This window comes from Chelmon rostratus, chromosome 2, assembly GCF_017976325.1.
Source record: "Chelmon rostratus isolate fCheRos1 chromosome 2, fCheRos1.pri, whole genome shotgun sequence".
In the NCBI taxonomy this organism is placed as follows: domain Eukaryota; kingdom Metazoa; phylum Chordata; class Actinopteri; order Chaetodontiformes; family Chaetodontidae; genus Chelmon; species Chelmon rostratus.
Window position 1 is genome coordinate 11,144,727 of NC_055659.1, and position 129,367 is coordinate 11,274,093.

The 129,367-nt window shown below is 41.9% G+C and overlaps 2 protein-coding genes across 3 annotated transcripts; both read left to right on the top strand.

Moving 5' to 3' along the window:
* The first annotated feature begins 9,930 nt into the window (after positions 1-9,930).
* Positions 9,931-101,158, top strand: ppp1r16b (protein phosphatase 1, regulatory subunit 16B). 2 transcript variants are annotated; one of them, XM_041954400.1, is made up of 11 exons: positions 9,931-10,087; positions 41,116-41,525; positions 68,929-68,999; positions 80,536-80,681; positions 82,473-82,576; positions 89,116-89,240; positions 95,487-95,612; positions 95,704-95,779; positions 96,231-96,360; positions 96,560-96,707; positions 97,549-101,158. In XM_041954400.1, the coding sequence occupies exons 2-11, from the start codon at positions 41,261-41,263 to the stop codon at positions 98,020-98,022; spliced, it is 1,665 nt and encodes a 554-aa protein (XP_041810334.1). In that variant the 5' UTR covers positions 9,931-10,087; positions 41,116-41,260; the 3' UTR covers positions 98,023-101,158. The 2 variants fall into 2 exon arrangements, with proteins under 2 accessions (XP_041810334.1, XP_041810343.1); XM_041954409.1 differs by lacking the exon at positions 9,931-10,087 and adding an exon at positions 39,843-39,976.
* A 6,016-nt stretch (positions 101,159-107,174) lies between these two features.
* On the top strand, positions 107,175-116,899 carry fam210b (family with sequence similarity 210 member B). The gene is made up of 3 exons (XM_041955147.1): positions 107,175-107,815; positions 112,540-112,739; positions 115,855-116,899. Exons 1-3 carry the CDS (start codon positions 107,288-107,290, stop codon positions 116,069-116,071), a joined length of 945 nt encoding a protein of 314 aa, XP_041811081.1. The 5' UTR covers positions 107,175-107,287; the 3' UTR covers positions 116,072-116,899.
* The last annotated feature ends 12,468 nt before the right edge of the window (positions 116,900-129,367 follow it).

Genomic DNA, 129,367 nt, shown 5'->3' on the forward strand with positions numbered 1-129,367 from the left:
ACTATGTGTGTTTGAATTTCTTTGGTACCTGCATGCATACTTGTACCTGCACATGGGGCGTGTCTGTGCGCAATCATGCATGCATAACCTCATAGCGAGCTTGACAGATGACTGATTGAAAATCCACCTGAAGCAGGGAATCCTATCTGGGGTAATAATCAGGTTAACTTCCTTTAACTCAGCCTCCCCTGAGTCATTTCACACACACGAGCTTTTGCTGTTGATTCATAGTTTAGGTCAGAGAGAAACACAGAAAAAAACAACAACCTGTTTGCACTGATTAGTAAAAATTGTTGACGCTCAGGTTTGTCTCACTTTGGCTTACATGCTGACATGTGTGCATTAAGCTGGATTGCTAAGACCTTTAAAGTCCTCAGGTGCTTTACTGTAGTAGACCTGGGAGAAGGGCCAGACACCTGCTGTGCACTCTCATGTCACAACGGCACGTGATACCTACATTGTTTATGTGGCCTAGTGGATTCTCCAGCTTGTGTTTGCTTCTGTGAAAAGACTAGTCAAGTTAACAGTGTGCTCCATTTAATCACAAGTGCAATAGTCACGCTGTAATGAGCTTGCTGAAGTAACAAGAAGGCTAATTGTGTCTTTTCTGAACAACATTTCTGGTTGTCCAGACAGCTCACCATGCAGAAAAAAATCACAAGACTTTTTACACAAAGAAGTCTCCTCAGGCAATAATAAAAAAATTAGCATTATAACAAAAATATCATTCATCACTACCTCTTTGTATGAACCTGTACTGTCAGGTTTATGTTCATGCATTATTTGTCACAGCCCACCACTGCTTTTATTTACTTCAAATTGTTGATTTCTGTCCTGCTGGTTTACAAAGAAGAGTTTTAACACGAGTGGGGCGATTGCATAAATTCACAAACAATGGACACTATTCAAGCAGGGCTAAAATCGCTTGCTATATTTAACCACTTCTCCTCTCATTCATGGTAATATCCTGCTTTGGGATTAACCCTGATTTCAACTGGGCAACAAAGTACCCATGGTTGGCTCAGCAGCACGAGTTGTGATGACGTTCGATAGAGGAATTAGATGACGTGAAGGGGGGAAGAAGGAGAGAGAAACTGCATAATTATGCAAAGAAAAATTGCAACCATTTCAAAACTGGGGTCAAAAATCGTGCTATCATATCAAAATGATGAAATGTTAATGAAACCTGTGCAGTTTTGTTGCAGAACATGTAAATTGAATGTAAATTCTCTTCTCTCATCTCTCATCTCTCAACACATTATATTTGGTTTATGTACACATCACTAGTATAGTGTATACAGAACACCATGCAACCAAGTACAAGTAACTATACCAGTGTTTTTTATCAACTTAATTTGAATATAAATCCTATTATACCATTAATAATTTTGAGTGGTGGTAAAAAATGTTTTATTTTTACTTAAGTACAAGTAAAAGCTGCTAGCATCAAAATATACTTAAGTACAGAATGGCCCATTTCAGAGCCAAGTATATTACAGTACATTATTGAATTATAATTATTGATGTATTACTGCTGGTTTTTTTTTTTTTTTTTTTTTTTTTACTATACATATATACTTCTGCTTAGCTCTTGAATTCATCCACAATATTATATCACAATTTATATGGTGATTAGATTCTCTATCAGTAATCTGAAATGTAGGGGAGCAGAAAGTAGAAAGTAGCAGAAAATGGAAATTTTCAAGTACAAGTACCTCAAAATTGTGCAGCACTTGAGTAAAAAAAACCCTTTACTTTACAACACTGACATTTGCTTATACATGTTCTTCTTTGTCATTCACGTGAAGTAGATTTAATAAGGGGCATTACTGCATGATAAGTGGGTGCCCCTGATGCCTTCCCTGTTTAGTTTATATTAACCATTCAGGTAGGACAGTGTGCAAAGCCAGTTTGGTGCAGTCAAAAGCAGTGCTGCAGCTCCACCTCCTTCTCTGTTATTCAGCAGCCCGTAATAGCTGTTGCTCAGTTGTTGAGGTAAAATGCTGAGGTAAGAAACTAATTGAGGACATCACGTTGTTCAAGTGTGGAGGGACTGTAGTATAACACCACAACAGCGCCTCGCTGTGTTCAATGTGGGTAGTACAAACGAGTCAGGACATAAACGCTTGTGGTCCTCAGCGCAATATAACATGTCCTGCAGGACATAAAACCACACAGGAAGTGATGGCAAGTACAATTCATCGCATAGTACGTGTATAAGACACGTACAGCACACTGGTAACATAAATATTTTCCAACTCATTTGTCTGCAGGGTTATTTTCACCTTTTCAGATATTTTGTATGTAATTTCCAGATGATACCACTAGAGGGAGCGCTTACCTTTCTGTATGCAAAGCTGCAACGAGCACTGAGCGTGAAATTGAGGGTGAATGGCATCATTTTGTTATTACAGTTTACCAACAGGGGGGACAGTTCCCTGAAGGTTTTTGCAGTAACATGTCTCTGCATTAGCTCTCACCATATAATCTAAACCGATGTAGCGATTTTCAGTACATCCATTTCAAACAGAGCGGTTTCACTTGATCTGTTCCAGAGAGATTTAAGTGTTTAAGCTGATTTTGATCAAATGTTCGCTCATTACTTGCTCCAAGAGCAGCTGTTTACACTCTTGAGTCTCAGGCGGTGATTAAAAAGACCAGATTCGTTTGTAAACTGGCTGATTTTTTAACACGAGCGCATTTTTAGGGCGCAGCTACGACTTGCAGGAGTAGCTGTGGAGGGAATGAGGAGAGTTGCACCACATGTGTCTGGGAGTTAACTGTCTTGCTTGAGGGAACTTGAAGAGTTGGTTTAAAGGGTGTGGATTACACTGGGATTTCTTCTTTCTTCTCACTCATCCTTACTTTTTAGCAATACTGCATGGTCTGGTGAACTGCGGTCAAGTATGCTTCACATTTCAGTTGTCTATCAGAGTTAAAAGAAAGTTTTCAAAGCTTCGCTAAAACTGCACTGTCAGTATCTTAAACCTCGGTGGAAGTCCCACAGAAGCTTTGCTGCAGAGTCAGACCGCAGCATGCCTCCAGCAGAGTGAATTACCCCTCTGCTGTTATTGTTAGCGGTTGTTTTAAGATTTGGAAAAAGCTGCTGTGTCATTTTTGCACACACTGAAATAGGAACAGCAACTTTTGTACAGTAATTGCCAGAACACTTAAGATTTCTCAGTCACAAACTTTGTATAGATTTACATTTTAGGCCCTCAATCACTGGCACAAAATGCATGCGAAGGCGACACAATGCCAAGAAGAGAGGGGCCAGGGGAGAAATTCTTTTTTATTGTTGCCAGTTCAGATGAAAGAGAATGACACTACGTTGCCAAGGAGGAGTCACAGTATAATCTGGTTTACTGTCAAATCCTGCAAAAAAAAAAAAAAAACACTCAGACCCTCAGGTCTGACTTGAGAGCTGCATTATTGTTCCTCTCAGTGTGACGCACTGGCTGCTATGACAGGATGGAGAGGAGCTCGATAGTCTGACTGACAGAAAGAGACTGACGAACACTGAACACCCTGTCTGCAGCCAGTGATGAAAAGTAACTAAGTACATTTACTTTTAAGTAATTGTACTTAAGTATAAGAATTATACTTTATACTGTAAAGTCACTTTTCAGATTAGGATTTGACATGAAAAAACATGACAAGCTCATAATTTTCAGTCCCGGCATGATTTTTGCTTGAACTAACCAAAACACAGACTCAGACTCAGGGATGATACAGACAAAAGAGTTTTTTAAAAGGAGAGCGCATGGGGGGGGTGGAGATGGAGAGAGTGGGGAGGCAGTGGGCTGAGGCAGATGATGGTGAATGGCCGGGGAGATGTGGTGTGGGCTGGCTGCTAGTAGCTGGAGGTTGTAGCAGGTGAGCAGCAGGCAGGCAGGTGAGAGCGACCATGGCGCTCAGGGAATACAGCAACTAGCAGGCAACAACGTGAGGCAGGAATTACTGAAAAACTGCAACAACACGAGGGGAGAACTGAACGTCTACAACCACAGCAGCTGAACAAACGAGCTGGCGATGAGTGACTGAAGAGCAGGGGTGCATATTACAGCACGGTGATGAGAGTGATGGATGGCAGGTGTGCGCAACCATCAGGTCATCAGGAACCAGGGGAGGCAGGGAAGGTGCGCCACGCCCAAGCCAAACAAACAAGAACACGCCCAGTCTGTCACATTTCAGATGTCTGTGAGTTGTTAGCTGCTGCACTAAAGAGACATTTCCTGTCTAAACTTCTCAGATAGTTAATTCAAATAATTCTTTGAGCTGCAAAGAGGCAAAATAATCCAAAATTGTGCATAAAATAGTAAGTAAGTAAAGTAATAGTAAAAAATAAAATTGATCAGTCTCAAAGAAAAAAACATGTGCTTTCAGGAAAACCTATTTATAGATGACAGCAAATCAAACTGATTAGTGTTTAAAATAGAGCAGAAGAAAAAAATCATACTATCCAAAATCCAAGTTTGCTCTCTTTCATGTGCTTACATAATTTTGTTTCAGCTGCTAAACTCATGATTCTTCTCTTCAGCTGAGACATCAGCAATATGCAAATAACCCAGAGTAAGGGCTCCCAGGAAACACACGTGTTGGTGGATTCTCTTTCCTTGGGCCATAATGATGATGACACCGTCTTTCTGGCTCTTAGAAGAATCACCTGAAAAGCAGAAGTTCGACAAAAAGGAATCTATCACGCCTGGGTTTCTGAGACAGCAAAAAATGTCATAAGACAATGTTTAGGTTTTTTTGTTGAATTTAGCTAATTTCTCTTGTTAGTAGAAAAATGTGTGGTGTGAAACGTCTCTCCACTGTAACGTCAGGGCCACAAGTGTTAAAGCAGTCTGGATAAAGTGGACGTGAAGATTTATTTTCATACACAGGGAAATTCTATGCGTTCTGCAAAGAAATTTGGAGAGTAATAAAACATGTTTTCTCTCACAGGGTACTGCAGATATACATTCATCTCCCTCCATACTGAGGCTGTTGCTTTCACACTTCTTTCAAATCTCTCACTGTGTCTGCTATTGAAAAATCCTGCAGTCCCCGGGAGATACACCCCTCTCTGGACCCCTTGAGGCAATTCAACAGCACACACTATTTCCATTTTCCATGCCAGTGAAGCGCTCTTGCTTGCTAGCTGAATGAACTGAAGGACATGTGTCATTCGCAACTGTCACATTTGCATCTCTACACGGGGTCATGGTCATTCTCCAAGTGCACTGCTTTGAGGGACTATACTTGCAAAAAGCATTTTGCTTATTGTCACTCTACATGGATGTTTGAGCTTCGTTGTGCATAATGATGTACTCTGGACTGTTTTCACAATCATCTGCTGAAGGAAAAAGATCCCCTGTGTGATCACCTCAAAACATGTCAGGAGGGGATTTCCAAACAAACCACTTGGTGCTGCTCTCTTACACATCTTTGCTACAGCCTTCACTTTCTGTGAAATCAGAAGTCATTCAGGATAATGGGCCAATCCCGTCTGTTTTGGACTGTTACAGTTAATATAAAGCACATTAGTGCAGTAACTACTTGTGTGGACTCAGCAAGCAAGGTTTTGGGATGTCCAGCATGTTGATACCCTATATAAGCTCATAATTTTTTGCATGTACAACCTGAATCTATAACGTAGCTGGGGAATAAATGTCGTAAAAAGTGCAAAATTTGAAGTAAAGTAGCATACTATTGAAATACTGAAGTAAAGCCGAAGTATCTTAAGTAAGTACTTAGTTACGTCCCACCACTGCTTCTGTATGTAAGAATGAGCATCATGTTTTGAGGTTACATCCTCTTCAAACAGGAAACTAATTTTCCACCTTAATGTGGACAAAAGCATAAAGTGGTGAGAAATAACATCCACTCCAGCAGTCAAGTATTGTCAGTGTAAAGACCATTATGGTATTGACAGCCTGTCTGCTCACTCAGTGCTGTTAACCGCAGGACGCAGGTCAATAATTTAAGCTGCAGCACCCTTTTTAAAAAAAAGAGCAATGCATGAATACTTGCTTAGCTTACATTGTGATAAATAACAGTCTGAATAATGAACAATTGATTGGAGAAAAGTGGGCTGATAATAAGAGCATGGTCCATCCTCGTTGATGTGCTAATATCTTAATGGGGGGACTTGACAACATGGACTCATTGCTCACGGCAGCTACTTGGCACTGATCCAGTCTTCACCACAGAGAGAAGATAAAGGAGAGGGTGGATCAATGCAGGGCAGAGAGACATGCGGCGTTTGCGGAGCAGATTTATAATACAGTTTTTAATAGCATCACACAAAGAGGGATTGCCTTTTCCTGAAACGCTTCTCCGGGAGGACGTCTGCAGCGGCATCGGATATTTTCTGCGTCTGTGTTCTTGTCTCGTTAGTTAGACAGTGTGTCTCTTTGTCTGCCCGCTTATTCAAACAATAAAAATGGATGATAGAAGGCTTCTGATGTGAACACTCGCCTCCAAATCCAGCGTTTAATGATCAGATGAATCATTTTCAAGCACATTGCAGTCAGCATTTCAAGCCTCTCTTGGACAAAGTTAAAGGTTTAGTTGACTGCTTTCTTGTAAGGTCTTGGATGAAAAGACTGATATCAGAAGATTGATACCTGAAGACCGTTGGCTTAACTGAGCATAAAGACTGGAAAAATCTGCTTGCCAGCAGATCTAAAGCTCATGAATTAATATTCTATATTTTGTTTGTTCAGTCCATACTAATGATTTATGGTTTGACCTGAGATTATGCCCCAGATGTCTTGGCATTGACTTCCCAGGTTTCCAAACTTCTGTTTCTAGTCTTTATGCTATGCTAAAATAACTAGCTGCTGGCTGTAGCTTCATATTTAGCATAAAGACCTGAAAGTATCAACACTCATGTAATTCTTAGCAAAAAAAAGCTTGTATCTACTCCCCTTTTAAAGGCCTCCAGACCTGACTTGAGTGCCAACTTGAGGGACAGGGCAAAGACCTAATCCTCATTTTAACTGATACTTGCAGGCTTTGTTTGGTCGTGCCACTCCCAACAAAACAGCCACCCCTTTCTGCTCCTTGGGAGAAGTGGGGCAAGTGCAAATCCATGAAATATGTAAAGGGTGAAGCCTTAAGCCTGCCATTTCCAGCTGCCTTGGGACCAGAAAGATTAGGGTTAAGAGGAGAAAGGGGACTGTACGAACAAATACTTAACTCCATCGACCATTGCTTCTGACCCACATTCTGAAATCAGTGTGTTTTGAAGTTAGAGCTTTCATTTTCCCATCTCATCTGTGTGGTTTTGTTTTTAATGATTAAATGTAACTGCCGTACATCTTGAGGCTAAACTCACTAATAAAATATTCTGATCACTATGCTTCCCATGAGGTCTATTTATTACGTGAATCGCAGATTGACTTCCTCGCCCCTCATGTTTCAAAACCTTGATGACGACTTCATAATGATGTATTTTCGCCCTGAAGCGAACAGCTCTTACCGATCAGCACGGTGAAGAAGAATTAAAACTCTTCCCTTCCTGAGGAATCCCCAGGAGCTTATAGGGGAGACAGCGTTTCCCTTTACTGGACAATAATTGAATCGTTGAATGATTAATAATTGAAAAGAGGAAAGAAAAGTGAGGCAATTCAGAAGCTCTCTGTGGCTCCTAAAGACTTTCTGCCTTTGTGCGGTGGAAAACATCCTAACAGGGGGCATAATGAACAGGTCTGGGAACAGCTCTGGTGACATTATGCTTCATTGAAAGCATATTTGATGCTGCAGATCAATAGCATACATATACTGTTTCTAGGAGCACAGTGTCGTCTGTGAATCCTTTGCATGCATATTCTTTAAAATTCTTATGGTTTAGTCTTATTTCATGTATTATTCTTTACTGCACACTTTTAGCACAGCCTGAAAACTATGCCACCATGCATTTCACATTGTATGAGCACAAGACAAAAAAAACATCTAAATCTCAGTTGTCAATATTCTTCCTTTGAATAAACATCTTAAAGAGACATTTCATCTCAAATGTTTCAAGTGCAGCGTAAATCATTTATTTTTCAACCAAAATAAAAAAGCTCAAGCACAAAGTGAAAGAATCCAGTGCATTTCCCTGCTTTTCATGTATTGTGTCGAAAAGAGGACCACTAACTTGTACCAAGAGGTGGATCTCTGCGCTAGAAGGTAATGATTCACTTCACGTGATTGCTTGAGGTATGACCACAGAAAGACAAGAGACAGGGGAGTAAAGAGAAGGAGAAAAAAAAGAGAAAGGAAAGGAGACACAAGTAGGCAAACACAAAAGATACAGAAAGAAAAAGAGGAAATCCCAAAGAGTGGGCGAGAAATCTCAGAGAGATACAGTACTCTCTCACCAGAGAGGCGGTGCAGCAATGCACTCATTTTATTTTCAACATCAGTGTATTGTTGACACCTCATGAGCATTATAAGACAAGGAAAAAACAACAAAATAATAAATCAAATGGAACGTCTGCGGAAAACAGGATGAGTGTTTGGAATATTCAGTAAACTTGAGATGAGAGCTGCAAAACAAGAGTTACTGAATGATTAACCACTGGCTTGTGCAAAACTATTAGCAGTGTAGATATATGCATCATTCCCTCACTGTTCTAAACTTTTTATGGACATAAATAATCAAACTTACATTAAGCTTTATTGGGCAAGTATGTCAACATATGCAGTACAATGGTTTGGGTGTAAACATGCTTCGCTTCATGTAGGTTTTCCTACAGGACCCACGAGTACCTCCACACTGAAGTGCTAACAGTGTGCAAGAAATGTTGGTTGGGTAATAAAATTTAAATATTATTAAATCAATGGAATAGTCTTTAGAAATGGCTAATTAGCTAGATGAGAAGTTAAAGGCCCCTTGCAGTAAGAATGGAGCAGGAGCTGGGAGGTGATTAGCTTAGCTTAGCATAAGGAATAGAAGCAGGGGGCCCCTTAAATCACAATTAGTAATTTTTACATTAGAAAATGAGATACAACATTATGTAGTGAGACTTATTGGTGCTTGTAGGTGTATTTTTGAACTAGCCAGGCTAACTGTTACCACTGCTTTAAGTATTACTGCTCAGCTAAGCTACTAGCCTGCTAGCTGTCGCTCCATTATGCACAGAGATGAAAGTGATACTGAAATTCTCATCACAAGTTTTCTATCCAAATGTCACACAAATTGGATGGAAAGAGTGTTTCCATCGGGTGCTGGTGCATCAAGATAAACAGCTGGTGGCGCCAACGACACCTGACTAGAGTGACATTAAAGCATCGCAGAAGATGATGCAATTAAAAGAGCGCCAGTCAAACGTCCAGAGATGTAAGAAAGCAAGGCAGAAAATGTGACAAAAGTATGTCATTTTTGTGTTTGTTTCGTGTATTGACATGAGTAAAGTTACAGTCTCCTCATCGCTCCACGCCGAACTTCGTCTGCCGCCATTTGTAGTCTCTTCAGTGGACGTTTCATGATTCATTCGCAACGTATGTTTCCATTGCACTTTGCGTATTTTTACCATCGTAAACCGTATCTTTTCCACTACTACCAAGTGTTAAAACGTTTTTGCAATGATTATTCAGCTTTTTTCTGTGTTTCCATCCACCTGTTTTGTGCAAATTTTCAATTAGTCTTTGAAAAAAAAAAAAAAAAAAAAAAAAAAACTGAGTGGAAATGCTGTAAACTTTTTAAAAAAATATTCCAAAAAAGTTCCTTACACTTGGCAGACATAGAAAATTTTCACACTTGCAAAGAACTTTACTGGGCTTATTTCCCAAGATGCTGAACTTTTCCTTTAAATGAATCATAACTGCTTTTTGCTGAGGTGGTGGGGGTGGGGGTGGGGGGCCCTGGCCCACCTTGTGCACCCCTGCCTAACACTGCGCGCCTCAGTCTCCTCCTCCCTCTCAGCCCCGCCCTCTAGGAGTGACTTGGTGTTGGAGAGACAGAGGGACTCTGCACACACACACACACACACACACACACAGAGTCATTCCTCCCAGCCCGCCGTGTCTTCACTAACGGGACAAGTTTAGACCTCCGGGATTTCTCTGCTTTTCCTCTCGCCTCCATGTGAACATCTCGACCCGGACTGAGGTGAGTGCAGACGCTCAGACGTGTTGCCGCTTTGGAGGCTTGAGCCGCTCGCTGCTTGTAACTCAACGCGGGGGAAGACGAGGTTTTTCTCAGCGGAGGGAAAAGCGGCAGGCAGGCAGGAGGAGAGGCATGTCCGACTGTAGCTAGCTCACTTTAGCGCCTCCCCGGAGTCCCTGAACGCCTCAGCACCCCGCGTTTGAAAACGGTCGTTTCCGCCGCCGGCGCCCGTAAATTCAGCTCCTCGGGTTGAGATTAGCCGAATCCCACATCCTCCCCGGGATGTTGCCATTACACCGCTGTGCTGTTACACATGGCTCTGTCTACATCCGCTCCAGCGCCTCTGCAGCGGCCGCTTGGACTCAGTTTGAAACAGTTTTGCAGGCTGCAGAGATTCACTTTTACTCTTAAAGTCACTTTGGGAGCGCGTAAACTTCTGGACGGAAAACATGTAAACAGCGTCAGTTTCTGCCTCTCCTTCGCTACAAGTTGTCTGACAGTACCAAGTTCGCAGCAAAAATAGCTCTAACGTGATTCAACTGGTGATTTAAGGCTCCGGATGTTTATTTTCATTGTCGATTAAACTGCTGATCAAACATTTGATTCGCTACTTAATCATTTGGTATATAAACTATGAGAAACTTGATCAACTGCTTGTCAATCAAATAATTGACCAAACAAAACAAAACCAAAATATTCAATTTACGATGACATAAAACCAGTAAAACCTCACATTTGAGAAGCTGGAAGCAGCAATTTGCGTCAAGAACTGCAGCTATTAGTTAATTGTTTTATTAAGAAATGAGCTGATTATGAGTTGTGTGGTCGTTAAAATGCCTTGGTTGTCCGACCAACAGTCTAAAACCCAAAGATATTCAGCTTACAGCGATGTAAAACAGGAAGAAGCACCAAGTCCTCGTGTTTAACCCAAACTTTTGGGTCAAAAAAGGACGTAAACAGTTAATTTGATTGTCAGAATTGTTGGTGATTCATTTTACATCCTGTTCCTTTTGTCTACAAAGAATATAAATCATGCTTTTATCCACTGCAACAGTTATTTACAGCCCAACAGTTTCAACGTTTAATTATCAGACTGTTTGCTGCTTTATTTTCCAACAAGAAGCAGTCAGCTCAACAGCAGAGACTAGGTCACATTAAACATCTATGAGATGCTTAGCACCACAATGACAGAACTGTACCATTTACAGGCTCTCACTGTCACAGTGTTCACACACTCACTCACACACACACACACACACACAGACTGAAGACATCATGGACTGTGTTCTTCTCACTTTGTGCCACATGTGCACTTTGTTAAGGTAGCAGATATCCCTGCCTGGCTGTGTTGGCCTTTAAATGTTTGATGTGTGGAGACGTCCTGAGCTCTTTCTTCTGCCGTTCCTCTCAGCATCTGCACCGGCTGTCAGCTCATGTTAGAAATAGGCTGTTAGAGGGAGGGACAGCGCAATCTGTCTTCATGCATGCACACTTACTGTACTGTACACACACACACACACACTCATTTGCAAGTGCACATGCAGGCATATACAAGAGATGAAGGAAGTGCATCCGTGCATGCAAACATGGAAGTACCTGAAAATGACCTGCAGGTCTGCGGCACACACATCCAGACTGTAATGTTCAATTACATAAACCTTGTGCTGTATGCACAAGGCTTAACGATGACCCAGGGGTGTGCCATATCATATTATTCACAATAATAGTATAATTTTTGATATGATAAAAAAAGCCCCCAACGTGATAATGGCAGTATTCCTACTTGTTGAGGTAATAATGTCAGCTTGTTATGCACAGCGACAACAAGCATGGCTGAAAGTGAAAGTCACATCGCTTCTGGCTCCACAGTGGAGGAGTCAGTTCCAAAAAGGGGAGCGACTGCAGCAGAGTGGAAGTGGTTTGCTTACAAAAGATCAGATGAACAACAAACCACGGTAATGTGTAGGAAGTGCAAGACGACTGTAACAACAAAACGGGGCGATGCAAGAAACTAATTTCGCAGCCTCAAGCAGAAGCACCTGGTCGGGTACGAGCAGAGCTCAGCAGCTACTGTGAGAAACCAAGCAGACAAACTACACTGGCTCAGCATTGCCGGATCTGTGGCAAGTCTGCGCAATTATCCTGAAATACCATGATATTATTCGAGGGTCGTGTTACCCACCGCCCACCCCTCAACGGCAGCGTGTGCTTTCTTTCAGCTTTGAAACGCGCGGTTCACAAGTGATGTAACGGAGCGTAATAGCAAACTGGGACTCAGTTTTCAGACACCTTTATGGGTTTTTTTTAATCACACTGGGGCCCACACTGGTTCTCGGCATGTGATGAGCAGTAAGAGGTGTGGTCGTGGTGACGTGGTGTGCAGAGCATCGTGCGCGGAGGCAAAGTGTAGTGCAGCTTTACGCCACCTTGTGTGGCAGGTGGCGGGGGTTGTAAAAGCAAGACAAGACAGTTTTGGCAAGCAGGCAGTCGTCCTCTGTCGGGGAGGAAGACTACTGATTTGAAGGCTACTATTTGTGTTTACTGCCTGATCAGCGTGGCGGCAGCTGCCAGCTATGGGACAGTAATTAAAAGTTAAAATCTTTTGCACATTGTCAACCTAATTATTGGAAGAATGATGTTCTTTCCAAACGGGCTAAGCTCTGTCGAAATTATGTCGCTGGTGTTTGCTCTTGTTGTTATTAGTGTTTGGACCTAATGTTCCCATATAAACACACCATTACGGCCCCATCTGCAGCACACTCTTCCACGTTGCAACCAACAGTTCCTCTGGTATCTCAGGCAATAAATCGTTAGGCTGTATACGGTGTAATAGCAGAATTGGATTCCTCTGAGTGTCTGGCCGTGCCGTCTCTGATCTCTGAGGAGCCCTGCTGCTCTCCTTCAGTACTCCCCCTTCACTGATGAGCTGCCTCCAGAATATGTTCTCTGTAGTTGTGTACCCTAACTGATGTTTAATTATTCCGACACGGTGATTTGGCTGTGGCTCATAAAATATTGAAACAGCGGCGGCCCAGGAGGCACACTGAAAGACACCGGCCTCACTTCATCTCTAAAAACGACTTGGAGAGCGTCTGTGGCTGATATCAAAGCAAGTCAACACGGACAAACAACCACCACAGAAGTTGTTCGGCAATATTTTTGCTTAAAGACAATACAATTTCCGTTCAGCAGTCCTCCCAGGAAGTAATTTTCTTATGTTTATATTGGAAATCTCTTTCTTGACCTCCTGCTGCTTAAGATGTCTTCTCTGAACCAGTGTGCTCGCTTACTATCGAAAAGCGATTATACTAGATCAGCGTTCTGATTACAGCAAGCAACCAGGTGCTGCCTGCTAATCTGTGGTTTTAATACTGAGACAGGCGAATCTCATGGCAGCAATCAAGGCTACTTAAAGTCTGATGCCCCATTTCTTCATCGTTTTGTAATCAACTTTCTTAGAAATACGCACCTGTTGAGTTTGAGCTTCCCCGCAGGCTGATGTAAATATGTAGGTTTGGCTTGAGAGATAACACTTGTGTGTGAGCTGGTGAGGAAATGAAGACACAAAAGTTAAATCAGGAGAAATCGTTCATGTGGTCGGACTGACAGGGTTGTGAATAGTGGCAGTGGTGCGCAGCAGTCCTTGTATCGGGCTCCGGCGCAGGTCAGAGTGATAGCAAATGAAATCCAGCGTGCATGTGAATTATTCTTTAGCTCGTCCCTGAAGTGGTGCTTTTTGGCCGTGTAAACACTTATGTGATCAGCGGACATAATGGCGGATCCCCTGCTGAAGGATGCTGGGATATCTGAACCCCTCATGTGACCGCTCGCTGAGAGGATAAAACCACAAACATCATTGTTTTCTAGAGAAGAGCTTTAGCACCATGGCATGCCAATCGATCAGGGCTGTGTGTGTGTGTGTGTGTGTGTGTGTGTGTGTGTGTGTGTGTGTGTGTGTGTGTGTGTGTGTGTGTGTGTGTGTGTGTGTGTGTGTTTCCCAATTTGTTCGTTTGTGTGGCTCTTAATTTTGCAAATGGTCACTGTCCAGTTAAAACCACATATCTCCAGATTTGGCGATATCTAAGATTTTCAGATATTACAGTCTCCTTTCTGACCCCCGGCAGGCATCAGTCACACCAGTATTTATAATCTGAACTGTCTAGAAATGATCTAAAAGTGATCTAAACTATAAACTTCAGACTGAAATCAGTTCATTTCAGTGGAGCTGCTGTGATTAGCGACTTTACTTGCATTGAAGTAAATTTATGTGGTTCGTTTGCATGGAGTTGAACTTTGGAGAATTTTAATATGACAATTTGCAGCACAGAGCAGTTTCAAACTCCAAAAAATAAGTCAGACATGTAACCAGATCATTAACCGTACAGGTAAAATAACACCACCCAGTCCCCAGTGTCAAAACCAGATCTGCAGCAGTTAATCAAATGAAGTCCATCAACAGAAAAATAATTGACTATTTTGAAAAAACGATTAATTGTTTGAGTTTGAATTGTTTTGTGCTTTTCTGTTTTATATCAATATAAACTAAACGTGTTTGGATTTTGGACTGTTCGGACAAAACAAGCATTTGTTGTTGTCACCTTCAGTTTCCAGAGGCATTTTTCACAATTTCCTGGCATTTTATATACCGAATGATTAATCAGTCATGAAAATTATTGTTAGTTGCAGCCCTAATCAAATCTGTGCACCCACTCCGTTAGACGTAAAAGAAACCTCATTACATGGTCCTTCACACTCCCTCCATTACTCAGGTTGCCATCAAAACAACACTAGCCAAGACAAATATGTCCAATAAGTCATTAATTCCAGCTTCCATTAATATGACAAACAAGCCATGAAGTGCTTAGTTCTCTAACACATGCACACATTTTCCTGTGCAGATATATTGGCTGTGTCTACGTCGAGGTATCCTTGGGCAAGATACTGAACCCCAAATTGCTCCCGATGCTGTGCCATCAGTGTGAAAGAGTGTTTGTGTGTGTGTGTGTGTGTGTGTGTGTGTGTGTGTGTGTGTGAATGGTTATTGCTTGTGATGAGCAGACGGCCCCTTGTGTGGCGGCCTCTGCTTCCAGTGTGTGAACGGCTGAACGCTGGCTCATGTTGTAAAGAGCTTAGAGTGGTCGGCAAAGGCTAGAAAAGCACAATATAAATACAGTCCGTTTATCGTTTAAGGGTTAAAAAAAGACACAGTATAAGTTGTTGTTTTCTATATGTCTCTGAATGTGTTCGGCCATTGTGGGTGATGTTGCAAGTCAATGATCAGGACTGTTTTATATGGCAATATTAGATTTTTTTAATAGGATTTTTGCATCAGTGTGATGAAGGGCCTCCAGTTGTCAGGCATTTAATTTGCAGGATTAACACAGACAGACGTTCATATCTGGTTATTTTATCAATAAGATGTTTCTCAATTGATTTCCCAGAAAATGTATCACATAACATATATCAATATTACGATATAACATCACATATAGCGTAATAGTTTCATCCTGCGCTATAAACTGTGCGAGGATGCATGTATGAGTTTTTCTTAGTTTACTTGAAGTGTAAATTTGTTCTCTCGTATAAGTGCGGTTCTGCCTTTTAATGTCCATGAAGCAGTTTGTTGTTGCAGCTAAAGCAAAAGTAAAAGCATGTGTCTTTACAGGCTTTCATGCATTATGACTCACAGTGTTTTTACACCCTTTATGACGCTGTGATGTATTTGTAGCTTATTTCATGTGTCCGCGTTGAGGCCAAACATTTCATGCAGACTGTCTTAAGAAGCAGACCCACCAATCGGAGCCAGCGGAGTGTAGTGAACAGGAAGTGAGCTTTGAGTTTGTGGCCTGCTCTCTGTGTTCAGGAAGGCGTTTGACCGAGGGGGGCATTGTAAAGGTTTTTTCCTCACATTGTTGTGGAAAGCACAGCAAGCCTCTCTGGTCTAGTTTGAAATAAGCACATGGTTACTCGTATATGAAACCCTTTGGTTTTTGACTCTCCTATTGAAGCTGTCTTCATAATGCATAGAGAGCGCGACATGACTTCTCCTCTGGTGCACCTGAAGCGCTGCTTTCCAGCTATTCTTCATGCGGTCTATAGTAAACAGATTTTGAGCTCTCTAAAAATACTCGCTGTCCATGAAGAGTCATGCTTTTATTCTGCCCTCCTGATGAACAAAATGTCTCTTAGATTAGACGAACACAGCTGTCGAACTTCAAAGGCAAAATTCAGCCAACATTGAAAGTGTTGTTGAAATAGTCCCTGTGTGTATCTGTGTGTGTGTGTGTGTTTGCGTGTGCGCGCTCGTATGCTTTTTGAAGGCTGTTTTTATGAATTCTCCCTCTGCTGTTTGAGATGGGGCCTTTAATGTCTGGCTTGCTCTGTCTTCCGTCTCTGTCTGCGCTCTACACCCACTGGTCCGCACACACTGGTGCCTGGCTGTGCCTGGCCGTGCCAAGGCTGCAGTTGAGGGGTGTGTGTGTGTGTGTATTTTGTGGTTTTTGCCCTTGGTGCTGTTCCTTCTCTGTAGGCCTTGTGTCTGTGCGAGCGAGAGTGTAGATGTGTCTGCAAGTGTCAGCTTTTACCCTTTTTGGAGAATGGCTCACTGTGCTTGAAAACCCTCAATACACACACACAAACGAATTCCTGCTCACACACACACACACACACACACACCACGCTCTGTTAACCACTAATGTTTCGTCCATTAAGGTTTTATAAACTAGTGAGAAGTGTTGCTTCAGCCTGATTTCTCGAGTGCAGGATTGCTTCAAAGTGATGAGTGAGCACAAGTTTGTCTGAAAGTTCACTTGTAGGAATCCTAAAAAGAAATGTTTTAAGTGTAAGAGTCTAGATGTGATGCTCGAGATGGTCAGGACAGAACAGGTAGCTCAGACATGCCAGTGGTTTGTGGCCTTCTGTTGGTCAGTTTTCTGCCGCCGTGGTTCAGGTACATCAAGGAAGAAGTTATTTTTTGTTTGGGCGCAGGATGTCTCAGAAATCACGTTAACAGCCTTTAATTAAAACAAATAGTGTAAAGGAACAGGTGCTGAGGTTCTTTTTGGTTTCTTAACATTGTGAAATCAGCCCTTTTCAAACTCCTCCTCCTCAGCTCAGCACCAGCAGAAGAGCACTGCTTGTACGTACGCTGTAAGCTATTTCTGTGCGCTACATTTCTTATGATGGAAAAGCTAACTGCTGGCACTGCGTGTCTAACAGAAAACGGGCCAGCTTCTCTGGAGACCCTGTGTTGGAGCTGCATATGGAGGCTTTCCTGCAGACGATCCTAAAAAAGTAGTGTGATGTTGTGTTACATCAAATTTATTGATATTTGTCACATTTTTGTATTCTCTTATTGAATTTTTGAAGTTTTATTCATCCTGATGACCAAATGTGATTAAATTGTTAAACACAGAATTCATAAAATACAGAAAAGACTTTCATAGGGCCCGACACCTCCCTCCAATCCTGGGAAATCTGCCTTTAAACTTCTTTAGTGTTGTTCCAGTCTGTGGTTCGTTTGCATTTTTCTTTCCTCATCCAAATGCTGATGTTTAAATATTGCCAGTGTCTGTCAAGATATTTACATAGAAAACTGACAACAGCGTGGGGTTAGTGGAGCGAGTACGACTGAAGAAAGTAGCAAAAAAAGACCACTTCCTCTACCCTACTTGGAAGATAATATTGTGTGGCATCAAGCTGGACTTGCATGTTATTTCGTGCTCAGTGAAGGATTTTCTTGCAAACAGTGTCATTGCTAATTTTGTCATGACACATGCACAAGACTTTTTCCTGCTGGGAGTGCACTGTCTTTGCACAATAATCATATCGCAGCTTAACAGGAAGTGATCTCTGACGGTGTTCAGGTGAACAGGTGGATAACATATTCCATATCCCAGACATGAAAGCATCATGCGTTACAGCTGCATTGGATGCTCTGGACAGGACCAGCTTCCCTCCCATCAGCAGCAGAGCTTGTAGCATGATCGCCACTGTCGCAAGATTCAGGTTAACTGTGCTTTTTACATTTTGGGGTTATCATCATCAAAACTATCTTTGGTCTTTTTGGGATTACATCAATAATTTAACATTGTTGCAAAGCTTTTATTGCACCTACAGTGACATGACAAGTTGTCTTCAACTCGAGCTCTTACATTAGAACTTACTTTATCTGTGACGTGACATGAGCGGAAACGCTCACTGAGAATCACCAAACTGTCAAGAAGGACGAACAGATTGTGGAGTTCAGCTGTACTCTCATCTGTTATGTCTGCCTTGCTTCTCTGAAACTAACAAATCCAGACAGATCTATGTTTTGTAGTGTAGTAAAATGAGTAATCAGCATGTAGCTCTTACTCTGCCCCCGCCTGCAGTTACTGGGACAGTGCAGGCTCACTGCGCACCCATCTTTGGTTCAGCAGTGGATTAGAAGTGACACTTACTGCAGGCGAGCTGAGTCTAAGCCTTGTTTACTCTGGCTTGGTCTTAGCCGGAGACTCAAACCATCATTAGGCAGCGAAATGACTCAACAGTGGGACGGAGCTCCAGACAGGGAGAGCGGGAGAGAAGCAAAAGATGGAAAAAAGAGTCGGAGGAACAATTCAGAAAAGAAAGAGGAGCACAAAAACAGAGCATATTCCCGAATTGGCCTGGAGATAAAGTGAACCGGATGACTGCAGCAGGGGGGCAGTTAGAGCCTGGAGGCCAGGGCGTGCTGTGGTCAAACCCTTTTCTAAATAAACAGACTGATTGGTCTAAAATAAACATGAATCGCTCATGTCAGCGTGGAGCAGATGGACGAATAACCCCACCCAGAACCGGGACAGGACAGCAGGCCCTAAACATGGGCTGCTGCTGTTGTGCAGAGATTTTGGTTGTTGGCCAGATTTTTCCTGCTCTGAGGTTGAGGCATCTTTTTTCTTTTTTGTTTAAAGCCATGCACGCAAGGAAATCAGCAGAAAACAACCAGTTCAGACATTTATCCAATTCAAAATTGACTTGCAATGAGGGGCTCAGTGCGGCATGGGAACCCCGACTGGAGGCTCTGGATCACTTTTTTTGAAAGCTGTAAACATGGTCGTCTGGCTGGCACTTCAGACCTGCACGCTGTTCTGCTAATGTAACAGAAAGCAATAGGCTCATGGTGGGCAGGTGAAATAAAAGCTCTCCATTTGAAAAAAAAAAAAAAGGAAGAAACATCCAAAGGAATAAAAGGAGCCATCACACAATAACGGAGATGACGAGCAAATGGAGACTACAGACTACAGAAGAATAATTAGACTATTTTCTGGACATGGCAGGATATGAATCTTTACTTCACAGTGCCTGCTGGTGAGAAGAGTTGAATTATTATCCTTCAAAGTTAGCCTAATGGACTGTAAGACAGGAATACAGACGACTGAGTCTAGATGAGGAGACTTAAGCTGCTTATACACTGGGAACCTGCAACCGTTCTGCTTAGTTCACGAGTTCACACAGGTCATCTGCTGTATATGGAAAAAGTCTGTCTTTGGCTGCGTGACGTGTCTGTGTTGAATAGATTGGGCAGGAGATGGTATGTGGCTCGGGAGACGAGGCAATGCAGGATATTAAAGGTACCCTGTGCAGTTTTTGACTTCTAATGGCTCCATAAAGCGATGTTTTATGATTGGGGCCTTGTTTTGTGTTTATCATGCACACCTGTGAGCACATGATGTTGTGTGATTCACATTCCTGCTGCTGGCTTCATGCTGTTACAGCGAACGAAGCAGCGCACAAGTGCACCTGCAAAGGAAATGAAGGAGAGGACGACGAGCTACCAAACCCGGGTGGAAGCGAGGCTTGATTTGCAGATGTTTTACGAGGAAGGAGATGCATTTAGAGATGTAGTGATTAGTTGATTGGTTGATTAGTGAATTAAGAGCATTGGCAACTATTTTGATAATTGATCAACCATTTGTTATTTTTCATTCTCTGATCTCAGCTTCTCGAATTTGTGTGTTTTCTGGTTTGCTTAGTCTTCTGTGATAGTAAACTGAATGTCTTTGGGTTTTGGGCTGTTGCTTGGACAAAACAAGACATTTGAAAATGTCCCTTTGGCTTTGGCAAATTGTGATTGAGGCCAAATGTTTCATTGATCAATCAAGAAAATAATCAATAGATTAGTTCATACTGAAAATAATCGTTGCACAATGCATTTTGGAGAGAAACACTGAATGTGAACCGAACTTTGGCTTGTTTACAAGACATCTCCTCAGGGTACCACTGTAATCTCTTTGCATTGGCTCATGCAAGGAAACAGTCACTCTCTGCAAGCTTCGACTGGATGTATCGCTGCTTTGCTCTCACCAGAGCTGTTGCATAAAGTGTCTTCAGCTTTAATATGTCTACAGAGCTTTGCATAAAGAAACGCAGCTCCTGTTTCCACATGAAGCAAACATGGAAATAAACCACTTGACAGGTTAAAAGTGGGAGCTGAGAACCACCGACACGTCATAATACACGACAGGATTGTCTGTAGAAACGGTAACAGAGGCGATGGTTATCTGTTTGGTCACTGACGTTCACTGAGTTCATTGAACTGATTCTGGCCTCGTCTCCCGTTCGAAGTGTGTTTCTTTGTGGTTAAATGCGTGATGAAGAACAAGCACTGCTGAAAAAACAGGTTCAGTTTATTTTAAAGGCCTTTGTTGGAGGCTATCCTTGCAAGAAACCTCAGTCTACATGAGCAACGATAAACAAGCGGCTTACGAGGTGTACAGTAAGAGTGCTCTAAATCCTTCAGTTTACACACTGTCTGCTGGGTAATCTGAGGCTTCAGCCTCCCTCTGACCTGCTGCTGACTGCGGTGGACTTCTGCAGGGACGGAAAATGTTTCTGTTTGAGTGTATTAGTTGACATAGATTTGTGTCCGTGCTACAAATGGAAGATCTGGTGGTAAAATGATTATTCAGTCAAGTAATGATTATTTAAATCTATACTACAACCCTGATTCCAAAAAAGCTGGGACACTGTGTGAAACATTAATAAAGACAGAAAGCAATCTTTTACAGACTGTGTTTACCGAAGATTTTACAAAGTGTAGTAACATCTGCTATACAGTCATGTGTTCACAAAGTGGTGAGCCTCGCTCCATCCTCGCTTGTGAACGACTGAGCCTTTCCAGGATGCTCCTTTCATACCCAATCATGATGCTATCACCTGTTACCAAACGTGTTGCATCACATTCAGAATGGGCAGATATTTACAACAATCAATGAAGCTGATGAGGTCAAACATTGAATATATTTTGCATTGTTTTCAGTTGAGTTTATACCAACAAGTACTAGCAAATGACCACATTCTGTTTTTTTTTTCTTCTTTTTATTTGTATTTTCAGAATACAAACACAACAAAGCATGGTCAAACAACAAAAAGAATGGGGGGGGGGGGGGGGGGGGGGGCTCTCTCATTTTGATAAAAATCCAAATTATTACGTGTAATATGATGTATAATCCATCATCCTTTTTTGGAAGACAGTCCATTTTTCCCAGCGCTGATGATAAGACTTTGCTTTGTTTCTTAAGTAGTGAGTCAGCTTTTCCATAGAAAGAATCTCCTCTACTAATTCCAACCAGTTTGTTAGTGTAGGGGGGTCGCTTTTCAGCCAGTTCCTAGTGATGGTCTTCTTGCTCGCCAATATCAGGATTGAAGCAGACATCCTTCGTACGAATAATACCTTCCGGGATCAAGCCTAAATACACTATCCGTGGGTCTTAAGGAATGTTACAACCAAGAGTCTGCATAACTATGTCCCAAAAAGGTCGTATCCTTGTACAGAGCCAAAAGATATGTGAATGGTTGGCGTTCAGAGTACCACATTGCCTCCAACAGGTCTGCTGTGAATTTAAAAGTTTGTTTCTGGGGTGTAACAAAAAAAACGCATCAAGTTTTTCCACCCAAATTCTCTCCACCTTCTGGAGCATGTAGATGTTTGTTGTGTTTTACACATTGAATACCAATCACTCTCTGATATAGTTATACCGAGTTCAAATTCCCATTTGGCTTTGACATAGAATGAGTTTCTGTAGAGACCACATTCTGTTTTATGTATGTGTTACACAGCTTCCCAACTTTTTAGGAATTTGAGTTATAAACAAAGAAAAGCTTAAAAATCCTAACCTGTTTGTTTTTTACTGTAATTTTAAAAGAGAGAAGGTTGCAATATGCAACAGAAAGAAAGTGCTGCATTTGGCCTTGAGTGCTGCTTTTTTGGGTGCTTGCTTTCAAAAAGCGTAAGTAAGTAAACCTTTTTAAAGCACGGTCACAAAGTGCTTTACAAACACAAAAAGACAAATAAACAAGGTGAAATACAATTCAATATAAAACACGACACGGCGAGAGAGAGACCGGACAACAAAAACAACAAAATATAAGCAGCAGAAGAGATCTATAAAAGGGCTTGTCCATAAAAATGTGTTTTTAGAAGCTGATTGTGACCGATCAAAGATTCAGCCAGTCTGATCGACGGGGAAGACGATTCCAGAGGGCTAGAGCTCAAACAGGGCACACCATCACCTTTTGTGTTGGGGTTGGAGCAGGGGATGGATGAACGGCTGAGATTAGAGGATCGGCGTACGGGACAAGGACGTCGGAAATGTAACTGGGCGCAAAGTCATACAGAGCCTTGTAAGTAATCAACAGGAGCTTGTAGTGTTTTCCGAATTTTGCAGGAAGCCAGTGGAGGGAAGCGAGAACACGGGAGACGACCGTCAGTTGTTCTAGTTAATAGTCTGGCAGCTGCTTTCTGAACTAGCTGCAAACGGCTTCGAGCAGCTTGACTGACACGCATATAGAGCGAATCACAATAATTCAAATGTTAATTAGTAGTTGAAGATCTGTAGAAAACATCTGATTTGTGCAATAATTTTGTCTGTTGCTGCACTTTATCACGTTACGTGATTGGCTGCGCTTTTCATGTGTTACATTTGGACGTGCTTTCTCCGTTTATTTACATTTGTCCTCCCTCACATTTTCCCCATCTTGAGTGACTGTGAGACGAAAATGAATCCTTGCGGAGAGAAAGAAAAGCATCTTCTGAATCCGCTATGAATGCACAAACACCACCCGCGCTTATAGAGTGTTTTTGTTGTTCGGCTTCATTTTTATTCACGCCGCGCCAAGGACATAGCCGATAGATGTAGCAGATTGATAGCATTTCACTGCGTGTCTCAATATTTCAGGCACAGCTGGCTGCTGCTTATTCTGTCCATGTAGATTTTTAACATTTTTGCACTTTTCATTTTCCTCTAATTCACTCATCTAGCTTCTTTTTCAGTATATCCCACTACAACGCTGTTTTGTTCCTCCGTCATCCAGCTCCTACGTGACCAAAAGGTCCCTTAAGTGAAGTTGTCAGATCATTTCTGCTGGTGTGTTCGTGCCAGTGTGGGTGCAGCATTGGGTGCCCACCGAAGCAATGATTGGTGACACCTGTGTGTGTCCTTAACCAGGCCTGTCGTGCACTGAGAGGCCTCGTGGGACTTGATGAAAATGGAGTGCCAAAACGTCTTGGCTCGTTCAGGCTTTTTCAGTCATTAGGATGAAGTATATTTAGCATTAGTCTTCTGCAGCGCTCCCTCCGCTCGCTCAAAACAACAAGATGGAGAAGCGGGAGAAAAATAGAAACTTCACATACCTTTTTTTTTATAGAAACATGCAAAGCAGAAAAATGTCATGACGTCAAACAAGTGAGAGATTGTGTTTGTGTCGGAGCAGATTCTCGAAATAGTAGAGTAGAACTAATGGAAATGGCCTGATGTGAAAACACAGTCAAAGACAAACTGCTGCTTCATGACATTCTGCCCCAAAAATGTGAGAAAATGACACAATATTTAATAAAACAATTGGGAAAAAGTGTCTACTTTCTACCTTTTTAAAGAAGTCAGGACTCATTTAAATGAAATTAAAGGTCTTTAGGGCAGGGGCGAAAAGGACAAAAAAGGGCACATATAGCGTGTCCTCGCCACTGAAGAGGGCACTTTAGCACGCATTTTGGCGTCCAAGAGGGCACTTGAGCACACGTTTTGGCGTCCAAAAGGGCACTTTAGCGCGCGTTTTGGCTCCCAGGGGACACTTTAGCACGCGTTTTGGCTCCTAAGAGGGCACTTTAACACGCGTTTTTGCTCCCAAGAGGGCACTTTAATGCACGTTTTGGCTCACAGGGGGCACTTTAGCATGTGTTTTTCAACAATTGGGCCACGAGGGGGGGCGGTCGCCCCACCTGCCCCCCCGTGCACACCACTGGTCTTAGATTCAAACTACCATCGCGGTTGGATCTTTCCTCCCCTGTGTCTTACACATTTCCACTGGATTGATGACGCGACACTGGTGGGGGCTGCCGGCTCTGGTGCGGTGCTGACCTGGCTGTGTCAGGCAGGACGAAGAACAGCCATGAATTGGGTTAACAGGAATTATAATGTGGACTTTGCATGACTGCAGGGCCAGCAGTGTTGTGCAGCAGTGATTAATATGTTGGTCACTTCCATGTTGGTCAGTAGGCCCTGCAGGATCAGTCCTGGCACAGAAATATAGAGTTGCTGCAAGATTTGCTGGCTTAGCATTTACAAGCATCAAGTAAACGGCTTATGTGGACATAAGCTAATGTAACTTGGGCGCCTATGAGTTGAGTTGAGCCGATTGCATCATGTTTATCACTGTGGAATATTGAATTATGTTTGGCCACCTAAAAAAGTTGCCTCGGCTCAGTTCTGAATGCAGCGGCCAGTCGCAGCATCCTGCAGCGCAGCAACACCTCGCTTCTGTCGATGTGCAGTCTGCCGTCTACCACTGCCCTGGTTCATTACGACAGGGGAGACAATGACCCAGAATCAAGTTGACCTGAGCGCTTTAAATCAAGGCTACACTGGAGGAAATAAATTCTCTCCCCACCAGCATGCCCAGCGCCAACTAGGACAAGTAATCCAGACAGAATAAAAACGTCCTCTTAGAGGACGCCGAGGGAGAGAGGGATGGAGGAGTGAAGACGTGATGTACGCTAAGAAAGGAAGCGTGAGAGGAGCTGGATTATTGATGGGGTGGATGGAGGTAGAGAAGTAGTGCTCTGCCGCAATAACAACATGCTTTCTGACATAAGACAAGTTATCTCATGGGACACAGATCTGAGCAGCCCCGTGGAAAGTAAATAACTAAACTGTTAGCAGAAGATACACTTTTCATCCATTCTTCTACATTATATTTGCAGTTTTTTGTCTGTTTATAAATCCGAGCACAGATTCTCTACTCAGTTTTCCTACCAGCTCATTGAATGCGATCCTAATATTTAGGTGTATTGAGTATCGAGACTGTAAAAAGTACCACAGATGGCACTGAATTTCACAACTGCAGTCTTGTTTACTTATTCTTTGATCAGATAGTCGTCATTTTGCCTATTTTAGTCTTTATTAGCTAGCTCTTGAAGATCATGTGGTGCAGTCAAAAGCTCCAGAACAACAGTGAGTAAGTAGGCCTTGAGCTGCTTGAGTTAAGATTTTTTATTCAGCTGCTGGTTCCAACGTGTAGAATGAACCATCAAGCTCAAAATGTCACCAGGCTGTTTTATTTAGACATCTGTACTGAATCAACAAACAGGATTTACCGTGTTAATTATTTAGCTTTAAACGTGCAGACACGTGTGTTTTGTTATTGACGAGCATAGCCAGGCTAGCTGCTTCCCTCTGTTTCCAGTCTTTTTGCTAAGCTAAGCTAGCCAGCTGCTGGCCGTAGCTTCATATAGAGATGAGAGTGGGGTCTGTCTGTTCACACATCACATCACACTGTATGTTCAGCATTTAAAAACAGGGTTTTGTAGAAAAACATATTCATGTTTGTCAAACTGCTGTCAAGAAACAGCTGTATTGGTATTAAATCACTATATATATATATATAAATATATTCCTCTGCGAAGTATAAGACGTGGTGTGATGTTCCAGCTTCTGGCTCAGAGTAGTCCAGGACCACCAAGAAGGCCACCTGTTGCCTCATTTGACTCAAAACATGCATTAAGGCGTCTTCTTTAAAGATTTGAGTCTTCGACCAAGTGTGTGTGCGTGCGTGTGTGCGTTTGTGTGTGTGTGCGTTTGTGTGTGCGTGTGCGTGCGTGTGCGTGTGTGTGCATGTGTGTGTGTTCACTGAAGCCTGCTCTGTTTTCTGTTTATCTGTTTACACACAGCAGCAGCTGCTACTCTGCTTCGTTCTCTCCACTCCCCCGCGTCTCCTCTTTTCCTTCTTTCTCTCTTTTTTTGTTGGGGAAGGAAACTGTTGCTGAGTGGAGCCCAGACAGACGTCCATAGCATGATGCAGCATAAAACACTGACAGCAGAGACGAACTTCATGGAGAAATTAAAATAAAAATGTCAACACTTTTGAAGAGTTATCTTATTCCAACAAAATTTGTAGCCTGTCGAGTGATGACGGAATTTCCCATTTTCATGAAATCACCCTTTTCTTACATGTTTATTTCCACATTCGTGCCAGAATTGAAGGTGAACGAGGTTTTTAACTGGGGAACGTGAGGGAGAAGTGAATGAAAACATCCAGGTGATTAGTAAGCCAAGCAACATAACGCCTGATTAAAGAGATTAACATATAGTAATTGGGGGTGGGGGTAAAAAAGGTACAACCACAACATCAGGACATTATGCAACGCGATGTTTACGTTATGTGAGGGATGTTAGATTAAATTTATAATACTGGAATCTGATTACATAATTCAAAATACATGAGATGAGAATGAAACAAGAGAAAAAAGCATCTGATTGATTTAAGGGAACTGCAGCAGTATGTGAGCTCTGTGCAGGGTGGGTGTACAGTGACTCCCACTGCTTAAGGTGTAGTGTGCGCGTCCTCCTGGCTCTCCTAACGCCGAGCTGCGTTCTGTCAGTTTGACTTCAGTGGCTTCAGGTCGACGTGGCCAGGGGTCGCGTTTCGGCTAATGGCCGCGGTTGTCACAAAGGTCAGATGTCAGATCTCAGTGTTAGCTGTCAAAACCAACTGCTTCCTGTTTTAATGGCCGTGTGCTGGGTCATTAGCCTTTTGTGCAGTGTTTCTTCAACACTGACTCAGGGCCCAAAATAATTGCGAGCATATGATAATGAGGACTTCTGGGTAAAACTGAAGTTCAGAAACTTGAGCCGCTGTCTCTGTCTGATCATTTAAAGATAATTAAGGGTTATTACAGCTTGGATCTTTTTTTTTTCTCCATTCTTGACGGTGATGCTAACATTGTACTCACCAAGTCTGTGATCACGGTGACATAAGTCCCAAAGTTCAAGAGGCGCGAGCAGTGAGACAGTCGTTGGAGTTTTAAACAAAACCACAGGTTATTTACTCAGCAGAGAAAACCGAGAACGCAGCAGCAGCTCAGCAGTTTTCCTGCACAGCGAGAAATTATCGAAGCAGGGACAAGACAAAAGTGTTCGTAGCTGTTCGGCCGCAGTTGAAGGCGAGATGGAATAACCTTTCAGATATGTGGATCACACTTTGAATCAATCTTTCCTGGAAGGTATTGACACGACAAGTGGCAGAAATAGTTGAAAAGAATGAAAAAGAGAAGCTCAGACCCGCCTGGCCTTGTTTCCCTCCTCCAGCAGCCAATCGCCGCGTGAAGTGGACGTGGGATCGTCAAAATCGTCAGATGGCCTTCACCAGTCATGATATTGGAAATGTTCTTTAGCGACATTTCAGTTGTGCTCACTTTCGGTTTTACCTCCAACTAAAGTAGTTTAGATCAGTGATTCCCAACTTTTTCTGTCTATCTCTGTTCTGTCTCTGTTCTGTACCCTTTCATGGGTTTGGCGACTAGACCTATACATCGGCACAGACGCCGTTCAGTGAGCTAACCAAAGAGGCAGTGGTTAAAAAGCTGCATCTAGAGCCAGAATGTTTTCAATATTTGGTGAATTAAGGGTTTATTTTGACCAAACCAGAGTTGGTAACCAAGACGGTTTTGGTGAGTTTATTTTGTTTCTGTCGAGTTTGAATGAAGTGTGTTTCTGTGGTCAGTTAACAAGGCTGTTAAGCTCATATTAGTTCAGTGAAAGAGAAAAACTTGAAGTCAGAAGATGTGTAGATGTAGATGTATATCTATAGCTTTGGCTTCGCTTTCGTAGGTTTGGTCAAGATTGCGATCATACCTTTGCTGTTCGGGATGAAGATTTTTTTTTTTCAGTTCCTTCATGCTACAGTATCTGTTTCACTCTGGAAGCACATAGAAAATAATGACAACACATGGCGATATTTCTGTGTGCTTTATGCACCTATTAGCATGTGGTAAATGCCACACATTGTTGAGCCTTCTCTGGTATGCAAAGAGTGGGCTGCGCATTGATTTGTCTTCAAGTGTAATATGCCAGCTGAGGCTGTCATCTTCGCCAGCACAAGACGCAGTGTGCCGACACGTGCTGCTGATGCTCATGTTACGGCTTTGGTTTTGTCTCTGGTGCTTTTTAACACTTGCGTAAGGCTCAGTTGTGAAATCAGAACAGACCTTCGCTGTGCAAAAGCCTTTGTGGTTCAGCTAAATCAAGCGATGGAGAAATCATTCCATTTAGTCCTATTTTGCTCATTTCTAACATGAAATTGAATTGCGCTCTCTCTCTCTCTCATTGCAAGTTTTTCCACAAAAATAATCCTGTTGTGCTCCTCCAGAAGTGGCGTACAGAGTTAATGTAGATTGAAATGGAAGCTTTGCACAGCCACACAACAATCTTTCATTTCACATGAGGACCTTGAAGAAATCCTGTATTAAATTTCCCATTTTGTGCTGTAATTAACAGTGAAATTGTCTTCTGTCCTTCACAACCCTGAAACCAAGTCAGTCCATTGATTAAGGACCTTGAGTGAACAAGGTTTCTGCAGGAAGTGAAGCGCTTGTATCTGTGCAGTGAATGATGGCGTGCGTCACTTGTACGACAGCTGTAACTCCTGCTACTATCTGGCTGAATGGTTTCGGTGGGCTTTAATCAGCTTGGCCCGCCTTTGGTATTAGTAGGTGATTAAATGAATTAGTGAGACCTGGAGACATAAGCGCTGGCCTGGAACACCGGGTCTTAGGGGCTGAGGGGGCCACGATGGGTCCGGATTGGACGGTGGGGGGGTCATGATGGTGATGGGAGGGGGCAGAGTGGAGAGACAAAGTTTTATGTCCTTCTGCTGAGGCCACAGTTTCACAAGCAGGCATGCGTACACAGTGTACACACACACTTTCTCATGACATAGAGGGGTTTGTACAACTCACATGAAAACACACACACACACAAATAACTAAAATGCAGACACACACACACACTATCAGAAACACACACTGGGCCATTGTGTGTGACAGTGCCGCCACTGTGTCTCCATGCAGAGCGTCCTGACACAGCACACACCTCCTCACTGCTGAATGTCACGAACTGTTACTGATTATTGGTGATGCACAGTGCAGAGAGTGTGTGTGTGTGTGCATGTTTGTGTGTGTGCATGTGCATGCGTGTGTGTTTTTGCAAATTGGAATGGAAAATGTATCAATTTGATAAACAACTAAGCGTTTCAGTCACTTCTCTCACAAAAAACAGCGGCTGTTTAATGTCATTGTGAACTGAAATTGTAGTTTTTGCACTGTTAGCAGGATAAAACAAGACATTTTAATTTGTCACTCTGGGACATTTTTCACTGTCTGCTGACATTTTAAGGTAAAGTGGTTAATTGATTAACCAAGTAAATAATTGGCAGACTTCTCGATAATGAAAATAATCATTAGCTGGAGCCACGGTGTACAGGGACCCTTCAATGACTACTTTTCTGGACTGCAGCTAGCTGTTGTTTTGATTTTTTTTTTTTTGCTTGAGAGATAACTTAAATCAATCATTAAATTTTTAAATTTGAAGTCAATTAACTGTGTGTGTGTGTGTGTGTGTGTGTGTGTGTGTGTGTGTGTGTGTGTGTGTAGGTGTGTCTGCCACTGATCTCATGTACTACTGGACCAATCAGCTTAATATTTAATTATTCAATATAAGCAGTGATTCTTGACGGCTCTGTTTTATTCCACCGTTGAATACTGCTGACTCCTCGCTCCTCTTAACCAACCGGTAGAGGCCTTATGATCAACAACAACTTTCTTCTTCTAGCAATCAGCTGGCCTAAAAACAAGGTTAGCTCGTCTGCTGGAAACACTTTGGCCTTTGTTGTGGCTCAAAAACTGACAGTCATAGAAAAGTTTGGTCTCATCATGAGCTTTAGCATCTGCAGATGAATTCCATACCCGATGTGTTATGATCCACTAAAGTGGACGGTATGAGATGAACAAATCCCTGTTTTTGTTGTCTTTGCCGCCATCTTGACTGTAAGCCTGGTGGAGATCTGCACTCTGCTCAGTGCACTCTTTTAGTTTTTGATAAATTGTTGAAGCACATTGTCTTTTTATGGCGAAGTCTGCTTTTAGTGCTGCAACTGAGATTATTTTCATGATAGATTACAAATCATATAGTCTGGTGATGAATCAGAAGTCAGAAAAACAAAAAATACCCATCACAGAGCCCGAGATGATGTCTTTAAATTGCTTCTTTTATCTGACCGACAGTCCAAGATAATTAATAAAACAGAAAGAAAGAGAAGCAAACTATTGTTGTTCTGTTATGCTGCAGCCTCTTTTCCCAGATGTGCGCCTCCAGCTGCCTGTCTTTGTTTTTGCCTGAGTACATTTTTGTCTTTGCATCTGCTCGTGCCCGGCACAGGCTGATAACAGCATTAGCTCGTCTCCTCGTAACGGCAGATGATGAACTGTGACTGTGAAAGTGCAGCAGGATTCACCAGCAGCACAAGAACACGAACACGTCCTCTCTTTGTGGTTCAGACCGTCGTCTGCTTCTTCTTTTACTCTCTATCCTTCAATCGATCCCCATAAGCTCCCACAAAGCGGTTGCAAATCTTCCTGGGGTCCTACAACAACAAAAAATACAAATTAAAATCATGCTGTATCAGTAAGACCAAACAAATGCAGTATAAGCCGAGCATAAAGATCAGAAAACAAACAAATAACTCTCCATATCAGACAGCAAACAACAGAAGCAAAAACAAAACTGTCAAAAACAGACCTAAAAAATGACTAAGAAAACAAACAAAAGCACGTTGATGCTGATTGACAGGGTCACAGCCTGAGTGGGTGGAGTCTTCCTATTTTGGAAGCTTGCTCTGACAGCCCATCATAGCCGAGAGGGCAGCTGTGAAACTTTGCACCTCTTTGTCCTCGTCTTTGTCACAGTCTGAATTTAAACAGGTGAAATAATTGGTCTTCAGGATGATCTGCTGGGTACCTGAGGAAAATTACCTTTATTGTTAAGAAAAGCGTATCTGTAATGGGTTATGGGGACATTTGTAAAGGCATTAGACATCCATAATGGGATTAAAGTGAGTGAATGGGAAGTCTTTAAAAAGATATGGTCATTTGAGGTAATCTTTTGTCAGCCGCTGAATGGAGAGGTATTCGTGTTTCGCATTAGAACAAAATGTAAAACTTACTTGTATCCTGAAATCTTTGTTGTCTTTGTTGCATTGTGCTCCAACATCGACACTGTTTCTGTAGTCGGGCGGCGTCCATTCAAGCTGAACTGAAATCTATACTACTCTTAAAATGAACAGGAGAAAAGGAAGTGATGAGTAATATTCAGCTTGCTCCTTCAAAATGCTTTCATAAGGTGATGAAGGAGGTAGAAGTGATAAGACGCCTTCTGGTGTTTGACCGCCGGGCCTCGTTTCCATTAGTTTTAATGTATTCTCGCTCTGACGGAGTCTGCATTAGGACACTGATTCTGTTGGTCCTCAGACAAAAACATTAAACACAAGTGACTGACTTCTGCTCGAAAACTCGAAGAGATTCAAAAGCAGCCTTAAATTCCAGGAAATTCATAGATAAGACTGCTTAGCTTGCATTTCCTTCATGCATGGGGAATTAACTTTCTGTTGACTTGTTCAACTCCTCATGAACCGTTCTCGCAGAACTCACAATGAATGAGCCGGGTGTGTTTGGATCGGGGAGAGGTTTTCTTAAAATTCGAGAACGTGTAGCCTTTTAATTACAGATAAAACATGCAGCCGGCTCCAGCCCGGGTTCGCCGTTGCGTGGATTTCTGGTATCACTGCCACTGTTTGCTTTATACTGATGCTTTGCAGCTTTTATGTTTTCATTATGGTGTCAGGTTTCCTGTACAGAGGGATGTACCCGTTCTCACAACTCAGAATATCTCAGGAACACCTTCAGAACATTTATTAAAATTCGGCACAAACGTTCACTTGGACTCAAGGATGAACTGATAAGATTATGGTGGTCAAAGGTCAAAGGTCACAAAACACATTTTTGGCCTTAACTCAAGATTTCATACACTAACTATGATAAAATTTCAAACAAATGTCTCATAGGATAAAACAAAGACGCGATGATATATTACACCCAGAAGGTCAAAGGTCAATTTCGCTGTGACATCATAATGTTCTGTCTTGTCTGGCCATTATTCAAAGCCATGACTGACACTAATCTTGAAACTGTGGTGATTGTATTGATCCTCTGTGCTGCCGGGTCGAAGATGTGTGTGACGCATCCACATTTTACAATTTGTAGCTTGTAGCAACATCCATATTTGAAGCATTGTAGTCCACCACAAGCTCATTGGTTTAGCTGATATTGAGCTTCAGGTGATTGTCATTGCACCATTTGATGGAGCTCGCTATCAGTCCTCTGGAAAAATAGACTGCAAGTGAAGACAGCATGTTTCTCACTGGAAATTATTCGTGGGAATCATACATGTCAATATAGAGAGAACTTCCATTATGCCAAAAAAAATAAATTCCTTCAAAGTCTTCACTGCATATGTGAGTCTGGACAGATGTGAATGTACACTTAAATGCAACTTGACTGTTTGGCGGAGGCAAACAACCACAAGGCGGTAATTCTAGTTTTTACACTTTCGTGCACTCAAAGTACAAGAGCTGAGCAAGCAGCTCGGCCATTACTCTCAAAGACGCCTGTGGTTCCTGGTTGTAACAGCAAGTGCGGTTTAACACCACAACAAACATGCATCTGTTGGTCAAAAAACAATCGAACTGTGATCTGATTTCATGCTTCGCACGGTGTGAGTGGTTGTCCACACAGCTGATCACACACTGATGAGGGGATGGCGGTTTGCAGCGTGCGCTCTTCATCTCACAGCCCACTGTGGCTGCTCCTTCTTCTTCCTGCATCAAACCTGGTGGCATTTCCATATCGACATGACGCAAGTCTGAATTGAACGCTGTCAGTAGAGACTGTAGTAGCACAAGTTGAAACATGCACATCGATGTTGTCGCTTCAGATCAGTCTATGAATCTGTTTTTCTTTATGGAGCAAAAGACCCTAAAACCCTCTTACATTAATAATCTGACAGTCTCACTGTGTACTTCCACACAAACTGCGTGATGAATAAATGAATATCCTGCACAACTGTTTGCATACAGCCTGTGAGATGACAGGACTTAAAAGAGAGTCCCAACTCAACGTCCTGCCTGACAGATAGTGTAAAACAGGCAGCAGAATTCTCGAGCAAATAACATTAAATGATGAAACTGATGTAAAAATCTGTTGTTTTTACTGTTAGAAGTGGCGACGGGCGTCCCCCTTGCTCCTGCTGCTCATTAAGGCTTCAACGGCAAAAAATAGGGTTTGAAATCCATCTGTGATGCAGCCTGTGACACCAGGTGCCTAAAATCACGCCAGCGTGCAGCTTTTTCTGCAGCTGTCAACAGCTGCGTGTCATCAAATTAATATTCATGACATCTGGACAGACCATTTGCTTATAAAGACCTGGTTAGATCTGAAACACTGGTCATCACTGCACATTTCTTGTCTACATGTTTCTTGTCAACTCATTTTGACCCGATGAAGTTACGTACCGTGAGAGACGCAGGAGCGCCACTCTGGTGTTCTGCCACCTGCAAAATTAACATCGAACCGTGCCCGAGCAGGCGAAGCGACTTTTCTGTGAAAAGATGCTTGCTTTGTTGAAGTGTCTTGGAGTGAATGTGAGAGGCGCATAGTCACATGAAGGGGGAGCACAGATAATGCAGAGTCAGTGGGGAGTTCAGGCCGCAACCGTCACCATCTCCTGGCACTCACCTGAATACCTGACAAAAAAAAAAAAAAAAAAAAAATCCATGTACTGTAGGCTGAGGTGCAACAAAGATGCAGGGAAAAGTTTTAGGGTAGAATGAGTGAAATGGGACAATATTCTTAATATTAATAAGAGGTTTAGACGAAGTCCTGCCAGTGGTGTATTGCAGGATGTGCTGTTATCATCTATACTGTACTTCTATAGTCTGTTGCCCTCTGTGCCAAATCGCCTTCATAATGATGATGGAAGGCCCAGAGTGACCTCAATCCAGCTGGTTTGTGGAGATATTAGTGAATTAAAGCTGATGTCAGCACTGCTTGACACACTGTAATTTTTAGGGCTTCATTGGAAGCATTAATTTCCTGACTTGAGCATCCTCAACACTGTTTCGTAGCCTAAATTAAGCATACCTCTGATTCTAATCTAACAGCCTTTTTAATCATAGTGAGGGCAGTAAAATGTGCACACTTAAGAGGTCATAGTTCACTTTTCTGTCAGTCAGAGGACATGTGGTTCTCATAAAGGCGGGAATTCATGAACACAAACAGCTGTGTTGTAGTTGTCAGCGATGACAAGGAGATAACGGACCTGAATGCTCAGTAGCTGAGCCTTTGTACTGAACCCGTCAGGCGGCCACGACAGGCGAACTGTCCAATCTACCCTCTTTTCTGCAGCTTCTTCTTAGCCCAGTGAGATACAGTAAATGGCTCCAATTCACTGTTAAGACATTTACATTGGCCAGCGTGGGCTCTTCTTAAAGCACCTTTGTATTCGTGTTCAGATAAAGTTTTTACAATAAAGTCAGTTACGGTTCGAGGCTGAGAGGTAAATGGAAAGTCTGCCTCAGAAAGATGTGAAAGTGTCTGTCGTCTTTTCAGGCAAACAAAGAGCATTTCCAGGCCACTTATATTTTATTCAGGAATCTGAGTGGCACTTTTGTGATCTTGTAACCACAACAAAGCAGACGTTAAGTGATACGCAGGCAGCTGGCAATTTCTGAAAACAACAACCTGAATAAAAAGAGACACAACTGAACGAAGAATTGCCAGTAATTGTTAGTCTGGATTGCTGGTTTACTTTGAGCATAAATATTGTTTACTGATAGCAGCAGCTGCTTGATGTGCATTGTCTGACCTCCTTTTTCAAATAATTGATGAAACATTTAGGCTCTGCTTTTCCCATAAAAATGTGGAAAAACAAAGTGCGAGTGTGGTGCAACATTCTTATCTGCAGCCCGGGAGCTGATTGAGGTCAATCTGTGATTTGCTGCCTTGGCCCCGGGGACCGGCTGTGATATCACCAGAGGGCTTACAGTTGCCCACAGCTCCCCTCGTTTTACATATCTTCAAACAGTTTGTCTCCTGCGAGGACGACATATCAAGTACACAGAGTGTTTGCATTGTCTGTTTTTCACGCGCTGCTGAAAATGTGCAAGGCAGTCTCCCCTTGGGGCTACAGATGATTTATTCTCTTCTATCTTCAGTCGTTTCAAAAATGCCAAAGGCCTTGCTAATGTCTCGTTCACCTGATGGCGGAGTTACAGAAGCAAGACTGCGTGTCAGCATGAGGGCTGCGCTCTTAAGTTTCATGATTTGCCTCCACTGTCAGAGGGCCGTCAGTCGATATTATGTGAATAGTCAAATGGAAACTTCTCTGTAAATATCCCTGTGTCATTGCCCACAGAGTAAACTGGCAGCATGTGGTGAGCAGTAAGACTGATGTGTGCTCGCACAGACACTGGTTTCCTATCAAGAGGGCGACGTCCGGTCGTCCTGTTCGCTTGTGTGGTTTCGGGGCGTTCAGGTGCTCGTGAGAAGGCAGCAGAGTGATTATCTGTAAATATGTGGCGTTCCTGGAAAAAAACATCACCAAGAATCAAGAATCCTTTACTGTCATTGAGCATGTCAACGAAATTTGCATTGCAACCCCCGTGTAGATGATAAGAAAGATAAGAGAGATAATGAAGTAAAGATAAGGGAATAAAATAAACTAACATGCAGTAAAAATGTGCGTGAATGCAATAAAAAAGAAAATATACCAGAAATAAAATATACCAAGACAATAAAAATATACTAAAACAATAAAAGAATAAAATATACCAACAACAGCTGAAAATATACTAAAATGTATAAACTGAGACTCAGCTGACAATTAGGTAAGCGTGTGTGTGCTTAAATGTGAAGTACACAGAAGGTGCAGGTGGAAATGGGGGTTAAGGTGTAAAAGTGCGGTGTGCAGTGGCTCATAGTTCTCACAGTCTCTCACTCCAGTGAGGGGGCTGCAGGGGGTGATAGCTCTGACAGCTCTGGGGAAGAAGCTGTCCCTCAGTCTGTTGGTGGTGGCGAGGATGTTCCTGTACAAACAGTCTGTGGCCCGGATGGCTGGGGGCCTGTGGCGATGGATCTTGCCCTCTTCCTGACCCGGCCTTCATATATAGAGTCTAGGTCAGGAAGGGGGCAGCCCACGATGCCCTGTGCAGTTTTAACCACCCGCGCCAGTTGTTTCCTCTCCTGTGCCGTGCAGCTGCCATACCACACTGTCACACTAAGGCAGAGGATGCTTTCAGTTGTACGGTTGGCAGAATCAACATCTGGACAGTCGGACTGATTTCAGTGAGTAAATCTTTAACGGTGAGGGACAAAAGTGGGATTTTGACATGCGAGGGGGGCACGTCCTCATCATTCCCTGTGGAAATTAGGCCTTTGCTCGTCATCTGCGTGCTGTTTTTGTAAACTTTCAAAGGAAGGCAGCGGGGTAACGCAGGAAAAGGTTATCTGTCTGACACCTTTGAGCAGCGAGGCAGTTAGAAGTGCTGTTCATAAGCTGCAAGTTTGTGTAGGTGTCACTAGTTGCTTTTTTGCCTCTGGCCATATTTTTACTTGTGTGTGCGTGTGCGTGTACGTGGGCTTGTGTGTGTGTGTGAGTAATGTCATTACCTCTGCTCTGATTCCCCTGATTTGATCAGCAGTAGCTCCTGGGTTTCATGTTCCCGGCACTAAAGCCATTGACCATCAAAGGCAGCTAAAGAAAACGCTGGACGCTCCTTGTTTGTCACACAGTCACACATCCTGTTTGAATTTAATTCACTTTGCCTGCTACGCTCATATCACATCACACACATGCACACGCAAATACACACACACACGCACACACACAGGTGTCTGCAATCATACACTGTGCATCGGAGGAAACTTTTATTTCATGAAATTATGCATGTTGCAAAATGAAGCACTTGTTTTACAGATGGCAGCAGTTTAGTTGACCTTTTTCCTGGATCACCTCCACTGAGTGCTGAATTTACGGCTCTCTTATTGTCCGAGGGGAACAATTTGGAGATACTGTTTATGTTACTTTATACTTCTACTCCTACTACTTAAATTATTAATACAAACAGAAATCAAGTAATAAATTATGGTGACTATGATGTTATCATAGGTTAGGTTAGGTTAGGTTACCCAACAGTATATAAAGTAATTAAAATTAGCCACTCCTTTACCAGCAGCAACATTAAAGTTGATGCATTCATGTATAATTGATAATAATTATAATCCAGTAATATTATATTTATATTTATGCATTATGAGTACTTTTACTTTTGGTACCTATTTGTAAGACATTGTTGGACAATTATTCTCTGAGTTGACACTGATTTATTTACTGACACTTTGTCCTCAGAGTGTGCTGTGTAACATCGTCATTAATCTGTAATGATGTGAGTGATAACACACCTGGTGGTGTCCTTGTTTACAGGAAAAAGGGACAAGGTGGAGACGGCATTCAGCACGATGTGCAGACAACACCTCAGAGTGAATGATCGCACACATGCTGCACCATGGCCGCTGGTTAAACATCCTTTTTGACATAATTCTACTTGATCAAAAATGTATTTTTCCATAACCATGTTTTTATTTTGTCAGTCTTGTGTATGTTCGACTCTGTCAAGCCTTTATTATTTCATCAGTTCCCTCACTGAAGTCTCACCTCCTATAAACCAGAGAAGGGCAGCTGACTTTCTGGCTGCCGTTCAGCTGAGCGGACCTTAATTTCACTGATAAAACGAGGCACTTAAAACATTACAATTTTCTATGATAGCATTTGTTAAGTATAATATGAGCAAAGCAAATAGTGGTACAGTTTAAAGATAATGCACACATGCACTGCAGCTGCATAACCTCTGTCTTTACTTTGCACACCATCCAAGCTTTCTCCTCGTTACCCAGCATGATGTGTTTCCTGTTTCAGCACTGGCGGTGCATTAAGATGAGCTGAAGGGTCTGTTTCATGTCATATCCTGAATGGATGTGTGTCTGTGAGGAGGAACAGTGTGTCAGGAACAGGTGATACAGACAGATAAACAATATCCCAACATTTATCACCTCAGTTACTAATATCACCCTGTTATCAGGAGGAGTTCTGATGCTTTCTTAATATATTTACATTGAAAGAAATGTATTATTACCTCTGGTGTGATGACTGTACAGGTAGATGTATTTAATACGTGTTGCATTTCTTCATGGATTTCTTGATCATAGTAATTGTGTCGTTGTGGGTTGTTGTTCCTTGTTTGTTTAAATTTGATAATATGATCTTCTCTTTCTGCAGTTTCTTTTTTGGGATTTTACATTCAAACTAAACTGAATAACAATCCCTGAGTAATATTAACAAATACGCAGGTTCCACATAACTTCACCAGTAAGCTGATCTGATTGACTCGGATGAATATAATCTGAAAAATCAGAGACTCCATACATAAAAATGGAGGACACAGTTTAAAGAGAAGTGAACATGTTGATCTCACATGTCAAACTTGTTAAAGGCAAAACATCCATATTGCGCTTCACATCTTAGACTGATAATCTACCTTTTCTACCACAAACAGTAACAACAGCATCTTAATTTTTTACAGACCATCATGCAAACCAGCAAATGAAACCATGCCCAGACTCTGCTGAGCGCTCAGCACTTCAGCGCCTGCCGTCTGTCTTCCTTAAAAGGGGGAAAAAATTGCTGACAGCTTTACTTGAAGTTCCTCCAGAATAGTTTGACACCCCGCTGATAATCCTCTTGTGAGCGACCTTCAGATCCTGACCCTTGTTTCTTTATGAATCATTTGCTCTAAACCAATTTGCCTTGTTTAACACATTTCCAGCTCGTGCCTCTTTCGCAAAAGCTCTCATAGTCTCAAGGCTCTGCGCTTGTCGTGTGGTCAGTAGGTTCTGTCATAGAGCAAAGTCAAGGACGCGCTGGCATCTCTGAGCTGGAAAGTTTTACACATCTGAAGGGAGTGAACAGAGTGGCAAGGTTCAGCTCAGGGTTTCATTTGTGCCTTTTCGAGCTGCTGGTCTGAGTTGTGCGCATGGATGTTTTTTTTTCTAAGCACTTTTTTCTGCTGTTTTATTGTAATTTTTCCCATAAAGCACTTTGTTCAGCTTTTGCATGAGAAGCTGGCGTAGAAATAAAATGTGAATTGAATTCACCTGGCTGCCAACTGCAATGGACAAATTCTGATACTTCACTTCCTCACACACATCACTGCCACTGATGCTGTAGGAAGTGATTGCACTGCTTGTTTCCTGTCCATGTTTTTAGCAGTTAGGTAGCTGCAAAGGAAATGTAGTTTAACACTGGCGGCAGACAGATCACTTATTGTAGCACGTTGCTTTGTGGAGCATTTCATCAGGCGATGCTGCTGGACTGCAGGGTTTCATGATTGAAGGGCTGCAGACATGATGAAATATTAATCTGTGTTTATGAAATAGTAAGTAAGAACATGTTTCATACATAAATCATGCATAATTTGTTTTTTAAAGCTATGGAAATCATATGTAATGTAGTTTGTTTGGTACGTGTTTGCATGAGTGACTGGGAAGAGCTGGACTTTTATCAGGAGAGGGTTTTCTGGCTGCGGTGCTAAAATGACTGTACATTGTTAAGAACGCCGTTCAGAGGAAGCGGTCTGAATAAGCTCAACCGCTGTGTGGATTTTCATCCTGCTGCATGTTTGTATTTAGTCTGGATATACTGCACTCAAAGTTATGGACGGTTATTAGTCCAGTTTTCAATAGAATCACTGAACACACAAAGACAAAAAGACGCCACAATTCTCTTTGTTGGTTCACTGACAGAGTAGCTTTCGATTGTCAGAGAGAGAAAAAAAAGAGACTTTTGTTCGTGTTTGCATCGAGCTGGGCTACATCATGGTAATGGTGACATGAAAAAAGCCCCGCTTCAGCTTGCTGCCCGGGTACTTTTTTTCTTTTCTCTATCAGTTTCTCATCACGCTGGCGCCTTCTTGTAGCATTCAGGAAGCGGTTAACCTTGATGGAGGATACAGCGAGGTCTATAACGGCTCACAAAGCAAATGGAAATTGACACTGCAGCCCAAGCTCAGTCATTTAGATAACAACGGAAAAAATTGGCCTCCATTCTCATAGAGGTACATTTGTCCATTTTCCTCAACCCTTAAAAGCATCATGTCATCTCGATGGAGTGTTAACGGTGTCATGCAAATGGAAATGAAGCCAAAATGAGAATAACCTATTGCCTTCTTTTTTGTTTCACCTTGATGTGAGATGTGATTTTATTTACATGGTGTGGCATCAAACAGACAACACAGGCTACAGACAGCCAATGGAAACATGTGGCATTCAGCACTTTGTGGCACACCACTTTGAACTTTGTTTCTCCAACTAGGCCACCAAAGTGCATCTCTGCGCACTTTGCTGTGGTGCATCAGACCAACGCTCACTTTCAAATATCAGTGTCTCCGCAGAGCATTTACTAGAAGTCTTACACTGTAACTGCTTCCACATTTTATTGCTAATGTATTTGTTAAAGTTCCAGGAAGTAAAAGTTTCTATTTTTCTGAACTCTCTCTCTCTCCGCCTCCTCACTCAGGACATTTACTCCAGCTGAAAGGATGATGTTGACAATGATGGGAGGCGGCCACGGCCGAAGGTGCAGCCCTCGCTAGAATCGCACTTTCTCCCCCGACTTCACCCCTCCACCGTCATCCACTTTCGCCGTCCCTCCCCCCGGTGCCATGGCCAACCACCTGGAGCTGATCCAGGAGCTGCAGCAGCTGGACAAGGTGCCCAGCCTGGAGAGGCTGCGGGCAGCCCAGAAGCGCCGCACCCAGCAGCTGAAGAGATGGGCTGTGTACGAGAAGGAGATGCAAAACAAGAAGCGAAAGGCGGACAAGAAGAGTCGCAATGCCAGCAGCCTCCAGCAGGAGTCCAAGAGGCATGTGTCGTTCGCTGCCAGCGTGGCACTTCTGGAGGCGTCGGCCAGGAATGATCCGGATGAAGGTAGGGGACGGAGCAGTAAAGAGTATTTATGATGATATATGTGCAAATTAGAAAGTAGAAGTGTAGATTTATGGGGAGTGAAAGTAATGGTCCAAACTGCACAAGCGCTCTTAACCATGTGACTAGTGGACACACAAAATATAACAGCTGTAGACGTATTCTCCTTGTAACGAGGCAACACACTAAAAATATGTGCCGGGGTTTGTTTCATGAGCTCGGAGTCCAGCCCCTCGCCAAGCTCAGTGACGCCACATTTGAATAATTACTCTAATTTCAGCCTCACCTCACTACTTTAGCTGGATATCAAAATGCGAAGGTCAGGAAAACCATTAGCTGGGCCTGCCCACTTAAACTGCTCGTGGAACTCGCTCGTTCGAGCTGAATTTGTTCTGCTAGGAGACTGTTTTATCATTGGGAAATAATGGAGTTGTCACACTGAGATGAAACTCTGCCAGTCTTTTAATTAAAATTTCTACGGATGGTGCCACCCTATTTGGAGATAATAATTGTTTTCCACCAGTACAAACAGTCCCACGATGCCGTGGCAGTGCTAACAGTGTGTCAGCGATGCAGGAATGATAACAGACTGCTTATCATGTAGATATGACATCTAATTTAACTTCACTTTAACTCCAAATTAGATTGAACTCTTTTTATCATAACAAATACAGCCCGCGGCAGCGCTACTGTACATTCTGTGCATGTGTAAGCTGTCTTTACAGATATGGAAACAGCCACGAGGCTGACGTATTTCCACAATAATTCTCTGCAGTGTGCGTACACACATATGCACATGCACATGGGCTGTGAACTGGCAGGCATGAGCTCCAGCTGGACTGAGAGTCAGTGGAAGTCCTGGGGTGTGTGTTGTCTGGATGGCCTGTGGATTTTACCATCACGCCAAACCTAAATAAAACCAGCAGGCGAAAAATGGAAATCACCTTATTGGGTACAAAGAAAAAACTCCTTTTCCATACAAAAAAAAAACAAAAATGCCAGTTATGTTGCTGTTTTTGCTGATTCTGCTGCTGCAAATGCTTCGTTACACCCAGATAGAGGTGTTGTTGTGTGAAAGATTTAGAAAAATGGTTTGAACAGCTTTAAAGGTTTTCGCCGTGCACTGCTGTGCGATGTGTAGTTCCCAGAAAATCTGCTGAGCCACTTAGACTTTGAACCAGGATGTTGTGGCTGTTAGTGGTTCGTGTAATTCTGTAGATGTGGCAGAAACATGCAGCATCCACTCATTTACTGTCAGTTCCAGGAAACGTGTATTCTCTCATTCAAGGATGGTTTAACAGAAAAAAAGAGTAAAAAGTGTATATATAAAAAGTATATATATATATAACAGCAGCTTCCAAGAATTGTTAGCAATATATTCTGTGTATTTAAGTTAAATATGTGGAATTTAATTAATCTTTTGTCATGTTTTTTGTGCTGTTTATCCAGTTTTGAGAGAACAGACAAAACACAGGAAGCAATAGGCTGAACTCTGCTGACTCAGCAGTTTTTCTTCCATAAACAGCTCTTTGTATAACACTTGAATGCCATCTGGCTGACTTGTCAAATGAAAATAATTTTTAGGATTTCAGCGGGTACCTCGGCTGGTGTTTGTCCAGCTTGTAGCCTTGACCAAACAACAGATGATGTTATTGTGTGATGGCAGGATTTTGCATAGTAATACAGCAGGCTGAATAAATGTTGAAATAACACTGAACTGTTGCTGCAGATGTAAACTTTCTGTGCAGTATTTCAGCCATGCAAGCAGAACAGCTGCAGGGATGGTAATGTCATTTGGTGTTTTCCTGGCTTTTCATGCGCCAACATGAGGTTGACATTTCTCCCTTAGGCTGAAGAATCTCACCAGCAGTTGAATGGATTGTCTTGAACTTCAATAACCACATGTATGTTCACCTCAGGATGAATTGCAGTATCTCTGCTGGTCCTGAGTCCTCATCCGGCACCATCACCAGTTCGAATTTCAGTGCATAAAACTCAAACTCATAAACCCATACCTGCAACAGTAATGACAGTCCCATTAATGTCTGCTGTGTGTTTGAGTTTAGGGCTAATTAGCAAATGCTAGAATGCTAACATCAGTGTTTCCCATTAATTATCCAGACTTTAGGGTTAGTCTTAAGGTTAGGTCTGCCACAGTTCTCATAATGAACCAGAATTAATTTTACACTTCTCATAATTAACATAAAAGATCTCTAACGGTGTGTTTGAGCTGTTGCTTATGCCAATTCACGTTAGCTAATTATCTAATGTCTGCGTTATTATCAGAATTTAACTTTAAAATATACAGAAGTTTCTTCCAGGGGTGCATGGACCCCCAGAGGGTCTGAGGTCCAACCACCACAGTCTCACAAAATCCCGTGGGAAACACTGAACATGCTAAACTAAGCTGGTGTGCATGCTAAATGTTATGCTACATGTTAGCATTCTCATTGTGAGCCTGTTAACATGCTGATATTAGCATTTAGCTTCAAGCACCGCTGTGACTAAGGACGGCCTCACAGAGCTGCCAGACTCTCAGACTTTTCATGCCGCTGCATTTATATCTATATATACTCACTCGACTTTAAAGATCATCAGTAATTAGGTGGTTTCAACCCCATGTTTGTAAATGATAAACATGTACTTACTTGTTAGTTTTCGCCATGATTGTATTCAGATTTTATGTCATTTTCACACATGTGAATAAACACACCAGCCAGGGTCTGTTGAGAGCACGTTTCTTCGCTTTGTTTTGAGCATCACTGATGTGCAGGAGCTTTGTCAGTCCTCCTTTTTCCGCTGACAGCACCCGGGCATAGAAACGTTTGCTATCAGTGCCGTTTAATGAGGGTGACCATGAAAGAGGCAGAGAGATAAAAAGAAAGGGAGACAGGGTGTAGCGTTGCCCACACAGCTCCAGTGGCAGCTGGCTTGCTCAGGAGCCTGATAATCTCCTCTCTCGCTCCCTCTGGTCCCCAAATGCTCTATCAGGCATCGTGGCTCCACACGCTATGCTGCTCAAGGCGCACTGCTCACAGTCTCTGGGCTGCGTTTGCAAAAATATTATGTGACGGTGTCATGCATTCTCTTCTGCAGTCATTTCAAAGAATGGTATGTAAAAACAGAAACAAATTGAATGGACACCATGATGGAAATGAGCATCTTAGAAAAACAGAGCATCAACGCTGACTTTCTTAAGATTCATTTTCATAAATGGGAACTAAAATTTGGACCCATCATCTGCAGAAACAACAACCAGCAAAGCCAGTACGAACAGTGGAAAGTTATGTACGTGTTAAGAAAAAAGAGAGAGAAAGGACACGAGAGGTAAAAACAACAGCGAGAGATTGATTTTGACCCGATGCTGACTCTACCAGGCTGGAGGCCATAAGACGATGAAAGGTTGGATTGGCTGAACTCCTGTTTAATCCCTGATTGGTTGGATCGAGTGAGATGCTTCCTGTGTCCTCTCTGTGGTTGCAGTCAGAGCATCAGTGGTTTGACCCGAGGGTATGTGTGCGAGCGCACACTGGCAAAACAAATGTGTGTGTGTTTCATCAGCATACGTGCCTTCTTATGCTCAGAGTATTGGCTGTTGTATGCTTTTTAAGCTTTACACTGTATCTTAAGCAGTAGATGGTGTTACAGAAAGTAGGATCTGTGAACAGTGCAGGTGTGCATGTTTTTATGCTTGTGTGTATTTATTCGTGTGTGTGTGTGTGTGTGTGAGTGTGTGTGTTCTCTTTCCTCCTCGAGCTACAGTGTCCCTTTCATTATAACTTCCTCACTGGAAGCTGTGGGAGCAGACTCACCAGGCCGTGAGGAAATGCAGATATAGTAAAGCCGCAGAGGAGACTGTGTGTGTGTGTGTGTGTGTGTGTGTGTGTGTGTGTGTGTGTGCGTGCGTGCGTGTGTGTGTGCGTACGTGTGTTAGGCTCTGTTGAGTCAGTAGTTTTCACTGTGTATTCAAGTTGTCCGTACGTACTCTCCGTTCTCGTTAACATGATATCTCCGGAACACCGTGAGGCAATTTCTTCACGTTTGGCACAAACGTTGACTTGGAAGAATTTGATGGTCAGAGGTCAAAGGTCATGGTGACCTCACAACAACTCAAGAATGCGTACACTAATTGGAACAGAATTTCCCACAAATGTCTCACAGGATAAAATAAAGAAGTGATGATGTTTTATATCCCAAAGGTCAAAGGTCAACTTTACTGTGACATCATAATGTTCTGCTAAAAACATTTTTCTGGCCATTATTCAACGCCATCACTCAGGAAGGAGGAGATTATGACCATATTTCACATTTGGTCACATACTGAACTGATACTGCTGATGTTGAGCATCATGTGACCGTTGTTGCACCATGTGATGAAGCTCTCTATAAGTCCTCTGTGCTCCTCTGTAGAAACAGCCTCTAAGTGACGACAGCATGTTTCTCACTGGAAATTAATCACTGAAATCATACATGACAATGAAGTGAAATCTTCCATTTGGCCCAAAAACTAATTACCTTTGATTCAATTCCTTCAAAGTCTTCACTCCACATATATTATATTGGTCTGGACAGAGTTGGTAGAGGCAAACATCCATGAGGCAGTTATTCTAGTTTTTACATGAAGATCCTTCCAGTGTATCAGAAATCCTTTGTAGAACCTTTGAAGGCCATTAGTCTGACTTCAAATGAAAATATTTTTTAGGATTTAAGTGGGTACCTCAACTTGTTCAGCCTGTAGCCTTGACCAACCAACAGATGATATTTTAGTGCGAGGGCAGGATGTTGCACAGTAATACACTTGGCTGAATAAGTGTAGAAATAATACAAAACTCGTTGTCTCATGCTTTGCAGTTGAAGCTCATGCAGTATTTTACATTTTTAGCCATGCAAGCAGAATGGCTGCAGGGATGGCGATGGCAACGCAAGACTGATGTATCTCGGCAACTGCAGGATGGATTCGTATGAAATTTTGTACGGACGTTTACGGTTCCCTTGTTTCATCAGAAATTTCAGAGCACACAGTGTTTAGCGGAGCGGAGGTTTGTGTGTGTATGAATGTTGTGGTCGTGAGGTGGAGGAAGAAGAAAGCGTTTGAGTATTTGAGATTGCGTGAATGTAAATAAACTTTTCACTGTGTGTTTCCAGCTGTGTGTATGCCTGCATGTTTGCTCATCAGAGAAACACTGAAGAGAGAATTGCAGTGAGGGTGAGGATGAGGAGGAGGATGGGGGATTCATCCTGAGTCTCAGCCCATTTCTTTGCCCTCCGGCTGCCACCGTCCTGAACCCTCTGCCCCCTCACTGTGATGAGGGCTGATGGCTGTGAAATTACTGTGAAGCACCTCGGTGTCTCTCTGTGCGGCTCTTTGACTATTGAGACTGATGGGTTTTCTCCTCTCCAGAGAGCTGCTATCCAGCAGTCACTGGGGTCAGAAAGGACGGTCAAAACACACACACACGAGTGTAACGACTGGTCTGACATTTCTTCTTAACACCGCCGTTTTATAGTTTACTCCGATATGACTGAAGGAGTTGAGATTTTCTGTGGAAAAGGGAAGAAATATAAACTGAGGTGTGTTGGATTCAACAAATGTAACCTACACAACACCTAAAAGAAAACTGTTAGAAACATTTATGGCAAACAGTAGATGTTCTTATCCAAACTGCAAAGCTGCTCGCTTTTTAAAATCAAGGCAACACCAACAGTCAAGGTAAACATTTGGTGGCGATGAAATCACCCCACTGATTAGCTGACTCCAAGTGGGTGAAAGTAGCATGGCTGAAAAGGTCACTGGGTAATCCTGACAGCTTTTCAAAGCCTCGCTGGACACTGAGACACTGAACCGCGAGATTCTCCTGACGAGCAGGTGAGCGCCTTGCGAGCCAGCGCTGCCGCCATTGTTGAGTGAATGTGTTTGTGGTAAGGGTCAGGGCATGCTGGAAAGGAAGTAGCTTGTAGCTCATGTTGAAGCGTTTGTTGTTTCAAACAGCCGCACTCAGAGGCAGAGTGAAACGCCCGCAGTCACAGGAAGGGAAACACTAGTTAACGCTTAAAATATGGCGCTAATATGCTTAATAGAAGTATGGTTTAAAAGTGATTCCTTCCAGCTTTTTTACTCATGTGTTACTTGTAATGCATTATTACCCACCTGTGTGGGGGTAAGTATCAGATTTTTGTCAGAAAGGTTGTTGGAGCAGCTTCACACTGCTTTTAATTTAATGGCCCTATAGAAATACAGTCCATTTACCAAGTTGAAAAATGACAACTGATTGTAAACTGTCCTGCTTTATACTGCAGGGCTTGTATAGGTCTTTGATTTTCTTCTTTAAATTGCACATTAGTCATAGTTGTATGTCTGTAGAGTAAAAATCTCCAATTAATCACCTGCACGCTGTCAAAACTCCATTCTATGAAGTTTATGAGTCGTTTTATTCCGCATTGATTTTTCAAGCAGTTAACATAGCACGTTACAATAAGTGCATTTTATAGAATGCATAAATTCACAAAGACAACAACCAATCCAATGGGATGAAGCAAATCATGTGTCCATGAAGGGAGATAATAAACAAACACCTGAAAAGGTGCACGTGTCTGCTGGATTGGCCTTGCTTTAGCTGTTAGCTGATATTTCTCAGAACCTCAGTAGTTGTTGTTACTGAAGTAATTAAACATCCATTGTAAAATGTGTAAAATACAAAAGCATCAATGCAAGTTGCTTCACACAGTGTCACTACAGACCTTTGACTCTAGTCTGCACCAATAATAATTTAAGGAAGACGTCCAACAGTTTGTTGCAAAACACGCAGCAGTGACAAAGCCAGGCGTGTTTTGCCCTCCTGAACCGAGCGTTTCCCACCCCTGGACTCTATTTATTCACCCGCTCACATGGCAACACCCAGCGCACTAATTACCACTTATTCTCCGTTAAAATCATAACTTGTAACTTGATGTTTGAGAAGCCACGCTCTAAATCCACATTCCCTTTTTTAGCCATGTGGCTTTTGCTCTTGGTTCACCGCTTTCTTTCTGCCATGTCATCACCATATAAATACAGAGGAGGAATAAATCTAGATTTCAGGATAGAAAAAAATACTCCAGCAGCGAACGCCTCTTGGAAGGAGAATTCGCATGTGGTTTTGACTTCTTTTTTTCTCTTTCTAGTTATTTGTGTGCAAATTAGGTCTCAGGGGAGCTTTTGTATTCTTCTTCTTCTTATTAGAGTGGTAAGGCCTTCTCCTCAGAGGCCTTAGACAGGCTTAGCTGCTCCCAGGCATATGGCAGCAACACAGTGGCATTAAAAAGACGCACAAGAAGACGAATGCAACACAAACAAAAGCACATCATATCAGACGCGAGCTGCTGAAAAAACGCTGACCTTTGACAGTGATGTCTGCTCTGTCTCTCTCTCTGTCACCTCCGTTCAGTCCGACTCCAGCATCTCAGCTTTCTAAGATATTATATGTCGGTTAACCTTTCCTCTTGACTTGAAATACAAGTGGGGAGATTTAGCCGACTCCTTTCACGGAGTTTGACAGGAAACTGTGTTGCATCTTGACAGTCTGCATAAAAGAAGTCTTTTGTGAATGATGGAAAAAAAGAAATGAAATGAAAAGTGAAAGGAGGTCTGAGGAGTTCAGCAACATAAAATACAACACAAACATGAGCGTAAAGGACTGCACAGTGTTTTAGTATGTGGGATGTTTGTGGTAAACAAATTCAGCTGCTGCATTTTTAAAAGCATGAGGAGATATTAAAACTGCTGCTGTGTCCAAACCTGAGGTGGACTTTACATTAAAGATGCTGTTGAAGTGCAGTTTAGTATTAAACCAAACAATTCCAGCCAGTCTCAGTAGCGGTTTTAGCCCTTTGCTCATCATTTTGGTCAAAACGTCTGTTGTCCAGAACAAAATCCCTGTAAAACTAATGGACATTTCCATCAGCCTGAGCTGTTTGAGGCTAATTAGCAAACCATAGCACGCTAACATGCTAAACTAAGATGGCGAACATGTTGTCATTGTGAGCATGTTGGCATTTAGTTCAAAGCAGGACTGTGCCCAAATACAGCCTCACTTAGCCGTTAGCTGTTAGCATGGCTGCTGGACTGCAAACAGCTTGTTTCAAAGTGCTCACTGGAAACAAAATAATCTTTGGGTAACTTTCAGCAGAAAAAACTGAAAGACGGCCTCTGTTCTTGCTCTGTTCTTTTAAAAACAGATGCTCTCGTGTGATTGGAGTGATGAAGTTTGCAACTTTTGGTTGAATGCACTTACTGTAAGTCTCTTTGGATCGAAGTAGTAGCCAAATAAGTATAATACGATGATAATAAACTTAGCACTTTAAACCACTGAGCTCCTCTGCAGTGACTCTCATCAGGGGCTCTCTGCTTTTTATACGAGAGTAATGAGCTGGGCACATGAAAGGGGATAATGTCAAAGCGAGACGAAAGAGAATTGGTAAACTTAGGTCTGCGCTTGCAGACATAAAAAGATGGACTTTTGAACCAGATTTACCAGCCAAGAAAAGTTATCCACCCCATTATTCAAATGCATTTAAATTCTGTGAAACAAACACAACCTTAAATGATTATTTATTGCAACGAAGTAAATATCTTCTGACAATCGTTTGATTAGTTTTGTGACTGAGCCTTGACCTATTTTTAATAAGGCAAATATGTAAACGACCTCTGTTATAACCAAGGCCCTTTTAATAAGCCACTAGTTTGTATTTAAGTATTTAAATCACATTGCAAACTAACAAGTGCTGAGCAGAATAAAAAAACAGGAGGCTGTTTACTCACATGTTTACTCACATGCTCAGCTAAGCTTTAACCTCTGACCGCTGACAACTGCGGTGTAAGCCGGTCAGCCTCTCTCGTGCATCATTTGTCCAAACACAAATCACAAGGGTGATCGGTGTGTAAGGACACCGGTGTGTGTGTGTGTGTCTGTGTGTGTGTGTGCACATGTGCAGCATTTAGAGGAAAAAAACTGTAAAATGAGAAAACACAACCACAGAAATGCACTGCAAAGACAGGCAAAACGAGCAAATACAGAAGCGAAACACAACAGAACGGAAATTAATTACGTAACAAGAAAATTTTCAGGGGACACTTAATATCGTGGGTGTGTATCACTTTTTAGTGTCCCCGGGAAACCTCTGTTGTTTTTTCCATTGTGTTCTGACTTGCAGAGTTTCTGTATTTGGTTGTTGTTGCTGCTATTTTTTATGTTGGCTTTGAGGTTTTAGGGACGCTGTGGTCTATCATCTCTCATTTCACAGATGTCAGTTGAGGTGTCGCACTTACTCTTGTTTTACTTTTGTGTATTTCTGTCATCTTGTAAAATTTAACTGGAACGGGAATCTAGTCGATGATTGGGATTAGTCAATAATGCAAAAAAATAAAAAAAATGTCTGACCACTGACTAAAGGATTTAAGTAATAAAATCTGATACCGTAATACCCACTGTATTATTATAATATATCATTGTACACTGTATATTGCTCAGACGTACAGAGATACAGAGATAATGAATTGCACAAATCTTTAAATCAATCATGCAAAAATGCTGCATCTACTGCAGTTAATCTGCTGACCTCGTATGACGCCATATGGCTCTTTCTGGATGCTTTAGTCATTCAATCATAAGACTGAAGAAGAGTGCGACCATTTTTACCCTCTCTGCATCTTTCCTCGTGACAAAATTAAGCCGCTTCACTTAAGGCCAAATCAAGGCTCCTTCACCACTGGCTCTGTGCGTCTTTTGCTTCTTCCTCTTGTGTGATCGCCGCTGATTTTATGTGAAATTTCTGAGGAGTTGATTACTTAAGTGGGATTTGGCGTTTCATGCCCTGAGTGGGGCTGCAACAATGATAGGGTTGAGAACCAGAGATGAAATCTTTGTGCAGGCATCTATTGAATGCTTCTGTGATTAGGAGGACTAGTCTTACTGTCCCGACATCAGCGGATTGTAGAAACTGTGTTTTCTAAAGGGCTGTCATCTTCACCATTGCTACAGTTACTATTTAATTCATGTGTCTTTTCTTTCCTGTCAGACCTTTGTGGTTAGGGCACTTTTCGTGGAGTCTCAGACAGTCTTCAGGTCAACCGAACTCTTTGTCTGCCCTCTCTTGCCCTGTCTGTCTAAATTAACATTCCTGTATGGGCTCATCAGACTCTGCTCCTCCATGCTCCTCCTCCTGCTCTGCCTGGCACACACTGGCACTGCTGTCTCCTTCCCCGCCACGCTGGGTCACGTGCCTCAGCCTGGGCAGAGGGGACTGACTCATCCTGGTCGTGTAACATCATTTGGGATTATAATTGTTGGGGGGAAAAAAAAGTAAAAACACAAAAGTGGAAGCAGTGTGAGTGGAACTCGTGTGTGTGCTGTATAAATGTTTTGATATCGTGTCAGGCGATTGGTGCGGTCAGTTGAAAGAGCAGGGTGCATTGGACTGTGGAGTTATTAGGATTTTGGCCTATTTAGCTTCATAATTGCACATGTTTCTTGGCCCTGTAACTGTCACACAACGACAAAGGGTCATTTATTGAACTTGAGCACTTCACTGACTCTGTTTCATTATGTCCTCTTTCAGTACAGCTCTAATTTTCTTCACGTCGTTGAAAAGCTTTTCTGGTGCATTTGCCTCTAAACTGCTCACATAAAAGTCATATTTTTATAATAATTATTATTATTATTAGTCATTGCTGCTTTAGGTTTGGTCCTAAGTGAACCGTGCTGCACTAAGCGCTGCCAATGAGCTCACTGAGATCTTCTCCCTCTCCACCCCTCTTCAACATCAGTCAAATCTCCTGGGAGAGCCCTGACTCTCAAGTTAACTCCTATTTCCATGGTAACTGAGGCAGACATGGAGAGGTCCAGGCAGCCATGGCCCAGAGCTACTGAGCTACAAAGGCACAAATTGTGCATCATCATTGCTGCTGCTGCATGGGATGGCATGTGGGAGTCTGTCAGGTGTGGTTGTGGCTGCTGGGCTAACACGCTCGCCAGTGAAACTGTCACGGATGGAAGTGAATGTTATCTGAGAATAATTTTGACATTAGAGCAAGGGTTGCACAAAAGGGAAAAGCACTCAGGAATAAGAGAGAGAGCTTAACATTGAGATTGCAGGTAAAACATGTGGAAGAAACACCACATCTCGGTTTATGTATGTAAGTGCAGGAAATTCTCCTGGAAAATCTGTTTTTTTTTCTTTGTTACAGGCAAGGTGGAGAGTAAGCTGTTAGCTAGACGTCTGATATGTGGAAGGAATGTGACTTATTTGCGAAGTGACAAGGTCGGGCTGCATCGATGTATCAACAAAACATCAGACTTGAACACTGGAGACTGTTTCCCATTTCCAACTGACATCATTTTCTGTTTTTAACGCATGACTGCAGTCGTGCCCTTACCTTAACCATGTGTGTATTATTCTTATCATCACAATGAAGCCTAACCTTGACAATAGCTTTTTTACAAACGCTGTCTTCCTCAAAAACAGGAGCTTTTCCATGAAGGTGGAGGGGTGGCTTCCTTCAAGTTTTTCCTCTAGTGCAATCCTCAAAAACTTTTCTAGAATATGTGGCTTGGTGCATAGTTTATTTACTACCTGCACAGCTGCATGAGATGTTTTGACCTCTGAGACTCTGACGTCCACGTCCGTAAGAGAGGTTTCAGCGTCCACAATTTTTTTTGACATGCACAGAGACAGAAGAACGTAACTCTGGTGGTGTTTCATCGTCCACTGCCGCTGCGTCTGTTTTCATACCCTCTCTCAACTCCTTCGACACCTGTCAGCTCTAAGCTTGCATGCTCACCATTAGCCCACTAGCACTCAGGTCAGATGGTGAAGTCTCTTCAGGCTTGTAGATGTTAATAGCCCTGCTGCTTTTAGTAGCTGTGATTATGGGACAGATATCAACAGTGGCTGTGATGATACTATAAGTTATAAAACTGTGCAGTTTAAAAAGACAAAGAAAGCTTCAAAAAGATGCCTTCATTCTGCCATTATGTAATGTCGCAAATCTCTTGCCAATAAAGATTTAAGTGTAAAAGGAAATATCATGGGTTTAGTTGTATTGCCATGAATGTAACAGACGTGGTTATAAGCATTTATTGATTGTTCATCAGTCTCCTTCTTTAAACATATGAGGCTCCGTAAAAGCGATGGATCTATAAAAAAAAGCGTAAATGGACCAGTTGTGTGCATCACTCCAGCAAACGCTGAGTGCTGACTTTAAACTGTTTTATTATGCAGACGGGGAAGCAGCTTTGCTCGTCTCCTGCGTCTTTATCAGCGTGTGTGAATGAAGACCACCTGCTCGAGCGCTGGCCTGCTCAAGTCGTTTAAGTGGCCGTGTGAGTCGGGCCTCATCCAATCCCCCGAATGCCTGTTCAGCACCCTGCTGCTCCCCCACTCTTTCGAAACCACCTCGTAACATCTTCCAGCGTCTCTCCACCTGCCCCCTCATGCTGAATGGACAGCCCTCCACCGTACAGTAAATCCTGCAATAGGATTCTGGATTATCCAACGAGGATTAGGCCTCACCAAACCAAAGAGTGGCAGCGTGTTTCATGAACACTTAAATTGGTAATGTTAAACTCTGGAAGGGCAGTGAGGGACCTTTCAGTTTGATGTGTGAAACTCCAGAAACACCTGTGGGCTGGGAGTTAAACACAGAGTTTGAAATGTTTTGACAAACTTGAAAACTGCCCAGAAGCAAAAGTGCCAAAATGACAGCTCTCAGATGTTAAACCGAACCGTTATCTCAGTGTGTATTCGACAGATATGATGAAGCTGATTGAACAAATACATTTTGAACTGATTGTTACTTGTATGTCTAAGAAAACGAAACCTAAAAGGATTTAATTGATAAAGATTTGAAAGCACGCAGGCTCAGAAGGCAGATTAGATTCTAGATTCAGATTTGCTGAAATAACAATAATAACCTAACTCTACTCACTGCCTTTTTATCACTTATTCCTGGAGCCATAAAATCCAAATGGGGGCAGTGGAGTGGAGCTGAGCTGGGATTAAATGGAAACCACTGCAGCTGGTCATAGCCCGAGGAGCCGTCAATTAAAGCAAACAACAAGGCCAAAAATACACCTGTCCTTAAGCCTCAGATACTCTTAAAGGAACAATCATTTTCAAAATTGCCACAAAGACACATTTGATGAAGTAAATTCAGCTCTTTAGAAATGATTGATTTAGTTTCTCTCGAGGAAAGTTGGCGGTTGCATAGTTTTTTGGATCCAGCATCTAGTGGATTACCCATAATGCAGCTGGACCACCAAAAGCTCAGTTGGTTTGGCCAGAGACGGTTTGGTTTGGCTATAGCTTGTGCGAGTAGCAGCTAATGTGGCCTCAAGCAGAGATGCAGAGGTCTGGTAAGCAGCTGGTAAACAACTTCTCGTTGGGTTTGACCTCTGTTTAATTTGTGATGACCTCCCTCTGTCTCACAGTCACTCCCTGGAAGTCAGTCTTTGTTCTTATCCCTCCCTCTCGCTCACCATAAGCAGTGGAAGCCTGCTATCTTAATGCCTATTAGCAAGCATACTGCTGCATAATCCAGAGAATTACTGGGACAAACAATGCTGATGTTTGTCTCCATAACTTTATGCAGCAGTCTCAGCAGTCTCTTGATTTGCATGTAGGTTTACAAATTGGGCACACAGTTTCTTGATTATGTCAACTGGTCTGCATAACATAAGATACAAACTACAAAAAGCAGTTGGAACTCGCCTTCAGGTTTGGAAGATTGCTAGAGAGGGGAAGAGTTTAATTGAAATGCTTGGTAAAATGGATGGTTTTAAAAGGTTTTGCCTCCGCTCATCTGTTTCTGGTCCTGATGTGATGTGACTCGGCATTGATATGACTGATTAAGAAGCCTGGATTACTTCCTGGTCTCAATGGCTCAGGTTTGGCACAGTATATAGTCAGTGAAAGTTGATCTTTAAATATTGTGTATTTTTAGCCGACTTCAGAGATGCCATTATTGGTCTATGCACCACTTTGTTCCAGACTGAATTATCTCAACAAGTATTCAGTGGTTTGCTGTGAAACTTGGTACGCACATTCATGGTCCCCAGAGGGTGAATACTACTGACTAAGGATATTCCCTGACTTTTCCTCTAGCGCCACCAGCAGGCCGAACTTTTCACTTGTTAAATATCTCAACAAATTTCTATAGAGGTTCATGGTTCCCAGATGATATATGATAATAATAATTCCTTCCTTTTTGTTTCCCTCTAGTTGTTTGTGACTTGACAGATCTTGCACAAATCTTTAAATCAATTTTGACTGAATACCTGCAAAACTAGTGACATTCCCATCACGTATTTAAAGAAGCAATCCCAATCCCATTATTACGATATTAAGAAGATGGGACAAAAGCTTATTCTGTCACAGATGCTCTCAGTGTCATCTTTGACCTAATTAGTTTGAATATACATTAACAGCGCTGCCTCAAAGATTAAAAGGAACCCAGACACTGTTGGCAGCGTAATATGGAAATAAACTGTGAAAAGGCTCCATTATTTGAGATGGGGTTTATGGATTTGGAGTTAATCTCGTGAAGTGTTTGTCTTGAAATGAGCTCTTTTTCTTCATAGTGCCAGCTAACATTTGTGAAACCACAAAAAATGCCTGGGACGTCTCAGTGTGTCCGCAGTGTCAGCGGCCACCTGAAGGATTTCACTGTTAATTACATTATTAAGTCGTCTTTCCAAGACCTGGGATCATCGGAATATGTTATGTTTATTCTATTTCAGCGTTAATTTGCTCACGGTGACCCAGAGAACACCTGCTGCAACCCAATCTACAGTTTGTGGTGCCTACCTCACTGTGCTATCGAAGTACATCTGTTAAAGCAACGTAACATACAATTAAAGTCCCCTAATAGCTCATCATGTGGATGATAATTATAACACACAGTGGAATGCTAATTATATCAATGATCTTCTCTCCTAATGTTCTACTAAAACCAATGTCATTTATGGACGTGCCAAGTGGCCTACTTTCTGCACAGCCGACAGGAAGGCAGAGACGTCTACCTTTCCTGAAGAGCATGTTCTGAAACCTCCTGCTGTTGATCTGTTTGGGGCCATTTGATTGTTCAGTGATTAAAGTATCTCATTTGCGGGAACTGATGTGCACTGATGAGTGCGAGCGCAACATCAGCCTTTTCCCATTTGCAGCAAATTAGCAAAAAATGAATGATCCATGGTTGTGGCAAAACCTAATGATGACAGAAATGAATACAAGCAAAATTTCAGTCGTTTATCTCGGAATTACAAGCTGAATGAGAAATATTCGAAGGACAGAGTGGCCTCTAAATCATTCCATGTAAAATTCAAAATGATGCTCCATTTAACTGTGTGATCACTCTGTAAAACATCAATAAACAATCTTTTATCATAATTGTATGCATGTCTTATACATATTTATTGTCATTATTTCAGACCTAATTCAGAATTTACAGTATATTCATGTTTCTTCACTTGATAGGTGTGAAGAAGTACCCGGGGGAACGTTCATGCTAACATGGTTAGCATCTTAGCGTAGCTTTCTGCATGAGGAGAAGTTATATCATGGAAAATTGTTGCATAAGTTTTTATACATGTCGAGGTCTTCTTTGATAGTAAAAGCAGGCTAGTTATGCTGACGGTTAATATCCACTTCAGTTCTTACACACCTGCAACTAGAATTAAGCTACATTTGTTTGCTCAATTAATTTGGTCACAATTGTAATTGCCAAAGAGGAAGTTAAAATGTGTAAGATATTCCTGCTGTGACTCTGTATTGGTGTTCACTTTGAATGTACATTTTCTGTACTGACCTGCTGTATGTATGAAAACATTCACCCACAGTTGTGCCTAATGGGAATCAACGCTAATATTAGCAAGCTAGGATAACTAGCTTCCACTTCCTGTTGTAATGCAAACTTAGCATAGTGTTGTAAAGGATGGCAAGCTTAAAGAAAAAAACTGAAAGTCTGATAGTAGGCCCAGAAGTACAAAGGCAGGAGATTGTACCTCCATTATCATCCTTCTCTCACAGGTAGACCTGGGTGTTATTATTAATGCCTATCTTACCGCCAGCATCACATCAAACCTTTCTACCATTTAAAAAATATTAAAAAACTTAAGAGCCTCCTGTCCCAGTCTGACCGTAAAAAAACTGATGCATGCATTCATCTCCGGCAGATTAGATGACTGTAATGCCCTTTTTGCAGGATTTACAATAGGCTCACCCAGAGTGCTGCAGGCAGAGCGCTAACTGGGACTTGGAAAAGACAACAAATCACACTAAAAACACTTCCCTCGCAGTACAGAACTGATTTAAAGCATTGCTGCTTGTTCACAAGGCCCTAAACGGTACGGCTCCAAAATATATTTCCGACCTGCTCACTGGCTATAGCCCAATCAGATCCCAAAGATCATCAAGCATGTGTCTCCTGAATGTAGATAGAATTAAAACCAAGTCAGCTTTTAGTGGCTGTGGATCAAACTGCCTGATGACTTGAGATCTGCTGAAGCTGTTTCCTCTTTTAAAAGGCAGTCTTAAAACATTACTTTTCTCTTAGGCTTTTGGTTAGAGTGTGTGTGTGTGTGTGTGTGGAGGTGTGTGTCTTTGTGCATGCCTGATGTAATCCATGTGCACAGAGGTTATAAAATCTGTATTTTATATGTGTGTGCATTGCATGGGTGGCTAAAAGGTTATTTTAGTATGAGTATTTATGTGTTTTCTATCACATCTCATATGTTTAATGTTTTCTACACATTTTTTTTACAGCACAACACTAGTTCACCTGTGTATGACATGCGCTATAGAGCTAAAATTGACTTGACCTGACTCGTAGCACTTCCAATGATGCATAAGATGCATTAGAGGCTCAAGGCCTGAGACTCTGTTTCCAAAAATATGTCTAAAAGTTAAATACAAATTTGATTTCTCCTCATTAAAGTGAGGAGAATTCAAATTTCAGTTCGATTTTTAATTGAACAGTCACAGGGCGCAGCCTCATATGTATCATCCTTGTCTCTGTATTTAATCTGACCTTACTCAAAATGTTTTATAGTGCACTTAAGACTGTGAAATATCAGTGTTGCCCGCAGTGCATTAGAATCTGCCCTCTCGCCTCCATATCGCCGTTTCAGAGGGATTATAAACCACAGTGACATTTTAGGTATATTACATAAACCATTCTCTCACAGGTATCAGCTAGTCTGTGAGATTTAAGGGATTCTGTGGCAGACATTATTGCTGCACAACAAATATTTGCTTCTTCAATATAGCAAAGGGAGATCCTCTCGAAAGAAAATCAATTCTCCACTTGGACTCTGCTGCGTCTGAACTCCCACAGCCCCTCTCATATCACAATCTTTTCTTGATCCTCACTTCACCGGCCATTCCCCCATATCAGTGATCATTGGCTGTGAGATATGAGCCTACAGGGGGGGTCGGTGTGAGTCAGCATCCTGCGATAACCCGACGGTGAGAACAGCCATGATATTAAGTGTGCCGTGCGTTCGGTGCGTGACAGAATGTTCCTCTTCCACGACGAGGGACGCGCGAGTGTTATTTACCGTGTTTGTTATGTCAGCTGAAGGCTTTAAAACTCTCGGCTGATCGCGGAGATCAGAGCATCGGTGCATTCAGGACGCTGCGATACGAGGCGGCCTCATCAATCATCTGCCAGGGATTTCCTGAAGAGGAATGAGAAGGCTCGTAAAAATGACTCCTAAAATGAACTTTGAAAGATACTAAACTCTGCAGATGGAAGGTTGTAGTACTCGAACAAGCGACTCAGTTTCTCAGTGTGATCTGATCTGATATGATTGATGAGAACTCTTCGTACACGCTGCGATAGACGACAGCCCAAAACAGGCCTCTGAAGGCAGTTATTTAAAATTCAATCTCTGATGTTCTCTCACTTCTTAGGGACCCTTTGCTGTCAATAAACAAAATATAACATAAGGCCATATTAACAAATATTACTTAATATTAATATTACACAGATAACTGATCCTTAGCCAGAGATGGTGTAGTGTGGAGCTCTCGTATTGGTTTGTATGCATCATGAACACTTGAGGTGCAGTGAGATCATTTGTCTGAAGAATTATATAAACTTTCTGTACATTTAAAGATCCTGATTACAAGGCAATAACTAACAGGATGTCCATTGAAAAACAAAACTCTTTTAAAAATGATCCTATTACTGGCAGAGTGTGAATTGGGAGGGGCTATTCCAGCCACCCCCTGATGGTGGAAATGAAAGCTCCGATCATGTTTCCAGAAGACAACGTTACGAGACCCACAGCTCAAGTACATCTACAGGGTGGATGAAACTCTCCTGCTATAATAAGTCTGTATACAGAAAAATGTAAAGAGAGAGGTTAGCTACAACTTCCAAGATGCATTTCAGTAAGAAACATCCAATCACAGAGCCTAAAATCCACTGCAGGGGTGTTTCCTGCCTCTGACTAGTCTCCTCTCTTTAGCGATGGCAGCCAGAGCTCATAAGTGATTTAATATTCGGAGCCTTCCCCCAGACCAAACTTACATAGAAAAAAACACACGATTTCTCAGAAACAAAGTTAGTATAAGTAAAGCATAAAGCTGTAGGGTTGCTTCGTAAGCCAGCAGAGTCCTGTGTGTCCTGTGTGAGTAGCATTAAGTTCATTTAAGTTTCCATCCATCAAAATGTTTGTCTAATAATTACGTCGTGCGCTGATTGCCACCTATACTGCAGTATCTGGACCGACAATGAAGTCATTTTGTTGGTGCTGTTAATGGTATTTTAGAGTTTGCCATTTCCCAGAAAGCATGAAATACAATGTTGATGACTCATCTAAAGCTGCCCCTCAGTAACAAATATTTTTAACATGTAACCTCCAAGATCTTTGCTGGTGACACTGGTTTCATCTGGAAACCACCATCTAAACTGTGAATACTCAGCCTCCGCCCTCGCTTTGTTTACACTTGCACAACAGTGAAGAGGATTTAGAGTTTTAATCGAGCGGACTTGAATTACAGAAACTTACAGTATATCAGTATTCAAAATATTCATGACCCTGGTTCCACTTCGCAGCACATGTTACTGTTTGTGAGTAACGTCTTATCAATAATCAGAGATCAGGAAATTCCTGTATAGTCCAAGTTCATTCACTTGGGATTTGTTTCCATCTCCAACACCCAAACGCACTCACACACAGTACTGTGGAGGCGCAGTAAGATAACAGGAAGGAAGGGTGGGTTTCTCTTCCTGTGCTGTTGTTTGCTGATGTCTTTTATCTGTTGGGAAGCATCTCGTCCAGCTCCAGCTCCTCCCTCGATGGGAATTTGTGGGGCCTGCCCAGGAAGACATGCACGAGATGTCTGCAGCGTTGTGTTTCTGGCTTTTGTGGCGGTAGATAATCACCACGGCGACCCTTCGATGGATTGTAATGGATTGCTTTTTAAAGACTTGTGTGTGTGTGTGTGTGTGTGTGTGTTTGCTCGGTCCCATAGGGTGGTGGTACAGACAGATAGGGATCACATTCATGCTTTCTGTGTCTCCAGCTCCATCTCTATTTTACTTTCTCCCTTTTCTCTACATCTCTTAGTACCATAACATCTGTCTGTGTGATGTATAGCAACATTTTACACCCGCAGCCCTTTTAGGGTTTGTATGATCTATTCTTTAAGATCCCTTTTCCTTTCATCACAAAAGCCAAATGCCATGGGTGGGATAGAAGGAAAGAAGTTGGACATGTCTCAGTGCCGTTGGTCATTAATAAGACTCTGCATGCTGCTAATGAGACACGCAGGAGGCAGAATAACTCGACCTCTTTATGAAAAAGGACTCTGAATGAACTTCCCTGCTGTACATACTGCTGCATAGGAGGGCATTTCTGACTAAGTTATACAAGTTCTCCAAACAATCAGTCAGGTCAGCCAACAGGAAAGATCATCTCCAAAGTTGTTATTTGATTAACTGTTGAGTAATGTATCAACCAAATGCTACCTTGTTCCAGCCTCTCAAACGTCAGGATTTGTTGATTGATCTTAAGTCGGGCCAATCGTGGCTAACGTCTCTTGATGATGTAGCCTCTGGGGGCAACAGCCAATATTTCAGTGTAAAACTTCTTCTTTCATGCGCCAGTCATTGTTTACACTACAATTAGCAGACTCTACATTTGACTAATCTTTAAATAGATATATGCATATAACTGCAGATAATGCTAAACAAAGCTAAATTGTTGTGAGATGATGTCTGATGGATTTCGAGATTGCACTTCCCCTAATGTTTTCTTTCTCTTTTGCTCTCCACATGGACTCTTTTCCCTGCATGCAACCAAAGCCTGCTCGAACGTGATTGGTCAATAGTACTGGGACTGCAAACAGGAGTCCAGAACGCTTCTACCAGATACCAGAATCTTCTCCGTTACCTACCTACTATGCAGCTTTCTGTATATAGAGATTATAGCCATGCTAATTTCGTGGCTCTGGGGATGACAATTTTATCTGCCTCAGTTGTGTTTTGTGTTAATTAGCAACTGTCAGTATGCCATTAGAGTAAGGGAAGATGGTTAACATAGTTAACATTGACACACATGTTGGTTGTTTTGTGAACTCACATATCAACGAGCTAATGCCTGACCTCTTTCGTAGCTGATAAATGCCGCTAATTGTCATTTTAACAGTGTTTGTAATTATAATTATAGAGATAAAGTCCCATTTATGAGGTTTTGACGTTATTTTGTCTCTCCCCTGTGTGAGTTGATGCGTCCGCGAATTTATCTGGTAATTACAGAATGTTAATTAGTTAATGCTTCTAAAAAGGCTGGGTCCTGTGTTTGTTGTCATTTTGGTTTTGATGTTAGTGTGCGCTCCCTCGTTTGTCATTTTAAAAGACAGAATGTTTCAGCCATCGATCTGTCAGCAGGGAGGGTTTGTGTTTGAGCTCTCTCGTTATGTGACTTCCGACTGTATCTTCGAGGTTCGACCTTGGAGATTTTCATGACTGATAGAAGACTTCTGTCACACCAGCACACATAACGTCACACAGAAGATAACTCTTTATATTAAGGTACACATATTCACCATTAACCAGTTGGTTGTTAGCATGCATATTAAGCATACTGGCTCTTTATTTGCCATAAAGCTTTACTCCTTGCGCACTATCAATAAGCAGTAATTTGGAGGTTATTGAGGGAAAACTCTTAGTTAATGGCCTAGTAGTTGCAGAATATGGTCATGCAGAATAAGGCATTAATAAGTGTTTTATAATGACTAATAAAGATCCATTATGCTGCTAATATGCATGCTAATAAGAAATTGGTTAATGGTGAATGTGTGTATCTTAATAAAGTGTTTTCATACAGACATTTGTTGTATACCAAACAAAATTGTCTAACAGGCAAAAAGAGATGAACACTGGACTGAAACGGAAACGATTGTGCTTACTGACAGATCTGAAGTGTGCAGAAATGTCTGTGGTTAATCGTTTTGAAGAAAATGTCGTTTTCCGCTGGTTGTGATAATGTCTGCTCACCCTTTTTCCATTTTAAGAGTAAGGAACAGAGACAGAGACTGATTGGAAAGTATCTGCCTCTGTACCAATGCATTAGTTTGTATTACTGTGTGCATCTCTGTGCAGCAGGTTTTGATAAAGGTGATGATAAAGTAGGCCGTCATCATTGCACAGACACTCTCACACCTTATACCTACATTCACACTCACTCACCAACATGACATTGTAACCACAGTAAACTGTGTAAAAGGAAGAGCATTTGTATTTCATAGCACTTTATTGAACGTTGTTTGCACAAATTGGTTCAGACAGACTGAAGATTGAAAACAAAAAACAAACATTCCACCCAGACATGAAAAAAAACCAAACAACAAAACACAACATAAAATATGCATTAAAGGAGAGCAGATAGAAAACAAAGCAACTGAAGGATTCATAAATATTAAGTGACAACATGACTGTCAGATTGAGCCACCTCTCTCTCCCCCTCCTCTAGCTGTTTACACTTCTCTCCATCTTACGCTGCTTCACATCAATCTCAGCGTCAGATACATCACACATCATAACTCAAACCTATTTCGTCCTAACTAATGCATCAGCGTGCACCCACGCAGGGAAAGTAATTCAGCACCGGTGCATATATTTTGGTGCATGGCGCCTGAACATCCCCCCTTCCCCCAAAAAAAACAATCAAATGGAGCTGAAAGGTGGCGGTGAGTGCGTCTGTGCTGCATGCGTGTGCATTCGTTAATCTCACTCTGGTTTCCAGCACGTATTTTAACGTACATTTAATTTCCAACCCGAGGAGCAGACGGCGCTGCCAGACCTCAGACACCATTAGACAACTGTCCTCTTCTGATTGCTTTTCCAGACTCAAACCACGTGCAGCCATCGCTGTGTGCATGGTCGGCATGCAGCGGACGAAAACACAAAAAACACACCAGTGAATGAAATGATGAGGGAACAATAAATGACCTGCATCCAGGTGCAATTTTGTATTGATGTATGTGCATGTACCTGCCTTTATTTATATGTTTTGTGCATGTTACACTGCAGTACTTAAAAGCCGGCTGTTAAGAGCCGGGTGTTGCAGTGTTCTGATGACTTAGTCACTCATCCTAAATATTTTTTATTTTCACACCGCTGTATTATTTATCATGAAACTGCCAACTTCTGGATTGTCTTCATTCTGGGTGAAATACAAAAATCTGTTGAAGCCGCATGCAACAGAAATTAGATGTCTGTTACCTGATCAGAGCTGTTAAATGTATTTATTCACATGAATGCTTACAGGCCAGGATTTGAGCTTATTTGTGCATTTCTTGGTTAGTTTTATTTTCGTGAGCTATCAGATGGATTTAAGTTTAGCTTCATCCACTTTAGACAGCAAAACTGCACTGAGTAACTGCAACCACTTGTTGAGTTTCTTTGTTGTTTTGTTGCTTTGTCTTGTGTTCTTTTGTCTTGAAGTCCTTTTGGGGCTGCTGCTGGAGGTAGTAAGCTAGTTAGCCTGACATGTTAGCAATTGCATCTGACATTAGCACAGATAAACACACTGTTAAATTCATTTCTTTCTTTTGCTCTTATATATGTGGATTTGGAAACCCAAGACACAGCATGACTAATTTTTTTTTTTTTTTATAAAATTATTAATAAAAGCACCATTGAATAATTTCATCAGAATGATTTATTTGCTAGATTGATATAAACATGCTGTGTATAAATGCAGGATCTGGGAATAGCCCGTATGATTGGATATATAATGCGTGTGTTTGTGGCTGATGACATGGCTGTAATAAATAAAGTGAAGGCCTCTTGAACACTTCATGTAGTATTTACTTTCATCTTCTTTTAATTGAGCAACAATTCAAAAAAAACTATGGAAAGACTTTGTTCAAGCTTGTGTTAAAGCGAGCATTTGTCTCGTTGAAGCAGGATTTCACAGCACACTGAATCCCCCCCAGCTGCTGTGTTGCTCCACTGTTGCTCAACTCTGTCATCTCCTCCTACGGAGGCAAGAAGGAGGTGAATGTCTCCTCTGAAAAATCAACAAACAATCGTTTCATAACCTCCGGAAATCCTCTCATTACAACTTGTGACTGTGACTCACTGGTGAAGTCATTCATTTGCGACAGTAAATTAAGAAACATGACAGAAAAGGAAAGCTCGAGTAATTAAGGTTAAATCTGTGGATGAATTAGTGCCATGGTGTGTTTACATTGGCTGAGGTTTTCTCAGGAAGTGATGAGGTCTGGTTGCATCCTGAATACATCTGGGTTTATCAGATTTGCTTCAGGGTTTTTCATCTCTCAAATGAGAAAAAGATGACGCCCTCACGGCTGACCTGGCTTTGTCATTGTAGGGAATATCAACACCTAAACCTCTTCAGTGCAAATTACATTATTATACAGACATCAGTTTCGGTATTGGTAAGTTAGAGCAACTCTTTCTCTCTCCATTAGAATAGACCGCTACTGTTTATTGGTCTTTTTGGGCTATTTTTTAGGTGTTTAGTGTCTCATGTGTAATGTTCTGATTTCTTTAAAATGACGATGCTGTGATAAATCATGCATTTCAAAAAGCTGCCTTTGTTATCGCATATCTTGGAGTGCCTCATTGCACAGTAACTTATGTATGCTGCTTCAGGCTTTTTATATACTTATAATAGGGGAATACAGTCATATATCAGAGCCACTTATTGAGAGTCACAAAGTGCCTGGAGCTTACGCATGCCTCCTCTGGGTAAAAGGAAATAATGTCATGTAAGTAATGCAATCAGCTATTTTCAGGAAATCTTGTGCTCTCTGCATCTGCCTTAATAGTTGTATTTAAATGCAGTTTTCAAGCCAATTTAAATTCAATTATAATCTCCTTAGACAGCTAAACATGGCATTTAGAAGATTTTGAAATCCAGAAAAATACCTTTGTAGCTAATTACGAGAAAATCACAGGAGATGCAGCTTCTGTTCGTGCTGCTTACGATCCAGGTTGTGCACCGTTCATGTACGACACAGCGCTTCGAATCCACAGTGGAAAGCAGAGATGACATTTATCAGACGCAGCCAGACTGAGCTTGCACTTTATAACCTTGGGTCCAATTCTCTCGGCACTCACTGTAATGTTTCATCCCCCCCCCCCCCCCTCACTCTCACAGGGGTGCACAAACAGCGACCCGTCGGTTTCTGTGGCAGCTCAGTTTGTCTGGTTTTGGTTTGGTGGTCTTGGTGATTTTAGTGGCGGCTGATGTTGGACGTGTCCCTGCTGCTGAGCTCCTGTGTAGATACTTGTGATGATACTGAAAATGATCTGTCAAAGTCAAATATCACAGTTGGATGTTGACACGCTTATCAGAAGCCTGGAGGTTGAGCAGACGCATGATTCAGGAAGTGGGATAATAGAGTTAGGCTGGTGATGGCTGCACTTCCATCATTTCACTCTTATTGCAGAGAAAGCACTCCCACAGCCACTTTTTGTGGATTACACAACGTGTCTCTATAATGACCAGATGCCATTACCGTCAAAGAGTGCTAACATCTATCTCACTTAAAGGAAACTCCGACAACCAACCGCTGTGCATGAATTCCATCCTTTCTATTGGTCAAGTTGCATTCATGTTCATCTTGCTGTCATGACCTTCCTCTGGACCAAACGTTCCTCCCATGTCTCTATTAGCTGTCACATAAAAATGCAGTTCATATCGCGGGCAGCTTTAGAAAGTGTGTGTGTGTGTGTGCGCGTGTGTGTGCCAGGTGCCCCAAAGCTGCATGTGGAGAAAATAAGCCTCATAAATGGACCATACAGTGGAAGGATTATGACAGTGTAACACATGTATATGAGTATGTACTGTATATTAATATTTATGAGTGTGCATTGACCAGCACATGTTTACAGATTTAATACAACAGCCTAACTTTCCCACTTTTATAATTTGACTTACTCCCTCGCAATACGTGTCCTCTCACTGTCCAGCTGTCAACATCAGCCGCGTTCCTCAGTTATCCGTCTCGCGCGTCTGAAGGAACAGATTCGCTTCTCTTTCCATTAATCCAGCTGTCAGCACAGGCTGCGTAATGGCTCACGTTTCACAGGTGCTTTACACCCATAACCGCAATATGTTTATGCTTCAGGTGTATTTTCTTCGTACCTTAATGCATTATGCTTAGATGCAAATGCAGGACCGAAGCCGCTGCTGCTAACGTTCTGCTCTTGTAGCGCAGTAAAGCTGCAGCTAATGACTGTTTTTGCTGTCATTCAGCTGATTATTTGCTTTATTAATAGATTAATGATTTAATCTACGTAATGCAGTGAAAAAGGCCTATCAGAATACTCTGGAAGCCCAAGGTGATGTCTTCAGGAGTCTTGTTTTCTCTGGTCAACAGTCCAAAAAATGCTTAATTTACAATTAAAACAGAGAAAAGGAGAAATTCCTCACAAATGACTGGCTAGAACCACATGATGGCAAATTTGCTTGAAAAAATGACTCAAACGTTTATCAAAATAGTTTGTTTTCTGTTGGTCCACGTATCTTTGTTGCATGTTTCTGCAGCAGAGTGAGTGTATGAGTGTGTCTGCATGCGTATGGCCTCCGGAAGCTATGTATAGCCCTCTGGATTAGTTCATGTGTACGTGACCATTTTTCTAAGGTCAGTCTGAGGGACAGATGTGATAATTGTCATCCCAAATCTCTCTCATCTCTCTTTCAGCGCTCAGCGTCATAACCTGATTTATCCACTCGCTCCGCTTTTTTTTTTTTTGTCTCTGTGAAATAAAGGCAGCTGGCAGCGCTGCAAAAAACGGATAATGACGAGGAGAGGAACCCTATGTGCCGCTGCTGCTTCCTGCTCAGGCCGGCAGGTTTAGCAGTGTTAGCAGTCAGGCAGCTGTCCAGTGTGCAGCCTGTGATAGATGATATTTTGTGAATTAGGGTCTGGGGCAGAGGGTTTATCTGTTTGGACTATGAGGCAGACAAATAGTGTAATCCAGTGTGTCATTACGTCATCCTCCATCAGCAACCCTCCCCTCACACTCACCCATCACTCATCCATATTTCCAAGGTCAGTTGGGTAACATCCTGGCAGAGCTGATAATTTGAGAGATTGAAGTTCCTTCAGGGATGCATCACGATGATGCAGTAAAATTAATGGATTGCAGATTGATTGGTTGGTGATGTCACCGGGTAACAAAAGGTTAAGTTAAGGTGCACCTGCAGGCTGTGCGAGCAATCAGGAAGAATTGGGTTGTATGGAATCTCATCATGCTTTTATCATGCATCTATTGTTTGTTTGCAGCAGCCAGAACATTTTATTCTTCCTGAAATATTGATTATAACTAAACAGCAGCAATGTGTGACATTAAGCTAAATGTTTTTCAATTCTCAGACACAAAATAGTAAAACCTCGACAACAGTTTTATGAGATCTTCCTGAGCTCATGCAGTAACATCTTTTATTCAATCATGTGTTCACAAAGTGGTGAACCTCGCTCCATCCTTGCTGGTGAACGACTGAGCCTTTCCAGGATGCTCCTTTCATACCCAGTCATGATGCTATCACCTGTTACCAATCAGCCTGTTTACCTTTCCCAGTCTGTTGTTGCTCCTTGTTTGAAACATGTTTCTGCCATCAAATTCAGAAGAAGCAGATATTTACAAAATGTAAATATATTGTCTTTGTGCTATATTCAATTGAGTATATGTAAAAAAGGATTAGTAAATTATCATGTTCTGTCCTATTGTTGTTGTGCACGGCGTTCCAACATTTTTGGAATCAGGATTGTAATTAGTGAAATTGTCTCTTGCCTCTAATGTGGTTTGATTTGAAAACTGAATATTTTTCAGTTATTTTAGAGGTCCAGATTTACTTCAGTGTTTCTTTATCTCTCTTTCCCCCAGTGCGCTACCTGCTAAAGAACAATGTGAGTCCAGACCTCTGCAATGAAGACGGTCTCACCGCCCTGCATCAGGTAACACTGTCTGACTTGATTTCTCTGTTTTGTGTCTCAGGTGGTTTTCCCCTGAAACTCGGCCTCTAATAAGTAATCAGTCTTCTCTGGCACTGAAAATAAAAACTGATGTAAAGTCATTAGATAGATTGTCAGTGGCAAGGGTCAGATCTGTTTTTTCGTCCTCCAGTAGAACAGTATGTTTCTCAGCACTGATTCTTTTCCATGTTTTACTTGTTCAGCAGTTACTTAGTTGTACTGTTTTGATATACACTTATCTTCAGAACTGATTATGCTATGATCAATCAGACATGTATCGATCAGATGCATAAAAACTTAGTAAAGCTGGGATCTTGGGATACCTTCTAATACTTTACTATTCTTACTGATTTAGGCTTTTCATATACTAAACAAACTCATCAACCACAGCCACTTGTTGACGGCCGCAAAGTTGCTGGAGCATATGCTGGTTTCCTCTGGGTAAAAGGAAATTAAAGTAAGGCTCCTGTTTTTCAGCAAAAAACAGGAATTGTGCATGATGGAACTTTCTTTTAAAGGACCAGTACCTAGGATTTAGTGGCATCTAGTGGTGAGGTTGCAGACTCATCTGAACTGAAAGGCGCTCTCTAGAGCAGGGTTTCATTTGTCCTTTCTGGGCTACCGTAGTGTGGAACTGTGGAAGAGGACCTGCTCCCTCTGCAGATATAAAGAGCGGTGATTGGGTGTGATCAGGTGATTATACACTAATGAAAACATAATTATGAATATTTTTAAATGTTAAATGATAATCTCCTTCGGAAGCTAAACATAGCATTTGCATGCGCAAACATGGCACACTGTCCTCTTCATCAGGCTATAACCTGATGAATGTCTGTGTACTGAAACATCATGATTCAATTTCTCTGATTGCACAGTGTGTTCTGTTGTGTCAGCCCATGGTCACCTGCTGATCTGCAGGTGTGCAAAAGCTTCGCTTTTTTGAAGTATATGTACAGAATGTCCAACACATTGTGCACCAAACAGCAGAAGAAGAACCCCCCCCCAGTTTTTTCCTCAGTAACTGACTAACTTAAATGTTTCTTCTGTGATTATCAAACTCATTCTTTGTGCATCATCCACCGAAGAGAAAAATGAGCTTCTGTTTTTATTTTCCAAACAAAATATTGGTTTGCTGGTAAAGAGGACAATAGAAAACTGAATGGAGGTCATTTTCTGTATCATTTTGAGGAACAAATAAACCTTTCTTCTTCAGAACTGACATGCTGCTCAAGTTCAACATTAGTTTCAATATAAAATACTGAAGACTACAAAATCTAATTTTGCAAAAGGTACTTGACCTGCCCTTTCAATCTGTGTGATGCATTCTTGAGTTTATTCTGTTGTCAGATATTCCACATCTCCCTGTTTAAACTCTGTGGAGCAGACAAACATCGTGACTCTCTTCTTTTTAAAACTTTTATTAGTCGAGTCCAGCTTCACCATTAGCATCCCTGCCTTTATGGAAATATAATTAAATCATTTCCTGGTGTGATTAGTTTGCAGCAGTAGGAATTAAGGGCCTTGTGAAGAATAATGTGTTGCGGTTTTTTGACACTGAAAAAATGATTTTTAATAGTCAGGAAATGAGTTCTGTATTGGGGAAATTAGTCCATTTTGATGTAGGAAATTGATAGAGGAGATCAGGCCTATTTTCATTTGCTAATTAGAGCCATTACTTGCATGATAATCAAAGCTTCCACCTCATCCAAATCAATGCATCAACTCTCTTTTCGCTCAAAACTGCACAGCTGCCTGTGCAAATAATGGATCATCACATGTCTCATTTGTTCACAAATGAGCCAGCCTTTAGTGGAAATGTTTCTTTTTCCCTCATTCCTCCAACTTTAGCCAGTTCCTGACACCACAGTGTAAGAGATTGGCCATTCTACAAACATTTGTTTAGACTCAAGGTCGTGTGAAATAACTAAGTTACCATCAAACATCAAATCACATCCCGGGGCCGGTTTCACAAAGATGCTCTTTGGCTTCGGCTTAGCTCAAACTAACAGAACTTCAGAAACATGCATTAATTCATCCGCTGCACAGCAATGTCTTGACCATTTGAAGTAGGACGAATGTGCCCTGAATTCTGGGCATTTTTCAAACTAAAAAAAACCCACAACTGACCGAGCAACTGCATCAGACTGCCGCTCAGCTCTGTTCACTCCAGCAGAAAATGTGCGCCTGCAGGAAGAGTTCAGCAGCTGAAGGGACATTTTACTTGGGAAATTCAGCGAAGAGTGTAACAACACAAAAACCTTCAGTCGTATAATGTCTCCGGTCAGCGCAGACCTGTGGCAGAGCTCAGATACTGTGTCTTCTTAATGTGTCACGACTGGCAGCACTGGTGCTAACTCACCTGCCAGACTCAGGATCGTTTCCTTGGACAAATGAAATTGACTGATGACGTCCTCTCTGCTGTATATCTGCAACAGGTTACTGCTCTCTCTAAAAGCTCTTTCCTTTCTCATTTCGCGCTCCACAAAATTGTTAGCAGACCACAAATTATAAGCCATGTTTTGCCCTTTTTTTTGTCATTTGATGCCACCGGTCAGCAGGTATCATTCATTCTTAAGACAGAAACATGGCTCTTTGTTGTGAGGCCGGAGTGTGTGACCTTTTAGGTTTAAAATAAGTCTAACATGCATTTGATTAATCTAAGAGCAAAAGAAACACGACAGAGCAGTCTAAAATATCTTAGTGAAACAGGCCCTTGCACTTATCAGATCCTTGACCTGAACAATGAGGCAGAGTACAAAGTACAAAGAGTATTTTCTTATTTTCTTATGTTTTACAGTGTGAAAGACACCGAGTGGCTCCTCATATTCAAGCGTTTCAAAAGAATGTGATGCTCGTTTATTACCTTAGTTTCTTCTCTGCTTTCCATCCTTCCTCGCCCGCCTCTCCTCTCATTTGTCTGTCTCCACAGTTGAACTCTGACAGTTGATGTCCTCTCTCCTTCTTTGCCTCTTTTCACTCCGCCTCAGCTAACACAGCCGGCTCTCTTTCCCCATCGGGCAACCAAAGCCTAATATTCAGGCTCCTGCTGGGAGGCAGAGAAATGAACAAGGGGGAGAGAAAATTGAAGTCCATCAGTCACCACCGGTGTGGCTGGCGTTCTAAAAGCTGTGGGCCGCTGGCTGGCGAGAGATCAGATTGACCTTTTGGCTTTGAATGTGTGTGTACCTGATAATCTGCTATTTGGATGGGTCAGCCTACACACTGAGCTCAAGATGAGACCTTTTCACATCTGCTACGATTTGACAAGTAGCGCCACACACACACACACACACACACACACACAGGCAGATGGGAGTACACAATACAGACAGAAATAAACATGGAGAATTCATACATGTACACACACACGCACTCACACACACACTGTATGGCAGAGGGTGAGATAAATGAAGGAAAGTGGGGGTGATGTTTCTCTAAATGAGATGTCACTTCTATCTAGGGTTGGTCTCCCTTCACTGATATGAGACATTAATCAAGAGATGGCTCATAGGGGTACGCTATGTGCTAACACGCACACGCACGCTTCAATGTTCACCATGCCCCTTGGGAAAAAGTTAATGCTTCATGAAAGCACCTATGATCGTATATTTTCCTACACTTGCTTTGTTAGATCACATTGGGGTGATGTGAAGGATAAATGGAGACCTTTTATTCAAGGTTATGCAAGCGTGTGTGTGTTTGGATGGATGTGTGTGAGGCCATGGTCAGGCCGCCACTGTTGCTTCATCAAAAACACAACCTCCTCATTCATTTCAATGAGACCGCTGTGATGGAACCATGGAGGACTCACTAACTGGCTCAGCAGTGTTAGTCGCCATGATTCTGACTAATATTACTTTAAACCAGTGTGCACTGCCTGGTGTCTAATGAGCCTAAAAGTAGTGGATGCATTACTAAAATGCTCTTTTCAGGCTGGAGACGCTTGATTCATTCCAAGAGTACTTGTTTGCATAAATCGCTGTAGAGCTCTTTACGTAGCTCTTGATCTCACTACTCACTGCGGCTGTTTCTTCTTCACTGTTACTCCCTGCAATATGTAAAACTCTGTATCACAGAATACATCCATGTCTTGTTTTGTAGAACTTTTTTTATTTATTGAAGAATAGCGCCACTAAACAAAGCTGTGCTACCTGTGTGACTAAGACATTGCATATTCTGTGGCTGCTTCACAATAAAAGCCTGGTTAGTTTGCTAGAGGGCAGCTTTTAATGTGAAGCTGTGGGACATGTTCGGTGCGTTAGCAGTGACTGAACACAGCTCATATACGGATGACAGTGATCGGTGGAAATAAAACATTGTTGATTTCTGCAAGTATGAGCGGGAAAGTAGGAGTGAAACTATAGCGCAAATATCCAGTTATGAGCTACAAAATATATATAAAAACAGCACTTCCTCTCTACCTACCAGCACAGACACACCTGTTGAGCCAGTTCAGTTGCAAAACCTGGCTTTGGTTTGAGGGAGGTTGTCACGTTGGTTCTGGTTGGTTGGTTGGTTGCTAATGGGAGCTGAGTTCTGCGCCATACAGTTCAGGAGTCCAAGCTCCTTCACCGTGTTTCAGGAGCAACACAACACGCAGCCCCGTTTGTGAAACACTCTTAAAGCTTGAGAGGAGACGGTATCCTTGACAACGGATGCTTTCAAACTCCAAACCGCGTGTTGTTGCACATTTTGTCGAGCTGCAGCTGTTATCCGAGTTGTCGTGTTTTGCTTCGGGACCCCAGGATGGTGTGGCTGAGTGGGCACGATGACCCAGAACATCAACAGACTGCTGGAGCCACATTAAAAAACATTTACTTCAATGATTCAGACACTCAAATATTTATGCAGAGATGACAGACGGGGACAGAGAGGGCTGAGGCGGGCTTTTAACTTGTCCTGTAATGGATTTGAGCTGTGAAGTTATGAGACCGCATTCCTGTGTGATCCCAGACTTTTCAACAGTCATTCAGCTCTTCATTACTTCAGCCTCTTGAGGACCTTAAACTCAGGCCTGGCAGCCTCTTCGTGTTCTTGCTCTCTGCTCTCTAAGTTCAGTAATATCTCTGGAACTGTCACTATGGTCTCTCTTGGCACCTGCAGGTTCTTATGAATGCGTTTTCATGTGTCTTTCACAGATGTGATTAAGTGTCGATGCCCTGTTAGACAGTGTGTGAAGGAGAGTGACAGCAGAGGCTGGAAAATGATATGCAACAGTGTTCAGATGTACCTGAGCCCAGAAACCGTCCACTGTACTCCAGCAGCTTGGAGCCTTTTAGGTCTGAACAGCTGAACCTGACTTTCTGCACTCAGGCCTCCTTCCTTCTTCCTGATCTGCATGAGTCCTATCAGCTCTGGTAAAAATTAAAGCCCTTTTATCCTTAAACCTCCTGCGCCTGTACTCTCAGCCACCTGGTCCTGGTCTTGCTCAGTTAACCTTTCAGTATTTCATTGCGGGCTCTGTCACTGACAGCCCTTGTGGCACTAGCCCTGATCAGATTTCGGCCACTCAGTCATATTTCCAGCCTTATTTCCTCATCATTTTGCTCCTCAACCCGGATCACGGTCCTCTCAGCCCACTTACGGATCAGACCAAGACTGCTGCTGTTGTTTTCCAGCCACGTTTGGGCATAATCTGAGCCTTTGTCACTCCCATCCTAGTGTGAATAGTTTTCATGAAAGGCACATTATTTCCTTGCTGGCCTCATTGTCTTGTTGCCAAGACGAGAAGGGTGGAGGCAAGGAGTTTAGTCTAGCGACGAGTTAGTTCGTGGGTGCAAGAATGTGTGATTTTTCTTTTTTTTTTCTTCCAGAGGGAAAGTTAAGAGATTAGCTTAGCAGTCAGCTAGCAGGCGGGCTGAAGTATGTGGGTTTATTCAGAAGGAGGTTAGGAGATTAGCCTGTTTGTTAGCTGGTGTGTAGGTTGCAGTCTCTTGGGTTTTTCTGATGACATCTGTCACACTGCCGCTGCACGCTGGAGTTTCAGATGTGAGCTAATCCATCACTGTGTCGGATGTCTCTGACAAGCTTGTATGTCTCTTAAGAGTCTTGGTCTTGTCAGTTTTATGAGGCCGCACATTTTTCCTGAATTATATCTTCAAGCTTGCCAATTACCAGACTCAGACAGAAAATGGAATCCATAACTTGCTCTCTGAATTACCATCTCTGTGCACAGAGATGTACAATTTGCTTATTTAATACAGTCACACACAAACATGGTAAAAGAAGAAAATTTGTGACTCATGTGCGTCCTTTTACTCTGTTGTTTCCACTGCTCTTTTGACATTATTTACACTGGAAGTAGTTGACACAAATGAGCCAGCCTCCAGAGAGAACCACTTCTGCTTTTGTCTGTCACTTTCCTTATCTGAGCATCATCTGACAGTCAAAAAGAATTTACACCCTGTTCAAAAAGAGGTTGTGGTTTTCATGCACATGATCCTTTCAGCCATGGTTGGTGCAGATTGCTTTAGAAAAGGTTCAGAAAAAAAAGAGAAGGCTCAAGGCGGACCTCCTCCTGCGCTCTGTGACCAGGATCTCCAAACAGAAGCCTTCGTGTTCCTTTTTTACTTTTCATGCCGCCTGCTTGCTTTTAGGACCATGTAGCTCTTTTCCCCTCTCATATACACATCATAGAGATTCCTCCACAATCTTTAAACATCCTCTGCTTAAAAAAGAATTTCAGGCAAAAAATTTTTAACTCAAGAGTGGCCCATATCAGCAGGGGTTGATTACATGCTCTACAGCATCCGGCCTGATAATCCGACTGAATAAACATTGTGTTTTTAGCTGTCTGGGAGCTGTTGGTATTTTGTCCAGGAGCTGCAGTCGTGGTTACTACGAGCAGTTACAGTGAGACTGTGAAACTTTTGCCGTTGCCGGTGAGCGACGGCGCGTTCACTTCCTGTTTTACTTTTGAGACAAAACCACTCAAAGGTTGATCTTTTACATACTGTAGGCTGGAGCAGGGCAGTGTTTTAGTGCTTCATTTTCAAATTGATTAAAGGAATGTGCCGATTTAAGAGTCAATATTTGTTTTTAAGGTGTCTTTGAGGAAGTGTTTTAGCTACATTAATCTCATCCATGCGTGTCACCATTTTTCGGACCAAGATTTGAGATGTGGGCAGCGTTTTACAGGTGTGTCACCAGGCCACACATGGCCCAGGTGCATTTCCTGCCGTTCTCTATCTGCTGTTCCAGTCGTTAGACAAATCCTGACACCAAAATTTCCCACAGTTCAGACTTTCTGTTGTTCTGTTTCTTTCGGACGCAAACTTTGTAACTCATGATATCTCGTCTTTTATAGGTCAGTCAGATTTTAAGTGACATGAACAATTTAACAAGCAAAATGCACAGCAATGCTTGTGTCGAAAACGGGCTGAAATCTGGTCTCACATAGGTAAATCTTCACGTACATGCTTCTCACTGTGACTGAAATAATACTCACAGGATGTGTTTGTCAGCCAGCTCTGTTTCCAGTCCGTCAGCGGTTGTGTTTTCAGTGCATCTCTTTCACCTCTTATCTGTCTTCCTGCTATCTGTCCTCTGCATCTGTGAAGTAATTTCATTTCCTCTCTTGTGTTGTATATTAATTTATGCCCCCCCCAAAAAAGCGCACACACACACACACACACACACACACACACACACACACACACACACACACACACACACACACTCCTTCCGTCAGTGTGGTCTAAAAGTCTTTTTGTTGTTTAAGCATTCAGTTTAAGATTATATTTTTTATGTGGCAGGAAGGCAGAGACAGAGATGGAGTACAGGTGACTGAGGGTACAGATTGAGGTCTAGTTTCAAGGCCGGCAGCGATGCACGTGGTACCAGAGGTGACGGTCTCAACCACTAAATCATCTCGCAGTCACATCTGCTCGCCTCGATGCAAAATAACAGTCTCTGTGCTCACTTCTTGCTGGCTGGATGACAATTAAAAACTTTAGGGCCACATTTCATCTTCAATCAATGAAAGTGACGTCTATTTCCCATGTTTTTTTTTGCCCAAGTGACACTTGAAGGCACCATTTTTTGAAGTTTTTCCAGTATTGAATGAGAGCACAGCAGCCAAAGGTCACCAAATATGCTGCAATGTAATCTCTCTGGACGTGCCTTCTCAATGACAGTGTCAATAATTATGTTTTATTAATCGATACTAACGATTAAGCGATTAGTCGATTAATTGTTGCAGCTTTAAAATACTCTATACACATTAGCACAGGGATATACTGTATATCAGAAATGGGTTTTTAACTATTTACTAGTATTTGTTTGTTGCAAATATGGTTTGATTAGTTTTCTACTTGTTCATTTTTGATACATTTGTCTGTTACTAGTGCTGTTAGCCACTTAAAGGTCTCAATCTAAATCATATACCTCTCTATCTATATCTAGTCATATCATCAATAGGATGCTGAAGAAGACAGTCTGCTGTTGTTTACATTTTCCAAAGTGATTTTCGTCTGCCTTCTAATCTTCCAACCACTTCACTGTCTTGGCAGTTCCTTCCTGTTGGTTTATATTCATGTTGGTGCCTGTCTCTGTATTACTGTCTGACTCGCTCCTATTCTCAGATACTTGAAACCTCTAGAGATTGCACTTCAGCTCATCTTCTATGTAAATCCATGAAAAACAAACACAGTCTTCCCTACACACCTCGGCTTCTCAAGGTTTATAGAGCGAGTGTGTATAGTGTGGGGGGAATATTTGAAGAGGGGTGTAATAGGTGAAAAGTTCTTTTCTGGGAAAAGAAACTCTCTAGAGGAAGTGTATCGCTCAACACGACAGCATTTCTAATTTAATTTGTACCTCACAGTGAACGCAGGAAGGAAAACCAGTCAGAAAACCCTCAGAGATATGCACCTTGTTATGTAACAGCAATTTTGGTCCCATGTCTGAATAAGCACTTGTTCGTGTAGTCATGACGACAATCTTACTAGGTTGCACCAAGTAGCGTCTTTATAACGCTTTCTGTAAGTGTGGATCTAATACTGTCAGATTAATGTAGAGACTGCAGCAGATGAAGCGGCAGTGTGACTTATTTCATGCCTGAAAAGCGACGACTTTGGCTCAGCACCACAAGTGCAACCGAAACCCACAGGACAGGGGTGACCTGAGGACGAGACTGGGAAATACTGCTCTTTGAGTTACGGTGAATCTGTTCATTCGTCCGTAAGTGTTATTTCTTATTAATGACATTGGGTGAATCGTGTTGTCCCTTAGTTCTTACAGGTCACTTTCCTTTTCAAATTCATGTCAGACTTTGCAGGCTCAGGTGTTGACACTACATTACTATTAATGCCAGTAACTCAGCTACTGGCCACTACTACAACCAGCTGTGGATGTTTAACCTTCCTGCTCTGGAAATAAACTTTCCTGCCTCTCACTTTATCAGCTACACACAGACAGAGGACAAAATATAGAGACGCAAGCAGCATTATAATGTTTTGTTATTAGAATAGACCAAGAAAATAAACTACCTCACTACCTGTTGCCTAAAACTTTTGGGACTTCCTTTTAATGTCATTTGACGCTGTGGCAGACATGTTGATGCTACAGTGCTTTGAAATAGTAGAGGTTACCTAATGACCCTTTTAATATAGATAATGGCCATTAATTCTTCACTAATAAGGGAAAATGTCCTGCGCACCAGCCATCACGTTGTTCTCACTATCACCGCCTGAATAAATTTATATTAGGGCTGCAGCCATTCACTAATCCGCTCAATCTTCACAGTTTTCCAGAGCCCGAGGTGATGTCTTCAATCTTCTTGTTTGGTCCGACCAACAGACCAAAACACAAACACGTTTGCATTGACATGAAACGGATGAGAGCAGAAATGTTTTGGAAAACAGAACCGGACAAATGTTTGTAAAAAAAAAAAAAAAAAAAAAAAAGTCAAACTATTAATCAGTTATCAAAAAAAGGCTGATTAATTGTCGTGGTTGACTAATAGATTCAGCTCATTTTAGATATAAACTTCACCACTTTCCAACATAATAATTTAGATGGTGCAATAATCGCATAGAAGATCTCCACATTGAAATTAAAAAATAAAAGTAAATTCATGTGTGTTAGCTCTGTGTCGAGGGCGTGCCTCGTCTGTTCAAACTTCATATTTACCCTGAGCAGGATAAGCGGTTGACAAAAGAGATTCATTTATTGTTGTTATTTCCTTTTTATTGGCAGCCGTTTTTCTTTTATTTTCCTCTCATTGTTTATAATCTTCCATAAATGACTCTCAGCGGGTAGGATCATAATGAGATTAACAGCAGTCATTTTGTCGGCGGAGATTTTACATTTCATCGTTACAGACGTCTCATTTTCACTTCAAAACGGAGACAAAACACTTCAGTGGCTTCTCACAGAAGTGAAGGTGCCCTTTGCTCAAAACATGCGGCACTTTCTGGGAACAAAGTAGAGTTTTTGTGACATTTCTGCTTTTAATACGCGTGTGTGATCGATCAGATTCAAAGTTTATCAGCACAAATAGGCTCCTGCTGAAATGTCCCTCTCACACTTTGGAGCAAGACTCTGAATCCCTCAGTTGTCTGATTATATCTGACCCTCCTCCTGTGACTCAGTAATCCCATTCTTTGACTGCAGTCTGCTCCTCGTAGCCTCTCTTTGTTGCATTTCTTTCTGCTCTCCTCCCTCGTCTTTGTCTTCGTTCAGTGGCACAGCACCGCCACACTCACACCAATTAGCTCTGATGGAGAAAGCTGCTGTTACTGACAGCGGCTAGATTGGAGGACGGTTTTCGTGGAAAAATTCTCCTTCCTCCCCACCCTATAATCACACCCAAGTTTAACAAGGAAAATACTTTCTGTCCCTCTCAGTCTTTGTCTCTCTGTCTCTGTGGATGGGTGTGAGCTATGGGTGCATTTCCAGTGTTGTCTCAGATCCAGGGAACAACCCACACACAGTCGGCGAGAGGTCAGAATGGCCGTGTCCAAACTGGCTTAATGCGTTCTCAAATTTAGCGCTTTGCAGTATGCTTTTAAAGGATTTTGCAGAGTTACAGTTTGGTTCTCAATGGACTCCTTGTTCGTTTGTGCTCGTGGTGACAAATGAGTCTCTTTTCATCCCGTTGTTGCAGTGATTAAGGTGCTGAAGCGTACAGTACAGCATCATTGCAGCACAGCTGAGTGCTCACTGCATGAATTATATCAGACTGAAGAGCTTCTTTTCAGCCAGCATTTCATTTTCCTCCAAATAAGAGGAAACTGTGGTTCTCTCACATTACTTGATGGTTGAGTTAAAAACAGCAGACACAGACCTTCAAAGTGTTAAGTCTCTTATGCTGTTTTCTATTTGTCCTTCCAGCCTCCTGTTCACTCAGTGTCACTTCCACCTTCACTCCTCTTCATCCGTTTCTTTCCATTTTTCCCACCTTGTCATGCTTCTTCTCTCTCTCTGCCTCACTCTGGGGTTTTAAACCAGCAAGTATTAGTTTCAGTAATTGAATAAATTTCCTCTCTTCCACTCCCGCCCATCTGTTTCACTGCAGTGTTGTATCGATAATTATGAGGAGATGGTGAAGATCCTGCTGGACCGAGGAGCCAGCGTCAACGCTCAGGACAACGAGCTGTGGACGCCGCTGCACGCCGCTGCTACATGTGGCCACGCGGGACTGGTCAAGATCCTCATTGCACAGTAAGACGCGCAGATATGCTACACAAGGGTTTCCTGCTGTGAGATATAGTGGAGCTGTCCTGCCTTTCCTGAAATGAACAGTGCCTCCACCTCAAATAGAATTACTGAATGAGAAAGGTGCCTGGAACCATCATCTAGTGAAGTGATTGATCGATTACATTGTGTGTTCACTGATCAAGGCTGCATGCTTGTCGCAGTATAGCTGAGAACAGCTCATTCAGCCACATCCAGGTGCTTCTGTGCAAGAAAAGAAGTTAGTTTGATAATCAACAGTTGGACACACATCTTTCCCCATGGAGTCTGCATGAAGCTGAAGATAAAGTTCACATTGACATGCAATCAAGTAAACCTTGTACACACACCCCAGTCTGAAATTAACAGCCATATTTTTGTTGTGCTGTCAATGTTGAGTTATAAATTAAAAGCAGTCCCCAGTGGGCCACTGTAGGCAATTTGTGGGAACCTATGAATTGTTTTTTAATTGAGTTCTGGGCAAGAGAAATGAGGTGTTTCTGATCCAAAAACAACAGACGCTGCAACCTGGAGTAGCAGAAACTGATGGTAATGCACCTGGCAGCAGAGGAAGTGCCAAAACCACACTAACCGCAGTAGCAAGAACAAAAACAAATAGCACTGTAATAAGGAAAAATCTATTCCAAGTACAATGATATGGAAATTGGAAATTGCATCACTTTTTCCAGTTGTGGGAAGGCAGCAGGGGATGTATCAGGGCAGGCAGATGTTGTTGAAATCAGTATCAGTATCAATCAGTAGCAAATGAATAAAAATTGCATATAAAGTATTCAAATTAAGGCCCAGTACAATTCATTGGATTTAGGTGTCATGTGTTACATCAGGCAAACTACAGTTTTAATTACAATTTGCTTGGAGTCTTCAATTTAGACAGCAGAATTCAGTACAACATGATATGATCATATCACAATGGAAGTTAATAAGGGGTAATATTGAATTATCGCCCAGCCCAACGACATGAAATGATTTACAAATGGCACAGATTGAGTTGTTGTTGTGAGCCATCTTTGTTATGTAAAAGAAATTCAGAACTCAATAACACTGAGAGGCAAAGTTTTTCTCATGTGTATTTGATTCTGTAATGCTGAAACGTTGACACCTGAACGTATGGAATGGAATGGAAAGAGGTGCATGGGCTTACACATTATCAACATGATCATACATTTAAAGTCTATGATACAATAACATGCACACACACTCATGTTGTTTCTGAGTGTGCACATATAACGCAAAGGGCAGCATTAAAGCCTGTATGCAGTAACTGGAAACACACACAGACACACTCCTGCGATCTGTTGACATGCAGGACTTGTCAAGGCCCTCATCATTTCACATGGGACTCATTATCCACAGTGAAATTACTGATTAAAAACCACTCAATAATGCAGGCCAACTTGTTCTGGACTCAAAGAATTTAATTAGCGTCATCAGTAGTGCTCCGACCGAGATTCATTTTGTCATTCCTGTCCAAGACTTTGAGTTATAGATCAGCTTTTCTCAGCATTTTTTTGGGTCTCATAAAATATGTATAAATCACTATGATGATTAAAACATTGCTAATATAAACAAACCCTTTAAAAAATATGAAAACGTCACAAAGTTATATTTAGCTGTTGTCTAGTCCCCTGTTTGGATTAAAAGCTTTTTATTTTTGCCATCAAACAACTTTTTCCCTTTCTCATTTAGTCCTCACGTTATCAGCCAATGAAGACGAATATTCCAAAGGTGTTAATCATTTATCTGCTCGTCTCCACACAGCGGTGCAGATTTGCTGGCGGTCAACTCTGATGGTAACATGCCCTACGACCTGTGTGAAGACGACCCAACACTGGACATCATCGAGACGGCTATGGCCAACAGAGGTATGAAAGTTTGAAGAGATACCACGACGCAGACGTCCGTGTTCAATCTCTAAGCTGTATCTCTCTGTTGATGAGCAAAGTTTTGTGCTTCCTTGAACGAGATCGGGAACCTATCAGTCTCACAATGTCTGCAGACAGATTTAATAAATAAGATAACGTAGCTTCTCCGTGTGCAGCAATTATTCCATTGGAGGGAGTGTGCTGTGTCTACTCTCTACACTATTATGCCAGTTAGGTTTAACTTGTACCACTATCACTTTACCGTTGCAGGTTTTTTAACCTTCACAGTTCTTGTACAACATGTTTTTGTGAAGCTGGGAGTCAGTTTGAGATCAGACAGAAGCAGGATAACCACATGCACCTGTTAAATGTGAATCCAGTTGCTGCTAAACTCCTGTTAAGTGATGCTAAGCCCCTCCTGTCAAAGTTTTTGTTCAATGATGGTAACTGTGGCAGATTTATCGCTCAAAATTCTTGCTAATTTCTTGTAAATGGGTCCTGGGTTTCAGACAAGAGGTAGAGAAAAGCAGGGTCCTCAGTTCTAGCCTTGATTCTGCTCCCTGAAATGACAGCTGATGCTGGCGGATTCTATTATCTCTAGCAAGCTAGCTAATTAAGCTAATGTTAGCTGAGTTTTTGATGTTACACGCTGAGTCGTGTTAAAAATGGGATTCTTTGAAAACGTGGCATAAATATGCACTTGATGGCTACATGCATGATATTGTGCTAAAAAACTGAAGCTAAAGCTAACAGGTCCCATGCAAAAAGCTATGCAGCTAAAGAAACAACATCGATGATGTATTACAGTGTAGAGCTAGTTAGTCCTCATATTATTTGTTTGACAAAAAAATAATCAGACTGTTTTTTCATTCATCACATCATGCTTGACATGCTTGATTGTGACATGTTTTCACCTCATAATGTTACAAGAGAAAAGCCTTTTAGCATGAGGTTGCCAAACAAACTTCCCAAAACCGACACGTGCAGGACAGGTTAGCATCCAGGACTGACTGCTGCACAGCGGGGAAACTCCACAGAGTGGATTTGCTGGTCCTGAACTGGGTTTTTTTTAATGTAACCTGTAACCGCACACACTAATTGGTTAATGATGAGCTCCTTGGCTTTGAAAGTAATGCCTGGTGACGAGTGCAGGTAGTAAGCTAATTAGCCGGACTTGCTACAATTGCAGCTTACATTAGAGCAGATAAACACACTATTTAATTCTTCAGACTCTGATTGGCTGTTCAGGTTTAGCTATATTGCACAGTTTTATTTGACAGCTGTGTTGGACCCTCACACTCTGTCCCTACTTGTAACATGCAGGATAAAGCTCTATTAACCTGCAGCAGGGTAAGAGAGCCTTTTAGCTTCCTGCAGTTTTAAAAGTGTGTCAGCCACAGGAACAGATTGTTGAGGAAGATGGCAGCAGGGTGGTGACCTCAAAAAGCACTTAGTGTCCTGCACAGTTTCTGGATTGACACTTCGGGGAGCTCTGGGATATTCATAGTTCTCTCACTCCCAACGGGACGCAGATTGGGATCCTGTATATTCATGCTTTGCTGTAAACAGCCGCTGTTCGCCTTTGTGACATGACGAAGGAAAGAGTTCAAGGTGATCACCACTGACATGCACATCAGTGAGGGAGGAAGGGAAACTCGCGCTGCGTTTGGGCCTGTGTTTGTGTGATACAAAGAAAGACTGACACAGAGAGAGTCGAGGTGACAGACGGCTTTATTTACACTGGAGTTAAATCACGCTCAGCCGTCTTAACGTAAGCTGTCATCAGTGTTTTGGTTTTGTTGTCTGGTAAACAGTTACATCTACTGGAAGATGTGTGAGCACACAGTTGGAAACAAAGCTGTGAAATCTGTGGCTATGGGGGCTTTGATTTTCAAGAAATCCTGTAGTGTGAATGCCTAGGTTGACTGTTGAAATGTGGCTGATTTAAAGGAGCATTTTGGAAAATATACTTACTCGCTGTCTGGAGGAGAGTTAGATGAGGAGGTTGATACCGCTCTCAAAAAACTACAGTTGGCTGTTTTACGTGGGGTTACATGAACCATTGGTTGGCAGGGAGCCGTTTCCAGGCAACTAACAGACTCCAGGAAGTTACCCCCAGCCATGAAATAGTCTGGCACAGACAAACGAAACATAACGTGTTAATTGGCTAGCTTTACAGATGCTGACATGCAAATTTTATTACCTTTGGACAGAGCCAGGCTAGCTGCTTCCTCCGTTTCCAATCTATATGCTAAGCTAAGCTAAGCGGTTGCTGGCTTTAATTTCATACTCAACCTGCAGATGTCAGAGTGGTATCTTTCTTCTCATTAAAGAATTTCTTTTCTCCTTTGAAAGAAAATGATACCAGTTATGTTAGTTGTGACTGTTGGTCATCATAAGTTGCCCTCACCATCCCCATTGTAGAGATCTGACAGACGCTGGCTTCAGCAAAGCAACGTGCATGAGGGCAAGCAGCGTGAGCCCCCTGAAGCTTTCCAAATAAACTTCAGTTTTATGTGAATAATTTCAAAATCTTGCTGAATCCGCCCAAAAGCAAACACAGAAATTAGTCCCCTGGATTAGTTATGGTAGCTGAGTGAGCAGAGAGCCTCGTTCCACTAGCTTCTGTAACTCAACGCAATCAGCATTTCCTTCCTTGGTCTTTATGAGGAAGTGAATTATGTTCCTGCAGTTAACTTTTAATATTCTCAGACATATCACCATCCACTGCAGCACATGCTAATAGAAATAGAAACCTTTGAGATTTTAACAATGTTAAATAATGATTACCTTGTGAGCACAAAAAAAAACCTTACAGCTACAGCGTTACGGCTGTAAAATTCACCAAAGCTCTCTTCTAATGTAATTTTTTTGGAGGCATGATCTCTGCAATCAGTGTTCCCCTCTGCTCTGATTTTATAACCCAACTCGTCGCTTCTGTTGAGCTGTGACATTTAGCCCACAAAGCTCTGAGGCTTATGGGTCATGGCATTTGTTTAATGCCTCTAAAACTGGAATTATTAAATAAACAACGCCATTAGATTGTTTTTCCCTAACGTAGACATGAGAAGTGTGCCACATACTAACTAACATACTGCTGAGAAGACTTCAGTCGACTCTCAGCTGGGATCTACTTTTGGGGCAACTTGCAGCTAACCAAACTAGCATCCTATTCATCTGTGCACAGCGGTTTGTTTACATGTGAGGCTGTGGGTCGCTGTTGATTTAGTGTGTGCACATGCTAGAGAAGTAGCAGCAAACAAAAGGGGCTTGAAAAAATACTGGAAATTTTCCCGGTCAAGGTGCCTTTCACCAAGACAGTACCTGAATGCTTCAGTGGAGCTGCTCAGTGGTAAACAGCAGAAATCTGTGTGGAAGCAGGGTGCTGCTGGAGAGTGTCATGAGTGCTCAGTCATATTTCCCTGTAATTAAAGGTCAGAAAAAGCCCTGTTATGATAAATTCTGCATTATAAACAAGTGCTGGGTTAATGATGTTGATAGTTTTAACAGTGAAAATAGGGCACATATCACCACATCGTGTGGGTCTCACCCTGAACGTGAGACAATGTTGGAAACCCTCGTAGACAGACAGAGAATGGGGGCTTGGAGAGAGAAAGCGCCGAAAATGAGGTTCTCAGCTTACAAAAGGGTCTCTCGAGCCTCAGAATGCAGATAGCGGTACAGTAGGTGAGAAGAATGATTATTAAGCCGATCAAAGGGAGCGCTGCGCTGCTAATTGCTCCTGTAATGTTCTCAGCACTGTGCAGCTGGATAAGAGTTCACTCTCCAGAGACGCCACAGGGATGGGCACAGCGGCACACACACACACACACACACGCAGCATTTCATACGTAGCAACGACTGATCAGACTCTTTCTTGATCCTCCAGTTCATCTGTGATGAGCCGCAGTGATAAGGGGGAAATGTCTACCGGGAACTGAAGCGGTGAAATAGAGCGGGGAATGCAGCGTAGTCGCACCAACTGGCTACATAGCTGAAGTCATTTTGTCCCCAATGATGGAGGGATAAAGGAGCCCAGTTAAGACCGTTGGTATACATGGCCGTAGCTTTGCTGATTTTATTGAAGATTTGATTTAGTTCTAAAACTATTTAAATGACCAATTAATTGTTCAACTGATTTGTTAAGCAAAAATATCAAACAGTGGTTGGCTCCAGCTGTTCACATGTGAGGATTTGCTGCTTTTCTCTGTTTTACATGATTGTAAAAGAAATATCATTGTGTTTTTGAAATAGCGTTCCAGGTAGTTAGTTACAGATACATTAATCAACAGATTAATCTATAATGAAGATAATCCTTAATTGCAGTCCTAATTTGATTTGGATGTATTTCTCTGCATGAGTAGAAATAATTTGGGATAAATTAAAAATAGCAATGCTCACCGATACAACTGCCAATCAAGCAAACTCCCCCAAATCTTAACAGAGTTCAAGAATATTTTAAAAGAGACGTTTGGGCTACTTGATTGTAGTCAATGATCCTAAATCACCTCCTAATTGGCAGTGGAGGCTTGTCAATATAGATACAGAGAGGAGCTGTGACATTAAGTGCAGTGTATCCAGTTGTGCTTTTAGCCACAAATACACAACTAACTGCATGCAGCCATCTATCGATGAGTCAGTCTGAATATTTTCAGGTATTTTTGTCTCCGCAGGACACAACTACCTACACTAGAAGTTTAAACAGGTGGGCTTCACCACATATATAGTGTGAGAAGTTGGAAACAGTTTATAAAGGACTATATGCTTGTTCGCAGATGTGGATTGGAAGTAGTTTTGTTCCACAGACTAATGTTCATTCGGAGGTCCGGGAATCAGTCAGATTTTCAACTTAAGTCCCTTGTTTTGTTATTTATGTGACGGCATATTGACAGTTTTTTCAGTTCACTCCTTTGGGGCATTGCTCTGCTGTGAGGCATCACTGTAGCTAAATCAAAATATGACAGAAACAAGCAAGTACACTTTGTGATATTAGTACCAGAGAGACTCCAGCTTGCTGGCAGAAACACAAAACGCCGAAGACAATAATAGCCGGAGGGACGCATTTAATTTAAGTCGACAAAGGGGTACTGTCATCGTCTTGATTCCTGCGCCTTTTAACACCCTCTGGCTGGGATTCTTATTTTGAAATCAGAGAAAAATACCAGTTCACCTCCTCGCCATTGTTCAGCACCTCGGTGTGGGCCGTGAGAGCGCGACATTGAAACAGGAGTTTGACTTTAAAATGGCCGTGTGGAGGCTGGCATGAGTGGATACATTTGCCTTCAGCTTCACTCGCCCAGGTTCAATTTATAACTCTGTGTCACGAGAAAGGTCGTAGGGCTGGAATACTGTCCATAATATATGCACAGTGAGGTGATGCTTTCTGTAAAAGGCCAGATTCAGGGGATTGTCCTGAATGCTCAAGAAAAATAAATATTAGCATATTTAATCTGTTAGTTCCAGCATTTGAGGGATAATTAACCTTTTCTAGTGGCAAATAAATTAAAAGGTCTCTTTTTTTAATGAAAGGATAGAATCTTATTTGCATCGGCAACACTTAAGCTAAGCTAATGTAGCTTTAGCCCTCATTCATCCTCCAAGTGACTCACATTTGCAGTCACACAGCGCGAGAATGTAAGAGTCACACTTGTGACTGACAGGCTGTTTTCATTATTGTCAATGTGACATTTCTTTAAATTTGCTGGACAGTACAGTACATTACTGCTGAGCTGTGGGAGAAGAAGTCAAGTGTGGCCGTCACAGTATTGAGTCCTGCCTGGCAGGAGCGAGATGGATTAAAGGAGGAATTTAGAGTAGCTGTGACAGACAGAATCACCTGAGCCTCAACGGCGCCAAAACCCACAGAACTCTTAGCCAAAAGATGGCAGGAAAGCCGACGTGAAAGCGCATGAAAACCGCTGTCTGTCGCTCAGACCAAATAGTCATTAGTTTCAAATGTTTAATATTTTCAAATCCTGTAGTGTATGCAGCTCTGATTTGATCTTACAAATGGTGTGCTCACGTTAAAAAACGATGAAATAATTATCTGAAAGTTCCTATAACCATTAAAAAGTTACTTTCACTTTTTATGTTATTCAGAATGTTATAAATTACTCATGTCTAGGTTTGGCCCGTTGGCTAATTACGCCCATGATAGATCACTGCAACACGACAAAAATCAGTAATTGCTGCTGTCCATTAAAACTTTGTTATTTCTTCTTCCCTTGAAGCCTCGAACTTTGAATACCTGCAGAGAAGCTTTTATTGGGGAATCCATGAACCGCTGCTGAAAGAAAGGCTCCAGCGCAATTTAAAAAACCTGTCAATCCACAAAGTGAAGCTGTCTCTCTGTAACACTCACTTTGCGAAGTTTTACGCACAAGCATTATGTTGTGTCTCTGTTCCATTATACCGGAGCAGCTTCTCAGTAATGAACTGGCCCTGTCAGCACGCTGCAGTTGTGTATTGCGGCCGTCAGGAAAAGGCACCGTCTCTCTTGTGACTAACACTGTGGTTCTGCGTCTGTATTTGATTGACAGGCATCACCCAGGAGATGATCAACGAGACACGAGCATCAACAGAGAGGAGGATGCTGGGAGACATTCAGGAACTGCTGAGACAGGGAGAGGAGGTCAACCAGCAAGACTCTCAGGGAGCCACGCTGGTAAGACTTTGTGTTTCTGTTCACTTTGACTTTTCTCTACCAGTCGCAATTTAAAACAAGCTGACTGAATGATTTTTTTTCCCCCAAATTTATCTTCTTTTCGACTATAAAAAAATACAGCTGAATCGAAATGTCTCTTCTGTTAGGACCAGGGTATAAAGAAACTGACAAAACCTCAGACAAAACATAAAACAGTACAATCAATGTTTGAGTCTGTTAAAAAAAATGTACATGACAGGTTAAAAAACATCTATCAATATACTCTAAAAACATACAAAGTAGCAGTTAAAATGATGCAAGATGACTTACTTCTTTAAGACTACTTTAGGTTTAACCAGTATAAACCAGCAATACCAGTAACAACGAACACTGCTGCTCTTGACTCAATACACAAGTTCTGTCCTTTGGAAGGTTTTCATTTGATAAAAGGTTTTAAACAGAAGTAGGTCCATGATGGGACTCGTGTGGGTAGCAACAGTGGCATTCAAAGCTGCAGCAGCCTGAACTGACACCAGCAGGGCGCATCATTAGGTTCATGCAGTTTATGTGCTCTGACGCCAGTCTTGTGATGTTGCCACAGAAACTGGGCTTTGTTAGACCAGCTAGCATTTATCCTCTCTGCTTGCTGTACATATATAGCCTACTTTTACATTTTTGTTACATGAACTTTGTTTGATATTGTGAGCAGGTTTGACAAGGTTCACTCTTTTTTGGCTGGGTGGCTGTAGTTCAGTTAGTGGAGGGTTATGGTTAGGTTGTTGCATCAATACCCCCACTGTTTGCATATGGAAGAAAACCTAAGTTGCTTTGGACAAAAGTTTGACAAATGAATGTAATGCAATATAACTCATGACAAGAGCAAGGACACGGATTGTAATAGGAGAGGACATAATCCTAAAGTTGCTTAGGACATCACTGATTATTAACTTGCGGTAGTAAAAAATGTGAGCCTAAAGACTACACAGCTAGAAATAAGGCATAATTAAGTAGTTCCACGTTAGCTGCCTCCAAATCTGGAGATTCTGTCAAGAGTTTAAACCGTTTGGATGTGTTTCCTGTAAAAAAAAACCTAAAAAACACTGCAGAAACACACACAACTCTTATCAAATTATCAAGCATCACAGGTCTGCACTGAGAGGGAAAAGAATATGGTGTATAAATATTCAGGGGACCGTCTTTATTATAGATTCACCTTTTAATGATAATGTGCTCTGCAACACCGGCTCATGGAGCTATAAAACCCTGAAAGCTAATCAGGCATTTAGAGACTCATTATAATCTTCTTAAAGGCAAATCAGCTGTATGATTTTAAAAGCTCTGCAGATATAAAAGTGTTTGTGAGCACTAAATACACCTGCAGTCATGAATAAAAAATTATGTAACAAGATCTAACGAGAGGTAAGAATGCCTGTAATAATAGATATGCGATAGACAAATGTCTGCATCAAGGAAAAACAATGACAAATGACTGAGAACCACAGAAGCTAAATTTCACGTAATGCATAAACTGATGCAATATCAGATTAGATATTTACCTAAAATCTAAATTAGTTGTTTCATAACTGGTGAGTGAAACAGCTGCAGCTATCTGAAATGTAAAATAATCCAAGCATGAAGCTTGCACTTACATAAAAGATGTATATGAATAAGAACTGATTGAATTTGAAACAAAAGGTAAAAACGTCAAATATAATTAATGACTTGACAAATCAAAAATTAAAATCAAAGAATGTGAAAAATGTCTGTCTGTGTGATTATGAGCAGCAAACGAAGTGTAGCTGAGGTGCAGTGAGCCACGTTTAGTAAAAATAAATTCATGATACACAGAGCTGCAGTAGGTTTGCATCAGTAAGGCAGTAAAACAGTCCTGAGACTCGTCCTTATGGTTTGACATGGGCCGTGTACTGTGCCCACTATCAGTGGAGATATGCAGCTGCATGATTCAGACCTCTGTACCGCTGGACTGTAACGCTGTTTGGACAGGAAATAATCTTTTGCAATGCTGGCAAAAGAAAAAAAGAATGCATCTTTTCTACTGAGACGTTTCAGAGTTTGGTGTGAACTGGATTTGCTCTGGTATGAAGTGCTTCCAGGAAATAGCCACGGCCTGGCACTCGCACTTCCTCTCACCTACACAGGTTTTATTTATTACCAAACTAACTGCCAGCGATCGAAATAGCAGCATTACGGACTTGAAGAGTACTCGAGTACTGTGACAAGTACTGACTGATTGATGTTCTCCTCTCGGGGCTTACCGTGCCTTTATGGCTTGCTGCTGAGATCATTCAGCGCTACAGGCATAAATACTCGACTGGGCTGCTGATGATAGCAGCGCCTCTACATACTCGCTGGCCCTGACACTTCGTGTAAATGCCGAACTTCAGTCTGCGTACCGAAGAGACCACTTGGGGGCTACAAGGCCCTCTGAATTTGTTCATGTACTAATGTACTCTCTAGTACTGTCCCTTGTTAGCTTGTAGGTGTTGTTCCTAGAAGGATTATGAATCACAACTTGCTTTACTTCCACTCAGTACCAGCGTGTCGGGCTTGTGTGCCCTGTGCCGTTGTGCACATTTTAGGGCACAACTATGACTTGTAAACCTTGCATGTTGCATTAAATGCATTAGGCAGTCATCTGTTTTAGTATTATTGGGGAAGTGTACCTCACAAGGTGCTCACTGAATTTGAAGTTCAGTGTGCTGATGCATTAAAAAGCACATAAAATCATTAGTGTATAATTTCCTGAGTGGAGCGTATAATCTCAGATGCCTTAATGAAGTCTTTATTATGTATCAGGACTTTAGCTACACTGAGGAAACACAGTGACAGATCACTGGATGAAAATAGCTAGGGGACATTACATGGTAGTAGCCCAAAATAACCCTGTTAAGCTTCAAAGTCTTACCACAGATTGTCTGATTGAGCTGCTTGTCCCCCTGCTTTATGCATCCTGTTAATCTTCATTCGAGTATGATGAAGCAAACTAGAGCATGCCTTATTAAAATCTCTGGCAGAGAAGACAGGAAGAGACCTGGAACTGAGAGGAAGTTATGTAAGGTTAATCTTTTGTTTTCCACTGAAACATTTTGTGTCCTTGTTTTGATGTGCAGGATTTCGTGGTTGCAAATGGTTTGATCAAACTCTGAGAGGAGAAACTGTTTATTTGATAATTCATAGTCGTCTCTGTTCAACTTATGCAAACAAATCATTCATCTCTTTAATAAGGAGAGAGGAAGTAAGGAAGCACAATTTACACTATGTTCATGTGGTGAAAAATCTGACAGAAAAAACCAAGGTGCTAACCAAATGATCAATTCATATCAAAAACGCTGTAAAAATTAGTTTGCATAGTAAATCACATAAACGATCTCATCTTAAAGTAACGTTGCTACAAACCTGTAGACTGTCAGCCCAGCTCTTGCATTAAATTCGTGTGAATAAACAATTATTTGCAAAGTTTTTCACAGGTAACAGAATAATGATTCTTACAAACAAGCTGAATTAATTAGGCGCAGTTCAGTTATATATAAACAGTGGTTTCTGAGATCATTGCAGTAAAATTAAAATCATTCATTCATCCTCTAAACAAACTGTTCAGTCACAGCAGAGATCCTGAACAGGTCATCAGTCCATCACAGGACACACAGATGCACCCAAACACCCTCATCATCACACCAACCAGCAGTTTAAAATATGCTTTTCACCTAAAGGGCATGTGTTCAGACTATTGGCCAAAAACTGGATAAGATAGAGAGAGCTCATCCCAGCATGCTTTGAGCATAGGCAGGGTACACACCTGACAGGCTGCCAGCGGTACTGTGAGAGGGAACTGAAACGCTCTGAGGAAACCGCAGCAAACACAGACACACTGTGCAGACATAACTTATGGCTGTTAATTTTTGTGATGCTAGCAACGCGGCTCTAGGAGTGGCACTGTCGCGTGGTCCAGGATAAATATCTCAACAATGACTTTGGTGATCACCTGACTCTTCCTCTAGCGCCCCCATGAGATCGACATTTTTGGATATTGAGTGAAATGTGCTCCTCAGGGTGAAATGTAATAAGTTTGGTGATCCCTTTAAAATGTTTTATTTAACCAGTACTCTGTTTACAGTTAAATTCCTGCAAGACTAATAACAGTCTCAGCAGCGCTTTGTGCTAATGAGTGAATGTTGGCATGCTAGCATGCTAAACTAAGAAGGTAAATATACAGCGTTTAGCTCAAAGGACCACAGACTTCTATTCTGTAAAGATGCTGCGTTTGGTCAAATAACACAGAAACCTAAGATTGTTTTCAGTATTTTGGAGACAAAAGCAACGAATCCTCCATTAGCAGAATACCATTTGTGGAGATGCCACCCTGCAGCAGTGAGTCCCAGCAGGAGCCAAAAGGAAATAAAACCAGGCAGACCCAAGCCCTCCAGGAACTGATGGACCCTAACATCCCTGATATGCTCTAAAAATGTCCTCTCTTTGATTGTAGCACCTCAGATAAACATCCACTTAAGCATGTTCGGTACTTGACGATCAGGGAGCCATGGACATAACTGATGTGCTATGAGGCCTGAATTCAGCCTTCACATTCTGCTTTCCAATTATTCTTGGACATTTTGCAGATACATCTACTGTGGGTTATAAAGACTGTGAACTGTCGCAGAGAAAGCTGGTGTTAAAAAACACCTAGACACATTTAAAAGGCTGCAATTTAAGTAATCTTTCTCTGTATACATGCAGCACTGTACTTCCTCTCCTGCTTTCTAGGAGACAAAGAACACCTCTGTTCTAAAATTGCTGCTGTTAAAAAAGGAAATGCTGCCTGTAATCACCTCTTATGTCACTGTTTGTTTTACTCCCATGAAGTTGTTTTTTTTCCTAAACATTTTGCATTCCTCCTAATGTAGTAGCATCTAATTTATCTCACTGAATTGTTGCAAAATGATGAAAATCACCATATCAGCTGCATGTGTCTGAGCCCCTGCAGTCCACAAGGCTTTGATTTTCCTCTGCCGGTTACAGTACATCCTAATTTCTGCATGAAGATCAATAGTGTTGGATCTTACATTGTGTGCATTTCTCTCTCTCTCTCTTTGCTAACGCTCTAGTGTGTATAAGCATCACGTCATCACCAGCTGATCAAACTCAGTCCTCTTACTAACCTGCAATCAAAGAGAAATCATTAGGCTTCGTTCCTGATGCAGACGAAATGAATGCTGGTGTTGGCTTCATATTATGCGTGTGCATGTTTCTCAGGTATATTCACTGTTATATAAAGATGAGGGAAAGAAATCATCCGTAGAAAGCCCCGACAAAAGCAGAGGGCAACACTAATTTTAATCAAATGATTAACCACTTAACATTATATAAACATGAATCCTAGCATTCAAGAAAAACATGACAAGATGAGCTTGAGTTTTATCCTGTTGCTCCTCCTTAAAGTAGCTTTTTAGTTGTTAAAAAGATCTCTCCCTTTAACAGGATCACATACAGTACTTTTTTGGATCAGCCAAATAGTCGCACCAGTTTTAATAATCGATTATTCACTTAAGTCAGTTTTCAAGCAAAAATGCATTAAAACATTCACAGGTTCCATCTACTGAAATGTGAATATTTAGTGGGCTTCCCTGTCTTCCGTGAGGATTAAATTGAATTTCTTTGGGTTTTGGACAGCTGATCAGTCAAAGCAAGCAATTTGAAGATGTCATCTGGCTCTGGAAACCTGCTGACGGGCACTTCACTATTTTCAAACTAATTTTCTAACTCACTCAAAATTGTACTGACTGGCATACCGGAGGTTTAAGAGGTTAAGATTAGAGTTAATATCCTGATCGAATAGATATGATAAAAAGGGTGTGCAGTGATTCACTCTTCTGAGCTCCTGGTATAATTGTTTCCTAATACAGGCGTGTTTCTGACCTGCAAAGTGGGTCATCTCAGGCCAGCAGGATCAGTTTTTGCCTTTAACTGCTAATGCAGTCGAGCTGTTCCAGCAGCATCCAGCACCCCATCAGTCTAACAAAACATTGCTGATTGAAGGAGGCCAGTGACACTCCCACATCCCTAAAGTTGGACACAAATATCTGATATCTTATGTGGTCAGCATTTTTGAGGCAGTAGTAAATCAGTCATATGCATCTAAATTGTGGCTTTAGTGTGAAATCTACACAGGATTTTATGCACAGAGCATCATCTACAGCAAATCCTATTCACTAGAAAAGCCTAAGCATTGCTCGTCCTCTGCCCTTGCAGCTCCACATCGCAGCAGCAAATGGCTACGTGCAGGCTGCAGAGCTGCTGCTGGAGGGGGGAGCTCGCATGGATCTGAGAGATTCAGATGGATGGCAGCCTCTTCATGCTGCAGCGTGCTGGGGTCAGGTAAGGTAAACATAACAGGAAGCAGGAAACAGATAAGCACACACAAGGTTTCTGAAACCATTAACGTAATTTGCTGCTGCTGTTGTTTCAGATGCATGTGGCAGAGCTGTTGGTCTCTCATGGAGCCAGTCTCAATGCCAAGACCTTCCTAGAGGAGACCCCCATTGGTATATTTACACACCAACACTCCCTTATCAATACACCTGGTGGGGGTTAAGAAAACAAATGTCTTATCTCAGCAGGGTCTCGTTTCCAGCTTGTTGAGTCAATGCATGTTTTACATCCGAGTTCATTGTGGTTAAATGCTGATTCCAATCTTGTCAAATCAAATCTAAACCTTTTTGTGCTATTTTATGTCCGCTTTTACGTTTTTTGGCAGTCTTGATAGTGGTAAGTGCAGTATAAATGGTAAAGTACACGTATATGTCATTGTTAAGAATATCTTAGCAGTCGATATAAAAGACTAGTATCATCCCAAAGGATATTAATTATCTAAACTAATTCAATTTAGTATCCTGGGTTTGTTCTGGTATTTGTAAAAGCACAGCAAAGCACAACAACCACAGCATCATTTGACAGTAGCTGACATTTCCTGCTTTTCCTGCTTCTCATTTTAAGATCTATGTGAGGATGAGGAGTTCAGAGCCATCCTGCTGGACCTGAAACATAAACATGACATTATCATGAAGTCGCAGCTCAAACACAAGACCTCGCTGTGTCGGCGGACGTCCAGCGCAGGCAGTCGTGGGTAAGTGCTGACATCTGCTGGTGTTACTGCTGCTACTACAAGTGGTATTAAACATTGAGAGACAGAGCGACAGGCGAGATCAGCAGCAATCAAGGCGCACTGTGTTTGTAGCTCTAGACATGAGCATTGTATAAATTCTCATTGTGCTTAGAGAATGCTTTGTTCTCATTTTTCTCACTGGACACTGCTGCGTCCACAGAAAAGTGGTGCGGCGAGCCAGCCTGTCGGACCGACACAATTTGTGCCGTAAAGAGTACGAGACGGAGGCCATCGTGTGGAGGGGAGGGAGGGAGGAGGAGGATGAAAAAGAGAAGGAGTCTGATCAGGAGAACAACCAGGTGGTTCATGTGAGTCCTGAGGTTATACATCTTTTATTCTTGTTGCTAGTTTTTTAGAATTAGGTAAACCTGTGCAGACGTAGTTATACATTAATCACAGTTCCAGAAGTAGCATGTGAGAATTCATCCTCTGTTTGATGGTGTAAGTTCCTGCACATAACTTGCCAGACATTTCAACCTGACACGACTTTTGGATATTTTTAGCATAGCTACAAAGGCGTTTTAAATATCAGGAAAATAATCATCTCTCCCACACATCAGGAGTCTAAATGTCAGATTTTGGTGTAGGTGTAAAGTTATAGAAGTTTCCTTAAAAGCAGTGACACAGGAAGAAACCCACAGTGGAAAAAAAGTGCAATACAATCTTCCACCAACGGTAGAGTCAACAGAGAAGAATGTGAGTGAAGAGAGCTACAGCTGCTTTTTCTCTGCTGGAGAAAAAAAAAATGCTGTCATAATCTGTGCAAACAGTGTTGTTCACACTATTAAGCTTCCACACACTGACTGCAGCGAAGTGAGGCATGTTATCAACAGATTCAGATCAAAAAGCTAAAAGAAAAATGCACTAAATTGTGACCTGAAATGGAAATAAACTGATTCAGGTTGCAGAAAAATACTTTCACAAAAGAACTCTGAGAATACGCTAAACGACGATTCCTGAGGGGACAATCTCTTTATAGTACCAAAAAAAAAAAAGGCTTTACATCTCATTTTATTTGAGCTTGATAGCTTGGGCACCAGATCAAAGATATCTGATCTCCTCCGTACAGAGTCAGGCCTCCATGTATTTAATAATCCCAAACAGAAGCCTTATAGCAGGATTAAAGTAATCTTTATTGGTGTCCTGCAGGTCAAGCCAGCCGTAGCTGTGGAGCTGCCAGACAAGCCCATGCTGCCCACTATCCTCAAAGATGGCAACAACAAACAGAACGGCCTCATCTCCACGACGGCGTCCATGCCGCCGCAACAGCCCTCAAATGGCAACACGCCATCGTCTGATAAGGGTGGGGTCGTCACCACCCAGCCCACCCAGGAGGAAGCCTGGCCGCGAGAGCGTGCTCAGACTCTGTCGGAGCTCAAGAAACAGAGAGCCGCCGCCAAATTGTTGAATCACCCCTTGTTCAACGGTCACCTAGGTAACGGCTCCACAGACTCCTTCACTGATGCCAAAACCAACTCCGAGGACCCCCGCATGCCGCTGGTCTCCTCCAACGGCAACGCGGTTTACTACACGCCGGCCAGCGGCGACCCGCCCCTCCTCAAACTGAGACAGCCATTGGAGGAAGAGCAGCCGAAGGTGCGGACCTGCTGCTGCGTGTCGTAGCGCCCCGGTCACGTGACTGTTGACGGAACAGGAAGTGTTTGCACTGAGAGAAGGGAAAGCAGGAACATCCTGTCAGAGGGAGGAGAGGAAGGAAGGAAAGATGGAGTGTTCCTGTCTTTTGCCATCCTCTTCCTCCCCTCCTTGAAACTTCTCCCAGGGAAGATGGTCGGATGAAGAAGGTGTAGAAACTTACCCTTGTACCTCCCTACCACGTGACTCCTGCTTGGAGACACCTTCCCCAAATGCAAGCAAGTGTCAAGTGTAGCAGAGAAGAAGAAAGGAACTGAGCAGTGCCACTTTTTTCCTCCAGAAGTCATTGGATTAAAATTCCTTCTCATATGTGGAGTCTCTCTACATGACATGCCAAATGGATAGAAGAGTGCAAGAAGTTGTCTCTTTGGCCCTGCTGTCCCTGCGCTCCGTTAAGAATTAAGGTGTAGACTGTTTTTTCAAAAGCTTTTCACCCTTGAAAAGGTTCAGAAGTGTTGAATCAGGAAAGCAGAGAAGATCAAGGTACAAGGTGCATGTTCTGCCCTCCGAGATGAAGATGGAAAAGAGTTTTTTAACCCTACATACGGATTGTGATTGTGTAATTAAACAGCATTTTCTGCAGGACAAACTCACATTGTTGTCAAACCACACTGTTCTGCTTTTTTTGTCATATTCTCGTCACTTTCAAACATGCAGGAAGGCCATCACAGAACGTCCGGATGTATTGTGTCACATCATGTTGTACTACAACATATCATAGACGTAGCAAAAAGAGATCTGCGACATCTCTTTTGAAGTATCTATCTTGTTATGTACTGCCTGCATAAGTAAAGGGAAGGAACGCCATACAACAGTGTTAACATATTCAGGAAGTGTACTTCTACAGCGAGAGATAAGTATAGCAGTGCACTAGTGTTTGAGACTGTCACTATATTCTGTCTACTATTCATCACCTCGCCGTCCTCTCACATCAACCCTGAACTGACAGGTCATGCTCTGTTTTCTGCACAACCCACTTTGTGCTCTCTCGTTTAGATTATTTAAGCAAACATGGTTGAAAATTACTGTACATTTCTTTATTTATGAAATTAATGTAATGTGTAAAAAAACAAAAAACATTATGGTTCCTAAAGTTGAGTGTATTTATTATTTGGATGGTGTGTGGCCAGTGTGAATGCAATATAAGATGAGCTGGAGTGTCTTCCAGCAAAGCACCTTCTGACATGGAAGATCGAACGTTCAGCTGATAAAGTTTAGGGTTCCTGTCTGCTATATGTACATGTTATTAAAATCACACAAGCAAGCCGTCCTGTCGGGATGGATTTCATATTTGTGTCACTACAAATAACTTTGTTATTTGTTTTTGTTCTGTTGTTCCTTTTCTGGTGGCCATTGTGTGGCTTTATCCCAGTCACTGTGTTTGCTAACAAAAATTGTAAATGTTAGGTAATGAATCACTAAGTATAATATGAGTTTCTGAAGATACACATGGACTCTATGCTTGCCTCATTTTTTTTTTTTTTAAACATTAATCCACATGTGGATCTGGTCTGTAGTGAGCCCACACTGTTATGTCAGGTGTCCTTTTGTGGGTTCAACACAAAATATTAAACTTGCCAACCCGAAAACGAGTAATAGAAGTAGTTTCTCTGCTTAATTAAAAGGAGTGGTTTGACATTTTGGGAAATGTGCTGAAGACCGATAGCGCTCATGTCTGTATGCTCTGTCTCCTGGCATTTATTAAATCCTAAAAACTCATCTCTGTTCATCAATATTACAAATGTAGAAGTTTTTCCAGGAAAGCAATCCCTTCATACTTTAAATGGCTTTGATGTAACTCTACACCTTTGCCTTCATTTAGTATGCAGGGATCTATGAATGTGCAATTAGTCTCCTCTCTCTCCATCCACCCCTCCACCGCTCGCCTGCAGCTCTGTGATACTGAGCGCACCTGCTCACCTCCGACTGCTCATCAAACACACAAACCTCTGCTTGTTTTCTGGTTTGCTAGCAACTGCACGCTAGAATGGCAAGTGGTACTATAGGAGTAAAGTGTCCCAGGAAGTCTATTATTCCTTCAGCGAACCTGCTGCTGGTTCCAGTTTTCATATTCAACAGAGATAGTATCAGCCTCTTCATCTAACTCTCTGCAAGAAAGCCAATAAATGTATTCCCCAAAATGTTGCACTACTCCTTTTACCTAATAGCAGCTTCTCTAATCTCCTTGTGAGTGCCAAAGAGTCTTCCATGAATTAGAAAAACAACTTCACTTGTAAGGTCTTCTTTGCCATTATAGAGATTTGTTTGTTTCCCTTTTAAACATGTGACTACCCACAATGCCACTATCCCCTTTGTCCCCACAACATCAGCTGTACAGTGTCAAATATTTGTACAGATGCATTTGTAAATATGTTTGTATTAGCATCCCCTTATCTGTTCCCATGAACTGCATTTGCATATCTGTGTTGTTACTGTTGAACATATAGGAAAATACAATTACAATGATGGAAAATGTTAGACGTTTGGTTGTCAAGGGGGAAACTGTGAGTCTATGTAGACCCCCCTTAGTAGTCCAGCAGTCTAAAATCTGTCGGTGTCATCATCTTATTTAATATTTTCTCGGTGACCAGTGTCCATGGCTGATTTTTTTTCCGTGCAATTTTCTGCAAAGGTCAGTTTTCAGTGTGCTCTCGTAGGAGGCAGTCTGTCTTTCAGCTCAATTTGAGGAAGCGCAAATTAAGTCACGGTCAGTGAGATTGCTATGTCCCCTGCTTCTGGTTCCTTTAGCCCTGTGTTCAAGACAGTGGCATCATCTTATGAGTCATCTGAAATTCATTTAAAGTTACTCCAGATCACGTGTGTTTCAGCTGCTGCAATCAGTTCCATTGAAATTTCACTTCTTCCTCCTTAATAACGAAAGTCAGCCACATTGAATTGGAATTCTGAACTACGGCCCGGTCAGTATTAGCCAGAAAGGGACAGTCAGCTGTTAAAAGCCCCCTGTGTTCTCACAATATGATCAAAGCTTGTGTTTGTCTGCAAGCCTCGTTGTCTATAAAAGAAAAGATTATAAAGATGAAAAACTACTGATTTTGTAATTACTGGAATATATTGATGGTTGCATTAACATATTTTGAATAAATTGTATATTTTGAGAATTTTACATGGTCTATTTTTTGTCAGGAGGTACAATGGATTTCTTACAACTTTCATGAGAATTTGCCTGCATGCCTGGATATAAACAATAATCTCGGGTCTCAGATTGTCAAATGTGAGGGTTTGATGTTTTTCTGTCTGTAGATTTAATATCTTTGGACTGTTTGTTGGATAAAACAAGCCATCTGAGGATCACCATAGACACAATGGCTTGAAGGAAAAGCTTCACAAGTGGCTCATCGCTTGCATGTTGAGAGAAACTCATACTGTTGCTCATCTTTTAAAAGCACCGTGTTCTTCAAAATATATTCAGACGCCTTATTGCTGATGAATGTACATGCATGCAGCTCACGTCTGCATGTCGTACTAACAATTTATTTCACGCTGAGACGTCTGCTGTCTTTGCCGTACTTCTACAGCTCCTTTTTGTTCTGAAACGGGCGGAGGCTGGACCGTCCTTCACCACACAGCTGTCAGGGTCTTGGCCCAACATCAACTGCTTCCTTCAATGATTTTCTGTGTTCCCCACCCCACCCCCACCCCCCTGTTCTCTTTCTGAACTTCCTCTCATTCAGTGTCTGAGGGGTCAGCAGGGTCAGTATTTCTTAAAACTGCACCCAGCAGTCGTTGTTCAGACACGCAACAGTTGGGTCAGAGAGACTTGGAAAAAGTAATATTTTCTCAAAGCCACATTTGGGGGACTTCTGAACCTAACTGCCCTTTTTTCTCCTGCCATTTAACATACTGTACTCCCTCCACTCTAAGATTCTCCACTGTGACGGGCCAGCAGCTAGCATGGTTGCTTCAGTTTCCTCGGTCTGTTGAATTTAAGGGAGTGACTTCTTGTCATGGATATACAGTGCTGTGAAAAAGTATTTGTCTCTGTTCTGAATTAGTACTTTTTTGCATATTTGAAACGTTAAATGTTTCAGATCATCAAACAAATGTTAATATTAGACAAAGATAACTCGAGTAAATACAAATTGCAGTATTACATGATGACTTCATGCGTTAAATGATGACTTCATGCGTTAAGGGAAAAAAGCTACCCAAACCTACCTGACCCTATGTGAAAAACTATGGGAATTGCCCTCTAAACCTTATAACGGGTTGTGTCACCCTTGGCGGCAACAACTGCAATCAAGTTTTCAACTTTTGTCTTGTCGGTCCACAGAATATTCTCCGAAAAGTCTTGTGGATCATCAAGATGTTTTTCTTTTTGGTCAGCAGTGGTTTTGGCCTTGGAACTCTCCGATGGATGCCATTTTTGCCCAGTTTCTTTCTTATTGTTGATTATGGATACTGAACTTAACTGAGGCAAGTGAGACCTGTAGTTCTTTAGGTGTTGTTCTGGGTTCTTTTGTGACATCCTGGACGAGTCGTCGATGCGCTCTTGGAGTAATTTTGGTAGGCCGGCCACTCCTGGGAAGGTTCACCACTGTTCCAAGTTTCCTCCATTTGTGGATAATGGCTCACACCGTGGTTCGGCGGAGTCCTAAAGCCTTAAAAAATGGCTCTGTAACCCCTTCCAGACTGATAGATGTCAGTGACTTTGTTTCTCGTCTGTTCTTGAATTTCTTCAGATCGCAGCATGATGTGCTGCCTTCGAGATCTTTCAGCCTAATTCACTTTATCAGACTGGTTCTATTTAAGTGATTTCTTGATTCAACAGGTCTGGCAGTATTCAAGCCTGGGTGTGGCTTGTGAAATTGAACTCAGCTTTCCAAAAATATTGTTAATCACATTTAATTCATGATTTAACAAGGGGCGGGGAATTACTTTTTTTTTTTTTTTTTTTTTACATATGTACAGTTAGGTTTGGATAGCTTTTTTTCCTTTAATAAATGAAGTCACCAGTCACCATTTAAAAACTGCATTTTGTATTTACTCGGTTATCTTTGTCTAATATTAAACTTTGTTGATTGTAAACATTTAAGTGTGACAAATATGCAAAAAAATAAGAAATCAGAAAGGGTTTAAATACTTTTCTACAGCACTGTTGTTGTCTGTCTTTAGCAGTATTTACAATGCATTAGGCTGACACGTAAATGAGCTCCTATCGGCTAATATTTTAGCTCAGGGGTTTGGAAAAACAAACATGAATTAATTTGTCAAACATTTACATCAGGCTACAGTCTCATGTCACGGTATCTTGAGCAAATGTTAGAAGAAGTCATCTGAAGCTCCCTGTGTGCACAGACAGTATGTCTAAGGCATACAGACAGAGACGAGGACAATGGTGCTGAAAACACATGATCCACACTGCATTAACCTCCTCTGCATGGCCTGGCTTCGCTATTGTGCCTGAGCTACACTGAGTCCAGGCCAGCTGGCTCCGGTCCCAGTCCTTCAGTCCTCTTCACTGAAGGGCGAAGTGGATCGGTGCCAGAAAGAGCATACAGACACATACTGACCACCCTGCTGGACACATAAATGGCGGGGTGATGATGGAAGAACTGAGGAGCAGTCATGAGTGTGGAGGATAAAGTAGGAAAATGAATCAATGCCAGGAGTTGCTTAGACATTGACTGCCATGATGGAGGGATGGGTGGAAAGAAGGGATGTGATGTCTGCACTGATGAAATAAAGAAGGAATGCAAATGAAGGGTGGATAGCAGGACTGAAAATGGGGCTGTGATGGGAGGAGGCCACAACGATTGACCAGCCTGCCAGCTTGTTAGAAGACAAGCTGCACAAAAAGAATGGATGGATGACTCCGTGGGTCAGAACGTCTGCCTGCCCGGTTCCCAGGATCTGTTGGACCTAGCAGGGCCTCAGTTTCCTGATCTGAATTTAAGATGTCTAAGAAGAGCTAGTCAAGAGCCTGTCAACTGAGGGATTTGCACCTAGAGTGAGTAACTGACTTCGATCTCTAAGATGTGAGACACTAAGTCAGTGCAACAGCTACGGACACTTGAAACTAATGCAGAGTGATGCGAAATCATTGTCACAACATTCATTATTTTAAGCTACACCAGCAGTGTGGCTCAGCGGACTGCAAAGTCAGTCATTCCAGCACAATTAAAATATCTTAACACCTGTTGGATGGATTGCCATGAAGTTTTGTACAGACATTCAAGTTCCCCTCAGAATGAACTGTAATAACCCTGAGGAGCCCCTGATCTTTCATCTAGCACCATCATCAGGTTAAAGTTTGAATTTGTCCAATACTTTGTGTTTTGACCAGAAAAACTAATGACAGTTTGTATTCACTGCTAATTAGAGAATGTTAGCATGCTAACACACTAAACATGGTGAACATTGCCATGAGCATGCTTGTTATTGTGAGCATGCTAGCATGCAGATGTTAGCATTTAGCTCACTGCAACTCTGTAGTACAGCCTCACAGAGCTGTAGATGGGTGTAGACTCTTATTCTGATATGGATATATATCATGAAATACTAAATATAAGCAAAAAAATTATTTAAACCTGGATTTTAAAAAATCCAATTAATGCTTGATGCCATGGACTCTGATCTACTGGTATATCAGGTAAACCTTATAAAATAAAATACTTAAATGACTAATTTAGTTTTACATTAAAATTTGCTGGGAATAATTAATTTATACAACAGACACAACAGTAACACAAGTTTCAATCATCACCAAGTCTTTCACCCAACCTTACCCATCAAATATGCAAGAAAATGATTTCAGTTGTTCTATTATAATTTTTTCCAACAAAGGGTCACCTATTAAAATCATCTTGTGAAGGACTCGTTGCATGGGTGGAATATGGTCTTAATGTAAAATACAGGTCCCCTTCGAAAAACACAGTGTGCCTTGGACTGAGATTTGTTTTAATTAAGACCACCACCCATGTAATGAGCACAAGATGGAATGAGCACAGTACACCTGAAGATCCAAAGACCACCTGTACGTGATCACCACAAAGACCCAGCAGAGCTCCTACTCATCATCTTCACCAACTGAAATCCCCAGAGAGGCTCCACACACTTTATGGGAGATGCCCCTGAACAGATCCACCAGTTGGTCATGACACATGCAATGAGCCCTGCGATCTAAATGACTTAAATTTAAACAAAAGGAGGAAATATTACACTCCACTAACAGTCAGGCTTGTTTCAGAAAAACCTGATCAACAGGTTTTCTGTAACCAGCCGTGTGTGCAGATCTTCCTATGGCCTCCTCCCTCTGCATCTGTCCCTGAGCTACATGGAAGGGTCAGAGGCTCCATTGCTGCACCGACTGTGGCCTGTTTTTTGTGGCGTCCCGCAAAAACATCCCGCCCCCCCTTCATTATGCCACCTCCTACTCACTCTCCCTCCTTTTTCTCTGCTACTTTTTGCCTCGAATGTGTAGATGTATTTCTAACTGGAATGTGTGTTTAAGAAAAAAGGTGTTAATGTCACAGGAAAGAACTCCTACTCTTTTACACCTAAAAGCTGGTCGCGTCGATCACATGATACCACACTTACTACCGACATGAGTCTGTGTTCTGACATTCAACTATGAAATATTTAAGGAATCATGCTGCACTTTTTCAGACTGCGGCAAATGTCAAGTGAGATTTCTGATCTTGTGCTTTCCCACCACTTCCTTTTTAGGTCGGGCTTATCTGGTTTTGCATAGGCATGCAAATTTATGAGAGACATACAGGCAATGGTGCAAAGTAACTGCATATATTTACTCAAGTACTACACATAACTCCAGGCACTTGAACGTTACTTTTTCCGTTGCATGCTTATTTATTTTTACTGAGGAAAATGTTGTTTTTACTGCTACTACTCAATTTGTTTGACAACTGTAGTTACTATTACTTTGAAGATCAAGATTTTACATACAAAACAGATGATCATCTCATAAAATATGACTCATTTTAATAGATTACACTCATCACCAGCATATTAAGTTATTCAAGCAGGTGGCTTACGTTGCACCAAATCAAGATCAGCGTTTCTTGAACCAGGTCTAGGTTAAAAAACACTGGAATTAATTTCTACCTGATCCACTATCAGTTGGGTTGTATCAGTGAGAAGTGAGCGGGAAAAACTGCCAAGCAGCAGAAAACAGCTATGGACAGCTATAACCAAAAGCTCAGCAGGGCTGCCAAAAGACATCAAAGAGAAGAAAGGGAAGAGAAAGAAGCAGCCACAATAATAAAAAAAAAAAAAAAAACGTCCTAATAAATAACTTTTTCAAAAATCAGCCTAAACCACATGCTGACAGTTAAAAATGACTCATGAGATTGTTTCTTTCTGCTGGTGGAACAGCCTTATCTCCACATAACATACTGTGACATCCACAAACACAGAAGATAAGGGCCAACAATATCAACTAAAACTGCTTATCGGAAAAATGATTGTCGTTTGGTGAACTTCATTTTTTTGTTGCACCTTCAGCATGCTTGTACATGTACATTTTTCTTTTTTATGGGCTGTTTATGTCTTGATTTTGTAATAAGAATTGTTTCCATTTGTTTAATTTCTGGTGTCCTTTCATTCCTCCTCATTCGGACAGCATGTTCGGAGATAACACACCAGGTTAATAAGTTAACGAATAAAAGGAGCTGGCTCAGGATGTGACACGTGAATCATCCTCTACCCTGCTTAGGATCACTGAGGCAGTAGTCAAGACTCAAGCTGTTCCCTCTCTACCTGGACTGGAGGCTAATTCTTCAGAAAGCATGGGGGGGGCGGAATAACAAGTAGAGCAAATTTGTGCTGAACTTCACACATTTTAACTAACTAGTCAACAGCGTGCAGAGAATTGTATTCATTAAAGTAATAGGAATACTTCAAACTGGAGCTGCCTGGTTAAACACACACACACACACACACACACACACACACACACACACACACACACACACACACACCAGAGAGGTTTCATGATATAACTCAATTGTAAGAATTAACACGGTTACACCTTTAAATGCCCCCTCCCTTCTCTTCAGGCTTTGTGATCCGCGTTTGCGCGTCAGCCCTCATTGGCTGTCGGTGGTAATCGGTCAACAAGAGGACGGGAGGGAGGGAGACAGGAGGTGTCGGGGCAGCATGTTTACAGCGAGTCGCGGTCCTAATTAGTTGACCTAAACGATTGACTCGCCTCACTTGAGTCTTCCTCGGAGACGCTGAGCTCGATTCAGGGCGGAGAATGTTTTTGTGTCGCGTGAGGCTGTCTGCAGCGGCTCTGGATCAGGCGTTCAAGCCAGCGGCCGCGTTTCTAGTGCAACTTACAGCAAACAGACAGGGTGACGGCACTTTACACAAGGGCCACGCGCTTCAGGGACACCGGTGTTTCTCTGTGACCGTCCGGGGTGTCGGTACAACTCGTGTGCGCCCGGGGAAACCACAACCGGAGCCGCAAGCCGGCCAGAACTGGGACTCCTCGTCTGGTGCTGTAATCACGGACTGGGCACACTTGGACCGGGTGGCAGCTGTAGCTGCGAATCTCTCCCAAAGCGTGCAAAGTGAGGCCGGTCATTCAGACGTTATCAGGCAGCCGCTCGTCCGTGCGAGCGGGCGGTACAGCAGCAGAGGAGAGCCGGTGTGTAATGTTCTGTTTACAGGTAGCTGGGGGGTTTCCGGTCGACTCTGCGCCACCAGGACCATGCAGACCAGAGCCTCGTCCACGAAGAGCAGCGACGCCGGCGAGGGACAGCCGGCTGCCGGCAACAAAGGGGTAATTTCAACTATCGGCTCGTGTGTTTGCGTAACCCCGGTGACCAGGAGCTAAAGGTCCGAGCGGCCGTGGGGGGACTCCCCGTATGGCTCTCTGTGTCCCGATGGCGCCAGGATTGAAATCAAAACCATGAAATATGCATAAAGCTGCCTGCCAGGGCCTCTTTAAGTAACAGCCACCGTGTAGTAAGCAGGCAGGCTTGTTATACAACACTGCATGACGCGCACAGCTGTGTGGGCCGTCTACATGTGCAGGAAATTCACAGTAGTTAGTGCACAACTGTCCTGCATTCACAGCCTGAATCTGTTCCAGCACAAGTGTCATCTACAGAGCTGAGAGAGCCCCTGCAAGACTCACTGTTCGACTGAGTCTCCAGGCTGCGCAGGAAACTAATGCTGGCTTCTGTTTATGGAAAGATTCATAGGAATGAGCCAGTCCATTCAGTGGCAGTCCACTCAGCACACTGGCGTGCGCTCAGGTAGTCGTGAGTCAACAGCAGTGATGTGGAAGAGAAGCTGAAAAATGTGGGTGAACCTGCAATGAGCAGTTCTCAGCAGGCACCAAGACAGGATTACACTGCAGAGTTCTGTATTCGTCTGTGCAACGAGGCAGACTCTGAATTAGTAATCATGTTTGCTAATTACACAAGACTTAGAGCCTTCAGCCATGCTAGCAGCTCTGTGAGGCTGTGCTGACAATGACAGTGCTAACATGCTCATGCCTAGCAGGTATGGTTACCATGTGGCAGCGTGGCAGTGCCAGTGTAGTTCCTCCACTTGAGGCTCCAAAAGTGAGTTAATCCCCATTGACCCCCATATGAAAACACCAGAAATAAGCATGTTTACAACCTGCCTGAAAAAATGCTTTTGGTCTCATGCATAATTATGGGCATAGCAGCTAGGCTTCTTTCGGTTCACCTCATTAGCCAGGAATTTGGTGGGTCAAGTGGCTTTTCAGAAACCTGTGGGGTACGTCGCAGAGTGCGCCCATGTTTGTTGTGTTGATGTTGCAGTCTGTGGTTCGCCATCTTAGTTTAATGTATTAGCTTGCTAACATTTGCTAATTACCACAAAGTACAGCTGAGGCTGATTGCCATTAGCTTTGAAGACAAGTGATTATAAACTAATGTGTTGGAAAAGTGTCAAATTTTGGCCTGATGGTGGCACTAAAGGAAAGGTCAGTGGATCACAAAAGTTATTAGGATCATTCATCTTTCAGTCTGGACCAACAGACATTGCCATCCTTACTGCTAGCATGGCTCCAAAACTTCAACCTAGACTAATATTTTGTCAAAAATCCTAAACCACAGATAGAAAAGCAGGTCCTGTCTTGCGAAAAGTGAAAGGCCTACATCACCCACAATGTAACTTCACCACCACCAGCTTGATCAGATATTCATGTGTCTTTATGCTAGTGGCAGCTGACGTAGCCTTGAGCAGCTAGCCTCAAGCAGAGATGAGGAGCGGGCTCCAGAGGCCTGGTGAGCTCACTTCCGTCTCAACTCCACACCCCCAGATTTCTTTTATTTTCACATTTGTGAAGTCTTCAAACCCAACCAATGCTTCCTCAAGTGACATCATCTGAGGTACTTTATCTGATTTCACGCGGCTCCATCAGGAACCATGAAAGGTCTGACAACTTTTGGCACAAATGCAGTCATGGTATTAGACAGTTCTGTTGCAGGACGCAGCCTTTTGCAGTAGAGTATTGCTGTATTCAGTTTTACTTTCTCCTTTTTAAGGGCTGACACATAAGTCACTTTTTTTAGCTTTTCTGCATGAGCCTCTGACATTTCCCTCCCGCTCTGTCCGGCTACGTCTGTGTGTCTTTGTCTGTGTTTGCATACCACTGTGACGTTGCATATCTGCATGTGTTTCCATGTCTCTGAAAGCTGTTATCAGACACAGCAGTGGCACTGTTCCCCTCCCATACACCCTCCCTGGCACAACTCCCTATTGCCGCTCGCTCACATGACCCTCCCTGCTGTCCGCCTTTACTTTTAGCTCGGCCTGACTCGCGTCTGAAAAGCAAAGGCCTGCTCCCTCGCCCACTCTGGCCTTTCTATTGTCCATTGTTGGCAGGCCGGTGAACACATCACCAAGACTGTGGCTTCGTCCAGGGGGCTTGGGCCAAAATTTAGCAAGACAAATTGCAGCGAAGAGAAAAGGACTGCTTGTTTTTCTCTTATTTCCTCTCTTCTTCTCCTCTTGATTAATTGTCTGACTCAGGCCTACAAGGGAAGACAGTCTGAAGCGAACAGAACGTCAGTGCAGCAAAAAAGGTGTGGACAGATATGAAAGTTACTGTACGAGAGTCCAAATGTCAAAAGGCAGTGAATGGACAGCAGGCTGTGTCACAGTCTCTCACTGTCCCACTTCTCAAAAACAGCCTGATTTCTGATTTTGTTCAATTGAATGTCACATTTGCAAACATCTCAAAGACAATATAAATCCAGTGAGACACTTTCGTGTTTCAAAGCTGACATAGGACTATTGAGTTACTGTGCATGTCAGGGAAGCAGTTTGAGGCCCTGTGGCACTCAGCAAATTTCAAGTTGTTGTTAAACATGTAAACTCCAATTTGTTTTTTCCACTTTTGTAAAACGTAGTTACTCATTTCTTATCTTGTCTGTATTCTTTCATCTGCTCATTACTGCTATATAATCAGCAAAAGTATGCTCACACACATTTTCCATCAGCCTACATTTTGGCCTCATCACTGCTGACCTGACAGTCTACTATAATAACACATTGCCTGTTGAAGAGGTCACTGTAGGCAGTATTCTTTGTGTTCTCAGCTTTGAAGGTGCAATGCCAATTTTTCATCTAAAAATAAATCCATTCCTTGCAGGCCTGAGCTACTTCCTGTTTTCTCAGAGAAGGATTGGAAGAAGAACTGCCTGTTGGCAGAAATATATATGAATTGTGTGACTTTAAATACAACTGGACACGGTGCCCTCCTGCCTGCTGCCATTTTTATGGTTTCAATTTCAGTTAAGCAGCCCTAGTTAGAAAAATAGCTCATAATAGTAGTGAAACCCCCAATGAACCTGAAAGAGTTTGTAGGGAGGGATATGATGAAAGATTTTCACATATTACAATCATTTAAAACCAAATGACTACAAAGCAACACAGCTTTAGTCAATTCAGTACTGAGTACATTCAGTACTCCAAAACTTGAGTTTGACAGTCTTTTTTTATACATACATAAAAACCAACCCTGCTGTGCTGTTATCTCAAATTCTGATCTGTTCTAAACACTTTGTTCACTATCACACCTTTTGTAGGTGCTGCTGCATTAAGCATTACTACTGTAGTAAAACCTAGCCCTCAAGGTTTTAGTCAGTGGGAGGGTTATGTTTATTTACACGCTGTACTGTTTACATACTGCAGGCTTTCGCTCTCTTTTTAGGTTCATGCTTCACTCGCTGCTCTGAGTCACGTCTACACCATCAATGCTCTGTGGTGGTCTTATTGTTGTTGAGTGTGTTGTAGTTCACTAATCTGTTTTACTGCCCGCACACAGTGGAGTGACCTGCCTGCCCCCTGCTACATGTCAGACAGCTGGATTGTGCCTGGTGCTTGTTCATCTTGGAGAATGGTGTATGTGGGGAGGTCACAAACAGAGCAATGTGTGTGTTTGTGCACTTATGTGAGGCTCTTTGTGTGTGCGTTTGTGAGAAAGTGTGATGGACTTAGTCCGTGTGAGTGTGTGAAAGGGTGAGTGATAAAGTGAATTACCTAGAGCACACAGCAGCAGTCTATGTTTAATCAGCTGACTCAGCTGCACGATGAATAGAGGAAGCTCGTAAAAAGTCCAGGCTTTGTTTGACCTCAACTTTCAACTAGATGATGCATAATCACAGCACACAGTGGGCTTTTTTTCTCTATTATGATGATGCATGCATTTCTATATCTGACCCAAAACTAAAAATAAAGGATGCCCGATGTAGCTCAGTGAACTTCACATTTTGTTTGGTGACTCTGCAGAGCACCAGGAGAAGGAAACTCTGGACTTTAAGATGAAAACATTGCTGTGATTTTGGTATTTGATTTGATAAATTGTGTAATTAGACATTGTTCAAGCACTCAGAGCAGCTGAGTGGCTCAGTACTACCTTGCAATGTCAAACAGCAGTAACATTACAGTTAAAAGGCCACGATTGGAATTTTTACATACTTATTTCACCTGTAGATGCTATTAAATTACCCTTTAGATATCTATTAGAAAGGGTTTTCTTGAGACAAGAACACAATGCCATGCTTTGAAGCCCCGCTCATTCTGCTCTTTGGTTTTGTTTTGCAATAAAGTGTTCAGTATACCAACACCAAACACACGTTGCCAACTCATGTCCAGCAGATTGAAAGGTCATAATTGGCTGCTTGTTTGAGTTTTCCTGTCTTCTGTGGTTAAATTCCAAAAATGATTAAAAACTGTGACGTCAGTTGAACCAGAAGTGAAGCCTCCATCTCGGAGCGTGTCAGTTTTGAGGTTTGAGGGGTGCAAGCGGAATATGAATGTAAGAAATGTCATGATTTTGTATGCAGAGTGGAAACTAACTCCACAGTTTCCAACCACTTGCTCTTTGCCAGTCTTCCCTTCGTTTTTTGTCTAGATGTGCTCCATCTCCTTACAGACATGTTCTCCAGGGACAGGTTCTCAATTCATCCTCCTATTTCGTAGTCCTGCTCACTTCCTCCCGTTTTGCTCTCTTTTTTTGTCCAGGAGGAGCAGAATTTAAAGGAGGCCTCGACTACTTCCTCATCTACTGCGAAGGCCCCGGGGGAGCCGGAGCCAGACGGAGGAAAACCCAACAAGACCCAGCAGCTAAAGAAAGTCTTCAAAGAGTACGGAGCGGTGGGAGTTTCCTTTCACGTCTGCATCTCCCTCATGTCCCTGGGAATGTTCTACCTCCTTATATCCAGGTAACAAAACATCAGATTATCGCTTTTTCTGCAGGTGGGGGACCAGTGGCCATATAGTAGTTTCCTTTTTTTTTTTTGAGTACATCAGAGATAGATTAAACTGAAGTGCGTAATTAATAAAATCCACCTTTAAATATGTACCTTTACCTTATTGTTCCCATTTTCTTGTTTTAGAATATAAGTATAGTATTTTCTGTATTTTTGTTGCCTTAATGTAGAATCTTTGATGAAAAGTTACAAAATGTCAAGCGTGACTACAATTTGACATTTTTAAAATTATTCCCAGAGATTTAAAGAGTGAGAGCACCTTTCTATACATGTCTACTGATCCTCAGCAGGAGAAGGAGAAATACTTTGAGCAAGAGCGAGAGAGATTCCTTTATTGACCATGAACCATAATAGTCCACACTGACTACACTATACAAGGACACATATTCTCCACGTTCTCCACAAGTATTTGGAGAAATGTTGGAAATCACTGACTGGACTAAAAGCAGATGAAGCAGGCTGAAGAAAAATAACTCTGAAATGCATCAGGCATCACTTAGTGATATTATCCAGCAGTGGGAGCACATCCCAGTGTAACATTTCCTTTAAACCTAAAGACGCACACAGGAAATGAATGACCCGTGGGCCGCTTTTACAGAGAGGAATGCAAAATGTCTGGCGCAAATAGGACCTGTTATGTGAGAGAGGGCAAAGTACGGGCTCTTGAAAATGTCCAATCAATCAGCTGCATTAATACCAGCCCTGCTGTTGTGAAATACAACTACTGGGCTGAAACGGACACAGACACAGAAATCATGCTGAGCACGTGAATAAAACATGAGTTCATTTTCTCATCTTGCAAGCAGTTTTTAGACTTTACAACAGCACATGCAGAATTAAATCTGTGACAGCTAAAGTTGAAGCTCAAAGTACACCTCAGCTAAATACTCAACTCTTGTTTTTCACAATTCCTGACATTTAATAAGTAAACATTCCCCGTCTTTGGTCAGTTAGGATCACTACTTAAAGAATTGAAATGTCACAATAGTGGAGAGAATTATTTATCGCTGAACTTTAATTTCTTCCATCACAGTACCAGTGGGTCAGAAGTTTACATACACATGCTACCAAATACTAAGTGTAGCAGTCAGGTTGTAGGCCTCCTTGATTGCACATCCTAAGTCATTTTGCTACAGCTTTATGCTTGAAAGTCTATTTGGAAAACCCAGTTACAACCAAGCTTTAACTTCTTTGCTGATGTCTTGAGATGCTGGTTTAATATATCCGCATAACTTTCCTTCTCCTGATTCCATGTTTTTTGTGAATTGCACCAGTTCTTTGGCTCAAGCCTGGCCTTTTTCCTCCAAACATAACAGCGGCCATTGTGGCCGAACAGTTCAGTTTTTGTTTCATCAGACTGGCTTCACACATCTCTTCCCTGAGCAGTATGACAGCTGTCTGGTGCAGTGGTTCTTACAGATGAACGAGGTAACTTCAGGCATTAAAAAAAATGTTTCCAAGGATGAACAAGACCTGTGGTGGTCCACATTTGTTATCTGTGGTCTCAGCTGATTTCTTTGATTTTCCCATGATTCACCGTCAAATTGACTCGAATGATGTCAGTTAGCCTACGAGAAGCTACAGCCATAACATAATTTTCTGGGATTTTCCAAGCTTTTTTAAGGCACAGTGGACTTCCTGTATGTAAACTTCTGACTCAGTGGAATAAAGTGAATTTTAGATTAAATAATCCATCTGTAAACAATAGTTGGAAAAATTACTTGCCATGTAGATGCTACTAACTTCCCCAAACTGTAGTTCAACATGATGTGGAGCAGATGACTTAAATGTCAACTTGTAATGCAAACTTCTGACATCAACTGTAAGTTCAACTGTCTTATGCATTTTGCAACCTGCTATTGATTGTGACAGACAGTGAAAAGCTAAAGCAGCGCAGCACAACCTTGGTTTTGGCAAGAATATCGGTCTCAAACAATTTCCAGGCCCTGGTCTCTGTGTGTCTGGCCACATGCCAGGGGCTGAATACCAGAGAGACTTGGCAGAGATTATCTGAGAGCTTAGAGATTTCCTTGTATATCTGATAATGGCCCTTGAAGTGAAAGCTGACTCTGTATCCAGCAACTGTGCAGCATTATCACGGTGTGGCCACAGAGCCCAGGCATGTAGCCTGCTAATACAGTGTCTGCGCTGGGTAAACAGTTGTTAGGGTGAAGATGGATCTTTATATTTATCTGAGTAAAGTTTGCAGTGCCACCGAGCTGTTAACGTGTGACAGAGACGCTGTGTTGATTAAAGCAGCTCAAGACCTTGTGTTGGCACATTCTTTACATATTTCTCTGAATAACTCAGACGAAAATGCCACCACGCTACAAAACTGTCTCACAGAGGCGGAGACGCATGTAGCTTGTTAAACCCTATTTGATTTGCGCGACTCAATACTTGCAGTGCCTCTTATGCTAATCAGTTTAAATGGGTCAAAAGGCTGGAAAATAAGCTATTATACGAGACTCTTCAATGAACACAGCTCCCTCTCGTGGGAACGTATGTGACTGGCACTTCTAACCACTAATGCCGGTTGGCCTCACTTACTTTATATTTAATCTCTTAAAATCCACAAGGATGCAACCGGCCAGGAGCAACAGCTAAGCGGTAACAAAGAGAGGTTGTTCTTGCAGCATGAGGGTTTTAGGATTTATTTTTCTGGGCTCTGAAGCACCTGAAAGTTTTAATGTTGATTTATTTTGTATTTTTTTTAGCTGTTTTCTAGTAAATGTTTGTTGTTGGTTTGTGGACTGTAGTAACACAGACAATTATTGATAAGTTGCAAGAGGGTTTGTATGGCCGAAGTTGTTGAATGTCAGAATGTAGTCAATTATTCTTATTAAAATTTCTGTGCTCATATTAAACATAACTGACTGATACAAAACACTTGGTCAACACACACATGCTGAGGAAGGCATAGCCTGAAACATCTGTGCGTGTAGTGCACTGTTGTCAGTAAGGTAATAGGAAGAAAAATGTAAAGTAAGTGGACGATTTGTGAGTGATTGCCTAATAAGAATTCTATGTACTTCTAACCCGTTTCCCGGGTCATTTGTCTCCCCAGTGGGATCGATATGGGGGCGATGCTGTGCAAGCTGGGCTTCAGTGAGACAGTCGTTCAGTCTAAGATGGCAGCGGGGACGAGCACGTTCGTCGTGGCCTACGCCATCCACAAGCTCTTCGCTCCGGTTCGCATCAGCATCACTCTGGTGTCGGTGCCGCTCATTGTGCGCTACTTCAGAAAGACTGGTCTCTTTAAACCACCCACACCTGCACCCTGATGACCCCCCTCTGCTCCTCCGCTGCCTGATTAAGCAACAAACATCCTGACTCTTAATGGCCGCCTGTATATATCCTTACTCATTTGCCTTTGTCTAGAAATGCCTCGTCTTTTCTCAGTTGTGGTTGTGAATTCAGGTTTCCTACGTTAGTTCCAGTTTTAACAGAATCAAAGTGTTAAATTGTGTTGCTGTAGGATTAAAAAGTCTGTATTTGAAGTCATGCCTTAATATATGTGCATTCCAAAAACCAGAAACAACGGCTGAAAAAGCTCAGATATTTATTTACAATCAGTACGATCAGGGATTTTAAGTTTCAGTCCGAAGTTCTTTCAGTAGGCAGGTTTGTCTCTTAATGCTGTGAAGGTTCCCCGTGGGGACAAGTGGAAAAAAGCTGATCTCCCTCCACTGTTTGCTGACTAGACCATGTTCTGGTGTTATGTGAATCAGCAGAATAATTTGGGTTCTCGTTGTCTCCTACCTCTCTCCTTTTCCCTCCTTACTTGTCCCCGACTCTCTCTCTCTGTCTCTCCTGCACTCTTTTTATTCTCTGTTGTTTTGCTTCCCTCCTATTTCTCTTCTCAGCATCCCTCCTGGCATCCATTTTCCTCCTCCTATATCCCCTTCCTGTTCCTCTCCTCTCTTTCTCTCTGTCCTCTCTCTCTCTTGTTCTTTGCAAATGCCACTGCCCAAGCGCTAATTTGGAGTACATTAATCTCTGAGTGAAGCTGATTGTAGTTCATTGCAAGCTTTGGATGAAGAATGTTGGTTTGTGAGGGTTTATTTTTCTGATTGAACGGACTGTATTTAACTATTAAAAGGGAATGTTCTCCTTTATGTTTGGTGTGTTTTTATTATGAAATTGTGTCATCAGACAATAAGTCAGTTTATATTTGATTTGATAATATAAAGTTTAAATAAATCAATATTTGCTTCAGAGATGGCAACTTAAGTGTTTCAATGCACTCTCAGATGTATTCCACAAACAGCTCTAAAAACCCACCATACACAACCTGACCAGTACTGCAAGGCACATAGGCAGAGTTAGCGACTACCACTGTGGAGCATTTAGCAGCTAAAGAGCTAAATATGCCCCTCTGAGGGTGGAGAGGAAACCAGAGCTCAAAGGCTATTGGCCAGAAACACACCTGCAAATGAATACTATGTTGCTCTGTGTCACTGGAAACAAGCTGTAAACACAAATCTGACATCATTTATTGTCAGTTTAAACAGAGGCAAGCTGGTTTAACTTAAATACAGAGGAACTTCTTCCACGACTAGTGTTTTTTTTCTACATTATTTTCAACATGGCAGATTTTGACTTTCTAGTTTAACCAATTTTTATCCAAGAGGAAGCACATTTAGAATATGCACTTTTCCAATTTTGTAGAGGAATTGTCAGCAAATGTAAAAAAAGAATTTTTTTTTTCAGGCTTTTTAAGTGCAATTATTATTTGATCGCACTACTTTTCTACCTGTTATATGAAGAGGTGTATGTGAAGTGAGAGGAAAAAAAGGTTTGAAATGCCACCTTTGGTTGCACTTCCCCTTTTTTACCACACTGGGGAGCTCCTGAACTACAAATACAGCACTGTTTTCTCTGTTCCTCTGCTACAACGGCATCATACAGCTCACTTTCTCATGAGATTAAATGCCTGTGTACGCTTAAGGTCTTCAAGATAGATACAAGTGTCATATCACAAGAAGGAGCATCACTCCTCAAGCTTATCAAACTTAAGGTTTGTTCATTGTGAGAAATTGAGTGTCTACAAAACATTGATAAAGTCAGCAAACAGAATTGGTGAAATTACTCAAAACATAAAATAAAATTTATATTTGTTTTTGTCAAAGACACATAACCAGGTAATACTTCAAAAACCAAAGAAAACCATGTGATCAAGGTTGCCTACATGCCTACATAAGGGGTTAGGGCATCATACACTGACCACTTTTAGAATTCATTATTTCTGGCTCTGTTTTATCACAGCAGGTATGGTGCCATCTCTCTCTTTCCTCCCTCTCTCTTTCTTTCCTTGAAGGTTTGATGGGTCAGCCAGCACAGCAAGCAAACCTCAGCTGGTGTGGCATCCCTGAAGATCCGCAGTGTATTGAATGGTAGCTGCCTTGAACAAGACCTTATCTCCTCTGTGTGTGTGTGTGTTTGACTGAGAGAGCTTCTTGGCCCGGTAAATAATTCAGTCAGGAGAGTTGTATAAGGACTGCATGGTGGTCTGTGTCAGATATCAGCCCTGGTTTTTCGGGAAGAAGAGTTTTGGCAGCACTGTGACACGAAATGATACAAACCGCTGTTGCATGCACACACACATACACACACAGGAAGAAGGAGAAGCCAGGGCCTCATTAGCCATGATGAGGACAGGGAGCTGCCATCGCCTCTCCATCCCCTGCATGTCCCCCATGGCTAGGAACAAATTGGTGACAGCGCTCCCAGCCACTCTGTCGGGCTACCTGCGATGCACTGGGCTCTGTCAGGCTCCTCTCCTTCCACACCACTGTGCATTTGTGTATAAGTGTGTGACACACACACACAGAGTCTAAGAAGAGACGGCAGACCAGCTCCTTGGTTACACTCCCCGTCACCTTTTCCTCGGCCCAGAACTGAGCCGTGATACGAGTGCGGCACTTCATCTGGCCCCAAGTTTGATGAGGGGCCCCTCCCCCAGCACGAGGGGTTCAAGGGGGTTCAAATCCCTTCCTCAGTTCCCGACTTGTGCCCACTGCGCCTTTTTATTGAAAGTCAGATACACCATCAGCATCACCACTGTCACAAAAGCACGCACAGTGAATCCATTATGGCTGTATATTCAGACCCAGGCTGCATTTCTGACACAGGAGTTGGAAGCCGTGTGTGTATATTAAGAAAGTGCTGATGCATGCAGTGATATATAAACAAATAGCAACAGCACATACCGTCTCACACACACACCTTATACGCACACTCCAACTCACTTCCTGACAAGCTGCCTTTTTCCCCCTTGCACATTCTTTTATTTTATTTCTTCATTATTATTTTTCCTCGCTATTTCCTCTCCATCATTTTTTGCACCTGCTCATTATCTCCCCTTATTACCTTCCCCTCCCCCACCGCCTCCCCATCTCCTGACCCGCTCAGTAAACTTGTTAGCCCTCCAGAGTGTCAGTGTCTAGACGGAGAGGCACCTATTCCGTCAGCCTCGCAGGTTCAAAGACATCCTGTGAATTTCTTTACAGGAAGGGTTGGCATAAAAGTTTTAAGGTGCACGCAGTCATACACACTGCGTATACAAACACACACTTATTCTCTCTCTCTCGCCTGCTCACAACCTCCACCTTCTGTTGTTTTTTTTTTGCTTTCACCCTCTTTTCTTCATATTTTTCCGGCCACTCCTCTCCCTCTCCCCCACTCACCGTCTCGCCCGAGCATTTTCTCTTTTCCTCCCTCTCCTCATCTCTCCTCTCCTGTCTCCGAGTTAAGTTTAGCAGATGCACCTGATGGCAGCATCATCCTGGAGCACCTGTCAGCTGTCTGCCTTCATCACGGCTCCTCTGCTGCCACAGGGGCCACGGGGAAGTAAACCTGGAGACAGTCGCTACTATCAACAGCTGCATCTTATTATTTTAAACACCGGTGCCAGTCAATTTCCACCAGAGATGCGTGCGTTTATTTTTTAATTTTTTTATTTCGTGCATGTCGCCTCCCCCTGATTGCTCCTCAGGATTCCGAAGCTCAGCTGTTAAATGTGAGCAATTATAATCGAGCAGAGAGGGAGGTGAGGTTGGAGACAGAGAGGCAGAGAGTTTATCTAGCCGGTGACTGAGAAGAAGGGGAAGAGGAGGCAGCAGCCATAAGTTGTCATAGTGTTTCTGGCAGCTGTGGATTATGTTTTTGACTGTCTGTTGCTGTGACTTAGCTGAATGCCTGTCACCTGTCTAACAGGCAGACGGGACATTCATTTTGCGCTTTGTTAATGCAATGCTTCAGAATACACGATGCAGCGTACTGCAACACATAATGATTCTGAGAGTTCGCCTTCAGTGGCTTCACAGTAATGTTTTTAGAACGTACATAGAAACACTGGGCATGAAAATATTGATTCGGCTGAAGGGCTAATGGGATTTTGTTTCCACAAAACATTTCCGAGTGAAGATTTACTCACAATAAACGTAAACCATCTTCGGCATTAGATGCACAACTGAAAGCGCAATGAAATACAACCAGGTAATGCAGCAAAAAGCAAAAACACTTCAAGTATCCAGAAGACAAACATTATAGCACACTATGTTGTAGTTGCGCACAGCTATAAGAACATTTTTAAGTGTTTTTTAATGTACTGTATTTGTTAGCAATATAAAGCCTTCTATAAATACACATTCCATATTATTACAACTTTACTTTACTGTATTGTCATTCATTGTCTGTTTATACACAGGATGGCACATATGGGGGCACACAGGAGGCGTACATCTGGTGATTTTGTGGTTGCATTGCCATCCAGAATTGGCAGAATGCAATTGTGATGTCCTGACATGCCATATAATTGGTTGTCCAGGTATAAGTTATCATGTACTGCATTTGTTTATACTGTATAAATGATTATACAGTGCAAGGTGCATGCTCAGCCAGGAAATCATTTTCCCAAAATGTTCCACTATAATCTCTTGATAACAATAAGGATGCATTTGAGAAGCATGAAATGTGTTGTATTGTTGGTGGAAAGTGTTGAGCTGTAACATCTCCTTCCCTCTTAAATCATCTCTGGAGAGCATGAGTGCAAAACAGTGACTGTTGTTGAGGTGAACTCACACGTTTCTTTGTCAGTAATAGGATTCATTTACAGCATGTTGCTTTGCGATGCTTCGGTGCTATGTTGCCATATTGCATATTTGAACAGGAAAATTCTCTATTTTTACAAGCTGGTTCAGGTCCAAAGGGCAGACAACATGAGCAGACATTTTCAATTATCACATTCTCTTAATCATCTAAACCCTTTATTTGGATGTCAGAACAGAAGTATCCATTTTTGTTTTGTTTATACGTGTGTGCTGCAAAATAAGACTGTGCCTGCACACAACTACAGCAACTATGCAAGCTCAAATTTGAATTAGAGAGTGGTTCTGCAAGATCTAATGGAGGTGCACCCAACTACAAAACACTCACTATAGATCTCAGCTATGAAACTGAAATAAAATGTTATCTTAACAGAAGGAAATAATGGCAAAAAGTATAAAAAATATTGATAAACAAATTGCTGAAAATTTATTTTATCTTCTATCTTCAACTATTCTTTTATAATATTATCATACATGTGATTTCAAAAAGTTGGGATGTTGTATAAAACATAACAGAATGTGATAGTTTGCTAATCCTTTTTGACATATATACTCTATACACTATAATTTGTGTTTGATCTAATTAACTTCATTGATTTTTGTAAATATCTGCTCATTCTGAATTTGATGCAGCAACACATTTCAAACAAGTTGAAAGAAGAGAAACAAAAGACTGAGAAAGTTGTGAAACGCTCCAAAAACACCTGTTTGGAACAATCATGATTGAGTATAAACGGGGCATCCTGCAAAGTCTCAGTCGTTCACAAGCAAGGATGGATCGAGGTTCACCACTTTGTGAGCACATGATTGGATAAAGGTTGTTACTACATGGGCTCAGGAACACTGAGCCCAAATGAACTGTGTTTACTGACAGCCGTTTTACAAATGACTGCACTCTGTTTTATAGTGCATCCAGACATTTTTGGAATTAGGGTTGTGTTATCTTGACAGAGACAACACAACCCTGTTATCCATCACAGAGGCACAATAGCGATGAATACAAAAGGTTGAAAGTGAACATGTGACCTTCAGATTTCAAGACAAAAATGGCCACAATTGCCTCCAATTGCTTGGACACGATAATAATGGAATGCAATATACTAATACCCGAATGGCTCGCAGCAAATCGAGCTATAATACCAAATCAACATTTATGGAAGATCTGGAACAATATTTCAAAATCACAGGGTCAAGATGCTCAGTCATAATCAGGATTGTTTGCTCTCTGGTTGAGGAGTGAACCAAAACTACAGCAAGCGCAGAAACAGTGCTGTAAACCACTACAGAGATGCCATTACCGATCGAAGTCTGTTTGCGTGTACACACTTCATAATGAATGCATCTCATAAATTCTCCCTAAACGATTCCTCCTTAAATGATTCCCACAGCTCAGACTGTCTGCTCAGTGGAGGGCGCTCATGGATCAAACCATTAACAGGAAACCGCGCCGGGCTGACGAGCGGAGGGCAACAAGCTCAGGCCCCAGATCATCACCCCGCCCCAACCCACCACCCTCTACAAACCTAATGGAAAGCAAACAGACAGACAATTTCTTTCAATTAGCCCGAACTGGCCGACCCAATAAATTTTAGTTTGTTCCTCAAGACGTAAGGGCCCTGTTGCATGTCCTGTTGAAAATGAAGACTAATGGGGTATTGTGGAGCTGCTGAGTGCTTGATTTTGTGCCACTATACCAGTCGTCCTGCTCCCCCCCCCGGCCTTCCCTCCTTCCTTGAGCTAACTGGAATCAGTGCTGACCAGGCACAACACAAATGTTTAATACATTTATTCAGGACTTGGATTCATTTTCTGTTTTAAGCATTATTCCTCAGTAGTTAGGCGGAGCTATTCATCACAGCTTGACAACAGCCGTGAACGTAACCATTGTTCACCCTCGGTGTCAGCTGAAGTGATGGCCTGCAGAGTTAGACTCAGCCCCTCAGCTGCGTACTGAATGACTTCAAGTTTTTCTTTTCTTTTCTTTTTCCCCCCATTTTTTAAATATACAGCATGTTTTATGAGAATTTAGAGCTACAATTAAAACTGAATTTTTGTTGGGGCTGTTCAAAATGGGCCACTGAGTAGTTCAACATTTTTAAGACTACTATTTTTCTGTGTCACTGCCACAGGGCTGTGGACTTAACCAGTGGTAGAAAAAGTATTCAGATCTTTTACTGAAGTAGCAACAACACACTGTACAATACAAGTCCAGGATTTTTTCTTACAGTCAAAATTTTACTTAACAGAATGTGATAATTTGCTTATCATTTTTGTCTCATCAACTTCATTGATTTTTGTAAATATCTGCTTATTCTGAATTTGTTGCAGCAACATGTTTCAAACAAGTTGGGACAGGAGCAACAAAACACTGGGAAAGTTGTGGAACGCTCCAAAAACACCTGTTTGGATCACTCCACAGGTAAACAGGTTGATTGGTAACAGGTGATAGGATCATGATTGGGTGTGAAAGGAGCATCCTGGAAAGGCTCAGTCGTTCACAAGTGAGGATGGAGCGAGGTTCAACACTTTGTGAACACATGATTGGATAAAGGAGATTACTACATGGGCTCAGGAACACTTGGCAAAACTGTTGTGATCACAGTTCATTTGTAAATTATTGTGTTTTTAAACTAGGTTTTACACAGCAGCCCAACTTTTTTGAAATCAGGGTTGTAGAAAATAAAAGTCCCCCTATTTAGCGCTTATAACCAGAAGACAAGCATTCAATAAGGGTTTATAACACACACAAGGACTGTGTTTATTAATGTACAGTATTAGCCATTTATCAAATGTTTACATGCTGCTTATAAATACTCAATAAGTTTCATTGTGTTATATTGTCATTCATAATACGGACGCTCTCATGTGTATGTAGCATTTTACACTTGTAGCTGGTAGGTGAAGGTGGTGCTAGTTTTAAATTCTGTTACATTGATTATTATTAAATATTTGTGTACATAAAATCGTAATCTGAACAGTAACAAGTAAATGTGGCTGTCTAATCAATGTAAAGCAGTAAAAGTACAATATTTCTCTCTGAAATGTAGTGAAGTTAAGTAAAATGTAGCATGAGTAGCTTGAGTACCAGCTAGTACTTGGTTACTTTCCACCACCAGACTTTATGAAGCAGTTTTAATTCAAGTTAGATAGGATAAACATTAAAAAATACTAGTGGACGCCACAGTTCCTTTGGGAAAAAAAACTGGACATAACAGCAATGCCAATAACAACAATAAAGATGAATAATTTGAAGTATATTTGCCATCAAGCGCTGACGTATGGTAGATCCTCAGGCCACTGCTGGTTGATGAGGAAAGAAACAAAGTTGCTTTGTCACAGAGAGAAATATTAACTACAAGTGAACGGGGGCAAGGAGACATTGATTTTACAATTCAGGACTCAATCAAAGAGAATTATGGATGGCAATACTACTGTGATTTGCCTGTGCTGCTCATTAAGCTTAACATCCACAGCGTATGTCTCCCCCCCGGCAATGTAGGAATAAGATTTACAGGAGCAGGTTAAATACAGTTCAATACTTGAGAGAGGTGAAGTCACATGATGGCTAATAAAGGTAGGTGAGCTGCAAGAGGTAGACAGAGACGACGTGGGGGGAAAAAAGGAAGAGGGATGAGAGGGAAATGGAGAGGAAGAGGAAGTGAAACAGAGGAGGAGGAAAAAGGAAAGGAGGATGCACACAAATAGTAAGACAGAGGGGCAGAGAGGAAGAAAAACGCCATTATTATAGCCTGAACAGATAAAATATGCATCAAAGTGTAGCGTTTATTGAAAAACCATTTTTATGTGTGCTTTGAGGGCATGAAAATGAGAGCCCTATGTTCAAACACATCAATACAACGCTGCAGCAGCCAATGTATTTTTTTTTCCCTTCTTCTTCTTCTTCTTTTCCCCAAGATTCCCAATCAGATCTTGTGGCTCCCTGCAGGCTTTTATGCCAGCCACAAATGGTGCGACCGCCAGACTGACAAACACGCAATCACTCAGAGTGGAGAAGGGGATGAAAAAAATAAAAAGCCCTCTTTTACTCAGCCTCATATCACAAAGGCCCTTTTAATAAGCCCATGAAAAAGAGCAAGTAATCCTTTGTAATGATTTCATTAAATGTCCTCATCACACCTGGAGATAATTCCATTATGATTGTGGCAATAAAATGAGGTTTTCATCAAGACACGCAGACAGAAGGAGGAAAAGCTATTATTCCTCTCATATTCAGAAATGACGTTGCCTGTAATATTATGATATTAGGCTATTTGGCAGAATTTATGGCAATCAAGTCAATCCATAATGCTTGTGGAGAGTTGCCCCACTGACAATACAAGACACACAATGTGCTCCATGCAGCACCCGTGGAGGGATATCAATTTGTCGTGTTAGAAATCAGACACAATAAAGAAACTGCTGTATTTTTGTTGGCACCTTATAAGTAAGTGAATGTTTTAAAATTAGGATGCTGGGTAGGGAGGAAGGAAAACTATCTGATCAGTTTATTTAGTTTCTTCTCCTTTTACACTTTTTTTTTGTCTCAGTACACCTGGAGAGGCGATAAACAAAATCAGCACCTCTAAAACCAAAATGTGTAAAACTGTTTCCTTAGAAAGTGTGAACGTACCTTTCTTCACTCTTCAGGATAATTGAAAAAGGTGAATTTTCACCTATTGTAAGCATCCTGAAATTCATGCAAACCATCTCAAAATCAAACTATTGTTCTTAGTTATAGTACAAAGTACATGCGAGTAAATGTATCTTACTTTCATCTCTGACAGAAACACTGATGTAGAGTCTGCAACATTAACTCCAAAATCAAAGTACTCTTCCTCCAAACTGTAGCCTACTCGGCTAGTACTCCAGTACTTTTATTTACTGCTAACTTGTTGTGTTGTCACAATAAACTGCAGTTAACTGTTAAGCTGTAGTTAAGCTACACTAGCTTTTAGCGTCATTAGCTCTATCAACTGCATAAGCTGTTAGCGCCATTAGCCAAACACACCGCTTCCCACCATCTGCTAACAGCTAACTAGCTCTCCTCCTGCCGATTTCAGCATGGATTTGTTGTTCACAATGTAGCATTATCAAGGAAAACACAGTGTGCGTCTCCATCAGTTTCGGAGTTTAGCATGTCAGAAACACAGCCAAAATTCCTTTCATCCCAGAGGCATTCTGGGGAAGATCTGTTCCTCCCAGACAAATTTTCTATCATCTCCAGGACGTTGTTCGTCTCCAGCCCTGATGTGTTTTTATTCTGATGGACTTGCATTGACGCACACATCCTCACAGTAAGAAAAAGATTTTAGCAGTCAATGAGAGCACACACAAGACCTATTTGAACTGCTAGAAAAAAAAGATGAAGATGTGGGCAGCAATACGCAGGTCTGGAGTGAGGCCAATTATGTGCAGGTAGCGTTCAGTATGTTAATTAGTGTTTTCTGTACTTGTGAGGAAAGAATTTGTGGGCCAGAAAACCAAAATAATGAGTTTCAATTTTTTAAACTTTTAATAAAAAAAATAAAAAGGCTGGGTGATAATTCTCTGTGGGTTTGTCACTTCAAGCAACACCTGTCACATTTGATCCATTGTTAATATTTACATACTGATTAACGCAGCTTTAAATAAAATGGGAGATTGATAAAAAAAAAAAAGGAAAAGAAAACCACACTAATGTTCATAAAAGTTGGACCTCCATCCAGGTATTCCAGTTTTATTTTTGCCTCGGTCTGGATAAACACAAACCGATAAAAAAAAAAAAATCAGGTCGAACCTACAAAACATTATAGAGACAAAGAGAAAAAGTGAGAGAGTAGAGGGGGAGGAAGAGTTTCATTACAAAGTGTACCAAAACAGAACTTCAGCACTGCCACAATTCTGTCAGCTGGCAGGCTGGTGGTACAGTATAGGGCTCTCTACAGAACTTATATTATTGTTACAAAAATTCCGGTACGGCAAAGAAAATGTGACAAAGGAGAAATGGTGAGGACACTGTGTGCTGTCTGGAGGAATTGGAAGCTGTGTGTTTTTGGCAGTCATGTCACAGCCCTTTTGAAAAATGCATCAAAGCGATTGCAGAACTCGTGGGACTGGGTTTGGGCACACAAAGTCGTGACCATCATCCAAACCTCAGTGGTGAGGATGGAGGGGAGCTGCTGCTTGTAGTGGAGGGTTTGAAATGTGCTACTGTGCCACTTAATAATAAAAACAAGTGGCCTGCCAGACCATGGTAACACAGATTCCTATAATTTCTGTGGCTGTGCCAGCGCAGATGTAAAAGGTGTGTATGACTGTGTACAGAAACAATTTGTCGGTGGTGGTGACTAGAATTTTTCATGCTTCTTAAAAAACTTGGAGACAGATTGTGTTGTTTTTCATGCTTACATTCACACATGGCTATTAGCTGAAATGCCTTCTGCTTTAAGAACAACTCTCTCTTCCACCTTCTGCTCGGAGAAACCACAAATAACGATGGCCACAGTCTAACTATGACTTTCTTACATGTGCACTGATGGATAGGAATTGAAATGAGATCACTCGCAGATGGATAATTCCCCACAGATGTCGTACTCTCCACTCATCTTCTGCTTTGTAATTCTTGGCCAAGACTTGTCTAAAAAGGAAAAATAAGTCATCTCCGTGTGGTTAAAGCAGCAAGGCTCACGCTATTGCTACTACAGTTACTATAATTACCTCTGCTCTGTTTCTGGTAAGTCCGCCTACACATTCAGTATGATGACTTCTATGAAGAAGGTCATAAGTACTGACTGATACTGGATTTTTAAGGTAGAATCCAATCTTGATGTTTTTTTCATATCTTATTGATTTTTTTTCATATTTCAACAACTAGTACTGTATAAACTGTGGGGAGGGGGGTTCAATCCTCAACCCTCTTCCTCAGCCCTCCCCTGTGTGGTGAAATGTTGAACACATCAATATATTCCAAAAAACGGTTCCAGGTTTCTCTGAATGTTTTTAGTGAGTCCATGAGCAAAAAGTTAAACATTATATTGAACTTCCTTAATCCATTGATCATGTGCAGAGGGAAAAGTGTGTTTCCATTTCAGGAGAATCAAAAGTCTGGCCAGCAAAGTCCTGAAGGTTGGGCCTGCTGCGTAGCAAAAGAGAAGCAGATATCAGCTGGAGCACCAGAGACGACAGATTAAGAATTCAGGGCAATGACCACCTCATGAACCAGCTGATAGTTTAGCTGTCACGCCGCCACCACCCCCTCCACCTGCTGATGAGAAACTCGGCTCATACACGTGAACTATGTCACTTGCACTTTTCATACCAATTGTAGAAACATTGATATGTATGAAACATATACATTTTATGTATCCATTGTTTGCAGAAACATGCAATTCTGGGCTGCGCTAGGCTTTGATAGTTGCAAGAGTTAACTTTTGAGAGTAGTCTGTTGTCTTGGAGGAAAAAGTCTATGCAAGCATGTGTGATGTGCATGAGAAAAGAAAGAAAATGTCTTCCTTGTGTGAAGTTGATGCCTCTATGGGTCAGACAAATCATGCTGTTTAGTAAAGATGTTAAATGCCTTAGCCATTTTGGATATAGGTGGCGCTTTGGCTGAAAATCTGTTGAGCTCAGTGTCTTTTAAAATCCCTTCCTATAATAATGTGGTGATTCTCAATATCAGGAAAAGATGTAAAAGTCTAGCTATGAACTGGTCTTCGTCCCCCCATAAATGTACCTGATGCAATGATAAAGCGGCCATTGGGAAGTTTTTAAAGTTTTGAGAGGTTTGAATGAAAATTTTTTGTGAATGGGGATAGCAATGCCTCTGGCTCGTTCTTTAAATTTGGAATGAAACTGATCCTGATATTGATATTTGATCCCATAGTAAATCAGGGCAGCAACTAACAATGTTTTCATCTGCAAATTACTTTCTCAATCAACCCATTAATTGTTTGTATTTCATGGAATTTCATAAAGTTGTAAAGAATTACCATTATAACCCCTAACCCAGAGAACATTTGTAGAACTGGAACCAGAAAATGTTTGACATTTTGGCCTGTAAATGGATTGAAACTCATCAATTCAGATAAATTAATTTATACCTTTAAATTTGGTAATGTGTACCTGGATGTACCCAGCAGGACATGTTAGAGTTGGGAAAAAACACAAATACAATGCCAGTGACATTTAAACCATGCTACCTCAAACACATCTTCCTGCACAGCATTTCTGCCCTGTAGGTTTTTTATTATTTAACTGCTGACATATAAGCTGATACAATGCATCTGTGACAAGTTAAAATAAGCTGATGTATTGGTTGGGCTCTAATTATAATGAACTAGTTCTGGCAGGACAGGTTGTCATGTCAAGCTCCTCAGCTCATCACATCCCACTGCACTGGTCTGGAGGTCTATTTAAAGACCCTCACTCTGTACACTGACTGCAGAACTCCACAAGATTCTGTTCTGTTTATATAAACCCTCTTTATTTCTA

Bases quoted from the DNA above. Each gene is read 5' to 3' on its own strand.
- fam210b (XM_041955147.1), top strand. From the start codon at position 107,288: ATGTTTTTGTGTCGCGTGAGGCTGTCTGCAGCGGCTCTGGATCAGGCG. The intron at 107,816-112,539 runs GTAATTTCAACT...TTTTTTGTCCAG, and splicing joins CGGCTGCCGGCAACAAAGGG to GAGGAGCAGAATTTAAAGGA. The intron at 112,740-115,854 runs GTAACAAAACAT...TTGTCTCCCCAG, and splicing joins TTCTACCTCCTTATATCCAG to TGGGATCGATATGGGGGCGA.
- ppp1r16b (XM_041954400.1), top strand. From the start codon at position 41,261: ATGGCCAACCACCTGGAGCTGATCCAGGAGCTGCAGCAGCTGGACAAG. The intron at 95,613-95,703 runs GTAAGGTAAACA...CTGTTGTTTCAG, and splicing joins CTGCAGCGTGCTGGGGTCAG to ATGCATGTGGCAGAGCTGTT. The intron at 96,708-97,548 runs GTGAGTCCTGAG...GGTGTCCTGCAG, and splicing joins AGAACAACCAGGTGGTTCAT to GTCAAGCCAGCCGTAGCTGT.